This window comes from Nycticebus coucang, chromosome 7 (genome assembly GCF_027406575.1).
Source record: "Nycticebus coucang isolate mNycCou1 chromosome 7, mNycCou1.pri, whole genome shotgun sequence".
In the NCBI taxonomy this organism is placed as follows: domain Eukaryota; kingdom Metazoa; phylum Chordata; class Mammalia; order Primates; family Lorisidae; genus Nycticebus; species Nycticebus coucang.
Window position 1 is genome coordinate 72,334,751 of NC_069786.1, and position 144,179 is coordinate 72,478,929.

The window sequence follows — 144,179 nt, forward strand, 5'->3', positions numbered from 1 at the left end:
TCTCATTCATAAAGAGCTGGCCAAGATGTCAGAAATTGAATACAGAATTTGGATTGCAAACAAGATTATTAAATGGAGGAGAATTTGGAGTTAGAAATTCGAGGAGCAATTTAAAAGTTGGAATTAGAAATTCAAAAGTTGTCTCAAGAATTTAACGAATTTAAAGACAAAACCACCAAAGATTTTGACACACTGAAGCAAGAATTTCCAGCCCTCAAAGATCTGAAAAACATAGTAGAATACCTCAGTAACAGAGTGAGGCAAGCAGAAGAAAGAATTTCTGACATTGAAGACAAAGCTTTTGAATGCTCCCAAACTCTCAAAGAGGAAGAGAAATGGAAAGCAAAAATGGACATTTCTCTCAGAGAGCTCTGGGATAATTCGAAGAAGGCTAATATCTGCCTCAATGGAATCCCTGAAAGTGATGAAGTGGCCTCACAAGGCAAAGAAGCTGTTCTCCATGAAATTATGAAAGAGAATTTTCCAGACATGCCAAGAGATTCTAAAATTCAGATAGCAGACAGTTTCAGAACCCCAGCATGACTCAATCTGAACAAGACATCCCCCAGGCATATCATAATTAACTTCACTGAAGTTAATATGAAGGAGAAAATTCTGAAAGCAGCCAGACATAAGAAACCCATTACCTACAAAGGGAAGAATATTAGAATGACTGCAGATCTCTTTGCTGAAAATTTTCAAGCCAGGAGAGGGTGGTCATTGACTTTTAATCTCCTAAAACAAAATAACTTTCAACCCCAGATCCTGTATCCAGCCAAACTGAGTTGCATTTATGATGGAGAAAGGAAGTGTTTTAATGACATTCATATTTGAAGAAATTTGCCATAACCAAGCCAGCTCTTCAGGATATTCTCAGACCTATCCTCCACAATGACCAGCCCAATCCTCTACCACAAAACTAAACTCAGTCAGAATCAAACTCCAATGTCCACAGTGGTGAAAGGATTAAAAATGTCCACTGGACTTTCGAAAAACTCGATACCCAAAATTTTACCAGACTTATCAATATTCTCCATTAATGTGAATGGCTTAAATGTCCTCTAAAGAGGCACAAGTTAGCTGACCAGATACAAAAACTCAGGCCAGATACTGGCTGCATACAAGAGTCACATCTTACCATAAAAGATAAATATAGATTCATAGTAAAAGGATGGTCATCCATATTTCAGGCAAATGGTAACCAGAAAAAGGCAGGTGTTGCAGTTCTATTTGCAGACACAATAGGTTTTAAACCAACAAAAGTAAGGAAGGATAAGAATGATCACTTCATATTTGTTAAGGGTAATACACAATATGATGAGATTTCAATTATTAATATTCATGCACCCAACCAGAATGTGACTCAATTTATAAGAGAAACCCTAACAGACATGAGCAACTTGATTTCCTCTAGCTCCATAATAGTCAGAGATTTCAACACTCCTCTGGTAGTGTTGGATAGATCCTCCAATAAGAAGCTGAAAAAAGAACTTTTTAGATTTAAACCTAACCATCTAACATTTGGATTTAGCAGACATCTACAGAACATTTCATTCCAACAAAACTGAATACACATACTTCTCATCAGCCCATGGAACATACTCCAAAATCAATCACATCTTACCTGACAAGTCTAACCTCAGTAAATTTAAAGGAATAGAAATTATTCCTTCCATCTTCTTAGACCATCATGGAATAAAAGTTGAACTCAGTAACAACACAAATCTGCATACTTATACAAAAACATGGAAGTTAAATCACCTTATAAAGAATGACAGCTGGGTCAGAGATGAGATGAAGAAGGAAATTGCCAAATGTTTGGAATAAATGACAATGAAGACATGAATTATCAGAACCTCTGGGACACTACAAAGGCAGTCCTAAGAGGGAAATTTGTAGCACTGCATGCATTCCTCAAGAGAACAGAAAAAGAGAAACTTAACAACTTAATGGGACATCTCAAGCAACTGGAAAAGGAAGAACAATCGAACCCCAAACTCAGTAGAAGAAAAGAAATAACCAAAATTAGAGCAGAATTATATGATATTGAAAACAAAGGAATTATACAACAGATCAATAAATCAAAAAGTTGGTTTTTTGAAAAGATCAATAACATCAAGATAAAACTTTGGCTAACCTAACCAGAAAAAAAAGAGTAAAATCTCTAACTTCATCAATCTTAAATGCCAAAGACGAAATAACAACAGACTCCTCAGAAATTCAAAAAATCCTTAATGAATGTTACAAGAAACTTTATTCTCAGAAATATGAAAATCTGAAGGAAATTAACCGATACTTGGAAGCACGTCACCTTCCAAGACCTAGCCAGAATCAAGTGGAAATGTTGAACAGGGCAATATCAAGTTCTGAAATAGCATCAACTATACAAAATCTCCCTAAAACGAAATGCCCGGGACCAGATGGCTTCACATCAGAATTCTACCAAACCTTTAAAAAGGAACTAGTACCTATATTACTCTACCTGTTCCAAAATATAGAAAAAGAAGTAAGACTACTCAATACATTCTATAAAGTAAACATCACCGTGATCACCAAACCAGGAAAAGACATAACAAGAAAAGAAAATTATAGACCAATATCACTAATGAATATAGATGCAAAAATATTCAACAAGATCATAACAAACAGAATCCAACAACACATCAAACAAATTATACATCATGACCAACTCGGTTTTATTCCAGGGTCTCAAGGCTGGTTCAATATACGTAAATGTATAAGTACATACAATTCAGCACATAAACAAGTTAAAAAACAAAGACCATATGATTCTCTCAATTGATGCAGAAAAAGCTTTTGATAATATCCAGCATCCCTTCATGATCAGAACGCTTAAGAAAATTGGTATAGAAGGGACATTTCTTAACCTAATAGAGGCCATCTACAGCAAACCCACAGCCAATATCGTATTGAATGGAGTTAAACTGAAATCATTTCCAGTCAGATCAGGAACTAGACAAGGCTGCCCATTGTCTCCACTGCTCTTTAACATTGTAATGGAAGTTTTAGCCATCACAATTAGGGAAGAAAAGGAGATCAAGGGTATCCATATAGGGTCAGAAGAGATCAAACATTCACTCTTCACAGATGATATGATTGTATATCTGGAAAACATCAGGGATTCTACTACAAAACTCTTAGAAGTGATCAAGGAATACAGCAGCATCTCAGGTTACAAAATCAACACTCATGAATTGATAGTGTTTATATATAGCAACAATAGTCAAGCTGAAAAAACAGTTAAGGACTCTATTCCATTTACAGTACTGCCAAAAAACATGAAATATTTGAGAGTTTAACAAAGGATATGAAAGATCTCTCTAAAGAGAACTATGAAACTCTAAGAAAAAAATAGCTGAAAATGTTAACAAATGGAAAAACATACCATGCTCATGGCTGGGAAGAATCAACATTGTTAAAATGTCCATACTACCCAAAGCAATATACAATTTTAATGCAATCCCTATTAAAGCTCCACAGTCATAGTTTAAAGATGTTGAAAAAATAATACTTTGTTTTATATGCAATCAGAAAAAAACTGAAATAGTCAAGACATTACTCAGAAATAAAAACAAAGGAGGAGGAATCACACTACTGGATCTCAGACTATACTATAAATCGATTGTGATCAAAACAGCATGGTACTGGCACAAAAACAGAGAGTTAGATATATGGAACAGAACAGAGAACCACGAGATTAACCCAGCTACTTAATGTTATTTGATTTTTGACAAGCCAATTAAAAACATTCAGTGGGGAAAAGATTCCCTATTTAACAAATGGTGCTAGGTGAACTGGCTGGCAACCTGTAGAAGACTGAAACAAACTCAACCCACACCTTTCACCATTAACTAAGATTGACTCTCACTGGAGTAAAGATTTAAACTTAAGACACGAAACTATAAAAATACTAAAAGAGAGTGCAGGGAAAACCCTTGAAGAAATCAGTCTGGGCGAGTATTTTATGAGGAAGACCCCCTGGGCAATCGAAGCATCTTCAAAAATACACTACCTGATCAAACTAAAAAGCTTTTGCACAGCCAAGAACACAGTAAGTAAAGCAAGCAGACAGCTCTCAGAATGGGAGAAGATATTTGCAGGTTATGTCTCTGACAAAGGTTTAATAACCAGAATCCACAGAGAACTCAAACATATATGCAAGAAAAAAACAAATGATCTCATCGCAGGCTGGGCAAGGGACTTGAAGAGAAACTTCTCTGAAGAAGACAGGCGCACGGTGCACAGACATATGAAACAATACTCATCATCCTTAATCAACAGAGAAATGCAAATCAAAACTACTTTGAGATATCATCTAACTCCAGTAAGATTAGCCCATATCACAAAATCCCAAGACCAGAGATATTGGCATGGATGTGGAGAAAAGGGAACATTTCTACACTGCTGGTGGGAATGCAAATTAATACATTCCTTTTAGAAAAATATTTGGAGAACACTTAGGTATCTAAAAATAGATCTGCCATTCAATCCTATAATTCCTCTACTAGGTATATACCCAGAAGAACAAAAATCACAATATAACAAAGACATCTGTACCAGAATTTTTATTGCAGTCCAATTCATAATTGCTAAGTCATGGAAAAAGCCCAAGTGCCCATCCATCCACGAATGGATTAATAAATTGTCATATATGTACACCATGGACTATTATGCAGCCTTAAAGAAAGATGGAGACTTTACCTCTTTCATGTTTACATGGATGGAGCTGGAACATATTCCTCTTAGTAAAGTATCTCAAGAATGGAAAATAAAAGTATCCAATGTACTCAGACCTACTATGAAACTAATTTATGGCTTTCATATGAAAGCTATTACCCGGTTATAATCTAAGAATATGGGGAAGGGGTAGAGGGAGGAGAAGGAGGGCAGAGGATGTGTGGAGGGAGGGTGATTGGTGGGATTACACCTGCAGTGCATCTTACAAGGGTACAGGTGAAACTTAGTAAATGTAGAATATAAATGTCTTGACAAGCTCACCCAAGTTTTGTTCTCTCCTCTTCAGACATCATGTCCTTCACTATACGTTCCACCACTTTCTCCAGCAATTACCGGTCCCTGGGCTCAACCTAGGCACCCAGCTACAGTGTTTGGCCTGCCAGCAGCACAGCCAGCATCTATGCAGGCAACAGGGGCTCAGGCTCCCAGATCTCTGTGTCCCGCTCCACCAGCTTCTGGGGCGGCTGGGAATGGCTGGGGGTCTAGCAGGAATAGGGGGCATCCAGACAGTGAAGGACACCATGCAAAAACTGAACAACCGCCTGGCCTCCTATCTGGACAGAGTGAGGAACCTGGAGACCAATAATCGGAGGCTGGAGAGCAAAATCTGGGAATACCTGGAGAAGAAGGGGCCCCAGGTCAGAGACTGGGCACATTACTTCAAGACCATTGAGGACCTGAGGACCTAGATCTTTGCAAATTCTGTGGACAATGCCCGCATTGTTCTGCAGATTGACAATGCTCGTCTTGTTGCTGATGACTTTAGAGTCAAGTATGAGACAGAATGGGCCATGTGCCAATCTGTGGAGAGCGACATCCATGGGCTCTGCAAGGTCATTGATGACACCAATATCACTCAACTGTAGCTGGAGTCAGAGATTGAGGCTATCAAGGAGGAGCTGCTCTTCCTGAAGAAGAACCACGAGGAGGAAGTAAAAGTCCTACTTGCCCAGATTTCCAGCTCTGGGTTGACTGTGGAGGTAGATGCTCCCAAATCTCAGGACCTGAGCAAGATCATGGCAGACACGCGGGCCCAGTATGATGAGCTGGCTTGGAAGAACCAAGAAGAGCTGGCCAAGACCTCGTCCCAGCAGATTGAGGAGAGAACCTCAGTGGTCACCTCACAGTTTGCTGAGGTCGGAGCTGCTAAGACAATGCTCACAGAGCTGACACGTACGGTCCAGTCCTTGGAGATCAAACTGGACTCCATAAGAAATCAGAAGTCCAGGTTGGAGGACAGCCTGAGGGAGGTGGAAGCCCGCTAGACCTTGCAGATGGAACAACTTAATGGGGTCCTGCTGCATTTGGAGTCAGAGCTCGCACAGACCCAGGCAGAGGGGCAGAGCCAGGCCCAGGATTATGAGGCACTGCTGAACATCAAGGTCAAGCTAGAGGCTGAAATCACCACCTACCACCGCCTGCTGGAAGACGGGGAGGACTTCAATCTTGGTGATGCACTGGACAGCAGCAACTCCATGCAAACCATCCAAAAGACCACCACCCGCGGGATAGTGGATGGCAAAGTGGTGTCTGAGACCAACGACACCAAGTTCTGAGACACTGAGGCAGTACAGAAGCATGCCCTTATGGCAATAAAGAGTTCAGAGGTCACTGGACAAAAATAATAATAATAATAATAATAATATAAATGTCTTAACACAATAACTAAGAAAATGCCAGGAAGCCTATGTTAACCAGTGTGATGAAAATGTGTCAAATGGTCTATAAAAGCAGTGTATGGTGCCCCATGATCACATTAATGTACACAGCTATGATTTAATTAAAATAATAATAATAATAAAATAGTATTAAAATAGAAATTGTGAGAACAATCCAAGATGGCGGCTGAGTAACAGCTTCCCTGCAACAGGGCATGGTGAGTCTCGGGAGATAAGACTCTAGGCATCTCTGGCTGGTAAGATCTGCCTATAATCATCCCTTTGAGGATACAGGGAGTCAGCAAGGGACTTCCGGACCCCAAGAGGAGGACAAAAACAGTGGAAAACTGGCAAGTGGTTGCGTGTGCTAGATCAACCTAATCCCGCCTGCAGCTGTAAGTACAAGCAGCAGTGAGACTGCAAACTGGAAAGGCCATACCTGTGAACTGTTTCAGTGTTTTTGGACTTGGCACTCAGTTGAACTGCCTTTGGGGAGAGCTTGAGCCGGAGTGCAGAGAACTTTGGGCATTGTCTAGGGACCCAGACTGAGCTGCTTAGCTGGATGGAGCTAGTAGTGTTTGGCTCTGGGCCGCAGGAAGCCATTGTGAGAGAACTGCCCTGGCAAGCACCATCCTCAGGGTCGCAGAGCAAGGATCAAGCGGGAGCTAGTAACCTAGTGACTGAGCAGCCTAAAAGCGGGAACTGAGCTGCCTTAAAGCCTAAACCCTCAGGGGCAGAGTGAGACCGGTTTTGGCACACTGGAGCCTCGGGCTGTTGCCCTGGGTAGAGTGCCATGGCATCACAGCTCATAGCAACCTCAAACTCCTGGGCTTGGAGCCACCCAGACCTCCATAAGAGCTGCGCTGCGACCCCCAACCCACGACCGGTGCACACCGGGCCTCTGCATGCCCTGACCAGAAACTGCGGGAGTCGCGCAACCCTGCGTCCTCCCTCCTGTACCCTCCCTGCATCCACATCAGCCCAGTCATCTGGCCAGAGACTCTGGTAGCCACGTGCCCTCCAGAGCCCTCCCTGCCTCTGCACAGAGCCCTTCTCCTGGCCAGAGCTGCTGGAGCCTTGGGCTCCCCATGCCAAAGTCACTGGGTGCCAAGTACTCCCACAACCATGTGCACTACCTCCTGCCCTGTTGCTGGATCCAGGTGTGTCACACTCCAGAGCTGCTTCCACAATCAGAACTCCCTGGCTGGGGCAGCCCCAGAGGAACTACACAGGGTTACTCCCTATAAAGATCCAACAACAACAGAGTGATCCCACTGGTGTCTAATCTTGGAGAGACACCTCCCCAACTCTGAGGATGGCCAGAGGCAACGGTGAAAAACAATCATGAGGCGAAATCAACAAAAAACTCTGGCAATATGAATAATCGGAGTAGATCAACTTCCCAAAGGATCAATGGGGCAGACACAGCACAAGATCCCATCCACAAACAAATAGCTGAGATGTCAGAAATCGAATTCAGAATCTGGATAGCAAATAAGATCAAAATAGAATTCCAAGCAGTAACACAAAAGATATCTCAAGAATTCAACAAACTCAAAGACACATTGAGACAAGAAGTTGCAGCCCTCAAAGATCTGAGAAACACAGCAGAATCCCTCAGTAACAGAATGGAGCAAGCAGAAGAAAGGATTTCTGACATTGAAGACAAAGCTTTTGAACACTCCCAAACTCTCAAAGAGGAAGAGAAATGAAGGGCAAAAACAGATCACTCTCTCAGAGAGCTCTGGGATAATTTGAAGAAAATCAATATTCGTCTTATAGGGATCCCCGAAAGCAACAAAGTGGCTTCACAAGGCACAGAGTCTCTTCTCCATGAGACTATGAAGGAGAACTTTCCACACATGCCAAGAAATTCTGAAATCAGATAGCAGACAGTTTCAGAACTCCAGCACAACTCAACCCAAATATGACATCCCCCAGACACATCATAATCAATTTCACTGAAGTTAATATGAAGGAGAAAATTCTGAAAGCAGCCAGATGAAAGAAAACCATCACCTACAAGGGCAAGAATATTAGAATAACTGCAGATCTCTCTGCTGAAACCATTCAAGCTAGAAGAGGATGGTCATCGACTTTTAATCTCCTAAAACAAAATAACTTTCTTTTTTTTTTTTTTTTTAAACAAAATAACTTTCAATCCAGGATCCTGTACCCAGCTAAACTGAGCTTCATTTATGATGGAGAGATTAAATACTTCAATGACATTCACATGTTGAAGAAATTTGCCATAACTAAACCAGCTCTCCAGGATATTCTCAGACCTATCCTCCATGAAGACCAGCGTAATCCTCCACCACAAAAGTAAACCCACCCAGAAAATTTTGATCAAATTCCAACTTCCACAGTTGCAAAAGGATTAAAATGTCCACTGGACTCTTGAAAGACTTATCAATATTCTCAATTAATGTGAATGGTTTAAATTGTCCTCTAAAGAGGCACAGGTTGGCTGATTGGATACAAAAACTCAAGCCAGATATTTGCTGTATACAAGTATCACATCTTACATTAAAAGACAAATATAGACTCAAGGTGAAGGGATGGGCATCTATACTCCAGAGAAATGGAAAGCAGAAAAGAGCAGGCGTTGCAATCCTGTTTGCAGACACAATAGGCTTTAAACCAACTGAAATAAGGAAGGATAATGATGGACACTTCATATTTGTTAAAGGTAATACTAAATATGATGAGATTTCAATTAATAATATTTATGCACCCAACCAGAACACACCTCAAATTATAAGAGAAACTCTAACAAACATGAGCAACTTGATTTCCTCCAGTTCCATAGTAGTTGGAGATTTTAACACACCTTTAGCAGTGCTGGATAGATCCTCCAAAAAGAAGCTAAGCAAAGAAATCTTAGATTTAACCTTAACCATTCAACATCTGGACTTACCAGACATCTACAGAACAATCATCCCAACAAAACTGAATACACATTCTTTTCATCAGCCCAAGGAACATACTCCAAAATCAACCACATCGTAGGCCACAAATCTAACCTCAGCAAATTTTTAAAAAATAGAAATTATTCCTTGCATCTTCTCAGACCATCATGGAATAAAAGTTGAAGTCAGTAACAACAGGAACCTGCATATTCATACAAAAATATGGAAGCTAAACAACCTTATGCTGAAGGATAGATGGGTTATAGACGAGATTAAGAAGGAAATCACCACATCTTTGGAACAAAACAACAATGAAGACACGAATTACCAGAACCTCTGGGATACTGCAAAGTCAGTCCTAAGAGGGAAATTTATAGCACTGAAAGCCCTCCTCAAGAAAACAGAAAGACAAGAAGTCAATAACTTAATGGGACATCTCAAGCAACTGGAGAAGGAAGAACCCTCCAACCCCAAACCCAGCAGAAGAAAAGAAATAACCAAAATCAAAGCAGAATTAAATGAAATTGAAAACAAAAGAATTATACAACAGATCAATAAATCAAGAAGTTGGTTTTTTGAAAAGATCAATAAAATAGATAAACCTTTGGCCAACCTAACCAGGAAAAAAAAGAGTAAAATCTCTAATTTTGTCAATCAGAAATGGTAACAATGAAATAACAACAGACCCCTCAGAAATTCAAAACATCCTTAATGAATACTACAAGAAACTCTACTCTCAGAAATATGAAAATCTGAAAGAAATCGACCAATACCTGGAAGTACGCCACCTACCAAGACTTAGCCAGAATGAAGTGGAAATGTTGAAGAGGCCTATATCAAGTTCTGAAAAACCATCAACTATAGAAAAATCTCCCTAAAAAGAAAAGCCCAGGACCAGATGGCTTTATGTCAGAATTCTACCAAACCTTTAAAGAAGAACTAGTACCTATATTACTAAACCTCTTCCAAAATATAGACAAAGAAGGAATATTACCCAACACATTCTATGAAGCAAACATCACCTTGATCCCCAAACCAGGAAAAGACCCAACAAGAAAAGGAAATTATAGACCGATATCATTAATGAATATAGATGCAAAAATAATCAACAAGATCCTAACAAACAGAATGCAGCAACACATCAAACAAATTATACATCATGACCAAGTCAGTTTTATCCCAGGATCTCAAGGCTGGTTCAATATACATAAATCTATAAATGTAATCCAGCACATAAACAAATTAAAAAACAAAGACCATATGATTCTCTCAATCGATGCAGAAAAAGCTTTTGATAATATCCAGCATCCCTTCATGATCAGAACACTTAAGAAAATTGGTATAGAAGGGACATTTCTTAAACTGATAGAGACCATCTACAGCAAACCCACAGCCAATATCATATTGAATGGAGTTAAATTGAAATCATTTCCACTCAGATCAGGAACCAGACAAGGCTGCCCATTGTCTCCATTGCTTTTTAACATTGTAATGGAAGTTTTAGCCACTGCAATTAGGGAAGAAAAGGTGATCAAGGATATCCATATAGGGTCAGAAGAAATCAAACTTTCACTTTTCGCGGATGATATGATAGTATATCTGGAAAACACTAGGGACTCTACTACAAAACTCTTAGAAGTGATCAAGGAATACAGCAGCGTCTCAGGTTACAAAATCAACCTTCATAAATCAGTAGCCTTTATATATACCAACAACAGTCAAGTTGAAAAAACAGTTAAGAACTCTATCCCATTCATAGTAGTGCCAAAGAAGATGAAATATTTGGGAATTTATCTAATAAAGGATGTGAAAGATCTCCATAAAGAGAACTATGAAACTCTAAGAAAAGAAATAGCTGAAAATATTAACAAATGGAAAAACATACCATGCTCATGGCTGGGAAGAATCAACATAGTTAAAATGTCTATACTACCCAAAGCAATATATAATTTCAATGCATTCCCTATTAAAGCTCTACTGTCATACTTTAAAGATCTGGAAAAAACAATACTTCGTTTTATATGGAATCAGAACATGTTGGGTAGTCTTCCTTCTTTTTCTACCTTTTGGAACAGGTTGAGTAATATAGGTACTAATTCCTCTTTAAAGGTTTGGTAGAATTCAGCTAAGTCATGGAAGAAGCCCAAGTGCCCATCCATCCACGAATGGATTAATAAATTGTGGTACATGTATACCATGGAATATTATGCAGCCTTAAAGAAAGATGGAGACTTTACCTCTTTCATGTTTACACGGATGGAGCTGGAACATATTCTTCTTAGTAAAGTATCTCAAGAATGGAAGAAAAAGTACCCAATGTACTCAGCCCTACTATGAAACTAATTTAGGGTTTTCACATGAAAGCTATAAACCAGTTACAACCTAAGAATAGGGGGAAGGGGGAAAGGAAGAGGAGGGAGGGGGGAGGTGGGTAGAGGGAAGGGGATTGGTGGGATTACACCAGCGGTACATCTTACAAGGGTATATGTGAAACTTGGTAAAGCTAGTGAATGATGCCCCATGATCATATCAATGTACACACCTATGATTTAATAAAAAAAAAAAAAGAAAAAAAATTAGGCTGTGACAAATTAATAGTTTATGGATTAATATAATTTAACAAGGCTTTAATTCTGTACTCATTTTAATTTTTATTCTTATGTTTTTATTCTAACAATTGTGCTTTATTTATCTATTTGTCTGTCTAAATTCAGAGACTGAATATATTTACTTCATGACCAGTAGAATTAATACATTTAGTACTTTAATAATTCAGAACAAGTCAAATTAAAAAACTGTAAGATATAGCAGATCATCAATTCACAACCATCTTTACCTTGGTTCATTTTTACATAAGTACTAGAATTATTTTTAATGGCTCTTTAGGAGTTCATTAGCTATATCTAGATTTCATGTATAATTTTTACAACGAATTGAAGTTATACCAAATAGTAACTTATTACCTTATTTTCTTCCAATTTTCTAAAGCAACTCTGTTCTCCATGGTCATTTCAAAATAGCTACCCATAATTCATAAATTATCTTCATTATTTGACCGATCAATTAGCTGATTTGCACACAAATACAATATTGTAACATACCACTGTAAGAAAAAAAGGTTAAAGAGAGCTAAGTAGTTGCTGTCAGCTGAAAAATAGATGTAAACATATTTTTAAGTAATCTTTAACTCTTAACACCAGCATCAAAGCAACATAAAATCAATGGTTCAACATAAGTTCAACATAAAGTAGTCTGAATTAAGAGTTGAGATCTGAGTTCCAGCTTGGCTCAGATGTCTGCTACTACTTTGACTATGTAGAAGGCATTTAGCTTTTCTGAAACTCAGCATACAATATTTAATGAAAATCATATAATTGGAAACTATTGGCTAAGCACAGAGGCTCATGCCTGTAATCCTAGCACTTTGGAAGGCTAAGGTGGGAAGATTGCCTGAGGCCAGGAGTTTGATACCAGCCTGAGTAACAGAGAGAGACTTTGTATCTACAAAAAAAAAAAAAAAAAGATAGAAAAATGAGCTATGCAGTGCTTGTAGTCCCAGCCACATGGGAGGCTGAAGCAGTAAGATCACTTACGCCCAGTAGTTTGAGTTTGCAGTGAGTTATGATCAAACTGTGCTCTGGCCCAGACTACAGAGAGAGATGGAATCACTAAAACAAAAACAAAACTAAATCTCTCCCACCTACCCACTCCCTGACACATGAACACAAAGCCATACTTTTACAACAAGTAACAAAATTTCCAAACTTAAGTTCTAACTGAAACTATTCCAGTCCAATTCAATAACTATCTTTGAGGGCCCCCAGTGTCCTTTGGAGTGGAAGGATATCTCAGATAGGGGAAGAGCTCAAGAAGGCTAGGCAATTAGAAAAGACTTTGCATATGTGAAGCACAAAAATCATTAGTATAGCTACAATAAAATGTGGCAAGAGGGAGGTGGCAGTGGCAGTAGTTGTGGTATAGGAAGATGCCAGAGGTAACTAGGAATAAAATTATGCTGAGTTTTCTAGGCCATAATACCAACTTTGAACTTCAAGAACAGTGAGGAGTCATTAAGAGTCTAAGCAATGATGTGGCATGATTCATTTTCCTTTTTTGAAAACTCATTCAAGCTGCAGTGCACAGAATAGACAGCAAGTATGCAAGATTGGGAACAGGCAAACCAGTCAAGAGACAGCTTTGTTAAGCTGCAATGATGGAGGCCTGAACTGAAAGGCTGTACAATCAAGAGTGGAGTGTCTGAAGTCATTTGCCAGCTTTCAAATCCCAGATTTTCCACTTATCAAACGTTCAAGTTGTTTACTGCTATGGTTTGAATGTGTCCCCCCAAAAATCATATGTTGGAAACTTAATCCTGAGTGCAATGGAGTTGGGAGGTGGAGGGCTACTGGGAGAAGTTTAGATCACAAGGGTTAGATTAGTGCCAATTGTAACAGGGCTTGAGGCTGTAAATAGAATTTCTTGTTCACTCTTCTCCTCTCTTGTCCTTCTGCCTTCTGCCATAGGATGAGGATAAGGCAGTACAAAGGCCCTCACCAGATGCTGGGCACCATGCTCTTGGACTTCCCAGTCTCTAGAATTGTGAGCCAAATAAGCTTCTGTTCATTATAAACTATCCAGTCTGTGGTATTTTGTTACAGTAGTCTAAAATGAACTAAGACACTTACTTTCTTTTCATCTCAGTTTTCTCTATACTCCAGTTAAAAATCTTTACAGAATTCTTGCCAAAGAACAAAATATTAAATATACAGCAGTTATCATAGTGTCTAACAAAGAATAAGAATGCAAATATTTATTATTATTAATGCAATGAGTGGGATTGAGAAATAATTTAACTGGAAGATGTTTAGCAGACAGGAATTGACAATTTGGATATCAGGAAAAGGGATGAATTTACATACTTTCGTTTCTGACTTGGATGAGATGAGAAAAATAAAAGATTTGAAGGCTCTGAAGATCAGGGAAAAAAAGACAGTATTCATTCTTAAAGAAACTGACTGTGAGATATGCCAGTAGATGGGTGAATATGTAGTTCTAAAGTGAAGGAAACAGATCTAGGCTGGAGCTTTGAGATTCATAGAGACAGATGGCAATTAAGTTCATGGGTACTGATGAGAGTTCCTAGAGAAAGAGTATGCAGAGTAAGGAAATGATGACACTAGACAGAACATTAAGGAACACCAGTATTTAAAGGATGAGCAAAGGATTGCAAAGGGCACCGAGAGCAAGAGGCCAGAGTAGTAACAGAATAATAGCATGAAAAGTCAAAAGCCATAAAAGAAAAAAAAAAAGTGTTTCAAAGAAGAGTACTCAACAATGTCCATACTGACAAGCAGTGAAACAATAAGTTAGTTTTTGCTACATTTAGCGATAAAGTTATTTATTCACATAATAAATATGTGTCAAACATTGTGGTAGGCCCACAAGATACAGATGTGACGAGAAAAATAAGATACTTGCACATATAGGCTTTATGTTGTGAAGATAGACAGTAAAAAAACAAAATACCTGCAAATTGTGTTAACAACTGTGAGCACAGATAGGCATGATAGAGAGTACAAGGCAGAGGCCAGCTTTAGACAGAGTTTTGGAGGGCAGCTCTCTGAGGAGGGAAAATTTAACACGAAACCTAAGGCAAGAAAAGGGCTTAGACAATTGGTCAGAAAATTGAAAAGCAGAATATATGGCTACAGCACAATGGAGGAGCGATGGAAAGAGAGAAGCTAGATCATATTTGTAGATTATGCTTAGGATATAGCGAGAAGAGTTTAGATGATGACTTCTTAAACATTTGAAAGTAAAGTATTTCAGATGACTAGCTAAGTACTTAATAGTTTGGTGTTTCTCATTTATGCTAGACTTAATTATCAGAAATACAAAATTTTACTACTACAGTAACTTTTTATGATAATAATATCAGAATACACTTTTCTATTGTAAAAAAATATTAGTATAACAGGTGACATGATTGTAATCATTAAACATTCTTCCAAATTTCTTTCAAAGAAATTTCTCAAATCTGCTTGATTCTATCATTAAATTATATTTCTTTAAGGTACTCATTTTCTAGCAATGTATATCAGAATTTGTATGTTTTATAATATGACTCTAAAGGCATTAACTAAAATGTCTATGGGCCAATAACACACATAAAAAAATGATTAAATTCATTTTCCTAAAAACATTATATTTCATAGTCTTGGTTTCCTGTTTTATATATATACATATATATACATACACACACATATGTAGGAACACACATGATAAAATGTGTGTGTGTATATATACATATACATATATATATATAAACACATGATAAATAAAAGTTGATAAGGAAAACTTAGGCTTGATTCTGAACAGCTAAATTATATGTTCATATTATGTCTTAATTTCCTTATCAGCAAGTAGAAGAATTTATGGCTCACTTTCACAAAGATGTCTATAATAACAAATGCTACCATTTACTTAATATCTATTAATTATCAAGCACTGAACTAGGCACATTACATAAATTATCCTTGAAAAACAGGCATTCTGCTTCCCATTTTATGGATGAGAAAACCATCTCATAGAGTTTAGGTGACTTGCTCCCCTGCAGACCTAGAACCTAAGTCCAGTGCTGCGTGTTGAACTCTGGTCACTACTCCAAGATGCCTGAAACTATAAATAGACTGGGTTCATTAAAATATCTATCATGTATAAGATACTAAATTATAAAAATAAATTCTGAAATGCTAAAAAAATTTTCTTTAATTTTTAATAAACTATGCACAATGTTGAAACATTATCCAGACAGGTATACTCCTTCCTTTGGTATAATAACTTGATTGTAATTTTTTTTCAAAATTGAGGAATAAAGATAAAAGGAAACTATAAAAGAGAATCATAATGTATTTAAGGCCCAAGAATTACCATTCTGGGTCAAAATTTTTTCCCAGTTATTCCTTAGTACAAATTTTAAGTCCAATGAGCTACTAGAAACTGCCTATCCTCACAAAACTCCTTTGTTTCTGAAAGTTAAAAATTGCAAATTGACCTAAGATGTTCCTAAATCAAAAAAACCTAACTTCTGAAAGGAACCTCTATATGTCACTATTTCTCAGGACCTGAGAGGCAACAAGTCTGATAAAAGCATTATAATTTGCTCTAAGAAGAATCTGCAGATTTATTGTACTGTGAGCTCTTTCTACTAAGATTTACAAGGTAGCAAAGTAATCCACCAAGATAATATTTGAATAAGACTAGTTATTTAACAAAAAGAAACTGCTGCCAGATTATCTTTATTTTCCTTAACAAAATACACACAAAAGCACAAAATTCACTTATATATCATCATTTTACAAGTATAAATAATGCTCAGAATTCAAGTACAGTCTAGTGCAGAGATATTTCCTATATTTTACTATGTAAACATAAACTAATTAGATACATCATGTGCCTTTGGCCCAGCTGCAAAATAAAAGATATCAAAAAGGAATACTGCACTTGACTGTTAAATTGCATTCTTATTGAGAATTCATACCAATGCCTATGTAGTTGCAGTTACAACTTTCATACCACTTAGTTTAATGTAAACACCTAAATAGACATTTCCCCTGCCCACAAATATCTTAAGAGTTAAAATTCTATCCAATTTTAATAATGAAGTATTCAAAATTTTAATTGTTTCATTCCTTAAAACAAACACTATTCGAGAACTGATTCCTAGCCAAAGTTCTTCCTATGTCAAAATGAATATTTACAGTTTATACATACAGAAAACAAGAAAGTCATGTTTATTTACTTTTGGAACAGACAAAAAATATCTAAAAGCTGTTGAAATAGTGTGGGTCTCTGCACATTTAAAAGGATCTTACTCCACTGATATCACTTGCTTTTAATAGATAAAACTTTGACATGTTCAAATAGCTAGGAATCTTGAATTCAAATGACACCAAGCATATCCTTAGAGGGCCCAAGGGGGGGAAAAAAGTGTACCGCATAAAAAGCAATAACTGAATAACTGACATCAACAAGACTATAAATATCCAGTTGAAGGCACATGGAAGCATTTACTACTTTGCCATCAAAGATTCTCCACTTAGTTCAGGATTAGGAATAGAGTCATCTCTGGAAACTATTGATTTGGCTTCATTCATTGAGATTTCCTCATTCTCAGTCTCTTCTTGTTTCTGTTCTGGTTCCTCTGAGTCAGATGCTTTTTCAATCACTTCATTTGTCTGCTCTGTGGCTGATGTTTTGTCATCTGTCTGCTCTGTATCATTGTCAAGAACATCTTGTTCTTCTAAAGATTCTGAAAAGATAAAGATTCAAGAGTTTAAGAGTACTTAAATATTAAGACTGCTAAATAAGGCAAGTAAAAAAAAAGACACACGCATACACATACACAGACTGAGAAACAGCATTGACTAACATTATCCTTAAAAGTACCCAATTCCTTATAACAACCATTTATGAGTTAATATGAAGGAAAAATTGGAGTAAAAACATACTTTTATCTAATGTGCTGTACTTTTATATAAAATAGCTCCTAAAAACACATTGGAAAGAGTTGAATGATGAAAAGTCAAACTCTCAATAGAATTATTTGCTGTAAGACAACAGTCCAACATAAAAACCAAATGCATTAACAACCAGTTTATGCTTTCTGAAGGAACTGCTTCCCTTGTATCTTGGCCACCCTGTGAGCAAGGTGTAAATATACTTTTGTGTGTGCACATATGCATGTGTGCGCACACGTAGACAGTGGTTTTTCATACTGATGTACGTCTCTATTACCCAAGACCTGAGGGAGTCAGAATCCACCTTTTACAAAAGCATAAGTCTCCCCTCATCCCTCTGCAAGACAAGTTCTGTGTATTTAACATCTGGGTCAGAATATGATACATATCTAGCAAGCTATGGAAAGAAAGAGAAGGGTCATTTCCCCCCATCTTCATAGAAGAAGTTAAGCAAGGTTCTTGGTCCTACCTGAAAATTTATTCCCTTTACACTCTCTTTTATTAAACTCAAATCCCTTGGTAATAATGTAGTAACAATTTCATTAAATAAACTATCCTTAATTCTTTTAAATTTAAAGAACATAATGGGAAAGGGAATGGCAAAAGCAGACACATTTCCATCCAATTTCCAAGTAAAAGATAAAAATCCAGCTTTCAGGTATTTCTTTGTTTTGTTTTTGTAATAAACAGCAATTAATATTCTTTGCAGGAAAAATATGGCTAACCCATGCCAATTAAGCAAAAAAAGCAGATTTTCATACCCTCATAGAAGATCCTTTATATTACAAATGTTACTAATTCAAATAATCTATAGCTGCGGGTCGTGACCCATGGGAATTGTATTAAAGGGCCGCAGCATTAGGAAGGTTGAGAACCACTGATCTAGAGGGAATGCCAGCCTACTTAGTAAGTTCTAGTTAAGTTCCTTGTGCAGTATTGGCCAGAGTTTTGCTACATAAATAAATAAAATTAATTAACAGCTTTGTAAAGAAATTATGCGTTGGGTTTATCAGCTTTAATAAATACAAATTATCTATAACTCACACACTTTATGTCAACACTTTAAAACTATATAAAGAGAATTATTTCCTTAAATGGATACTTTGGACTCTAGCTAAAAGGATTAATTATGACCACCTTTCTTCTTTTTTTTTGCAGTTTTTGGCCAGGGCTGGGTTTGAATCTGACATCTCCAGCATATGGGGCTGGTGCCCTACTCCTTTGAGCCACAGGAGTGGTGGCTGCCCACCACCTTTCTTCTTTTTATATGTAGAATGACCCAAATTCCACACTTAGGGACATCTGATTTAATGAGGTTTTTATGAAAATTTCATAGAACTACAAATAGTGAGGAATATTTATAATCATTTTTGAGCCAAATTTCATAAAATCCCTAGTTGTATCTTAATAAGGAACTTAAAATGGCATTGCTGCACAACTTGGAATCTTATAAAAATCAAGGTAGAAAAGCAGTACATCACTCAAGTTTTGTTATTTGAATGTTCCAGGGCAGAAAGGGCAAATAAAACTATGAACATGCACAAATCATTTCTGCTACAAGAGCAAGCAAGTTCTTCCATGGAAAACTTCAAGAGTCACTAACCATTTGTAATTCTACCCTCACAGAATTTATCCAGGGTAGAATTTCAAAAGTCATGGTTTTCCACAACTCTCTGGCCATACAGCAATATTTACTTGGCAAGGACTTTATAATTTGTTATAGTTAACTAAGCCTTCTGAAGCTCGTTGAACCAATAAAGCCACACAAAATAGAAAAACAAAAAGTTCAGAATCCAGAACTCAACTCAAAAATAAACATGTTTAACTGAACAAAGGTCCACATAGTTTGTCGTATTCTGTCTGACAGACTGCATCAATACTGTACGGAAACAGGATATGTATCAAAATCCAAGGCTTATCATATTAAAGCTTTATGATGTTACTATTTTCAAAATAGATCCTTTACTACTAAAGCCAATTTAATTTTAAAATTCTGGGGTCTAAAGAAACAATTAATACAAAAAAGTGAACTATAATACTGGAATTTTTAAATAGCTGCAATATAACAATTCGAAGAAATACCATGTGCTGTCATAATTAGAAAACAACATGGTACACAAAGTTATCTGGTAAATATTGTACAATATTTCAGAGAATATATGGGAGACTAAAAAATTGGTGAAATCGTCAATGGGGTTTGAAAATAATCAAATAGTCTATTAATGACTATTTTTCCCACTGGGTTAAATTGCAGAAAAGCAATTTTAATAGCAGTAGCATTACAAAAAGAAAAAAAACTATGTGTCATGATGCCTATAAATGCAGACCTCAGCTAGTCTAAATAAGATAAGTACTTGATGTTTGGATGCCAATGTCATTTTGAGAGAAGTCACAGAATAAGATTTAAATAACCAGGTATAAAAGATAATCAGAGAATTATATATCAATTTAATAAGTAAACCTCAGAGCTTCATAAGATTAATGTATTCTAAAAGTATTATTTTATTCTATGGGAGAGTATCATTTGCCTATTCTAACAGAAATAGTTAATTTTTTCTGTGAACTTGCTGCTTAAAATAGTTTGGCAGCATAAAATACACTTAACAAGATGTTAATATTTGAAGATGAGATACTACAAAAGAAATTAGGCTTTGTGTTCACCCTAATTAAACAAGCCTGTTCTTCCCTGAATTGCCCAGTTCAAGACTAAAATATGAAACAATTACCTGAATGATCTAATTCCATCCTTAAGAAAAATCTTAAAATCAATGTTGGCATCTATAATGCCAAGAAAACAACATACCACAAAGTAATAAAACAAAAATGAGCCATGGAATTTTTTTCCTACTCCTGCCACCTGCCCCACCCCTATCCCAATATTCTTGAGAGAAGTTTTTCCTCCCATATAGTAACAACTGGCTTTTAGTTGTCTGAGTGAAGCCTCAACTCAGAAAACTCAAACTCACAAAACTGAGCGCAACTGTAGAATGAATACCACTGCTTCACCTTATAAACCACATAATGCAAAAACATGTAAGAATATTACCATCTTACCTTTGGGTTTTTATTCTAGCTCTTGAGAAAAGAATTTTGTAAAAAAAAATAAATAAATAATAGTCTAGAAAAACAACTATATATATATATATATTTTTTTTTTTTTTTTTGACGCGGAGCAATCATGACGCTTTCTTTCTTTCATGTCCCCAAGATGGGGAGAGAATGGAGGTGCCTGAGAAACAAGCATGTTTCCAAATCTTGCTGCCACTCTAGAGGCAGCCATTTTGTCTTCTTCCCATTGTTCCCCTCTTCCTAGTGATTCTCCCTCTGCCTGAGGGGGTGAAGGTCAGAAGCTGTTGCTCAGGAGGCCTCCATGGTCTTCAGGACTCCCTGAAGGTCACTGCCGAGGGAACCGACCCGGGGATAACTATATATTTTTAATAACTATATAATAAGTGCCTTGCTAACACATCAAAATTTTGCCTTGCTAACACCTTAGTGCTTACTAGACGTGTAGACTATAAACTTACTCAAAGGAGATTTATTAAATTAAAATTGGCAGCTTGTCTTTGAATGCACAAATTTTAAATAAGGCACCTTCTACAAGATTTTCCTGCCTCAAAGAAAAGGGACAACTTATTAAAAAACAAAGGCATGAATTTCATCCCAATTCAATCCAATGACTCAATGAATAAACTTCAAATAAGTTATAAACACCCCTGAGACAATAGCTAGTATTCTACACACAGGATACCATTTCATTATTTACAGTGGTGAACAAATCAATTAGACAAGAGTTTCATTATTAAGCAATGATCCAACTATTTGGGTGAAGATGTTTTAGAAAAGGGAGTCAGAAAGCCAAAAGATCTCTAAAACAAACATGCAAAAACATCCTACAAGCAAGTTTACTTCTTGAATAGGCTGTACATAATTAAATATAATGTTATTTATTTATTTATTATTAAAAGCATAAGCTTTTTAGATCTGGCATATACATGGAATTCAACAAATTTTACATTATCAAATAGCTTGATTTCCTAGACCATCATAATAAAAATACTAAAATTTAAAATTTAAATAATAGAATTTTCCCTAGTTCTATACCTAATAGTAACAGTATTTTGTATAAAAGAAAGGAGGGACAGAAAATAGATTATCAAGATAAATTTCAACTAACATAACTTTTACTTGATATTATGATGGTATTGATTAGATGCCATGAGTTTTATTATTAGCAAGTTATTTCCAGTTGGATTAAAACTATTTTATACTAAAATAATTATACAAGACTTAGACAAATATAACTAAGCAATGAAAACACAATACTTACATTTTTTAACTATAATAGCAAAAAAAATTACTGCACTAAGTATATGTATACTAACAATGTAGCAATCAAGTACTCTAATGTTTATTACATACAACAAAAAGAATGTTATATACCAGGTTATTTTAGAAAGTACATTTTGTTTAAAAACTGATAAACCACTTTTATGTAACTTAGCAGAGAAACAAGTATTACTGTACTTTAATCATAAAAGAAACTGAGGAACCAATAAAGGTTTGATTTCATTTCTTGGCATAATACATCTAGTATGTTCTTAGATAAAAAGACAATACATATCCTTAATTTGTGTTTCACTAATAATCTATTACCAAAGCATATGGATACAAAGTTCTAGAAAAAAAATGGTTGCTTCAGATTTTAACACTATGAAGTTATTGGACCCTGCCTCAAATTTTGGTTAAGTTTGAGCCAGTTAGATTTCATTCCAGAGATTTCAAGAAGAAAAGGAATTAAAGGAGCAATTAACAGGAAAAATTTCTTCTAGGTCTCCCTCTTTGATAAATACTTTCTAAGATTCCATACATTTTTACAAAGAGTGGTCCAGAATCATAAAAGCCTTGTCCATTATCCTAGATGTAAAATCTTCCAATATCAGAATCCAGACAAAACTTAATTTCAAATCTTACATCATGGTTTAAAAAAAATGTTTCTTCCATTAATTCTAGCTTATTCATATAAATGCATACTGATGTTCATTGAAAGAAAAGTTCAGCTAGAAGAAAGTCACCTTTTGGCTCCATCTGTAAATTCGATAATCTAATTTCTACAGTTGCTACTGCTACCAGAAAACTATTTAAAATATTTTTAATGATATATAGATTAAAACAGTAAAGTTTTTTTTTCAGACCTCAAGTTTCTACATCATTGAAAAGTGTAGGAATCAGAAATCTAAACCCAATTATATTGGCTATTAGCACAGAGTAGATAATTGAGATGATACGGTCTTACTAAAAAGTTCAATTTAAGCAAAAGCGTATGCCGCTGGTGTTCAAAACAATTGCAGCTTCCTCTGTTCATCAGACATACTTTCAGAAATTTACTAAAGGAGTCCACCTTGAAATCCGTAACTGTGTGTCATAGTGTTGAGACAGGAATCTTGAGAAAAATTTCAGTTTCAGTCTTCTGGAAAGCCAAAGAAGAAAAAGATGCTCATTGCCACTTTGGTGAATCCAAAGAGAAGTATGAAAATTACTACTCTAGAAACTATCTTAACCAAATGGAATGGCTGCTTCAGTTTTTAAAACTATGTCGTTATCAGACCCTGCCTTGAGTTTTGTCTTCACCTATTAACATTACCTTATTAGGACTGAATTTGAGCCAGTTAGACTTCATTCCGGAGATTTCAGACAGAAAATGAGACATCTGGGGTATTGCTCCTCCTAGATTAGATGAGAAGGAAAGGTATAGCTGGGTGTTGTTTGCTAACTATCCATCTTGACCTTAGTAGAAGATTTATAAAACATGGGACTCATTATGAAGATGTTAATTTTGTTGACTGTTCTTTCCTTTTCTTTTTGTCCCAACTATTTGCTTTCATATATTCGCTTTAGCTTAGTAAGCAACATTACTCATAGAAAGAGCTTCAATATTTCCTTTAGGCATCTTCAGTATGAAATCCTTGAATTTTCGGTTCCAAGAGGTTGCAATGGCAAGGCAGCTGGTTTGCATATGACAAAATGTAGCTCAGAACATGACTTAAGCAAAAGAAAAAAAAAAAAAACTGACCATGTTTGAAGTTGATGTTGTAGACTTGGAGAAGATAAATATATTGATTCAGTGTTGGAATCAATACAGGCCTCTTTCATAGCTATTTATATTCAAATTCATTATGATATTTGTTAGTAAGCCAAAAACCAAGCCCATTTAACACACATATTTTAGGTTCACTCTTCAAAATTAAAAAAAAAAACAGATACTCAAATCTCACACCAAATTTCTGATTACCTGAAATTCACTACCTGATACAGTATCCTCAGTTAAAGCTATTTTTGCAATATTTAATGTCTTTATGAAGAAGTAATCAAATGTATATAAATGATTATTCATAAAAATTAAAAGAATGAATACTGACTGGGAAATAAATTATGCAAACTAAACTTTGTTGTTTTTTGTTTTGTTTTGTTATTGTAGAGACAGTTTCACTTTATCACCCTTGGTAGAGTGCCGTGGCATCACAAAGCTCACAGCAACCTCCAACTCCTGGGCTTAGGTGATTCTCTTGCCTCAGCCTCCCGAGTAGCTGGGACTACAGACACCTGCCACAACACCTGGCTATTTTTTTGTTGCAGTTTGGCCAGGGTTGGGCTTGAACCTGCCATCCTCACTATATGGGGCTGGTGCCCTACCCACTGAGCCATAGGCGCTGCCCCGAACTAAACTTTCAATGTGCTTTTATTACTATACCAGATGTGAAACCAAATTATCATGGACTGTGTCATGATTTCGGCACTCTCCATAATTCAGAGCGAATTAAGAAAGTTATTATTAATAATGCAGCAAGAAACAGTTGGCAATTAATAGTCAAATATTCCATCTTATCTTTTCCATTTTTTCATGACACTTCTTCACGAATTCCTAAAACAGAATTGTAAGATGAATTCTAAAATCCAGTGAATTCTGATAAATTCTGTTTCTCTAAAATCATTACACCATTTGTTTCAATGGAATACCAGTTCTATTGACATAGTCATACAAAAAAAAGGCAATGATGACATTACAATTTCAAAGTTTCCTGTTTTCTGATAATTTCTGCCAATTCAAGCGACATAAAACTATTTTATCAATGTTTATCACAAATCTTATAAGGATTTTATCCTCTGAAGAGTCGTTTCATAATTCTAATAATCTGCTTTACCCAGATGAATTGAAAAAATGACCCCATGAAAATATGCTAATCAAATCTCCCAACAGTTTTTAGAAGAGAACACTCCTTAAACAATGTTTACCTAGCTGGTGCTAGATGCTGCTTATCACAATATAACTTGCATATTAAAACTGAAACACATCATACCAATCACACAAGGGGCAACAGTATCAGAACAAAAGCTGATAAAAACATGCTGTAAAATCTGATAAATTAATCCATTTTTACCTAAAAGCATTATGCTTTATTATTTTTATTTATTTATTTGTTTATTTATTTTTGAGACAGAGTCTCACTATGTCGCCCTTGGTAGAGTGCCATGGCATCACAACTCACAGCAACCTCAAACTCTTGAGCTCAAGCAATTCTCTTGCCTCAGCCTCCCAAGGAGCTGGGACTACAGGCACTCACCACAACAGCTGGCTATTTTTTATTGCAGTTGTCACTGTTGTTTAGCTGGCCCATGTCAGATTCAAACTTGCCAGCCTGGGTATATGTGGCTGGTGCTGTAACCACTGTGCTACAGGCGCCGAGCCTATGCTTTCATTCTTAAATAGCATATATTATTAAAAGACAAAACTGTTTAATTAAATATTCATACCTTCACTAAACTGGTTCTCTGATGAAAGCATATTTCCTGATGGCAAGGGACCAACTGAACTTGAGCCTTCCACTGTCTGCCTCTTCTCAAAACTAAACTCTGGAAGTCTTGGAGCCTGGGGTCTGGTTTTTCTTGCAGGATTCAAGAAAAAACAGTAGGCACATCGAAAAGCTGCAGAGAATTTTTTTAAAATAAGCAAAACCACAACCACAGAAAGTTTAAAGACTAACCAGATAACTCACAATATTACTTTTGCAGATTATTCAAAGAACACTTCAAAAATTACTTATCGCTTATGAAATTCACATGTTATTTTAATAATAATATGGTAGATATTCTAAACAAAGCTAATTTTAAAGCATGCTTTCTAATTATTATTAGAATTAAGAGTCTAAATTCAAAGCGGAAAAGGCAGAATAAAATACATAGCAGGTTAGCCATGTAGTAAGTTACATAGCAGGTTGAAAGCAAAACAATATTAATCATTTAAATGAATTAGTGAAATTGTATTTCTAATCACCCGAGTCAATTGGTACTTTAAAATTCGGAACCTTGCTCATTTGCCCAAGAAAATATAGCATGTCATATTTCAGAAGCATAAAGTTACCATAGTAGTTTTTAATAGTGGCTACACATGAGAATCGTGTGGAACTTTAAAAAAAAAAATGCTGATGTCTGGACCCCATCCAAGATCAATTAAAGCAGATTCTTTCTAGGGGTCCTGCGTATCATAATTTTTTAAAGCTCTTCAGGTGATGCACAGTGAGGTTGGAAAATTACCGGCCTAGAGGTTATACATTATTTGAGGAAGAAACCTGAGTTTTTTTCCCTGCTTTGCTCTGTGTAACCAATACAAAGACAATATCTAAAATAAAATGACATTACATAGGAAATGGCTAAAATATTTAAAGTAAAATATTTAAATCTAACTGCCCAATAATTCTTACCAATGTATTCAAACTCTTCCTTCAAAGCCATGCCATTATGAGAAAAACACTGCTGACAAATAAGGGCATACCTAAGCCACAAAAGAAAAAAATTAACAGACTAGTTACAAATACAGACAAAGCACAGATCATTTGATTTTAGCTATCATGGCTAATTTATATTTTAAAATAGTTAAATATGCTATAACAGATTAGATGTTACTTAGTAAATCCTAAACCCATGAACAATATTCTTTATATTCAAGCAAAATTTCAACAATTTTAAAATATAATTTATACATTGAATTAAAAATTATTTAAATGAATATATCCTTCTTAAGTTAGCAGAAACATATTTCATAACAAAACACTTGAATTTTGGTATTTACCAATGTATGTTCCCAGGGATAAAATCCCCCAAATGTGTGGTTAGACAAGACTAGAAAAGATGGAGCCCTTTTTGAGATTCACAATAAGTATTATAAAAACCTGACTGTGAGAAATCTTGAAGTAAAAATAATAATAATATTTAATTTTGTTTAGTTTATGCATGATTCCTGTACCTTTCCCAGTTAAACATCTTCCTTATTTTCTATTTATATACTTTCCTTATTTGCTATTTATATACTTTCTCTGCTCTCTATGTATATAGTTAACAAATCTTCCTTAAACATCTTCCTTATTTTCTATTCATATACTTTCTCTGCTCTTTATGTATGTAGTCAACAAATATTAAGTCTATCAAACATTATTCTAATTTTGGATAGCATAATTTATTATATTAACATTATTATCTCTTTAGTAAAATGATATTAACAAGTAAAGTTAAATATCTACTCTACTATTATATTAACTTTTAAAAAGTTTGTATGTGGGTCATACAAAAGTTTTAGATACACAAAAATCAAGAAACATAAAATCTGCAGATGACAGAAACAAATGAAGCCCTCTCAGTAACAGCGATAAGCCAAGCAACTTAAAACTTACACAGGTGAATCAGAAAGGACACTGTTGACTGTATCTTGGAAGTGAAATAATGGATCCATAACACAGTGTGTCTCAAAACTTTTGTAGTGACCTACAGACTTTGTCAATTGTTGTATTCATATCATACCTATTTTTCCTAGAGTTACTGTAAGGATCAAATAAGGTAATAATTGGAAAGGCATTTTAAGAACTGTTAATGCTAAATACATATAAATTACCATCACCAAGTCAAATAATAATACCTAAAAATCTCCATTTCTTACAACCTACCAGATTTTTCACTATTTTTGTGCCTTCAAGCTTAAAAGTTTCATTTAAAAAACTCAATTTCTCTAAAAATAGTTTTATAGCAGAACATTTTTTTCCAAATGGATGTTATCTGGTCTACTTTGCCCAAATTCCTACTGTAAAACAATTGATTATGTACTCTTCTGCAAAGCTACGAAACTGTAGAACATCTAGTGTATGCACACACATGTACCCTGGCCAATAAATCTTTTTGTTTTCACTTATCTACCACCTTAGTAAACATTACCTGTTCTGTGGACCATCACCAACTAAATATTCAACAATTCTATCCAGAGCGCCTCGTTCTCGGGGAAGAATGGGTCTTGCTAAAGGTGGACCTGGAGGATGAAGACCTATTAAACACATAAATACATATAAGATTGATATGTATAAAATGTATTATATATAATTTAAATCAGTTACCAAGAACTACTTATGCTTATTAAAACTCTTAAAAGTTCTAACAAAACAGTATTAATTCCTATAAACCTCTGTAGAACATTTAAGTTTTCATTAAAAATACTGCACTACAAAAATACAAGCTATAACAGAACCATCAACACAATATATTAGTAAATGAAACTACATTTGGTTCTGTTAAAATATTTTTTTAATGTCCAACTTTTAAAAGCTTATGTAAGATTAGAAGATTTCCATTTTGGACCATAATAAGATAACAGAGGTCAGATTTACCTTCCCACCTAAAGCAAATAAAAAACTGAAAAACATAAAACATATGAAGTAACAATTTTAAAGACACTGGACAACAGAAAATGTAATTTTAAAGACACTGGATATCAGGCAATGTAGGTTAATGTTCCCTGAGAGACTAAAAACAAAGTATGTCCTACAACTTCCCCCAGCTTATTGCCTAGAAGAGTGTTTCCAGGCATCTGCACAAGAAGGGTAAACCCAGGTGAAGTGTAGAAGTCTCTCAGAGTAGAGGAGATAGAGCTGTAACTCTGAGGAGGTCCAGGCAGCTCCAGTTCACAGGGAAGAGTATGGAAGAGGAGAAAAGGCACAGAGAAAGAACATTATCATATTCAGCAAAATACTGACTGGTGCCTGCATGTGAGAAAACTATCAGAGGATCAAAGCAAAACCACACAAAAACATTAAAGGAAATAGTGTAATTCATAATGTCTGGCATCAGATAAAAAATTACTAGACATATTAATATAGGACAATACTACCCACAATAAGAAAAAGCAATCAAAACTGACCCACACATGACAGCAAGAATTGAATCAGTAAAGATTTTAAAATATTTATTAAAACCATATTTCATACACTTTGAGAATCTAGAGGAAAGATTCAATATACTAAGTAGAGACATGGAAAAAAATTAAAAATAAATAAATTGAACTTCTATAGTATGAAATAGAATGTCTAAGATGAAAAATCCACAGATGATGTGAACAACAGTATAGACATTGCAGAAAACAAGTACTGGTGAACTTGAAGATATATATGAATAGAAACCACACAAAACAGAGAAAAGATTAAAAATATTTTAATCATCAGCAAGTCATGGAACAACTTCAAACAGTCTCATATGTATGCAATTGGAGTGCATAAAGGAGAGAAATGATGGAAAAGAAAAATATATTTGAAGCAATAATGTATAAAAATTTTCTACATTTGATGAAAGCCATAAAACCACAGATCCAAAAATATCAACAAATCAGAAGCATAAAAGACATAATTTTGCCTCATAAGAGTATCAAGTTGCTTAAAATCAGTGATAAAGAGAAAACCTTAAAAGCAGCCAAAAAGATATAAGTATAGAAAAACAGAGGTAAGAATGGCAGCAGACTTCCCATCAGAAAAAAAATCAAAGCCACAAGAAAGTAAAACAATATCTTTAAAATTTGGAAAGAAAAAAACTGTCAGATAAAAATTCTGTATCCAGTATAAGCATCTTTTATAAATGAAGGCAAAATGAAGACTTTTTCAAACATACAAAAACTAAAAGAATTCATCACTAGCAGAATTGCATGTACTATAAGAAATGTTAAAAGTCCTTCAGGCAGAATGAAAGTGACTGCAGACAACAGGATCTATACAAAGGAATAGAGAATTTGAAATAGTTATCATGTAGGTAAATATAAGAGATTTTCTATTCTTTAAATCACCTTAAAAGTTAATCGACTGCATTGTATTAGGTATTATGAGAACTCTACAGACAATTTAAAGTACACAGGAGGGGGGCAGGCACGGTGGCTCACACATTAACCCTAGCACTTTGGGAATCTGAGGCAGGAGGATTACTTGAGGCCAGGAGTTCAGGACTAGTGTGAGAAACAGTGAGACCTTGTCTCCAGAAAAAATAGAAAAATTATCTGGGCATGGTGACACACGCCTGTAATCCCAGCTACTCAGGAGGGTAAGGTGGGAGGATTGCTTGAGCCTAGGAGTTTGAGGATGTAGGAAGCTATGGTGATGCCACTGCATTCTAGCTTAGGCAACAGAGAGAAATGCTATCTAAAAAAACAAAACAAAACAAAAATTAAAAACAGGGAGATAGGAGGATGTACACAGTTTATATGCAAATCCTATACCATTTTATATAAGGAACTTGAGAATCTGTGGATGTTGGTATCTGCTTAGGTGGTCCTAGAATCAATGCCCCATGAATATATGTTCAAGTGACCAGAAAACACTTACTAAGACATGGCATTCTGGAACATAAAACAAGTCTTAATACATTTAAGAGGATTCAAACAAGAAGTATGTTTTCTAACCACAGCAGAATTAAACTGGAACTCAGTTTTCTGTTGAAAAACATCTGAAAAATCTCCAAATATTTGGAGACTAAATTGACATACAACTAAATAATCCAGTATTCAAAGAAAAATCTAAAGGAAAATTAGAAAATGTTTTGAACTCAATGACAATGGAAGAAAGCTATCAAAATTTATGATACGCAATAAAGCAGTACTTAGAAGAAAATATATAACACTAAACACCTATATTACAAAGAAATAGGCCTAAAATCTATAACTTCAGATTCTACTTTACAAAACTGAAAAGATCAAATAAAACCCAAAATAAACAAAAATGAAAATAAATAAAAGACATAACAAAGATCAAAGAAGAAATTAATAAATTAGAAAATACAAAAATAATAGAGAAAAGCTGATTCTTTGAGAAGATCAATAAAACTGATAAATTTCAGACTAATCAGAGAAAAAGAAAGAAGATACAAAACACTAATATCAGAAATGAGAGACCCAGCATAATTCAAGATTATAAAAGTATTAAAAGGACAATAAGGAATATTATGAAAAACTTTATGTCAATAAATTGTACAAGTTAGATGAAATGGACAAATTCCTTGAAAGACTACCAGACTATCAAAGGATCACTCAAAAAGATAAAAACAACTATTTGATTTATTAAAATTATTAAGAATTTTGGTATCTATGTGTGAAATTCATTTGGAGTTTTCCTTTAATTAAAAAGAATGAATTTTTAGTTAAAACATCAAACAAATCTTTCCACAAAGAAAAACCCAGGCCTGGAAGTTACAACCAGTAAATTCTACCAAAAATTTAAATTAAGGAAGAAATAATACCAATTGTAAACAAGTGCACACATTTTATACAGAAATTTGTGCAGAAAAATCAAAGAGGGAATACTTACACCATGAAGCCAACATAACTCTGATAACAAAACCAGACAAAAACACAAGAAGAAAAAAAAAATACTACAAACCAACATCCCTAATAAGCACTGATGCAAACATTTTTAACAAAAACTGAATCCAACAATACACATATAAAATAATGCATCATTGGCTCAGCACCCTTAGCACAGTGGCTATGGCGCCAGCCACATGCACCAAACATGGGAAGTTTGAGCCTAGCCCATCCCAGCTAAACAGCAATGACAACTGCAACAACAACAAAAATAGCTGGACATTGTGGCAGGTGCCTACAGTCCTAACTACTTGGGAGGCTGAGGCAAGAGAATCACTTAAGCCCAAGAGTTTCAGGTTGCTGGGAGCTGTGATGCCATGGCACTCTACCAAGGGCAACATAGTGAGACTCTGTCTCGAAAAATAAATAAATAAATAATATAATAAAATAAAATAAATCATGGCCAAGTGAGATTTATTCCTGGAAAGCAAATTGGTTTAACATTTAAAAATCAATGTAATTTACTATACAAACAGATGTTAAAACAAAGAAATAAACAAAACCCAATATGAGCATCTCAGTAGATACAGAAAAAGCACCTGACAAAATCCATTATCTATTACTGATTAAGAAAAAAAAAAAAAAAACTCCAGCCAACTAAGGATAGGCAGGCACTTCAAACTGATAAAGAGTATTTGTTAAAACAAAAAACCCTAGAGATAACATCATGCTAAATGCTGATTGCTCTTCCCCTAAGATCAACAAATAGGCAAGGAGGTCTACTCCTATGCTTCTATTCAACATTGTACTGAAGGTTCTAGCTAGTGTGATAAGGTAAGAAAAAGAAATAAAAGGAAACGAGATTGGAAAAGGGGAAGTAGTATTTTCTTTATTCACAGATATGTGATTGTCTATGTAATACTATGTAATCCAGAAAAAGTTATTGGAACCAATAAATGAGGTTCCCAAGGTTAGAGGACATAAAACCAATATATGAAAATCAATTGTATTTCTATATTACTCGAAATGAACAGTTAGAAATCATTAATAAAACAATACTACTTACAATAGCATCAAAAATATGAAATAGTTATATGTAAATTTAACCTCAAAATGTTCAAAACCTATAAACTGAACACCACAATACATTGCTGAGAGAAACTGATGACCTAAATCAGTGGTTCCCAACCTTCCTAATGCCACAACCCTTTAACGCAGTTCCTCATGTTGTGGTAACCCCCAACCATAAAATTACTTTCACTGCTATGAAATAGTGGTTCTCAACCTTCCTAATGCCACAACCCTTTAATACAGTTCCTTATGTGTGGTGACCTCCAACCATAAAATTATTTTTATTGCTATAAAATAAACCTTCCTAATTAGTTTCTGTGCAACGAAAATAATTTTATGGCTGGGGGTCACCACAACGTGAGGAACTGTATTAAAGGGTCACGGCATTAGGAAAGTTGAGAACCACTGACCTTAATGAATAGAAAAATATACTGTCTTCCACATAGTATATCTAATATAAATTAGGCAACATCAGAAAAACTAATGAGTGGGGAGTAGAAAAATAACATATTAACTGAATTTACTTAATTCTAAAACTTATGTTAAAAAAAAAGTTACACACTCAAACTTCACGAATTATAGCTCTCTAATGTCAAAAAACTGAAAGACTACTGTTTACAGAAGAAGGAACTGAGAAGAAAGTGATAAAATAAATAAAATATGATGCTTGTCTTTGTAAAACAAGACAGCATAAACACAATAAAGTAGGCAGCAAGAGAGGTTTACAATGGAGACCCCAAGGAAAACTGAAACAAAATGGGATCCTGTTGGTATAAACCTTGAAATACACAGATATGTTTTAAAATGTCTGTGACAAAAATGTTTTCTTTTTTCAACCCCTTCCTACACTGTGACAAAAATATTAAAGCATTCAAGTTTGTTTTAGGACAGCAATACTATATTACGTTAAAGTAAATGAAAAAAGAGGTTTTTTTTGTAAATAATCACAAACTTAAAAGGTCAACTGATGTCAAAATTACAGCTGTTAATAGTAAATAAAAGTCAGGCTCTGGAACAAGTTCTTCGTATTACAAATCAAGTATATGTTTAAGATTGCATCAGGTAAGTTATTGGTTTACTTACGCTAACAACATTCAATTATTAATATTGAAAAATAAACTTGAAACCAGACATTGTCATACCTCATTATCAAATTTTCAACTTGAATAAGCAAGCAAAATTAGCTTTTGAAAGCATTTAAGCCAACTTAACTTTTGCTGGAATATTTTATGTCTACATATTTAAAGTGAACATTTCCGCAAAAGAATCTGGATACATAATACAACAGATTTCATAAAAATATCTTAAACTGTTTGCATACTAATAACTTTTAAAATAATGCACTTCATACTCATGCTGTTATGGACAACAGTAATTAGTATAAACATCAAAACCAATCATTGTAGGAATACCGGTCATTTTTACACAGCTTGGCAAATTATCAAGTACCTGCTGGTTATTAATTTTCAAACATATGGGAGCCCTGTGGTAATACACATTAAATTGATTCTCTTCCATAAATATGTTATAATAAAAAAATCAATAATAAATCACTTAACTCATTCATATTTCTGGCAATGAACAATTTAAACACAGTCTTTCACACAGAAACTAATTAAAAACCTTAGAAAAACATGTTATGTTTACATAATCATGAAATTTAGGCTGTTCCCTCTACAGCCCTATCTTTACATGTACAATGCAGTTTTTACTATTTAAGTTGCTAAACTTTTACTTCTTTAAAATCAGATACACAAATGTATATGATTCATGCATTCTCACCAAAAAAAAGTTCTTTCATTATACCATTAGGAACTTATATTTACAAATCATGGGTGTCTCAAATCAACCAGATAACAATTGAAAGATAAGTCATTTTCAATTTAACTTTTCTCAATTTCATAAAATACATGGTTGCCAAATCATGCTGTTACTGTGTGTCAAATTTAAAAGTATTTTTTAAAATAGCTACTTAAAAGCTGCAAGATTTGTACATGTTTCATTTGTAGTCAGCTTTCTTCATTTGTTTATAAATTAATAGTTTTAGTCTTCTAAAAACATGCTGTATTTTTAAAGAAAAACAGGAAAAAAATCTACCATAATAAGTAATAAAATGTTAGTGATTTTATTACATGAATGACCTGATTACCTGACGTCAACTAACCTAGCCTCAACATCATTATCAATTATATGTTAGTAATTAGTCATGAAATAATCAAGTATTCTAAATTAGGATTAAATAACCTAAAACAAAATAAATTATTTGCTGTCATATACAATAATCTGACATAGAAATCTACATAAAATAAAGTGAACTGCTAAAGCAGCAGATTTTATGTCCCAATCAGACTCCAAAAGAAACCACGGGTTAATATAATCTGTTACATTCCAGAATGGAATCTTCCCCTAAAGATCTATCACAGTGAAAAAAAGAGAATCCAAGAATTAAAATAGTAAAAGAAATATATTCACTTGATAGAATCTTGTAACATATCTATCAGAAAAATACTAAGGTTCTACGCCTTAAAAGGGGAAGAGGGGAGGAATCTACCAGCCCATATTAACAAAAGTAACATCATATACTACAATGTAAGACTATCCTTTCTGAAATACATGTGCAGAGTTTAGCAAAAAACATGAATACAGTCCAAAAGTGTGTTCTCCCTATTTTATATAAATCTGGAGCCATTCTAAAGTTGAATATAAAAAGATATGCTATACTGTTGACTACACAATACTACAAAGTTTTATTGCCATTTAAACAAAGACGCCATAACAGTTAAATGAGCTCAAGAAATAGGTTTCAGTACCACAAGGTGCCAGCTGTAAAGAGTTATAGCTAATTGAATACGGAACTCCTGCTTAATCAGATAACTGCTCTGCTATTCCAAATGAAATGCCATTTCCATACTGTCTGAAAATGGCCTGTTTTATTGGTAACCAGAGAAAACAATATAAACTGTAAATAACACTAAGTGCTCTGTTTACCCATTCCAGGCACTGAAGTAGCAGGGGATCCAAGATGTCTTGGTAATACATTTGATGGTAGAGCTGGAGTAACAGTCCTTTCTGGGGGTCCACCAGGGGCTGAACTGTCCTTTGGTGGTCCAGGAGATACTGGAACTTGTGAAGGAGGGCCCTGATTAGAGCTTGCTGGTATTGGAGAAAGGTTTCTTTGAGCTGCAGTTCGCTGACGAATCTCTGAGAAGAGTAAGTATATCTAGATTTAATATCCAATATGCCATATTAGTCAATACCACAAATGACTTACATTTATTAAAATTTGGGGGCACCAAAAGGCATTGTGGGGCTAAAATTGCTTTTAATAAGAAATCTATAAAATGTTAACACTGAAAACATTTCTGAACTTAACAATTCAACTGCATGTGTTTATACAAGCTTTGATCCAAGTCTATCTACTGATAACACTTTTCAAAATAAATTTGCCGCACCCCCGGCATCAAGCCGTGGCGGGATGGCTCTGTCCGCGTTGTAAAAACTGTGGTAAGGCGGTGAGTGCTCCCCGGAGCGTTGCCCCCGGTCCCCCGGCCTGCGACAGCAGCGCATAAGTTGCCTAGCATGCCTTTTAGTGAACGTAAGAATTCATGAGGTGCGGCATAAAGGCCTGAATAACCTTTACCCTGAAACCTGTTTGAAACTTGTTTGTTGAGTTGAATGGTTAATTGTTGCTTGAATGTCCTCAGAAACTAAGAATAAACATAATGACTTACTAATCCATGACTTCATCTATACAATGGAGACTAGATGTCTCCAAGGGAACACGTTCCCACCATAAAGGTCAGTTAATTGAAACAATGTATCAAGAGAATGCAGGGATGATAAGTTAAGATGTTCCTACCAGATACCCGCTCCCTCCGGTCTCTTATCTCTACCTTATGTCCCTTTGAAACTGTTTCTTTGAAATAAGTTTTCTATGAAATTGCTTTCTCTATAATTTTGTCACTATACACTTAAAACATATACATAATTCACTATCAATTCACTAACAACATAAAAATCATAATCAAATATAAAAATATAAAAATACAAAATGTGAACAAAGCAGTTTTACAAAGAAAGAAGGTTTAAACATAGATAAAGAGAAGTAAAAGAGTAACTGCTGATAAGCAGCAGTCCTTTGTTCCCCCTTACGGGCAGAAACATTGTCTAAGAAAAGACGGTTGACTACTCCCATCTACAAAACTCGATAAGAACTTTGTAAGCATCAGCAAGTCATAAAAATATCTTTTGTAGTTTGTAAGACATTGTCAAAAATGTATAAATACCATGCCTAAAAATCAGTAAAGTACAGCTGCTTTCATCATCACTTGTGGTGTCTAGTAGTCTGTCAATTCACCCTGCGTCGACCTTCCAATCAACCTGAGCCGTTTCGCCCTGAAAGCCCTCGGACTGAGACTCATTCGACTGGCGGTCCGCGGCAGCTGGCGCCCGAACAGGGACCTAAAGGACAGGTGATCTTTCTTTTTCTTTCTTTCCTCTCTTTTCAGATTGAAGGCGACTCTCACCAGGGAGCTCGAGTCCCGCCGGTAAAGGCTGACCGATTAAGTGTGAGTAATCCGCAGGACAACATGGGGCATACATTAGCAAAAGAGGAACACATGCTCGGTGTCATGATACAGCGTTTGTTAGAAAAAAATGGTTTTCATGTGTCTCTCAAACGGTTGGAGGAGCTTATGCATTTCATAAAGTTGGTTAGTCCTTGGTTTCTGGAGGAAGGCTCTCTCTCTCTCTCCGACTGGAAGAGAGTGGGACGCGAAATGCGGAATTACATGCAGGAACATGGGGAGCAGGTTTTGCCCCCACAAGCTTTTCCTTTGTGGTTACAGGTTAGAGAACTTTTAGCTGACAATACCTTTTTAGAAGCATTCATAAGAGAAACTGATTCGGAGGCTGGAAGCCCTGAAACTAAGGTGGCACCCATTTACGATGAAGTCCCCCCAGAGGCTCTTAAAGACCCCGAGCCAATATCTAATGCTGAGGGCGTCATTCCCTCAGCTCCAACACTCAAAAATATTCTACCGCCGCTCCCACCGGTTGATAATTCATCGGATAGTGACGAGTGGGATGTGGTGGATGAATTTACTAAACCAGATGAAAAAGATAACATGCATGATTTCATTCACCCTCGCCGAGCTTATCCGGCAGTCCGTGTGCCTGTGACTACACCCAGGCCAACTTTGCGGGCTCCACTTCCCCGTGTGCCTCCTTGTCTCCCCCCGCCGCCCATAGGCTTTCAGGCGGCGGTGCGAGAAGCCCGTCAGCAGGGAGATTTTACTTTCGCTTTCCCGGTACGTTTTCCTACCGAGGAAAGGGCACCACCCACCTGGGAACCTCTGTCGTTAAAGACACTTAAAGAATTGCAACAAGCTGTCCGTACATCGGGAGCTTCTGCCCCTTATACTTTACAAATTGTAGAATCAATCAGTAGTCAGTGGCTTACTCCGTATGATTGGCAACAAACGGCCAAGGCCACGCTTTCCCCAGGTGACTATATTTTATGGAGAACAGAATATGAAGATAGATGCAGAGAAAGCGTTAATCAACATGTAGGTAGAAAGGCACAGCCCACGTTATCTATGCTTTTAGGAACAGATGAATTTGCCACCTCTGAAAATCAAATTAAACTACCACGGCAATTTTTAGAAATGATTAACCACAATGCAGTTTCTGCTTGGCGCAGAATACCTCCTCCAGGTACTAAGGGCACAACTTTAGCAGGCATAAAACAGGGTATGGAAGAATCCTATCCTGACTTTATTTCTCGCCTAGAAGAAGCTATTAATAGAATGCTCCCACCGTCTGAGGGCACAGCATTATTACTCAAGCAGTTGGCTTGGGAAAATGCAAATACGCTGTGTCAGGACTTAATACGTCCACTCAGGAAAACAGGTACAATACAAGATTATATTAAAGCATGCATGGATGCCTCACCAGCAATCGTCCAGGGAATGGCGTTTGCTGCAGCTATGCGGGGTCAGAAATTTAGTTCATATGTTAAGAATGCTCTTGATAGAGATCCTAGCAACACATGTTTTGGTTGTACACCCCCGCATGCCATACCTACCTGCTATAATTGCGGGAAGCATGGCCACATACAAAAGGATTGTAAAAAGTTTTCCAATAATAATAATAGTAATGATAAGTCTCGTGGGCTACCCCCGGGACCATGCCCTCGTTGTAAGAAGGGCAGGCACTGGAGAAATGAATGTAAATCTAAGTTTCATAAAGATGGAACCCCCTTGTCTGACAAGGGTGCAAATGCTAATAATGGCAATAGGTCAAAAAACTAGATGAGGGGCATTCTCCCAGCCCCGACCCCAAGGGAGAAATAACTGTGCCTACTACGGTACAACCTATTTTAGAGCCTACATCTACCACTAATTGTATACCGCCAGAATGGACAATTCATGACCTCCCGCGTGGAACTCCTGGCAGTGCAGGCCTTGATCTTGCCAGCTCTAAAGACATAATTATATCTAAACATGATGGTGTTACTCTAGTTCCTACTGGAATTAAAGGAAAATTGTTACCGGGCACAGTGGGTGTTATTTTAGGTCGCAGTTCCAATTATACCAAACATTTTGAAGTTATTCCGGGAGTTATTGATTCTGACACTGAGAATACAATTAAAGTCATGGTAAAGTCTTTAGTAGAAACTACACAAATTCATAAGGGACAAAGAATTGCTCAGTTATTGTTGTTGCCATATATACCACTTCCCACCTATCACTTACATGATGCCAGGGGAGAGGGTCAATTTGGATTTACTGATCAGGACTGTGTAGCTCTCATACATGATTTATATGATAAACCAATGTTAAAAATGAAAGTTGAGGGCAGGCCTATTAAAGGGTTAATGGACACAGGAGCTGATGTAACCTGCATTGCAGCTTCTGACTGGCCAAAATCCTGGCCAGTACATCGGACTGGGTCTTCATTAGTTGGTTTAGGTTCTGTTTCTGGTGTTATGCGGAGTACATCTCATTTATTATGTGAATATAAGGATAAGAAAATTTACTTTCAACCTTATGTGTTACCCTCTCTACCCTATACTTTGTGGGGACGAGATCTTTTACATGTTCTAGATATGAAACTAGTTACAGGGGATCAGCTGAACGATCAGTGTTTTTCATAGGGGCCACTGCAGAAAACTATGCCTGTAAGATAAAATGGTTAACAGATGTTCCTGTGTGGGTTAGTCAGTGGCCCCTAACAACAGAAAAGTTACAGGCATTACAAATTTTAGTACAAGAACAATTAGATAAAGGTCATTTAGAGGAATCCACTAGTCCATGGAACACTCCTGTGTTTGTCATTAAGAAAAAATCTGGCAAATGGAGACTTTTACAAGATTTAAGAGCAGTTAATGCCATTATGGAAGACATGGGCTCCCTTCAACCTGGGCTCCCATCTCCTGTAGCAGTACCTGAACAATGGCCACTTATAATTATTGATTTACAAGACTGCTTTTTTACTATTAATTTACATCCTGATGACTGTCCTCGTTTTGCTTTCAGTGTTCCTTCTCTAAACTTACAGGAACCGTTTAAAAGATATCAATGGAAAACTTTACCACAGGGCATGAAAAACAGCCCTACCTTATGCCAAAAATTTGTGGCGGCTGCATTAGCAGCACTGAGAAAACAATTTCCTAGTGCTTACATAATTCATTATATGGATGATATCTTGCTAGCTCATCCTGAGCTGCCAAAAGTACAGCTAATGCTAGAAAAGGCTATAGAACAATTAACTAAATTTGGCTTAGTCATTGCCCCAGAGAAAATTCAGAGAGATAAACCATTAAGTTATCTGGGACAATGGATTCACTCTGACTATATTGCACCTCAAAAGGTGCAAATAAGGAGAGATAAATTACAAACTCTTAATGATTATCAAAAATTACTGGGAGAAATAAATTGGATTCGACCTTTTCTGAAGATTACTACGGGAACCCTTAGTCCTTTGTTTACTATCTTACAGGGAGACTCTAATCCCCGTTCCCCTAGACATTTAACTCCAGAAGCCTTGCAGGCTTTACAAGTTGTTGAACAGGCTTTAACTCAAGCTAGGGTTAAACAAATTAATTATCAAAACCCATGGTCTTTACTCATTTTTTCTACTGAGTATACTCCTACAGCTTACCTATGGCAGGAAGGTATTTTAGAATGGATTCATTTACCACATGTTCAGACAAAGATTGTTGCTGATTATCCATACCTGGTGTCTTTATTAATTGATAAAGGAAGAAAAAGATCACAGGAATTATTTAGTAAAGATCCTCATGTAATTATAACTGCTTATAATAAAACTCAAGTGGAACAACTATTTCAAAATAATGATGATTGGGTATTGGCCTTACAAGGCTATGCAGGTCAAATCTTATACCATTATCCTAAACATCCTTTAATTGAATTTACAAAAACAGTTTCACTTATATTTCCTCTTATGTGTTCCAAACAGCCTCTGTCTGATGCAATAACCTTGTTCACAGATGGCTCCTCTACAGGACGGACTGTAGTTTTTAGCCCAGGCCTGTCTCCTCTTATTAAGGAGGTTACACAAGCCTCCACCCAACAAACAGAATTATGGGCTCTAATCTCGGCCTTTAATAATTTCAAACAAAGGTTTAACTTGTACACAGATTCAAAATATATTGCTTCTCTTTTTCCAGCTCTTAAAACTGCTCTTTTAACAGAAACCTCAACTATTCTACCTTTATTAAAGAAACTACAAACTTTAATTCAGCAAAGGAATAATCAATTTTATATTGATCACATAAGAGGACATACTAATTTACCTGGCCCTTTGGCCCAAGGAAATGCCACTGCAGATTTGTTAACACGTACTATGGTGGCATCAGTGGCTGAAGCTGAAGAAAGCCACGCCTTACATCACCAAAATGCTAACGCATTAAGAAAAATGTTTCAAATTACTAGAGAACAGGCAAGACAAATAGTCTTAAAGTGTAAAGCCTGTCCTATTACTCATCATCCTTTAAAATTTGGTGTTAATCCTCGGGGTTTACGCCCCAATGTATTATGACAAATGGATGTAACACATGTGTCTAGTTTTGGAAAATTACAATATGTACATGTTACTGTTGATACTTTTTCTCATTTTATCTGTGCCTCTGCAAGACCTGGCGAGGCCTACAAAGATGTTGTACAGCACCTATTTTACTGCTTTCAGCAGCTAGGTGTTCCTCATCAATTAAAAACAGACAATGCTCCAGCTTATACCTCTCGAGCATTTGAACAATTTTGTATACAGTGGAAGATTTCTCATTCTACGGGGATCCCGTATAATCCTCAGGGTCAAGCAATTGTTGAAAGAACTAATCAAATATTAAAATTACAAATTGAACGCCTACAAAAAGCTCATAAATATTTCTCTCCTCATCATATTTTAACCCATGCTTTATTCGTCCTAAATCACCTTAATGTAAACTCCAACAATTTAACCCCTGCTCTCTCCCATTGGCAGCCACAATCGGCTGCCACCCTTCCTAAAGTTCTTTGGAAAGATTTATTATCGGGCCAATGGAAAGGCCCTGATGTATTGTTAACCTCCGGACGAGGCTATGCTTGCATATTTCCACAGGATGCCGACTCTCCCGTCTGGATTCCAGACCGGCTCATCAAACCGGCTCCTCCGGAGACCCCGGCGCAGAAGACAACGCCTGCGGCGGATGAAGATCCTATCTGCACAAATGAGGACGACTGTGGAAATTTCACCGAAACCCTCCAAGACCACGTGGACACAGATCCGTGCCCTGGTGAAACAAGCTAAACAACTTCTCATATCTCAAGGAAACCCTCTAACTCCTACAATGTACTTTCTTGCGTTTCTATCACTAATCTCTACTCCTAAGGTAGAAACTGCAGCTTATTGGTCTTATGTTCCTAATCCTCCACTGCTACACCCTGTGGGCTGGCTAGATCCAGACCCCATAAAAATTCTTTCTAATGATTCTATCCGCTTAGGAGGTTTAACTGACTCAGAATCCAGACATCATGCTGCGGCTTTAATTAATTTCACTGGCAAAGCCGACTCCTTGCCTATTTGCTTTACTTTAAGAGGCAACACACCTCCTTTTTGTTTACCTACTAGCTACAGGGTATTTTTAACTGATACTCCAGATCCTCATGATGCAAATAGACGTTATGTTTGGGAATATGAGTTACAAACTATTGGAAGTCCTAATTATAATGAAACCTGTTTATCTGTTAACTCATTACCTCTCCCTAACTGTAAAGAAAAATATAGAAATAAAAATCAATTCTGGGAATCATCATTAACTAAAACACCTACTTGGCTTTCCTGTGGATTCCCAAATGCTGCCAACAAGCATTCTCCTATAAATTCAAACACAGTCATCTGGGATTATTCTCCTACTTCTTGTTTTGATCATAATAAATATTTCTCGAACCAATTAGATAAATTTCATCAGTATCAGTGGTCTGGTACTCCCCAACCAATACGACGATGGTTCACACCTGGTCTAGTTGAGCCCATATGGGTAGCTCAAGACAAAAATAAAACTCAAATACACTATGATTTATTTAGACTTGTTGCTGCATCCAACTTAATTTTAGAAAAGAAACCTAATATGCCAAAACCAAATGCAATGTCAGTAAGAACTTGTGTTGGATATCCATATGCTCTACTTTTAGCTCCAAATAAGTATTTAACTATTACACAATCTAAAAACTCTTATCATATTTCTTGTACCGCTTGTAAAGTTACAAATTGTCTTACTTCTACTGATTTATTCAATGAATGCTTGTTTAATTCTGTTTTAATTGTTAAAAGACCCTCTTATGTACTATTACCTGTTGATTTACAAGATGATCCTTGGTATGATAATTCTGCTTTACAAGTTTTACATACTGTTAATCAGTTAATTCGACCTAAGAGGTTTGTAGCTGCTTTAATTCTCGGTATTTTAGCTTTAATTTCTATAGTCACAACATTTGCGGTAGCCACTACTGCTTTGGTTCAAGAAGTTCACACAGCTCACTTTGTTAATTCTCTCAGCAGCAACATAACTCTAGCTTTAATGACTCAAGCCAGCATAGATAATAAACTTGAAGCAAAACTTAACATCCTAGAAGAAGTAGTTTTAGCCTTAGGACAAGATATAAAGTTTATACAACATAAACTCCAAACCAGATGTCATTCTGCCTTTCCTGCTATTTGTGTAACTCCTTTACCTTATAATATGTCCACTTCCTGGAACAAAACTAAAGCTCATCTACAGGGTGTCTGGAAGGACAATGATATTACACATGATTTACATACTCTTCAAAAAGATATCACTGCCATCAGTGAAGCTCATTTACCTAACACTTCTCTTGATTCACTGGCTCAATCCCTCTCTGACAATCTTAAATCTTTAAATCCTGTGTCCTGAATTCAGTACATTGTGTTTATTGTCATTATTGGATGCTTAATATTCTGTGTTGTTTTACTGTTACCTTGTCTCCTTCGTTGTGTCTTTTCCTCCTTAAAGGCTGTTCGCCAAGACCTCTTTGAGCTACGTTTCATTAACAAAAAAGGGGGAAATGCCGCACCCCCGGCATCAAGCCGTGGCGGGATGGCTCTGTCCGCGTTGTAAAAACTGTGGTAAGGCGGTGAGTGCTCCCCGGAGCGTTGCCCCCGGTCCCCCGGCCTGCGACAGCAGCGCATAAGTTGCCTAGCATGCCTTTTAGTGAACGTAAGAATTCATGAGGTGCGGCATAAAGGCCTGAATAACCTTTACCCTGAAACCTGTTTGAAACTTGTTTGTTGAGTTGAATGGTTAATTGTTGCTTGAATGTCCTCAGAAACTAAGAATAAACATAATGACTTACTAATCCATGACTTCATCTATACAATGGAGACTAGATGTCTCCAAGGGAACACGTTCCCACCATAAAGGTCAGTTAATTGAAACAATGTATCAAGAGAATGCAGGGATGATAAGTTAAGATGTTCCTACCAGATACCCGCTCCCTCCGGTCTCTTATCTCTACCTTATGTCCCTTTGAAACTGTTTCTTTGAAATAAGTTTTCTATGAAATTGCTTTCTCTATAATTTTGTCACTATACACTTAAAACATATACATAATTCACTATCAATTCACTAACAACATAAAAATCATAATCAAATATAAAAATACAAAATGTGAACAAAGCAGTTTTACAAAGAAAGAAGGTTTAAACATAGATAAAGAGAAGTAAAAGAGTAACTGCTGATAAGCAGCAGTCCTTTGTTCCCCCTTACGGGCAGAAACATTGTCTAAGAAAAGACGGTTGACTACTCCCATCTACAAAACTCGATAAGAACTTTGTAAGCATCAGCAAGTCATAAAAATATCTTTTGTAGTTTGTAAGACATTGTCAAAAATGTATAAATACCATGCCTAAAAATCAGTAAAGTACAGCTGCTTTCATCATCACTTGTGGTGTCTAGTAGTCTGTCAATTCACCCTGCGTCGACCTTCCAATCAACCTGAGCCGTTTCGCCCTGAAAGCCCTCGGACTGAGACTCATTCGACTGGCGGTCCGCGGCATAAATTCAATAAAATAAAATCATCATCCAATTATGTGTCATGTCTTTTTATAGTAAACCTCCCTAACTTTAACAAAGGAAAAGAAGTTTATCGGAATTAGTGAAAATTCCAAATTGCATTTTTGTTTCTCAAAATTCAAACAACTGATAAGTTTAAGAAACAAGTATATTCTGGAATTACTAAATAATTTATAAAGTAATTAATCTAAGTAGTCACAGAAATGCTGAAAAGGTATTGTTTCCAATTAAGTACCAGTCCCATTCTCCTTTATGGTATTGCTACATTTTTGGCAAATATGTTTTTGCCAAAATATTCAATAAAAGAAAACTTCCACTCTACATAAATGTTTCTTCTTATATAAATTTTAGTTTATAGTTCCAGAAATTACAAGATTTTCTATAACAGGGCTGGCAAATATGCCAGCTCCAAGCTGCTGCCTGTTTTTGTAGTTTTATTGGACCACAGTTCCCTTCCTTTGTTTACATATTGTCTGTGGCTGCTTTCAAAGAGTTGAGACCATATGGCCCTCACAGCCATTTACCATACTTACTATATCTGGCCCTTTATGGAAAAAGTTTCATGACCCACATTTGATAACATAAAATTAAATAACATTGTTCCCCATTTCCCCCAATATCTTGCTTGAATGTCAGTGATAAAAATCTCAAATAAAGAAGCCCTTATAACAGATAGGGTCTGTTCTGTTGCCCAGGCTAGAATGCAGCAGTGACATCATAGCTCACTATAACCTCAAATTCCCGGACTTAAATGACCCTCCTGCCTTAGCCTCCTGAGTAGTTGGTACTGTTACAGGCACATGCCACCACACCCAGCTAATTTCCTTCTTTTTTTGTAGAGGCAGGGTCTCGCTATGTTGCTCAGGCTGGTTTTGAACTCCTGGCCTCAAGTGACAGTCCTGCCTTGGCCTTCCAGAGTACTAGGATTACAGGCATGAGTCACCATGCCTGGTCCTTATAACTTTTTAATTCTACATACCACATTAAATTATCAGAAATCCTGAATTAGTGGGATAAAGCTAAAGGAGCTATATTTTAATTGGCAGGGTTAGTAAAATATATACTTCACAGAAGCAAAACACTTGGATTCTATTTGACAAGTTAAAGACTTGCATGAAAGGTTTATTATAATTTAGAGCTCTAGTGTTAAATCTCAGTTCACCATAATCTAGTCTTCTAGCTAAGAACCCAGGTCCTATAGTTAGAAAGGTTTGTTTGGAGACCTGGCTCTGACTACATGACCTCACGGGTTACTTACCTTGGATAAACTTTTGTTATTTTATCTATAAAATTAGAATAATAATATTCCCAACTAACAGAATTATTACAAGGAGAATTAAATAAGACTTGTCTGTAAATCAATAGTTCACATTTATTGAATAAATATTTCAAGTGACTGTTTTCACACAACTATTTTCTTTTTTTTTTTTTTTTTTTTTTTTTTTGTAGAGACAGAGTCTCACTTTATGGCCCTCGGTAGAGTGCCGTGGCCTCACACAGCTCACAGCAACCTCCAACTCCTGGGCTTAAGCGATTCTCTTGCCTCAGCCTCCCGAGTAGCTGAGACTACAGGCGCCCGCCACAACACCTGGCTATTTTTTGGTTGCAGTTTGGCCGGGGCCGGGTTTGAACCCGCCACCCTCGGTATATGGGGCCGGCGCCTTACTGGCTGAGCCACAGGCGCCGCCCACACACAACTATTTTCAAATGATTTTAGCTATAATTACTGGGATTAACTAATGTTCTATGAGCCATTACAATTATAAATTATAAGTACATTATCATTTTATCAGTGGAACCATCTTTATGTTTTGTCAGTTTCTGTGCAATTTATACAGAAAATTTCAGATATGACCTGAGGTAATCATATCCTAACATCTCTTACAAATTAGCTGGTCATTTAATCATTTTTAACTTATAGGGAACACCTTCATAGGTAGTTACACATTAGAAAAACCATTAAATTCTGTGACGTATTCAGATCAATGAAATCATATTAAGATTTGGTAGTTTAAACTGTTAGTTAAAAAAATAAAGTATCAAATAGTATAAATTATTCAATTTTCAGATAAAGCATAACTCAAAAAGCAAAATTTTTCTTCAAGATTAAAAAAAGCTTTTCTTAATATAGCATTTATTAGACTATATTAAAAGCAGCTATTATCCTTTCACTTCTTGAACAAAGACTTCAGACTGCTTCCTCCGAATGTGTACTTATCCTGTGAAAATATCCTGAAATACTCCTTTAATATCCCTCACATACTCCTAAAAAGCGAAATCTATAACTAGTTAACAAAAGACACTATGACTAGCATTCCATAAAACAGACTTAGCTTAATATCTCTAATTCCAAATTTAGGCAAAGGAAAAAAAGAGACATGAAAGTGAGAAAATGCAGTTTCATAAATTTTTCAAAAGAAAAGCAGGTGACAAAGGATTACAATATCATCCACAGTTTAAAATAGTTTTAACAATAGAGTACCAAATTTATATTTGGTAAGATGTTCATAAATGTTTTGCATTACAGTACTCAACAGTCATAATGGTTATCTTCAATAGTTCCTACATTTAAATGTAAAATACAACCCCCCATAAGTTAGCAAGCAATCCACATAAATCTGGAAAAGAATCATAAGAAGTGGTCCAATTTTGACTGGAGGGAGTTTCAGCACCCTCATCAATGTCAATAACGCAACAAAAATCACACTAAATATGATAGCATGACTATACTGGATTTAAATTCAAAATGAAGTAAGTGACCCATTAACCAAACTCACTTTAAAGAAATATCTAGGCAGGGAGTGGTGACTCACACCTGTAATCCCAGAGGCCAAGGATGGTGAATTGCTTAAGGTCAGGAGTTTGAGACCAAACTAAGCAAGAGGGAGACCCCATCTGTAAAAATAGCCAGGTGTTGTGGCAGATGCCTGTAATCCCAGCTACTCATGAAGCTGAGGCAAGAGGATCACCTGAGCCCAAGAGTTTGAGGTTGCTATGAGCTACGACATCACAGTACTCTACCCGGTCAAGAAAGTGAGACTCTGCCTCAAAAAAATAAAAACAGAAAATAAAAATGTCTCTAATAGGTTGGTTAACGAGTACAAAAATAGTTACATAGAAGGAATCAGATCTAGTGTTTGACAGTATAGTTGAGCATAGTATCAAAATGAGATTTATTACAAGTTACTATATTACAAAGTTTAAAATAATGATAAAAGAGCATAATTGTGCAAAGCAGAGACTCTGGGATTAAACAGTCTTGATTTTAAATCCGCCCTGTTTACTAGATGTGCATGCAGCCTTTTCCAAGTTGATGACATTTCTCAGGTCAGCTTTTGCATAATGAGAATACCTACCACTTATGATTGTTATTAAGGATTAAATGACAAAATCAAGACAAAGAGCTTAGCCAAAACACATAAACCTTAACAGGTAAGAGCTATTAATAGAATAGTACACATCTAAAGGTTCCAGCAACTGCAATACACCAAAAGCTAAGGAATCTAGAATTTCTAAAGCAATTATTAAACATGTTTAAGTATTAATTTACACATTAAATGTTGCCCCCAGAAGCCCACGTGTTGCCCAGACAATATTCAACAACATATACATACTGCTTTGTTTTTGGTTGTGTTTTGTGTTTTTTTGTTTTTTCGGTTTGGTTTTTTTTTTTTGTTTATTTTGATGTTGTCTTGTTTTTTAATTTCAACCTTTTCCATACAGATCTTTTTTCTTTCTCAATTTTCCTAGTTTAATTATACTTTTCCATTGCTGCCTTTTTTAATAACTAGAACTTCATTTTTGCTAGTGTTTCTACCGCTATTATTTGGTTTTTCACCCAATATTATCCCGTAAAGTTTTCTGTTTGCTTGTTTTGGTTTGATTTATAGCATTTTTGTCTTTCCTCTCTACTTGGTGGAGGTGGGGTACTGTGTCTCATCAGGTTAGCAAAGAGCTGCTGACCTCAAGGGAACCACCCAACTGGGCACCCCGAGAAGGTGGGTTTTTTTTAAGGTTGTGTCAAAGTACCCTACTGTACACCTATATTGCTCTGTCTCCCTCTTTCTGTGCCTCTCTTCTTTTTGCCAACATTCCTTTTACCCACCCACTCTCCTTTCTCTATTTTTCTTTGTTTTTCTTATCACTCGGTCCTCCTTTCTTTCATCCCTTTTTTGCTCTTCAACCTTCTCACCCTTCTGGTCCTGTAACCCTTAGTCCACAGGCACGAGAACATAAAGAGCAAGAGGAAGTGAAAGGAAAATTAGGGCAAGGAAACAGATAAAAGAAATCACTCATGAGGAAGAATCAGCAGAAAACTCCAGGCAACATGAAGAACCAGTCCAGAACAACCCCACCAAGGGACCATGAGGTAGCTACTGCAGAGGATTCCACCTACAAAGAAATGTTAGGAATAACAGAAAGGGAATTTAGAATACACATGTTGAAAACAATGAAAGAAATGATGGAAACAATGAAGGAAACTGCTAATAAAGTGGAAAATAACCAAAAGGAAATCCAAAAACAGAATCAAATCAGAGATGAACGATATGAAGAATATAAAAAGGATATAGCAGAACTCAAGGAACTGAAACAGTCAATTAGGGAACTTAAAGATGCAATGGAAAGTATCAGCAACAGGTTAGACCATGCAGAAGAAAGAATTTCAGAGGTAGAAGACAAAGTTCTTGAGATAACTCAGATAGTAAAAGAGGCAGAAAAGAAGAGAGAGAAAGCGGAACGTTCACTGTCAGAATTATGGGACTTTATGAAGCCTTCCAACATACGAGTTACAGGAATCCCAGAAGGGGAAGAAGAATGCCCCAGAGGAATGGAAGCCATACTAGAGAATATTATAAAAGAAAATTTCCCAAATATCACCAAAGATTCTGACACACTGCTTTCAGAGGGATATCGGACCCCAGGTCGCCTCAACTCTAACCGAGCTTCTCCAAGACACATTGTGATGAACCTGTCCAAAGTCAAGACAAAAGAAAAGATTCTGCAAGCTGCCAGGAGTAAGCGCCAGTTGACCTACAGGGACAAATCCATCAGAGTGACCGCAGACTTCTCTAATGAAACTTTCCAAGCAAGAAGACAATGGTCATCTACCTTTAATCTACTTAAACAGAACAATTTCTAGCCCAGAATTCTGTACCCTGCTAAGCTAAGCTTCAAAATTGACGGAGAAATCAAATCATTTACAGATATACAAACATTGAGGAAATTCGCCACAACAAGACCAGCTCTACAGGAAATACTTCAACCTGTTCTGCACACTGACCACCACAATGGATCAGCAGCAAAGTAAGAACTCAGAAACTAACGGACGGAACCTAACCTCCACATTGATGCAAAAGATAAAACCAACCAATGGACTCTCACAAAATAAGATGAATAGAATACTACCACACTTATCAATTATCTCAATAAATGTTAATGGCTTGAATTCCCCACCGAAGAGACATAGATTGGCTGACTGGATTAAAAAACACAACTCATCCATTTGCTGTCTGCAAGAAACACACCTGGCTTCAAAAGACAAATTAAAGCTCTGAGTCAAGGGTTGGAAGACAATTTTTCAGGCAAATGGTATTCAGAAGAAAAGAGGAGTTGCAATCTTATTTTCAGATTCATGTGGATTTAAAGCAACTAAAGTCAAAAAAGAAAAAGATGGTCACTTTATATTGGTCAAGGGAAAAATACAACAAGAAGACAGTTCAATTCTAAATATCTATGAACCCAATTTAAATGCTCCCAGATTCTTGAAACAGACCTTACTCAGTCTGAGCAATATGATTCTGATAATACCATAATTACAGGGGACTTTAACATTCCTCTTACAGAGCTGGACAAATCCTCTAAACAGAAATTAAACAAAGATATAAGAGATTTAAACCAGACCCTAGAACAACTGTGCTTGATAGACGCATATAGAACACTCCATCCCAAAGATAAAGAATATACATTCTTCTCATCACCCCATGGAACATTCTCCAAAATTGGTCATATCCTGGGACACAAAACAAATATCAACAGAATCAAAAGAATTGAAATTTTACCTTGTATCTTCTCAGACCACAAGGCACTAAAGGTGGAACTCAACTCTAACAAAAACGCTCGACCCCACCCAAAGGCATGGAAATTAAACAATCTTCTGTTGAATAACAGATGGGTGCAGGAAGAAATAAAACAGGAAATCATTAACTTCCTTGAGCATAACAACAATGAAGACACAAGCTACCAAAACCTATGGGATACTGCAAAAGCAGTTTTGAGAGGAAAATTCATCGCTTTAGATGCCTACATTCAAAAAACAGAGAGTGCATCAACAATCTCACAAGCCATTTTAGGGAACTGGAAAAAGAAGAACAATCTAAGCCTAAACTCAGTAGAAGAAAAGAAATATCCAAAATCAAATCAGAGATCAATGAAATTGAAAACAAAAGAATCATTCAGAAAATTAATGAAACAAGAAGTTGGTTTTTTGAAAAAATAAATAAAATAGATAAACCATTGGCCAGACTAACGAGGAATAGAAAAGTAAAATCTCTAGTAACCTCAATCAGAAATGATAAAGGGGAAATAACTGATCCCACAGAGATACTAGAGATCATCTCTGAATACTACCAGAAACTCTATGCCCAGAAATTTGACAATGTGAAGGAAATGGATCAATATTTGGAATCACACCCTCTCCCTAGACGTAGCCAGGAAGAAATAGAGCTCCTGAACAGACCAATTTCAAGCACTGAGATGAAACAAACAATAAAAAATCTTCCAACCAAAAAATGCCCTGGTCCAGATGGCTTCACACCAGAATTCTATCAAACTTTCAAGGAAGAGCTTATTCCTGTACTGCAGAAATTATTCCAAAATATTGAGGAAGAAGGAATCTTCCCAAACACATTCTATGAGGCAAACATCACCCTGATACCAAAACCAGGAAAAGACACAAACAAAAAGGAGAATTTCAGACCAATCTCACTCATGAATATAGATGCAAAAATTCTCAACAAAATCCTAACCAATAGATTACAGCTTATCATCAAAAAAGTCATTCATCATGATCAAGTAGGCTTCATCCCAGGGATGCAAGGCTGGTTTAACATACGTAAGTCCATAAACGTTATCCACCATATTAACAGAGGCAAAAATAAAGATCACATGATCCTCTCAATAGATGCAGAAAAAGCATTTGATAAAATCCAGCATCCTTTTCTAATTAGAACACTGAAGAGTATAGGCATAGGTGGCACATTTCTAAAACTGATTGAAGCTATCTATGACAAACCCACAGCCAATATTTTACTGAACGGAGTAAAACTCAAAGCTTTTCCTCTTAGAACTGGAACCAGACAAGGTTGTCCTCTGTCACCTTTACTATTCAACGTAGTGCTGGAAGTTCTAGCCAATACAATTAGGCAAGACAAGGAAATAAAGGGAATCCAAATGGGAGCAGAGGAGGTCAAACTCTCCCTCTTTGCTGACGACATGATCTTATACTTAGAGAACCCCAAAGACTCAACCACAAGACTCCTAGAAGTCATCAAAAAATACAGTAATGTTTCAGGATATAAAATCAATGTCCACAAGTCAGTAGCCTTTGTGTACACCAATAACAGTCAAGATGAGAAGCTAATTAAGGACACAACTCCCTTCACCATAGTTTCAAAGAAAATGAAATACCTAGGAGTATACCTAACGAAGGAGGTGAAGGACCTCTATAAAGAAAATTATGAAATCCTCAGAAAGGAAATAGCAGAGGATATTAACAAATGGAAGAACATACCATGCTCATGGATGGGAAGAATCAACATTGTTAAAATGTCTATACTTCCCAAAGCAATCTACCTATTCAATGCCATTCCTATCAAAATACCAACATCGTACTTTCAAGATTTGGAAAAAATGATTCTGCGTTTTGTATGGAACCAGAAAAAACCCCGTATAGCTAAGGCAGTTCTTAGTAATAAAAATAAAGCTGGGGGCATCAGCATACCAGATTTTAGTTTGTACTACAAAGCCATAGTGGTCAAGACAGCATGGTACTGGCACAAAAACAGACACATAGACACTTGGAATCGAATTGAAAACCAAGACATGAAACTAACATCTTACAACCACCTAATCTTTGATAAATCAAACAAGAACATACCTTGGGGGAAAGACTCCCTATTCAATAAATGGTGTTGGGAGAACTGGATGTCTACATGTAAAAGACTGAAACTGGACCCACACCTTTCCCCACTCACAAAAATGGATAAAGGACTTAAATTTAAGGCATGAAACAATAAAAATCCTCAAAGAAAGCATAGGAAAAACACCGGAAGATATTGGCCTGGGGAAAGACTTCATGAAGAAGACTGCCATGTCAATTGCAACAACAACAAAAATAAACAAATGGGACTTTATTAAACTGAAAAGCTTCTGTACAGCTAAGGAGACGACAACCAAGGCAAAGAGACAACCTACACAATGGGAAAGGATATTTGCATATTTTCAATCAGACAAAAGCTTGATAACTAGGATGTATAGAGAACTCAAATTAATCCACATGAAAAAAGCCAACAATCCCATATATCAATGGGCGAGAGACATGAATAGAACCTTCTCTAAAGATGACAGACGAATGGCTAACAGACACATGAAAAAATGTTCATCATCTCTATATATTAGAGAAATACAAATCAAAACAACCCTGAGATACCATCTAACCCCAGTGAGAATGGCCCACATCACAAAATCTCAAAACTGCAGATGCTGGCGTGGATGTGGAGAGAAGGGAACACTTTTACACTGCTGGTGGGACTGCAAACTAGTACAACCTTTCTGGAAGGAAGTCTGGAGAAACCTCAAAGCACTCAAGCTAGACCTCCCATTTGATCCTGCAATCCCATTACTGGGCACCTACCCAAAAGGAAAAAATTCCTTTTATCACAAGGACACTTGTACTAGACTGTTTATTGCAGCTCAATTTACAATCGCCAAAATGTGGAAACAGCCTAAATGCCCACCAACCCAGGAATGGATTAACAAGCTGTGGTATATGTATACCATGGAATACTATTCAGCTATTAAAAAAATGGAGACTTTACATCCTTCCTATTAACCTGGATGGAAGTGGAAGACATTATTCTTAGTAAAGCATCACAAGAATGGAGAAGCATGAATCCTATGTACTCAATTTTGATATGAGGACAATTAATGACAATTAAGGTTATGGGGGGGGGGAAAGCAGAAAGAGGGAGGGAGGGAGGGGGGTGGGGCCTTGACGTGTCACACTTTATGGGCCCAAGACATTATTGCAAGAGCGACTTTACCTAACAATTGCAATCAGTGTAACCTGGCTTATTGTACCCTCATTGAATCCCCAACAATAAAAAATAAATAAATAAATAAATAAATAAAATAAAAAGACCATTAATTAAATTATTTTTGAAAGAAGATCAAATATACAGAAAGTATGTTAAAGTACATTCTTTGTTTACTTTTTTTTATCAACATAATTTAAATGTGCCATGGAAGTTTAATAAGTGTGCTGTGAGATAAAAAATGTTGAAACCCACTACTATAGATGAATGCTGGTTTAAGACACTAAGTTTTCGGACAATCTGTTACAAAATTGATAATGTAACAGTACAGTCTTGATACTTAAATAAAGATGATCCAAAAATAAATTTATTATTTTATAAGGCATTTTCCAGATTCTTTTATATATACATACATACTCTTCCCCCCGAAAAAAGCAAAATATTAACTATCATTCTACTTGGTATGAAGATCAAAAGAATTACGATTTCCATAAATTTTTAATTTTCTACTGTACCATGGGACACAAGTTAGTGAACTCTAAAGCCTACTTGAATAGGAAGTTGTAAGCCTCTTACTAAAACCATTAAATTTTTCTGCCAAAGTAATTTTAAATTTAGCTATGGCAGGATACAATCAACTTTTCTCTTGTAATTTCTTCAGTAACAGCTTTGGGTAGTGTACCAAGGCAAAAGAGAATGTATAAGTGATTTAGAATATAAACGTCTTAATACAATAACTAAGAAAATGAGGTGAAAGCTATGTTAATCAGTTTAATGGAAGTATTTCAAATTGCATATAAAACCAGCACATTGTACCCCATAATTGCATTAATGTACACAGCTATGATTTAATAAAAATATACATAGATTGGAGGTCACTTCCTACAGGTAAAGGGAACAATACAAGTAGATAACTGAATTCTAAATATTTATACACCCAACCTAAAAGTTCCTAGATTTATGAAACAGACCTTAATTGGTCTGAGCAATATGATACCCCATAGCACTATAATAGCTAGGGACATTAATACCCCTCTGACAGAACTGGACAGATCAACATACCTAACAAAAGAGGTGAAGGATCCCTACAGAGAAAATCATGAAACCCTAAGAAAAGAAATAGCTAAAGACATTAACAAATGGAAGAACATACCATACTCTTGGCTTGGAAGAATTAACATTGTTAAAATGTCTATACCACCCAGAACAATCTACATATTCAATGCATTCCTCATTAAAATACCAATACCATACTTTGAAGAACTGGAAAAAACAGTTCTTCATTTTGTATGGAACCAGAAAAAAAACTCCATATAGCCAAGAAAATTCTTAGTAATAAAAACAAAGCCAGAGGTATCACTCTACCAGACCTCAGGTTATACTACAAATCCATAGTGATCAAAACAGCATGGTGCTGGCACAAGAGGACAGCTATAAATATATGGAACTGAATAGAAAACCAAGAGATGAAACCAGTCTCATACAGCCATCTGACCTTTGATAAACCAAAGTATACACTGGGGAAAAGAATCTCTACTCAATAAATGGTGCTGGAAGAAATGGATAACCACACGTAAGATACTGAAACTGAACCTGCACCTTTCACCACTCACAAAAAGTGACTCTTACTTCATTCACCATCTCTTTTCATTTTCTTTTTCTGATTCATCACCCTAACACCTTAAAGTGAGAGAGCACGCCCCTTGATCTTCTTATCTTCTTCCTCCATAGTTACTTCCTTGGTAACCTCAACCAGTCTCGTGTTTCTAATACCACCCAAATACTAATGACACCCAAACTTGTCTCTTCGGCCCAGATAATTCCTGTTTGCCAATAACAAGTTCAACTGCTTTCTTAAAATCCCTAGTTGGATGTCTAGCTAATAGACATCTCAAACATGACATATCTAAAATCAAACCTTCTTTACCACTCCATCTATGGCCCTCTCCAAAAAGTGTTTCTCTTGCAGTTTCCATCATCTCAGGAAATAGCAACTCCCTCTTTCAGTTACTCAGGCCCAAATCTTTGAGGTCATCACTGACTCTTCCTTCTCTCATTCCATATCCAATCCATCAAAAAATCTTTTGGTTTCTACCTTCACAACGTATGCAGAATCTGACTTCTTCTTAAGGCATCTTAAACTGGGGTGAAGAGAAATTAAATTTAAAGAATAAAAAGCCAACTATTTTTAAAAACCACCTCCACTGTTACTAACCAAAGTCTAAACCACCATCAAATGCTTTCCTGAATTACTGCAATAGCTTCCTAATTAATGTCCTGGCTTCTACCTTTGCTCCCTTCGCAGCCTGTTCTCTATATAGTAACCTTCCTTTTAAGATGCAATTTAGACTATGTCAATCCTCTGTTCAGAAAAATTTTTTTAAACTAATTGAAAATGGAAGTTTTTACAATGGTCCATATTCTACAAGGCACTGCATGAGATGATCCTTGTTACTTCTCTTGCTGCCTCTCCTACTATCCCCCCTTGTCCAATCCTTACAAATAAATATTGTCATCCCTCATATGACAACAGCTCTGATGGCCATTACAGAATAAGAGTTCCAAAATTGCTTTGAAGGTTGTACTCCCCTTGAAAATGACTACAGTGATATTCAGCAATGAGTTATGTAGCACTTTTTCTTGGATGAGTTCATGAACTTAAAATGTCCCATCTATATCTTTAAGAACTTTTTCTCTACTTTCTATTGTGTAAATTCAGAAACAGACTAAATTCAAAAGGCAAAATTAGAAAGACAGAAAAAGAGAGAAAGAAAGAAAAACAAACAGTGGTTCAACAAAGAAATAAAGACTTCAAACTCACTGAAACACAGAACAAATAAAATTAATAACTAAGTCAGCTATAAAAATAATAGGAAACTAAAAGATATTCAAACAGGATTAAACAACAAAGTATAACACTCAAAAAGTACAATAAAGTTAGGATATAATCTAGAATTTTTAAAAAGTTAAGAAAAAGTTCCAAAAACAATTAATTCCTAACACTTAGAAAAGCAAGAAATACAAGAATAGTGCATCACTAAAGAAATGTTTTTTAAAAAGTTATAAACCATGTTATATTCATCTCTTTATTCCCTGTTGTATCTACACATAACAGTTACTCAGTAAATTTTTTTAAATGAAAAATTCATTTATATTATAGCTAAATGTTAATTCTCCCTAAGAGAATATCCAAAAGCAAAGCCATAGGAATCTAAATCAGAGAGACCAGCAATTGTTTTTCTATAATTTCAGCATGACATCAGAAGGAAAATCTTGATTTAGGTTTTAAAAATTACTAAGATACGTTTAGATTCTTAAAATAACTTATATTGATTAAACGATAATAAATACTTAAGAATGTTAGTAAAAGAATATATTTTTTAAAAAGTAACATCACATCTTAAATATATACTTACTAAGGTTAATTTAAAAGTATTTTTATGCATTGTGAAATGATTACTATAGTTAAGTAATTAACATAGCCCTCAAGTCACATACTATAGTTACCTTTGTGTTTTTTTTTGGGGGGTGAACACCTAAGATCTATCCTCTTAGCAAATTTCAAGTATATAACACAGTATTACTATTTTTACCATGCTATACTTTAGATCTTATAAGTTTTTACCTATAAGGGTGCCCATAAAGTTCATGTGCAATTTAAATTAGTTAAAATAGTAATTATTTTTAAATCACACATGAACTTTATGAACACTATATATATAGCTGAAACTTTGTACCCTTTAACCAATGCCTCTTCATTTCCTCCATCTCTCTCCGACAACCCATAAAAAGTAGCCATTTTACTAGACTTCTACAAGTTCACCTAAAAATATTTTTTGAAAAATTAATACCAGTTATACAAAATGCTTAAGGAATTATATATAAACCTGGTCTTTAGGGCAAAAAATGTTTTTTTAATAATTGTTAGAAGTATAAACTGTAGAAAATTTATATTTATGAAAATAGTGGATTCAATTACATGTATATATGTCTAATTAATTTTAATCATACATGAGCATACATATTTTAAACACATGCAATCATCAAAAGAACAGGCCAAAAAATAAAAAGGAACAGGTTAGTATTTCTGTATTCCTATAAACCAAAATCCTATTTATGAAGGATGTGGAAGTGGAGAGATTTATCACACATAGCTCTTGCCATTGAGAAAACCTAAAACCATTATGATTTGATATCTTTGTAGAGGAAATTTATAAAAGAATGTGTATATATGTACACGTGTGTGTGTATATACATATATATATATATATATATATACTTTTTTTTTCTTTTTCCAGAGACAGGGTCTCACTCTGTCACCCAGCTAGCCTGATCACAGCTCACTGTAACCTCAATTTCGCAGGCTCAAGCAATCTTTCAGCCTCAGCTAATTTTTAATTTTTTTTTAGATGGGGTCTTTCTGTGTTTCCCAGGCAGGTCTTGAGCTCCTGGCTTTAAGCAATCCTCCTGCCATGGCCTCCCAAAGTGCTAAGATTACAGGCATGAGCCACTGCCCCTGGCCAAGAATTTCCTTTTCAAAGTTCTAAATGTCATCCTAACTTTACAGAGTAGAGGCTACAATACTGATAAACTGCAAAAATTAAAGTTAAATTTTTAAAAGCAGTATATTCTATATTGCAATAAAAGCTGTACAAACTAATATATTAGAGAACAGTAATATTTAATATTATTAAATAGAGAACAAAAATAAAAGCCATTGTAAACTCAAAAATATATTTTCATATTTCATTCTTGGGATTATTTTATGTAACCACTTAAAATAATGGCTTTTAAAATTTTACATAATGTTTAATGATATAATAGTGATGGCTTTATTAATAATATAGTAATGCAAACTGAAAAAGAGTTAACTATTATATAGCAATAATTCATTTTTCTTATTTCTAAATTATTTTATTTTCTTCCTAAATAAGTGCTATTTTAGAAGAAACTTCAAATTTAACAGGAATCTTCATTATATTTCTCAAAAATAAAACATAAAAATGTAAGGAAATTCATAACAGTTATTCTAAGAGATTATAGTTTGAAAGGGGAAAAAATCTTATGAAATATTAGTAGAATTAGTTACATTTCAAAAGACTAAAACCAATTATATATATAAAACCAATCAATAGATATTTGATATCCTATCATAGCTTATCAACATATTCACATAAAATTAAAAAAAAAATGACTGCCATCTACCTCAAGTCAATTCCAAATTACCAAACATCAGTTAACATAAAAGCATTCTGCATAAGTTTTTACACACCTTCAACACACTTTTGAACTCACTTGGGTAAATATGGATCTTTCCAACAGCAGCAGCAGTTTCTACAAAGTTATTTACCTTGTCCAGGTCTTGCAGTTACAGCTGCTCCAGCAGATGGCGGTTCAAACTCCTGTCAATTACAATCATGTTATTACGTGACCTATTATTACAATGTGCAGTTTATAATAAAATAGTAGTGATATCACAGCCTTACCTTTGCTTTCTTTGAGTCTGGATCAAACCTTTCAAGGATTAATTTAGCCGTCTTATAAGTTTCTTTTTCCATGACTTCTTCAAGCTATGAACAAAAATTTCCACAAATTTTCACATTTAAAATACACATACTACTTATTTTTATAAGTCCTATTCAAAAAGTATTCAATGACAAGGCTTAGAATAACACCTAATATATCCAGATACAACAAAAGACTTCCTACATTCAAATAATTAAAATCCAGATTTTAAAATGGCTTCTAACCTCTTAATATGTTACTTGTACTCAACAGCTTTACTGCAAGGAAATACCAAATATTGCTAATTGTTTACATATAATGAGGAGAATAATTACATGCACCAACTTCAATAATGGAATGTGCAAAAATCTATCAGCCATCATTATTGGAAGTTATTAGACATGACAAGCAAATGACAGGCAATTCCTCAGATTTATTTCCTCGTAGCACTTAATGCTATTAATTTAAAGAAGGTCGTTAGCCAAGAGCTTTACAAAATAAAATCTCTGTGCCAATTAACTGCTGTCAGCATCGATTTTAGATTATTTATTAGCACAAGCAATTAGCTTACTGCAAATGCAATGAAAACTCACTAACTGGGAGAACAGCCATAGAATTTGCTCAGATGACTTTAAAAGATAAAGCCAACCCTACTTCCCTCCCCCCGCCCGACTTACTAACTTAGATTCATGGAATTTTAGAGGGAAAAAAAAACCAGAACATAGTATTTAAGTAAAAATTTTACTGAGTTTTACACTCATACTAGGGACTATAATTAAAACACTTCATTATAATAGCACTTTATTTACAATGTATTCAAATCACTTTATAGCTCAATACATCGGTTTAACTTAAAATATAGTCACTAATCACTTTAACAGTTATGGCCCAACATCAGAAAAAGTTGAACTTTAGTACAAGACAGTCATAGTTATGACAATTACCTAATGTGTAGGATAAAATGCTTTTACAAAAATTGGAATGGAACCTTTTCTTTCTCACTGATCACTGATAGCCACTTAGATACATTAAATGTCATATTCAATCCAAAGGACATTTATTTTAAAATGCAACCCAGCATATATTTACTGAGTTGAAAATATAGTTTAAAATATGCTGCCACAATAGCAGTTAACAGCTTCCTCGTTAAACACTAAATTCAACATATAAGATGCTAAATTCTTAGACAAATTATTCTTTTAACCTTAGTTTAATAAAACTAAAATATTTTTCTAATTATTTCAAAATTAGGATAAACTGTCCAAATAAGTAAGTTGACTTTTCTGATATAAATAAAATGTTTATAATAACACTATTTGAAAAAGTGTAGGAAAATTAGGAATGGAAGTCTTAGAGAGAGGACATTATAGAATACATCCCTGGCAGCCTATCCAGGCCAGGAAAGCAGGAAGACCACAGAGGGAGCGCTCGGGCTTCCACAGCCCACGCCCAGGGCAGGACCCTGGGCCAGGCGGGGGCAGACGTGAGACCTGGGCTGTCGGGAAGCTAGGCTGCTTTGCTTGATAAGGCAGTTTTGTTCTTAAGAAACCCTGAGTCGGGAGGGTGGAGCAAGATGGCAGCCGAGTAACAGCTTCCTTGCATCTGGGCACTGTGAGTCTGGGGAGATAGGACTCCAGGCATCTCTGGCTGGTGGGATCTGCCTATCATCACCCCTGAGAGGATACAGGCAGTCAGCGAGAGACTTCTGGACCCCAAGAGGAGGACTAAAACAGTGGCAAGTGGTCGCGTGTGTTCAATCCGCCTAAACCCACCCGCAACTGTAAGTTCAGTAGCAGCGAGACTGCAAACCAGAAAGGCCTTACCTGTGAACTGTTTTGGTGTCTTTGGACTTGGCACTCAGCTGAACTGCCTTGGGGAGAGCCTGAGCGGGAGTGCGGAGAACTTTGGCCTTTGTCTAGGGCCCCAGTCTGAGCCGCTGAGCCAGACGGAGCTAATAGAGTTTGGCTCTGGGTCACAGGCAGACATTGTGAGCGATCTGCCCTGGCAAGCTCCGCCCTCAGGGTCGCAGAGCTGGAATTGGGTGGGAGCTGGTAACCCAGCGACCAAGTAGCCTAAGGGCGGGGTCTGAGCCGCCTTGCAGCCCTAACCCTCGGGGGCAGAGGGAGACCAGTTTTGACACACAGGGTAAGTGGATAGCCACTTCAGCAGTGATTCCAGCAACAAGCACTTCCCTGAGAAAGCTTCTGCTCAGTAAGTGAACAAGTTAAAAGTGCCTTTTAAGTGGGCTGAAGAGAGATTTAGGGTGTCTACCTGCTGGGGTTCGAGAAACTAGCAGCCTCCAGTCGTATCAGAACTGTGATTAACATCTCATACCCCAGAAGACCACGTGTTGCCCAGACAATATTCAATAACATATACATACTGCTTTGTTTTTGGTTGCATGTGTGTTTTTTTTTGTTTGTTTGTTTGGTTTTTTTTTTGGTTTGGTTGTTTTTTTTGTTTATTTTGACGTTCTAGATTCTCGTTTTGTTTTTAAAGTTCAACCTTTTCCATACAGATCCTTTTTCTTTCTCAATTTTTCTAGTTTAATTATAATTTCCCATTGCTGCCTATTTCAATAATCAGAACTTCATTTTTGTTAGTGTTTCTACCACTATTATTTGGTTTTTCCAGCCAATTTTATCTCGTAAAGTTTTCTGTTTGCTTGTTTTGGTTTGATTTATAGCATTTCTGTCTTTCCTCTCTACTTGGTGGAGGTGGGGTACTGTGTCTGATCAGGTTAGCAAAGAGCTGCTGACCTCAAGGGAACCACCCCACTGGGCACCCCCAGAAGGTGTTTTTTTTTTAAGGTTGTATCAAAGTACCCTACTGTACACCTATATTGCTCTGTCTCCCTCTTTCTGTGCCTCTCTTCTTTTTGTCAATATTCCTTTCACCCAACCACTCTCCTTTCTCTATTTTTCTTTTTTTTTTTTTTCCTATCACTCGGTCCTCCTTTCTTTCATCGCTTTTTTGCTCTTAAACCTTCTCACCCTTCTGGTCCTATAACCCTTAGTCCACAGGCACAAGAACTTAAAGAGCAAGAGGAATTGAAAGGAAAATTAGGGCAAGTAAACAGATAAAAGAAATCACCCATGAGGAAGAATCAGCAGAAAACTCCAGGCAACATGAAGAACCAGTCCAGAACTACCCCGCCAAGGGACCATGAGGTAGCTACTGCAGAGGATTCCACCTATACAGAAATGTTAGGAATGACAGAAAGGGAATTTAGAATACACATGTTGAAAACAATGAAGGAAATGATGGAAACAATGAAGGAAACTGCTAATAAAGTGGAAAATAACCAAAAGGAAATTCAAAAACAGAATCAAATAAGAGATGAACGATATGAAGAATATAAAAGGGATATAGCAGAGGTGAAGGAAATGAAACAGTCAATCAGGGAACTTAAAGACGCAATGGAAAGTATCAGCAACAGGTTAGACCATGCAGAAGAAAGAATTTCAGAGGTAGAAGACAAAGTTCTTGAGATAACTCAGATAGTAAAAGGGGCAGAAAAGAAGAGAGAGAAAGCAGAACGTTCACTGTCAGAATTATGGGACTTTATGAAGCGTTCCAACATACGAGTTATAGGAATTCCAGAAGGAGAAGAAGAATGCCCCAGAGGAATGGAAGCCATACTAGAGAATATTATAAAAGAAAATTTCCCAAATATCACCAAAGATTCTGACACACTGCTTTCAGAGGGATATCGGACCCCAGGTCGCCTCAACTCTAACCGAGCTTCTCCAAGACACATTGTGATGAACCTGTCCAAAGTCAAGACAAAAGAAAAGATTCTGCAAGCTGCCAGGAGTAAGCGCCAGTTGACCTACAGGGGCAAATCCATCAGAGTGACCGCAGACTTCTCTAATGAAACTTTCCAAGCAAGAAGACAATGGTCATCTACCTTTAATCTACTTAAACAGAACAATTTTCAGCCCAGAATTCTGTACCCTGCTAAGCTAAGCTTCAAAATTGACGGAGAAATCAAATCATTTACGGATATACAAACATTGAGGAAATTCGCCACAACAAGACCAACTCTACAGGAAATACTTCAACCTGTTCTGCACATTGACCACCACAATGGATCAGCAGCAAAGTAAGAACTCAGAAATTAAAGGACAGAACCTAACCTCCACACTGATACAAAAGATAAAACCAAGCAATGGACTCTCACAAAATAAGACGAATAGAATACTACCACACTTGTCAACTATCTCAATAAATGTTAATGGCTTGAATTCCCCACTGAAGAGACATAGATTGGTTGACTGGATTAAAAAACACAAGCCATCCATTTGCTGTCTGCAAGAAACACACCTGGCTTCAAAAGACAAATTAAAGCTCCGAGTCAAGGGTTGGAAGACAATTTTTCAGGCAAATGGAATTCAGAAGAAAAGAGGAGTTGCAATCTTATTTTCAGACACATGTGGATTTAAAGCAACTAAAGTCAAAAAAGACAAAGATGGTCACTTTATATTGGTCAAGGGAAAAATACAACAAGAAGACATTTCAATTCTAAATATTTATGCACCCAATTTAAATGCTCCCAGATTCTTGAAGCAGACCTTACTCAGTCTGAGCAATATGATATCTGATAATACCATAATCACAGGGGACCTTAACACTCCTCTTACAGAGCTGGACAGATCCTCTAAACAGAAATTAAACAAGGATATAAGAGACTTAAATGAGACTCTAGAACAACTGTGCTTGATAGACGCATATAGAACACTCCATCCCAAAGATAAAGAATATACATTCTTCTCATCACCCCATGGAACATTCTCCAAAATTGATCATATCCTGGGACACAAAACAAATATCAACAGAATCAAAAGAATTGAAATTTTACCTTGTATCTTCTCAGACCATAAGGCACTAAAGGTGGAACTCAACTCTAACAAAAATGCTCGACCCCACCCAAAGGCATGGAAACTAAACAATCTTCTGTTGAATAACAGATGGGTGAAGGAAGAAATAAAACAGGAAATCATTAACTTCCTTGAGCATAACAACAATGAAGACACAAGCTACCAAAACCTGTGGGATACTGCAAAAGCAGTTTTGAGAGGAAAATTCATCGCTTTAGATGCCTACATTCGAAAAACTGAAAGAGAGCACATCAACAATCTCACAAGGGATCTTATGGAATTGGAAAAAGAAGAACAATCTAAGCCTAAACTCAGTAGAAGAAAAGAAATATCCAAAATCAAATCAGAGATCAATGAAATTGAAAACAAAAGAATCATTCAGAAAATTAATGAAACAAGGAGATGGTTTTTTGAAAAAATAAATAAAATAGATAAACCATTGGCCAGACTAACGAGGAATAGAAAAGTAAAATCTCTAGTAACCTCAATCAGAAATGATAAAGGGGAAATAACAACTGATCCCACAGAGATACAAGAGATCATCTCTGAATACTACCAGAAACTCTATGCCCAGAAATTTGACAATGTGAAAGAAATGGATCAATATTTGGAATCACACCCTCTCCCTAGACTCAGCCAGGAAGAAATAGAGCTCCTGAACAGACCAATTTCAAGCACTGAGATCAAAGAAACAATAAAAAAGCTTCCAACCAAAAAATGCCCTGGTCCAGATGGCTTCACTCCAGAATTCTATCAAACCTTCAAGGAAGAGCTTATTCCTGTACTGCAGAAATTATTCCAAAAAATTGAGGAAGAAGGAATCTTCCCCAACACATTCTATGAAGCAAACATCACCCTGATACCAAAACCAGGAAAAGACCCAAACAAAAAGGAGAATTTCAGACCAATCTCACTCATGAACATAGACGCAAAAATTCTCAACAAAATCCTAGCCAATAGATTACAGCTTATCATCAAAAAAGTCATTCATCATGATCAAGTAGGCTTCATCCCAGGGATGCAAGGCTGGTTTAACATACGCAAGTCTATAAACGTTATCCACCATATTAACAGAGGCAAAAATAAAGATCACATGATCCTCTCAATAGATGCAGAAAAAGCATTTGATAAAATCCAGCATCCTTTTCTAATTAGAACTCTGAAGAGTATAGGCATAGGTGGCACATTTCTAAAACTGATTGAAGCTATCTATGACAAACCCACAGCCAAGATTTTACTGAATGGAGTAAAACTGAAAGCTTTTCCTCTTAGAACTGGAACCAGACAAGGTTGTCCTCTGTCACCTTTACTATTCAACATAGTGCTGGAAGTTCTAGCCAATACAATTAGGCAAGACAAGGAAATAAAGGGAATCCAAATGGGAGCAGAGGAGGGCAAACTCTCCCTCTTTGCTGATGACATGATCTTATACTTAGAGAACCCCAAAGACTCAACCACAAGACTCCTAGAAGTCATCAAAAAATACAGTAATATTTCAGGATATAAAATCAATGTCCACAAGTCAGTAGCCTTTGTGTACACCAATAACAGTCAAGATGAGAAGCTAATTAAGGACACAACTCCGTTCACCATAGTTTCAAAGAAAATGAAATACCTAGGAATATACCTAACGAAGGAGGTGAAGGACCTCTATAAAGAAAACTATGAAATCCTCAGAAAGGAAATAGCAGAGGATATTAACAAATGGAAGAACATAACCATGCTCATGGATGGGAAGAATCAACATTGTTAAAATGTCCATACTTCCCAAAGCAATCTACCTATTCAATGCCATTCCTATCAAAATACCAACATCGTACTGTCAAGATTTGGAAAAAATGATTCTGCGTTTTGTATGGAACCGGAAAAAACCCCGTATAGCTAAGGCAGTTCTCTGTAATAAAAATAAAGCTGGGGCATCAGCATACCAGATTTTAGTCTGTACTACAAAGCCATAGTGCTCAAGACAGCATGGTACTGGCACAAAAACAGAGACATAGACACTTGGAATCGAATGGAAAACCCAGAAATGAAACTAACATTTTACAACCACCTAATCTTTGATAAACCAAACAAGAACATACCTTGGGGGAAAGACTCCCTATTCAATAAATGGTGTTGGGAGAACTGGATGTCTACATGTAAAAGACTGAAACTGGACCCACACCTTTCCCCACTCACAAAAATTGATTCAAGATGGATAAAGGACTTAAACTTAAGGCATGAAACAATAAAAATCCTCCAAGAAAGCATAGGAAAAACACTGGAAGATATTGGCCTGGGGAAAGACTTCATGAAGAAGACTGCCATGGCAATTGCAACAACAACAAAAATAAACAAATGGGACTTTATTAAACTGAAAAGCTTCTGTACAGCTAAGGAGACAATAACCAAAGCAAAGAGACAACCTACACAATGGGAAAGGATATTTGCATATTTTCAGACAAAAGCTTGATAACTAGGATCTATAGAGAACTCAAATTAATCCACATGAAAAAAGCCAACAATCCCTTATATCAATGGGCAAGAGACATGAATAGAACTTTCTCTAAAGACGACAGACGAATGGCTAACAAACACATGAAAAAATGTTCATCATCTCTATATATTAGAGAAATGCAAATCAAATCATCATCTAACCCCAGTGAGAATGGCCCACATCACAAAATCTCAAAACTGCAGATGCTGGCGTGGATGTGGAGAGAAGGGAACACTTTTACACTGCTGGTGGGACTGCAAACTAGTACAACCTTTCTGGAAGGAAGTATGGAGAATCCTCAAAGCACTCAAGCTAGACCTCCCATTTGATCCTGCAATCCCATTACTGGGCATCTACCCAGAAGGAAAGAAATCCTTTTATCATAAGGACACTTGTACTAGACTGTTTATTGCAGCTCAATTTACAGTCGCCAAAATGTGGAAACAGCCTAAATGCCCACCAACCCAGGAATGGATTAACAAGCTGTGGTATATGTATACCATGGAATACTATTCAGCCATTAAAAAAAATGGAGACTTTACGTCCTTCGTATTAACCTGGATGGACATGGAAGATATTATTCTTAGTAAAGCATCACAAGAATGGAGAAGCATGAATCCTATGTACTCAATTTTGATATGAGGACAATTAATGACAATTATGGTTATGGGGGGGGAAACAGAAAGAGGGAAGGAGGGAGGTGGGTGGGGCCTTGGTGTGTGTCATACTTTATGGGGGCAAGACATGATTGCAAGAGGGACTTTACCTAACAATTGCAATCAGTGTAACCTGGCTTATTGTACCCTCAATGAATCCCCAACAATAAAAAAAAAAAAAAAGAATACATCCCTAAGCTACATGAAATATTAAAATACCAAATCCCTGACCGCTACAAATTAGATATTTAATGTTTTGGGCCAGTGTTGTACAATAAAACTTTACATAATGATAGAAACGGTCTATAAAAGCGTAATAGTCGCCATTAGGCCATATGCAGTAAATGAACACTTTAAATGTTGCTTATGCAACTGAGGAACTGAATTTGTAATTTTGTTTCATTTTAAATAAGTTAAATTTAACAACTACCTGGAGCTAGTAGCTACTGTTTTGGAAAGCAAAGCCCTATCTAGACCAGTGTTTTTAACCTTTTTTATCTCACGGCACACTTGATTCTATAATTAAACTTCCACCACACACTTAAATTGTGTTGATCCAAATGAAGAGTAAAAAAAGAATATATTTACTGTGCTTTGAAATTCTTTCAAAAATAATTTAATTAATGATTTATGAAAATGTTTGTGGCACACCTAAGATCCTCTCACAGCACACCAGTGTGCCGAGGTTGAAAAACCCTGCTCTAGACTAAGACTGCCACTAGATTTTAAATTATTAGATACAACTGTAATCTTTGAAATAACACACAAAACTCAAAACCAAAATGCTATTTCATCAAATGACTGCAATTCCTTGTAGATTATTCAGCAAGTATTCATGTCTATGCTTCATTTATCTTAAATAAAAACTTTAAAAACACTAATACAAATCCATTCCCCTTTTGCATTTACTTCTAACAAAATGTTTTCACATAATAGCTTAACACACCCATGTGACATTTTAAGTTAATAACATGTTTTAAATAGGCACTCTAATCAGTGGCAAGGACATGAACTTGAAACTTAGAACTCAGAAAAGATCTAGGTTCAAAGCACATTTCCATTTTCAGCAGAAGACCATGTGCACACTTGTTAGCCTTTCACAGATATTTCCAATTCTTCTGTGTTATGCTATTGAGAGATTTTCCCTAATCATATCCTTTTCAACGGTCTGTTTTCTGGTCACATGATGACAATGACATTGTGCTACTTCTCGTCACTTACAATTTTTATCCCTTTTTTTGTTTTTCTTTTGTCTTCTTTTTCTTTGTTTTTTCCCCTTTAACCAATATTTTTCCACTTTGATACAAAAAAAGAACACTACCAGGTTCTTTTTATCTCACCAGCAAACCCAATCATATCACAACTTCTGTATCACTAAGACTGTCAGTATTCTGTCTTTGAATTTGGCTGTTCCATAATGAAAAGGACAGAAACATAATAAAAAGATATTTCTATGTTTCAATTTAGGACCATCAAAATTACCAATCCAGTTTTGATAAATACCTCATAGAACTCCAAAGAAGCATCAACCAAAGCTAAGGCAACTGTCCAGAATTAAAGTTCCTTTACTTTTCAGGTACTTAAAAACCTTAAGACAGTGCCTTTTTCTTTCATTCTTTTTTTTTTTTTTTTTAAAACCGAGTCTCATTTCATCACCATCAGTAAAGAGCCTGGCATCACAGCTCACAGCAACCTCAAACTCTTGGGCTCAAATGATTCTCTTGCCTCAGCCTCTCGAGTAGCTGGGATTATATGTGCCCACCAGAAAGCCCAGCAAGGCTGTTTTTTCAGAGATGGGGATCTCACCCTTGCTCAGGCTAGTCTCCAACTTCTGAGCTCAAGGGATCCATCTGCCTCTGCCTCCCAGAGTGCTAGCATTACAGGTGTGAGCCACCATGCCCAGCCCAGGACCAATGTCTTTTTTCATCAATTCACGGAAAAAATTTTTAACGTGAGTCTTCACTGTCATAATTTTTATTACTTTCATACATAATTATTACTTGTCTTAAACTAGACTAAAATACATTGAATTGAATTGATCATTTGCATCTGATTAAATTTCATTTAAAAAGTTTTCATGTAACATGATAATACTATCACCAATTGCCATTTTCACATTTATAAAATAATCATCATAAACTTAAGTAGGCCAGGCATGGTGGCTCACGCCTGTAATCCTAGCACTCTGGAAGGCTGAGGGGCAGGTGGATTGTTTGAGGTTTGAGACCAGCCTGAGCAAAAGTGAGACCCCCATCTCTAAAAATAGTCAGGTGTTATGGCAGGCGCCTATAGTCCCAGCTACTTGGGAGGCTGAGACAAGAGAATTGCTTGAGGCCAAGAGTTTCAGGTTGCTGTGAGCTGTGATGCAACTGCACTTTACAGAGGGTGACAAGTAAGACTCTGTCTCAAAAAAAAAAAAAAAACTTAATTCTAAGACAAACACCAAGTTCAATTCCCTTATTGCAGACTATTATATATTAACCTTCAAACATCTAGAGGCCTTTTTCTCTCTCCCCCTCCCCCTTTTCTTTAAATAAAGAGATTGGACTTTGTCATGTTGCCCAGGCTCAAGGAATCCTCCAGATCAGTCTCCTAAGTAGCTGAACCCTTCCTCTCCTACTATTGGCCCTCTTTCTAACTCATCTGAAGGATGCATTTTATTAGCCCCAAGCAGATACCCATGTGATCAGAGTTTCTGATAGAAAGTTGAAGACACTGAAGAAAAAACTTCTCTCTTCCCCTTTCTTCAATCTTTTCATGTTGAATTTGTCTCTTACAATCAATTTTCCTGATTCCTTCTCTCTTGGTCTTATGGTGTCAAAAAACCCTGAGAACTGACATATATAGATATTTGGTACTTTTTTGGCTTTAATAAACAATTTGGGAATTCACCTTTTTTACTCTGTCTGCTTCATTTAGTCCTCCAACATATTTCTTTTATTTATTTTTTTTTTTTCGAGACAGAGTCTCACTATGTCACACTCGGTAGAGCATGGTGTCACAGCTCACAGCAACCTCAAACACTTAGGCTTAAGTGATTCTCTTGCCTCAGCCTCCCAAGTAGCTGAGACTACAGGTGCCCACTACAATGCCTGGCTATTTTTTGTTGCAGTTGTCATTGTTGTTTAGCTCTGAGCTGGGTTCGAACCTGTCGGCCTTGGTGTATGTGGCTGACGCCATAACCACTGTGCTACTGGCGCCATGCCAGTCCTCCAATATATTTCTTTTATTTACTTCTTGGCTTTCAACTAACACAGATTCTCAGAATCTCAAAAGTCCATCTGAACTACTTTTTCCTGTCAATCATTATTAATTAGCAAAAATATACATAATTTAGCTTCACCATTAAAATGCTATCTGAAAGCATACTTGTTGCTTGGGGAGTCATTAGCTTACAACATATAAACATTAATTATTCATTTCTTATTAGTTTTATATAAATTAACTTTAAATAAAAGTTAACTTACTATTTTTTTCTTCTGGGATTTTAAATCATCCAATGCTTCATCTAGAAAACAAGAGTTAAAGCAAAACTAAATAAAATATTAAGATACTTAGATATAAGAAAAATAATGCCAAATCCTATATATTAAGCAAACATGAGACAACTTTCTCATTTTAGGATTTCTCTAAATTTAACTATTGTGTAGAGACAAAAATTTATCTCAACCTTTACCCACCTCAACCTTTACCCACATACAGTTCATATTTTTGCCTATATTATATATTACAAGCCATTTAGGAAAAGAATAAATAGACTTTACATGGAATAAAACACTCTCCAAATTTAAAAATATTTTTAAATGTTTTCAGAAACATTATTTTCTATTATTTCTCTTTCTTTCAACACTCCAGACCCTACCTACATTAATTTACAAAATTAATACAAATCTGTTTTTATATATTGGTAGTAAAAATGTTCTCTCTTTATTTATAAGGAAAGAAGTACACATTTTGTTGAATTAGCCAACCCTCAAAATACTGAGCACTCTACTGAAGAAAACTTTTTTTTTAAAGCTCTGAGCTGAACCCAGTGTAAGAAAACCTTAGAAAAGCTACGTTATTGTACCTGGCAGGCCTGGAAAGTAAAACAAGTTTCTAAAATCAAACATTTCTAAGATTTGCCTGCTTATAAAGGTTGGTATAGTAGAACACATTTCAGATGGGAACCATTTATGAAAGTCAATGTCTGCTTTACAAATTTATTTGGGTCTCTGGGTTTTATCTAAAAATATTTAATTAATACAAATAGGAATACTATTCCATATAAAATAAAAAGAATTATTACTTGATTTAAACATGTCCACAACTCAACAGAAATTAAGCAGGTGGAAAGGGGGAAAAGGGGAATGAGTAAAATCACCTAATGGGTACAACGCACACTATCTGGGTGATGAACACACTTGTAACTTTGACTCAAACTGTACAAAAACAATTCATGTAATCAAAACATTTGTACTCCCATATGTTGAAATTTAAAAAAAGATGTTAATTGCTTGAACCCGAGTTGGACTTTGCTGTGAGCTATAATGCCACCACACTCTATTCAGGGCAATAGCTTGAGACTCTGTCTCCAAAAAAAAAAAAGTCAACACTCAAAAAGTTTCAGATTTTGGAGCATTTCAGATTTTCAGATTTGGGATGCTCAAGCTGTTATAATAATGGTACTTAAGTTCTTGTCTTTTTTCTTTTTTTTGTAATTTAGGTCTACCAATGAAAAGAACAGACTATTTTGTAGGATGGACAACTTCACTGAGGGTCGAAGTTAAGGGTTTTCTATAATCAAAACAGATTACAAATAATAATCCATTAATGCTGATTTGTAATCAGATTTTATATATTTGTTTTTTTAAAATGCCTTTTCACACAGGTAGATACTGCCAAATATTGATATAGATTCATGGGTACACGATTTTAAATGAGCAGATTCATCATTTGGAAGACATTTATAAAACTCAGAGTCTTCTCTTGATATTTGCCTTTTAGAGTGTCATTACATTGCAAATCAATCACTTCTGATCAAACATTGAAGTTCTTCAATTATATAATTAAATGCTTTAGAAATATAAAAATTGCCTTTGCTCTTACACTGAGGTCTAAAAAACACTACTGAAACTGTAGTTTGAGCTCAGATAATGAAAGCATCTGCTGCAAATATGTGTGGAAATGGTGATCTTGTTTCTGTTTTAACTTTGCTTAGCACTTTTTTATAAGTTACTTTCTGTCATGACAATGTTAGTTCTTCTCCATATAACTTTACCTCAGTATAGGTTTTGCATCTGTGTATTGTTTTGCCTTGGATTCATTGAGAATCATTTTAAAGTCTGTAGCAGAAGCCAATTTACAAAGCCAGTCTGTATTCAAACATAGCAGTTAAACCTATTCAAACCTCCTCATTCTGAAATATTTCAATATGGGCCCTGAGCTCAAAATGTTATAATAAAACTTTACTACTGCTAGCCATCAAACTGCTGTTTGATGGGCCAAGTCAAGATATTCAACTTCCATTTCTGATAAAAGTTCACATAACTGACAATGGTTAAAGTCCAAGTTCTCCTTGATGCTACTAGTTCAAAAATACAACGACAGATTCAAATATGCTCTGCAAAGTACCTACAAAGTAATACAATGAATAAACACAGAATTTAAACACCCACACCAAAAGGGTCAATCTTTTTTTTTCTGTCACACACTAGAAAAATAAAAGTTGCCTTGGCTCACACTGAAAATACACAAACACTAACAAAAGCTGATGACCAAAAGAAAAGGTCTCTGCATGCTTTTTGTGATCTCCAACACCACAGAAAAGCAAAAACAGTCCTCAATCTGCATGCAGCCTGGGAGCCACAGGTTGGACACCCCTGCCTTACAATTTCATGAGCCTTGTAAATTTGTTCAAACTAAACCTTTTTCTACCACACACTTATTTTTATCACCAGTAGTTAAAATACATCTTTGCAGTCCCACTTCAGGTTGTAGTAAATTGTTGTTTTTTCAACTTCTTTGAAAATATTCTCACCTAAAGATGTTCCATACCAACTTTTTACAGAGGCTAATACTTTAGTCATTTCAAGCATGGAGTTGATGCCTCAACTAAACTACAATTCAGTGGTATCAGTAACATTTGTCAATTCATTAAGATCCAAGGAAGCTCACTTGAATAGTTTTTTTTTTTTTGATCATTTGCCTTGTTTTTTAAATGACTATTCATGTTGCTCCCAATTTTCTCAATACTCCAAGCAACTGTTCTTGCTGAAAGACTACTAGTGTAATCAATAAGTATACTTGCTGTGAATACATTTTCTTCTGCTGTTGCAATCAATTGCAATTAATTCACCACTGGCAAATGGCTTTCCTTGCCTCACAAACAAGCCACTCAGAAACTTTGGATAAAGCCTCACTTTCACTTTTTTTTTTTTGTTTTTTTTTTTGTAGAGACAGAGTCTCACTGTACCGCCCTCGGGTAGAGTGCCATGGCGACACACGGCTCACAGCAACCTCTAACTCTTGGGCTTACGCGATTCTCTTGCCTCAGCCTCCCGAGCAGCTGGGACTACAGGCGCCCGCCACAACTCCCGGCTATTTTTTTGTTGCAGTTTGGCTGGGGCTGGGTTTGAACCCGCCACCTTCAGCATATGGGGCCGGCGCCCTACTCACTGAGCCACAGGCGCCACCCCTCACTTTCACTTTTTATAAAGAAATTCTGCAATGACAAGATTTTCCATTTTTAATTCTCTAATTTTTATAACCATTGCTTTTCTGTGAGTTGGGAATATCATGATAAGAACTTACTATGGCAATGTCAACATATATTGTATTCTTTTAGCATAGCTATAATGTCATTGCATAATAAACACAATGATTTCCATTTCAATATCAAAACAGTTCACACTCCACATTGCCCTAAAATTACAGTATTCAAACTCCACTTTTCTCTTGTTTTTTCATGATGGGTGTGCACTGTAATTAAAAAAATAATATTGTCACAATAAAATAATACATATGGTACTTAAAATGCTGTCAAGTTACAACAGCATCATTGTACTTGGTAGTGCAACAGTCCAAAACAATGAGATTTGATTAATCCAACTAGGGCCTGAACTGATGAGAGCACCACAGTCTGTCACAACTACTCAACTCTGCTATTACAAAATGAAAGCAGCTGAAGACAACACATAAACAAATGGGGTGGTTATGTTCCAATAAAAACTGAAATTTGAATTTCATATAAATTGTACATGTCACAAAATACTCTTTTTATTATTTCAATAATTAAAAAATGTAAAAGCCATTCTTAGTTCTTAAGCTGTACAAAGCAGTGAGCAGGACTTGCTCACAGGCTGTAGTCAGCCATCTCCTAATTTAATTTATACTGGGTCCAACTTGTAAAACAAAAGAACCAAAACTAATAATGAACAAACAACAAGGACAAGACCAATAGCTTCAGGCTTTAAAAAAAAATTTTTTTCTATGCTTAAAAAAAATCTGCAAGACAATCTTTTATAAAGTCTATATTATACCTATTCAAATTAGTAAAATTAAAGGACCTCTGAAACAAAGTTTTAAAGCAAATAATTCTTTTATATAATAATCACATCCAGATTTGCCTATAAATTGAAAGATTCATACACATGAATTCCTTAAAGAAGTGTTCCAGAGGACTCCTTTGAAATAAGGTTTCTTATATCTTTTACTATTTTTTTATTCTTTGAAGTCAGAGAACATATTTTTTGTAAACTTATTCCTATCCTCCTACCATCTACCATTTTACTAAATCCCAACAAGAAAGAATACTATAAGCTTAGTTTCCTTAATCTGATATAAGTGTTAATATTTTTTTGAAACCACAGTAAATATCACACCCAATGGTAAAAAAAAAAAATTTTTTTTTTTTTTGAGGCAGAGTCTAACTTTGTCACACCTGGTAGAGTGCCATAGCATTATAACTCATAGCAACCTCTAACTCTTGGGCTAAAGCGATTCTCTTGCCTAGTCTTCCAAGTAGCTGGGACTATAGGTGCCCGCCACAACGCTCAGCTATTTTTAGAGATGGGGGTTTCGCTCTGGCTCTGGCTTGTCTCGAACCTGTGAGGTCAGGCAATCCACCCGCCTCGACCTCCCAGAGTGCTAGGATTACAGGCGTGAGCCACTGCACCCAGCCTCCAATGGTAAAATATTAAAAGCTTTTCCATTAAAATGAGGAACTAGATAAAGGTATCTGCTATTCTCATTTCAAATGAACATTAAATAAACATTAAACATTCTATTTTTAAATAAAAGAGTAAGGATTGGAAAAGAAGAATCGGTATCATCACCTCACATTTGTATAATACTTTGCAATTTGTATATGTTTTCACATATAGTTACATTTAACACCTGTAACAGTCATACAGAAACAAATATTTGTTCCTCTTTTATAAATTAGGAAAATGAGGTTCAGAGAACTTGTTTACAAGACGTAAAGATGGCCAGTGTGGCTGGAGCAAAAGAGAGAATAGGAAGGTAGAAAAAGATGAAGTCAGAGAAATGAACATAAGCCAGAAAGTCAAGGTAAGAATTTAGAATTCACTGTGGCTACAGTAGGAAGCCATTAGAGAATTTCAAGCAAAAGACACATAAGATCTGATTTATGCCTCAAAAACGGACCAGGCAGGAAGCCAATGCAGTTATGCAAATAAGAACTGATAATAACTTCAATTAGAACTGCAGTAGTAAAAATGATAATTGTTCAGATTCAAAATAATTTTGGAAGTAAAGATGCTATTACTTGCTGGTAAAGTGAATGAATATGAAAGTAAAATCAAAAATGGCTCCCAGGTTTTTGGTCTTATGATGGTTAATTTTGTATGTTAACTTCACTGGGCCACAGGGTGTCCAGATATTTGCTCAAACATTATTCTAGGTCACATTCTCTGAGGGTATTTTGGGGTGAGGTGAACACCTGAATCAGCAGACTAAGTAAAACAGATTGCCTTCCCTACTGAGGTAGCCCTCATCCAATCAGTTGAAGGCTGGAACAGAACAAAGTTTAACCCCTCTTTGAGTAAGAGCAAACTCCCTGTGTCTGAATGCCTTGAGCTAGGATATCCATCTTTTCCTGCATCTGAACTCAAACTGTAACACCAGCTCTTCCTGGGTCTTGAACCTGCCAACTTTCAGACTAGAACTTACACCATTGGCTACTGGTTCTCAAGCCTTCAGATTCAGATTGGAACTAAACCATTAACTATCCTGGGTCCCCAACTTGCTAACTGTAGGTCTTGAAACTTCTCCACCTCCATAATTACATGGGCCAATTCCTAGTAGTAGTAGTAGTAGTCATAACAATAATATCTTCTATTGATCCTGTTTCTCTGGGGAACCATAATATAAGTCTAAACAATTAGTTGTATAAGATAACTTTTTTTTTTTTTTTTTTTTGAGACAGAGCCTCAAGCTGTCGTCCTGGGTAGAGTGCCATGGTGTCACAGCTCACAGCAACCTCCAACTCCTGGGCTTAAGCGATTCTCTTGCCTCACCCTCCCAAGTGGCTGGGACTACAGGCACCTGCCACAATGCCAGGCTATTTTTTGGTTGTAGTTGTCATTGTTGTTTGGCAGGCCTGGGGTGGATTTGAACCCGCCAGCTCTGGTGTATGTGGCTGGCACCTTACCTACTTGAGCTACAGGCGTTGAGCCAAGATAACTCTTTATTATTATTATTTTTTTTTTTTTTTAGAAACAGAGTTTCACTTTATGGCCCTCAGTAGAGTGCCCTAGTGTCACACAGCTCACAGCAACCTCCAACTCCTGGGCATAGGCAATTCTCTTGCCTCAGCCTCCTGAGTAGCTGGGACTACAGGCGCCCGCAGCAATGCCCAGCTATTTTTTTGTTGCAGTTTGACTGGGGGTGGGTTCGAACCCACCACCCTCGGTATATGGAGCCAGCACCCTACTCACTGAGCCACAGGCGCCACTCGATAACTTTTTATTGAAATGGGGAAGACATGGAAAGGAAGGGGAAAAGCAATAATAATTCTGTTGTGTCCTTGTCTACTGAACTCTCAAGTGGAAATATTAATTACACAGGTATAAAAGTCTGTAGCCAAAGAAGTCTTAACTGGAAACTTAGGTTTGGGAAACATTATAAATACACAATATTTAAATTTGTGGGAATGGATAAAATTACCTATAGATGTACAATCTAATATAGTAGACACTGGCTACATACAGCTATTTAAATTTAAACCAATTAAAACTAAATATAAGTTAAAATCCAATTATTTAGTTGCACTAGCCACATTTCAAGGCTCAACAGACAGAAATTGCTAGTAAATGCCATACAGGACAGTAGATACAGATTATTTTCATCAGCATAGAAGATTTTATTAGACAGAATAGGCCTAAAGAAATCATCAAAAAGAGAAAATCATAGACAGAATTCTAATAAAAGTTTATGCAAATAAAACTAAAAAGAAAAGACCAGCAAGGTGTTGTCAAAGAAGCATAAAGATAAAAATGTTTCAAGAAAATGTGTAGGTAACTGAATTAATTCATGTATTATTGATGAATATATCTGAACTATACTTCAAAATAATACAGAGCATGAAGAAGAAGGTGGGGATAAAGATGAAATAAGATTAACCATGAGCTGATAATTGTTTAAACTGGGTAACAAGCACATGAGTGTTTATTAGACTATTAGTCTGCTTTTGTACATGTTTAAAATTTTCAATAATAAAAAATTATAATAAAACAAGAAAAAGCATGGGTTTATTTAAAATGAAACGTATATATGTCTGGTTAATTATAATTTGTGGGTGAGCATGAGGGAAGTTAAGATTATGGGAATAGAGTTAGATTGATATAATAATGAAATGATCATAGGCAAAGTTTTGGGATCAGGGTCAGGTGTGCAGGATAATGAGAGAGAGCACAAGCCTCCAGAAAGAAGATACTATACTGGGAGCTTCACAAGACACCTTGGCATGAACATCAAAAGACTTCAGGAAAAAGGCCTGCCAAGGCCTAGCTAAAGTCAGTGAGAGCTTCAGGGAAAAGATCTGTAAGGACCTGGCTGAGGCCTGAAAGGGCTTGGGAAGCCATTTTAAGATTAACTAGGACAGCATGTGCAGTTGATTCATTGAACAAGAAAGACTAGTTCCTGTGGGCATGAGATAAGAGGATTCAGCTTTTTTCTCCCCAGCTCCTGAGATGAGTAGGGCATCAACTAATTTACCCCACAGTAACACAGAATATTAACTGGGTGGCCACTAGCTCCAAAGTCCATGTTCCCTTTTCCTTTGTTTTCTGTAATACTGTTAGTGATTGATAAGTATTTTAAGAAGTAAAAGTAATAAAAATAGTTAAAGGGTAATTAGGTGGATAACGGAGAATTAGGGCATGAGAAACCGAAAGGACATATATTTTCGTTGCAAACACACATTTGCCAATCAAAAGAAGTAATAAAAGCTGAGTGTATCCAGAATTCAGGGTCATCAGTGTCTCTTGCACCAAGGGCATTGACTCCGTGGGCCCACTCTATAAATTCTACTCTATTTCTATTGTCTTATTTTCCTCATTCCCTGGTCACTGTCCAGCATTAGGGACACTCATGGGTAGTGTGGGGCAGACTCCCTACAATAACTGATAGTTTTAACACCTGAAAAATCTTTAAAACTTGTACATATGTAAAACAATTACAGAATGAGATTTTATCAAAATTTGCATATTTCAATAAAAACAAGGGATGAAAGGAGTATGAGGTTAAAGAAAGTGGTACAATTAAGGGAACAAATCAGAGGATATGTAACTGTATTCTTCTCTGTAATATAATAAGTTTTCTATAAGGACTAATTTAACAAATATAATTCCTCTTGATTTAAAGAAATGTTTTGTGTAAAAAAAAATTCTAAATAAACAAGACAGAAATAACACATATTAAAAATAAAACTATCTTGATTATTCAAAAGCTTTCTTACATTTTATAATAAACAACTCTTTGATATTTACCACATTGTCATTTCAGTATAATAATTTACAACCTGCCTTATAAGCCAACATACTATAAAATAAATTTTTTAAAACTTTATAAAAATTTGGAAATTAAACTTACTATTTCTTTCTGTTCTCTTGGAAAAGAAGAAAATAAGCACTGTTCTTATGCTCCAGATGCTAAAGGGGAAGCAAAATTCAGAAATGAAAACCATCATCAGGATAATTAGAAACCATATAAAATGAAAACAAATATATATTTCCAATTAAAGTTTGGCATTTTGTTTCCTTGTATATATCATAATTACTTCTTTCTGTCAGACAACATCAGAAGTCTACCTATGGTTGCAAAGGAGGAGTTCTCAACATCAAGTCCACAGACTTGCTGAGGGTCTCCTCATATTGCAAAATTGCCTTTGTATGCATTAAGTGTATTTCTCTGGAGAGAACACTATTTTCATTGATCTAAAAGGGGTCTTTGAATTCCCCCAAAGACTGAGAACAATATTATAGAATACCTTCATACTAAGTATCAAATCCAAAAATTTGTCTCATCTATGCTTACTAAGAGAAAAGCATATTCTGCTTTTATAAAAGTAAGAGCATTTTACAAACATAAGTTGCTACTCCTTCCCCATTATTTAATATTAGAGGGATCCTCTCCATTCAATAGAATAAGCTAATGAGTGGTTGTGGGGAAAACAAAAAACCCTTAGCTTTAAAAATACCTAGTAACATTCTTCTTAGCAAAGTATCACAAAAATGGAAATGCAAGTATCCTATGTACTCGATACTAACATGAATCTAATAGAAAAACAACTACATGCCCATACTAGAGAATAACTCACGTATATTCAAGTCAGAAGAGGGGGAGAGGTAAATGGGAAAGGAGAGAAAGGGGTTTGGTAAGCCCTCATCTGATAGATACATTGTGAAGGTATACAACACACCCCCTGAATGAAGGGGTTTGAGCTCAACTACGAATTGAACTTTACCTTAGAAACACAAACAGGCCAAACAGGCTCAGCACCTATAGCTCAGCAGCTAGGGCGCCAGCCACATACACCAGAGCTGGTGAGTTCAAACCCAGCGGGCGTGCTAAACAACAATAACAACTACAACAAAAAAATAGCTGGGCGTTGTGGTGGGCACCTGTAGTCCCAGCTACTTGGGAGGCTGAGGCAAGAGAATTGCTTAAGCCCAAGAATTTGAGGTTGCTGTGAGCTGTGACTCCACAGTACTCTATCCAGGGTGGCAAAGTAAGGCTCTGTCTCCAAAAAAAAAAAAAAGAAAGAAACACACACGATGTAACCTAATCATGAGTACCCTTATATTAATCTGAATTTGAAAAGAAAACTGTCACAAAAAAAGAAAAATAGGGCGCCGGCCCCATATAGCAAGGGTGGCAGGTTCAAACCTGGCACCAGCCAAACTGCAACAAAAAAATAGCCAGGTGTTGTGATGGATGCCTATAGTCCCAGCCACTTGGGAGGCTGAGGCAAAAGAATCGCCTAAGTCCAGGAGTTGGAGGTTGCTGTAAGCTGTGTGACACCAGGGCACTCTACCGAGGGCAATCAGTGAGACTCTGTCTCCACAAAAAAAAAAAGAAAGAAAGAAAGGAAAAAAAGAAAAATAAATAAATAAAAATACTTGGTAAGTAAACTTAGCTAAAAACCATCTTCCAAAGATTTTATAAGAATAATTTTTTAGGCTTTGCATTAAGAGATCAAATGATAGTAAAAGAAGGCTCAGTGCCCGTAGCACAGCGGTTACAGCACCTGCCACATACACTGAGAGTGGCAGGTTCAAATCCAACCCGAGCCAGGTAAACCACAATGACAACTATAAAAAAAATAGCCAGGTGTTGTGGCGGGCACCTGTAGTCCCAGCTACTCGGGCGGCTGAGGCAAGAGAATTGCTTAAGCCTAAGAGTTTGAGGTTGCTGTGAGCTGTGATGCCACGGCCTTCTACTGAGGGTGACACAGTAAGACTGCCTCCAAAAAAAAAAAAAATTAAAAGAAATTCCAAGAATGATCCTAATCACTAACTTGTCAAAATCACCTTTTAAATTCACTGAAAATATAACTAAATATCTTTCTGCATAAAACACAGCAGAAATAACTATATAGTGAAGTCATGAAATTCATAAAAGAAATATTAGTTCTTCAGTCTGAAATGTGGCATTGTCATTCTAGGCAGTCAATCTACAAGGTAGTCACCGGTGATCCCTGTCTCCTGGTATGCACACCATTGCATAGTCCTCTCTCACTGGTGTTGGTCTGTATAACCAATAGCATATAACAAAACACAGTATGTTACTTCAGGATTAAGTTACAAAAGACTGCAGTTTTCATTTAAGGCCTCCTCTTTCACTGGCTGTCTATCTCTTGGATTACCAGCTCTGAGAGTAGTCAGTTGTCAAGATATGTAAGGGAAGCTTATGGAAAGGCTCAGGTGGTGACGTCTCTGGTAAACACTTGGCCAAGTACTGTCACCTCCAAACAACTACACGTGTGAGTTCAGAGGCAGGTAAAGGAAAACACAGACAAAATATACAAGACCACACCAAACATCCTCTTTCAGAACCCATTTTGGTGGTGGCAAGACAATTGGCTTTGGCATAGTTTACAATTCCTTGGATTATACAAAGAATACTGAAACCAAATACTGACTTGCAAGAAAACAGCCTACATTCATTGAAAAAGACCCCAAAGAGAATAAAGAAAGTCAGGGGGATTGCAAAAGCCATTGTTGATGATAGCAAAAAGAAATAAAGTATCTAGCCAGGAAATGGAAAATAAGTAACAACAGAAGGAGTGAAAATTCTACAATGATTTTATCTTCACTGTGTGGATTTAGTTAACCCTTAAGATGACTATAGCCTTATCTCACAGCTTAACTGCAATTTATATGACAACAAAAGACCCTGAGCCAGAACTACCCAGCTCAGATGCTCCCAACATTCCTGCCCCTTGTCACATATGGCAATAAACATTTGTTTTTTTAAGCTAGTAAGTTCTGGGGAAACTTTTTACACAGCAAAAGATAAAACACATTTGTTATATCATGGTGGTATATTTTTATGATATGAAAACACCAAATAACTAGCACTAGTGTTCTACATGGTACTTGGACAATTACTCAAAGGTAAAAGAGACACTGAGCATTGCCCTTAACAAGAAAAGGGAGGTAAGGAGAGAAGATTAAGCGCAGTACCCATCACCTTTAAGGATCCTACAATAGTAGAAAAGGGCCATACTATTTTTCTACTGCAAACCCACTGATGTAGTAGCAAACTAAGAGAGAACTTTTGGTAATACTACAGAGAAAGAAAACGAGACGAGAAGAAATTCTGGAAATACTGGCTAGAATTCTAGTGTAAGAAATTAGTACAGTAACCTTTTTCTATTTTAATTTTCTTTTTTTAATTCAGCCTTTGGGGTATTAAGATCATGACTTCTTTACATATGCCTAGTATACGTTTTGCCCATTGCTTTATTTTCAACCTTTAAAAAAACACTTAGTTTTAAATGTGTCAGTTCACATTAGAGAGTTGGATTTTGTTCCATGAGCCAGTCTAAAAGTCTTTGTATTTTCCCTAGAAAAGGTCAGTAGTGAGAGTCTAGGAAATTAATAAATTTTCTTAAATGAGTCAATACTTTTTAAAAAGCATATATAATTTTCAAAGTATAAAACTACAACAATTAATATATACTCTTTTTAAAATAAGCCTCACTAAATCTCCCTTTGTGTACAATAAACTATTCTTTTGGTTTTATCAGGGGGAAATGAGGTATGAAACAATATACATTTCTATGTGTTAACTCTTCAAGACTTGAAAAGGTAGAACACATTTGAATCCATTATTCTATAGGGCTAAATTAATTCCTTTGTTTTTAAAACAAAATTTAGAAAAAGAACTAAAATACTTCAGGAATCTATGTTCTAGCTATCCCAACAAAGGTTTTGCTATTCTAATAATTTAAAATTTATTAAAATGTAGCAACATGTTTTGGGAAGCTATTAAAGATAGTGCTACTAAATTTCTAGGTTAAAAGGTGGCCGGACATCCATTTCCCCCATTTCTTTTCTTAAAAATGATATAAACAAAGAAAGCAAAAAAAAAAAAAAGTGCAAACTCCCCTTCTGGTAAAAGTGAAATATAGTTAAAATCCAACCATCCAAATATGTGGATGGGCTCACAGCAGCAATGGAGATCACAGACGGGGAAACACAAAAGAGTGACAGTGGAAAAGGGAAACTGCATATCTCACAAGGAAATAACAAAGTAAACTTTTCCAAGCTATAAAGTCTAAAACCCATGTTTGTAACAATGAAAACAAAATGCACAGCTATTGGCAGAAACTCTTTAGCATGGTCCCAACAAGTAAAGGGAAGAAGGTAGGCATTAAAAAGAAATCAGTCAGAAATATCCTATTGACAAAGAGCATTTCATTTCTATGGCAAGGGGTGGAGGGAGAAAAGTTTTTTATTGTGAAAAAATAGTTGCCTAATTCCATTGGCTAGAGAAAGATAAAAGATAAACTCACAAAATCTTGAATCATAAGGAAAATTCTAGTTAGCCTGGACAGCGGAAGGCATATATCTACATGAATCTACAAATAACCCAAAATAAACATATTACATAGTAAAAGGTTTTTATTAAACTGTATCAAAACATAGACCAATTTCTTTCATATCAATAAATACAAGTGGGCAAAACTCAACTAGAGTAAAAGAAAAACACTCTCAGATTGAATTATGAAACAAAACCCAACTCTATAACGTAAACTCATATATCTAAAACTAAGTGTTTTTTTAAAGTTGAAAACAGAACAACGGGCAAAGTGATACCAGGCAAATGCTGATAAAATAATTGTTGTAATCCCAATACCCAAAAAGCTGAATTTAAAAAAAAAGAAAAAAAAACGTTTAAACTAGAAAAAGGTCACATTATAGAGTCCAAACAGATATGATTCCCTTCCAACAAATGGTGCTGGAACAAAGAAGCATCCACGGGCAAAACAATAAAAAAATTAAATTAAAAACCTCAACCCGAACTCATTTCTGATATAAAAATACAAAAATTAAAATGAAATTATGAACCTTTTTCATTTGATGAAATGAAAATTTCTGTATTTCATTTCTGTACAATTTTTTTTGAAGGCACAGAAAAAAACATAAAAGAAAACCTTTATGACCTATACCTATAGCTAGGTAAGTGGTTCTTAGACTTGACAAAACAAATACAATCAATAAAAGGTAAAACTGATAACTTGAACCTCATCAAATTAAAAACTTTTGCTTTGAAAAAATCTTGCATTAAGAGAATGAAAAGACAAGCTAAAGACTAGCAAAAAATATTTGTAAACCATATATCCAATTCTTTATATAGTATCTGGACTATATAAAGCTTCTCAAAACTTAACAGTACCCAAGCACAGCAGCACATGCTTGTAATCCCAGCTACTCAGGGAGGCTGAGGCAGGAGGAAAACTTGAACCTTAGGAATTCAAGTCCAAGCCTAAGCAACTGAATATTTTGGGGTTTTGGGTTTTTTTTCCAAATATACACAGACACTCAACAGTTAAAAACTAATAATTGAATCATAAAATTGGTCAAAAAACATTAACAGATACTACACTGAAGTAGATATATAACTGACAAATACACAAAACATCATTAGCCGTTAGGTAAATACAAATTAAAACCACAATGAGATAGCACTACATACCTGTCAAAATAGTAAAAAACAGAAAATAGCGATAATGCCAAATGCAGGCAAGGATGTACAGAAACCAGATCACTCCATATTCCTAATGGAAGTGTGAAATGGTACAACCACTCTGAAAAAAATTTAGCAATTTCTTACAAAACTAAATATGCACTTACCATATACTCCAGAATTTGAACTTCTGGTCATATACCACAGAGAAATAAAAATTTACGTTCATACAAAAACCAGTACATAGATGTTCACTGAAGCATTATTTGTAATAGCCAGAAACTGGAAACAATCCAAATGTCCTTTAAGCAGGTGAAGAAACTGTGGCACATAATTAAAATTAGAAAATACTACTCAGTAACAAAAAAAAGAATCTGTTGATACACTGAACTTGGATGGATCTCATGAGTATACTGGGTGAAAAAAGCCAATTTCAAAAGGTTATATATTATGTGATTCCACTTTATAACATTCCTGAAATAACAAAATTGTAGAGATGAAAAACAGATCAGTGGAGGCAGGGTTTAAGAAATGGGGCAGTAGAGGAAGACGGTTATTTCTACAGAGATAGCAAAAAGGAGCCTCTTGGTAATGGCACTGCTCTGGATTTGAAGTAGGTGGTTTCAAAAAGCTACACATGTAATAAAAATGTATACATACACACAGATAAATATATATAAAACTGCTAAAATCTGAATAGACTCTGTGGATTAAACCAATGTCAGTTCCCTGATTGTGGTAATTTACAACCACAGTCCTCCTTTATCCACTGGTACATGTTCCAAAACCCTCAGTGGATCCCTGGAACTGGAACCATGTACACTATATTTTTTCCTATACATACATACCTAAATAGATGATAGGTAGATAGGTAGGTAGGCAGGTGGATAGATAGATAAAAATTTAATTTATAAGTCAGGCACACTAAAGAAATTAACAGCAATAACTAATAATAGAACAATTATAACAATAAACTGTTAAAGTTTATGTGAACCTAATTTCTCTCTCTCCAAAGACTAATACTATATTTTCAGACTGCAATTGATTGCAAGTAACTGAAGCCACAAAAACTAATACAGTGGGTAAGGGGGTACTACTGTATGGTCATGAAAAAGTTATCTTTAGAGAAGCAAGGAAGCTGGGTAAGGATACATGGGACTTGCTTGTACATTTTTTTTTTTTGCAACTTCTTATGAATCTATAATGTTTTCAAAATTAAAAGTTCCTTTAAAAAACCTGTTTACGGACAGGTGCAGTGGCTCACACCTATAATCCTAGCACTCTTGTGAGGCCGAAGTGGGAGGATCACTTCAGTTCAAGAGTGCATGCTGGCATACACCTGTAGTCCCAGCTACTCAGGAGGCTGAGACAAGAGAAACACTTGAGCCCAGGAGTTTGAGGCTGCAATGAGCTATGAGGACACCACTGCACACTAGCTGGAGTGATAGAGCAAGACTTTGTCGCTAAAAAAAAAAAAGCACTGACAATGAAAAATATAACAAATATAAAAGCAAAGTATCAACATTCGTAAAGCAAAACTAAAAGAAATTTAGGGAAAATTAGAAATACATTGTTATTAGGATATAGAAGATCCATATGGTATAAGAAGGCAGTTTTCATTGATAATACTGAGTTCTGTGTACCTGAAAAAAGACATCTTAAGTGTTCATTAAACATGAAAACTAACCAAATAGTATACCACTCCTCAAAAAAATTCAATAAATTTGAAGTAGAAATATTACTTAACTTTCTGTAAAAGTAATACAATAAAACTAGAAATGGTAACAAAGACAAAAAACATACAAACATATACTTGCCACCTGGAAATAATGCCTATTTTACAATTCTCTCAAAAAAACAATAAAAATATCTTAGAAAAAACTAAGTAAATCACTACCTGTCAAGACCTGTGGCATAAAATTAAAGCAATGGTCTATTTTAAATACATGTTCAGGAAATTGTGTTAATAAATAAGAATGAAAATAAATGTTTTAAACATCTGATTTAAGTTACAATAATAAAATTAGCCTAAAGAAAAGAATAAGTGAATTCATAAAAAGCAACACTTTTTTAAAGCTGATTCTTTGGAAAAAAGGTTATATAAATAGCTATTTAAAACAATCAAAAAAGTAATATAGATATACAAAATAAACAGTAAGGAAGCAATAATCATAGATACAAAAAAATTTTTAAATCATGAGAAAATGATTACTACTATTATACTTTTGCAAATACACTTTAAAACTACAGAAGAGCAGTTTTATCTATATAATATATATTTTATATATATAAATTTTTAACAAAGCTAACCTTGCAAAAAATAAAAAACCTAAAAAATAAACTACTATTGGATTTTAAAAGTAGTCATAAGCTACCTTCTACACAAAGCATGAAACCCAAAAGTTTTCTAAGGGAATTCTACCGAGCCTGCAAGGGTCAAATCATGCCAGGACTGTTCCAGGCAATTAAAAAATAAAGCTTTTAGATGTTGTTATAAAATAATTACAACATTGAAAGTAGAAATTTTCCTGGAATTCAAGAATGATTCAATTATTTAATATTTTTTATATAAAAATTATATCAGTATCTCCATAGATAATGAAACTGCATTTAACAAAATTCAACAACCTTTCTTGTTAAAAACAACAACGACAACAAAGAAAATTCCTAAACATGATCAAACATATCTGTCTTAACCCAAAAATTACAATAATGCCCCAATGGAGAAACATTAGAGGCACTCTGAAAAAACACATCAAGGATGTCCACTATTTTCTCTGTAACTTAACATCGTCTTGAAGGTATTGGTTATCACAGATAGCCAAGAAAAAAAAATCAATCAAATCGAAAATAGGTGGCAAAATTATTACTATTCATAGATGATATGATTGTATATGCTTGGAAACTCTAAAACAATCAACCAAAAAAGTACTAGGAAAGATAAGGCAATTATTATAGTTGAACACAAAATTAGTATAGAAAATCATCTCATATACAATTATATATGCAATCAGTTCTAAGATTAAAAAATTCTTATCTGGCATTCATCAAGATGTTCTATTTCTTTTCTGAATGAAACTGGTGCTATTTCAAAGTTCAGTATAAACACCAATTTTTGTTAAATATTATCTAGTAACTTGAACTAAAAAAAAAGTGTTCCAGCAGGAAATACTCAGGACCTCAATACAACAGAATCACACAAGAGGATACAGTAAACACTCTAAAACTTTAATATTCAGTGTTTTACTATACTCAAACTAAAAGTAGTAAAAATTAAAATATAGCAAAATGCCTAAAATTCAATCGATATAAACAAACCTTCCTCTTTTACCAAATAATCAACATTCTATAAGCCTGATGGCTTTTCACCAACTCTCAAATGTAAAACATATTTTTATCTATTTCACCCTTTCTGCCAAACTTAAGTGCTTTCTTTCAAGCAACCACATAAGTCTTATGCAATTTATTAAAATGTTTTTAGATTTAGTATGAACTGATATCCAGGTCTCAATATTATGTTAACTATTTTGTTATTTAACTGGCAAATACATTGGGAAGAATTACCTTCACATTCAGGCAAACTAACCACAATGATTTATTTTGCTATAAGGAATAAGGTAGAAATCAAGTTTTTCTTGTTTTTTGTTCGTTTTGATGTATAACTCAACATTTTGCCCCACTGATTTGAAATGTCATCTTTACCATATATAAATAAAAACCATATGTAAATATTTCTTTTGAATTTATGGCTCGATTCTCATGTCTCTTTCTTTGGTCTATGTGCCTCTTTATACACTGTACCAAACAATTTCAATTAATGTAGTATTATAAAGCATCTGATGTATGGTAGACTTCTGCTGTTCATTCCTCTCCTTTTCAAAATTACCATGGCTATTCTTACATGCTATTTTTTCATAAAAACTGTGGAATATGTGTGTCTATATTTCTTAAATATTATTGGTATTTTTATTGTGATCACCCTTCTCTTGGTTAATTTGGAGAGAATTCATCTCATTACAATACTGAGTCTTCCCACCCAAGAAGACGATGCTAACTGTCTGGAAAGTTATAATGTATCCAGGAATAAGATATCTTAAAAATACGGTATCCAGGAATAAAAATCAATAAGATTGTTTGAAGAGTTGGTTAATGGTAGAAACAAAACTTAATAGTTGTTTGCTTAGAAAATGAATCAATTCTCAAGGTAATGTGTATCTACATAATGCAGAAATATAAAACTGTAACTGTAACCCAGTTACTTCCCTCTCTGTGGTAGCCTTAATGACTCCTACAAAATAAATTTAGCATTCAGATTACAATTTAAGTTTCATTAATAGTTGAAATAATCAGAGAGAGATATAAATATACTATCAAATCTGAAAGACAGAAAAACAGTATGTGGAATTATACCAAGTTCCTCCATATTATGTCTTGAAGTGAAACTATAACGATATCGCAAAGCTTCATATACGAAATATTGATTGACATTCTACCATAAAGGACTATTTCTAAATATTTAACCAATATATATGCTTAGTCCTGATGATCCATGACCTTTCTACTAAAAACATTTGGGAAACTAGAAACATGGAGATAGCATTCACTTTTTGCAGATATCAGGTAGATTTCTAAGCGACACAATCAATATAGACAGCAAGAAACAAAACGATACACTTTATTGCTCCTTCTGCCTCCAGTTTTTAAGTAAAACCTAGGGCAGCCCTCAAAACTATTTGCTATAGTTTATTTGCCCCTCCAAACCTCATGTTGAAATTTGATCCCCAGTCTGGGTATGGTGGCTCACGCCTATAATCCCAGCACTTGGGAGGGCGAGGCAGATGGATTGCCTGAACTCACAGGTTCGAGACCAGCCTGAGCAAGAGCAAGACCCTGTCTCTAAAAAAACAGCCAGGCATTATGGTGAGTGCCTGTAGTGCCAGCTACTTGGGAGGCTGAGGCAAGAGAATCACTTAAGCCCAAGAGTTTGAAGTTGCTCTGAGCTGTGATGCCACCACATTCTATTGAGGGCAACAAAGTGAGACTCTATCTCAAAAAAAAAAAAAAAAAAAAGGAAGAAAGAAAGAAAGAAAAGAAAAGAAGTTTGATCCCCAATGTTGGAGGTGAGGCCTGATGGGAGATGTTTGGGTCATGGGATTGAATCCCTCATAAACAGATTAATGCCTTTCCTTAAGGAGGCAGCCCTGGCTCTATCAGTTGCCAAGAGAGCTGGTTGTTCAAAAAGAAAAAAAAAGCCAGCCACCTCCCACCACTTTTGCTTCCTCTTTTTTCTTGTGCTCTCTGCACATGCCAGCGCCTCTTCTTTCACCACAGGTGGAAACAGCCTGAAGTCCTTCCCAGAAGCAGATACAGGTGCCATGCTTCTTGTACAGCCCACAGAACCAAGAGACAAATAAACCTCTTTTCTCCATAAATTACCTAGCCTCAGGTGTTCCTTTATAGCAACACTGGATGGACTAAGACACTTTTCCAAAAGAAAAAAATCCAGGGATATGCTTGGATTCACAAAAGAAAATGCCGTGTCTTCTATTTATCACAATATTGACTTTCATATTGTTGTGTTTTATTTCATGTTTTGATTGTCATCAATCAGAAGAACAATTCTACTCTTTGTTGAAAAACTAGTCTATGCTTCCAAAAGTGAAGAGCTCATTGAAATAGAAACTACAACAGTTGAGGACAAGGTCACAAAAGTGAATGACACAAAGTGAAAAATGACTCTGAAGCTTAACAAGCCAAGAAATATGAGATGCAAGTGATGTAGAACAGCCAGAGGGATACAGCAAGGATAATAAAACCTCATACTCAAAATGAAGAAAAATCAAACTGAAGAAATTGCATTTATTATTATTATACTGTGCTTTAGTGTAAGAAATTACATTTATTTAAAAAATAGTTTTTCTTCATTTAAAGTACAATCAGTGTATGATTTGTTTGCCAAAAAGCAAATTCTTATGAGTCATAATAGCAGATCTAGTAGATCACAATTAGTGGATTAGCACATTGGAGGTCCCTATCAGACATTCTTTAGCAACTAGATACAAATCCAATCAGAAAATCAATCTTATATGGAAACAGATATAAAGCTGCCTTTTTAAGTATTTAAAAATGCTTAAATCAACTAAACATTTCATATTTATTCCCTTTCTAAATTTCTTTTCTCTACTTTTATGTAAAAATACCAGGGAAACAAAGTAGAATGGCTCAATATTAGAAAATCCACCTCTACACTTAGGATAAAAAGCATTCCATAAGTCTTCAAAATAATAGAAGGAAAATAAATAAATTTCCAGAGATAATTCTTTTGCAATATAGTGAATGCACTCAATTTTAGTTCTTATATCTACATATAAATTTAAATTTTTATGAGCTATAGAAGTTCCATTTTGAAAATATGTCCTGTATGAAAGAGTAAAGGAACAGAATTTTTTATAGTGTATTCCCAAAGAAAAAGATCCTATCTCTACTAAATGTCAAATCAAAAACAAAATATATCAGCCAAGTATGGTGGCTCACGCCTGTAATCCCTGCACTATGGGAAACCAAGGCAGGGGGACTGCGTGAGCTCACAGGTTCAAGACTAGCCTGAGCAAGAGCGATACCCCATCTCTAAAAAAACAGTCAGGCATTGTGGCAGGTACCTATAGTCCCAGCTACTGGGGAGGCTGAGGCAAGAGGATCTCTTAGGCTCAAGAGCTTGAGGTTCCTGCGAACTATGACACCAGGGCACTCTACCCAGGGTAACAAAGTAAGACTCTATCTCAACAAAAAAAAAAGAAAGAAAAAAATTCTACCACTGAGAGAATGAGCATTAATATTTTCAGTATAATCTTTCCACATATCTATATGTGTATTGTACACATATGTATAAATAATCTTACATAAATTCCAGCTCTTTCTACATTGGTTCTTCCTCAAACTTCGGTTCACTACTCAAATACCAATTCCTCAAAAGAGGCCTTCCTGGACCATCCTAAAGTCACCTATTTCTATCAGATCACCCTGTTTATTTTTTGCATTGCACTTATCTCTCTCTAAATTAAGTGTTTCTTTGTTTACTCATCTCTATGTTTTCTCTTTCCAACCCCAGTAGAATTTTCTCTATCACTAGGCTCTATTGATACTTAACACCTTGCAGGTGCCCAGTAATGAATGAACAGCTTATAACATTTATAAGCTACCAAATCCTAAATTTATACACATATTCCCACTCAGATTTCTGTCCTGAACTTCATACCCATACTTAACTCGCTCCTGGCAGCTCCATCTGGAAAGCACACAGGTATTTTAGTCCCAGTGGGTCACCAAATCTGCTTCTCCTCATGTGGCTCACTATTGAGATAAATGACACTACCATCAACTAAATTTTCGAAGCCAAAAACCTGGGTTTATCCTAGATGTGATTCCTCCCCATAACCCCAGGTCCGATTAGTCACCAAAAGCCTCTCCATATTACTTTGACTCTTCCTCCTAAATCTCTTCAATCCACTTCTTTCATTTAGTCCACCTGCTTCTCAACTCCACCACTCCAGGGCAAATCACCACCCATCATTTCCCTCCTAGGCAACTATAATAACATTCTCACTTCTTGCTCAAGATCCATTTTTTTTACACCTAAAATCAGAATATTTTATTATTCTGTAGCAAAGTGATATTTGCTGCTTTTTTCTGCAACAAAATAAAGCTTAGTGAATGCTCTTTTTCTACCAGATCCATTTTTATTCTCATATCACTTATCCCCCACTGTGTAAGCCCCAGTGGCTACAATGGCTTCCCACTATTCTTAGAATAAAGCCTAAAATTTTTATCATGAACTATAAGGTCTACATGAAATATCCAGCCTGGGCCTACCAAACAACAACAACTACAATCAAAAAATAGCCGGGCATTGTGGCAGGCGCCTGTAGTCCCAGCTACCTGGGAGGCTGAGGGAAGAGAATCACTTAAGCCCAAGAGTTGGAGGTTGCTGTTAGCTGTGACAACACAGCACTCTACCAACAGTGACATAGTGAGACTCTCTCCAAAAAAAAAGAAAAAAGAAATATCCATTCCCGAACTACCCAACCTTTTCTCTATAATCCAGTCTTTTCCTTATTTTAATTCTTTAAATCTACCATGCTCTAGTCTACTTTCGGGTCTTGAAGTATGCTGTTCTTCTGCCTAAATGCTCTATCCACTGCACACCACTCTAGATACACATAATCATCCTTCAGATCTCAAACTCAAATATCATTTCCTCAGGGAGTCTGTAGTAGGCAGAAATCTAAATAAATCCTTCCCCTTATTCCAAGCTTTCCATCCTGTTGTTATACAATCAAATAGTAATGTAGATACTGCTATGAAGGGACTATGTAGATTTAATTAAGGTTATTACTCTGTTGATTTTTTAAGATAGGGTTATTATCCTGGATTATCTTGGTGGGTCTAATATAATCTATTAAGCTCTTAAAAGCAAAGCTTTCTCCCAGGGTAGAATACGAAGTCAGAGAAATGCAGCAGAATTCAGCCAATAACCTAATTGATCCTGGATGCAGATTCTCCCCCTAGATACTCCAGATAAGACTTCAAGCCAGCTGATACCGTGATTTAGGCTTGTGAAATACCACCCAGACAAGCCACCTGAACTTTTGACATACAGAACATTTATATACTAAATGAATGTTGTTTGAAGATACTAAATTTGTGGCAGCAATGGAAAACAAATAGAGGCCCTTCCTTGACCCCCATCTGACTAGGTTAGTGCCCCTATTGAAAGTTTCCGTAACATTTTGTACTTCTCATTCATAACGTTATTCAAACTTATTATTTAATGTATGTACTCTAAAATCTACAGAAATTTTATATTTTTGTGTACCGTATATCATAAATGTTTGTTGATTGAATGAACAAACTTTTTAATTCAGCTGTCTCTCAAAATGCTTAATTATGACATATATCCTGTATAGAGCTACAAATATAAAACATTTCTATAATAAGGGTCAATTCAAGCAGGGGTCCTCAAACTACGGCCCGTGGGTCACATGCAGCGGCATGATTGTATTTGTTCCCGGTTTTTTGTTTTTTGTTTTTGTAGAGACAGAGTCTTACTTTACCGCCCTCGGTAGAGTGCCATAATGTCACAGTAACCTCCAACTCTTGGGCTTACGCGATTCTCCTGCCTCAGCCTTCTGAGCAGCTGGGACTACAGGCGCCTGCCACAACGCCCGGCTATTTTTTTGTTGCAGTTTGGCCGGGGCTGGGTTTGAACCCGCCACCCTCGGTATATGGGGCCGGTGCCCTACTCACTGAGCCACAAGCACCGCCCCCGTTTTGTTTTTTTACTTCAAAATAAGATATGTCGGGGAGAGGGAGGGGAGGGAGGGGGGAGGATGGGTAGAGGGAGGGTGATAGGTGGGATTATACCTGCGGTGCATCTTACAAGGGTACATGTGAAACTCAGTAAATGTAGAATATAAATGTCTTAACACAATAACTAAGAAAATGCCAGGAAGGCTATATTAACCAGTGTGATGAAAATGTGTCAAACTGTTCATAAAACCAATGTATGGTGCCCCATAATTGCATTAATGTACACAGCTATGATTTAAAATTAATTGAAAAAAAGATATTTTTTTAACTTCAAAATAAGATAATGTGCAGTGTGCATAGGAATTTGTTCATAGTTTGTTTTTGTTTTTTTAAACTATAGTCCAGCCCTCCAACGGTCTGAGGGACAGTGAATTGGACCCCCGTTTAAAAAGTTTGAGGACGCCTGCTAGCAATGCCTAAAATGAGGGGAAGACAGCTGGGATGAATGGAGTATATTCAGAAGCATTTGAGCAATTATTCTTTTGGTTTAACAAACCCTCCCCCAATTGCCATTACTCCCCACTCCATGCCCAATGCCCTTAAGGATGCACAGTCATCTATTAGAAAATCACAAAATATTGCCATATTCAGCCATTATTACTAAGATTACCAGATGATATTCCTCAGGTATGTTAAATTATAAATAGAAGTTTAAAATAATTGTTCCACTATTTTAAAGAAATTTTTTCAAACTGCAAAAATTCTGTTCGATTTATTTAATCTAAGACATTATCATTTAATAATAAAAAGAGCTTGAATATATTATGTAAATTTAAATATATTTTCAAACTATCTTATCAGAAAAGAGAAAAGTTAACAAAAAGAATAATTTACTTACATCAGTGGAAAAGCAAAAAATGGGAGTGTCATGGCAAGTCTTGCTGTAAATTCATCAGGAAGATACCACAAGTATACAATTAAACATGTAAACAGATAGAGAACTGAAGAATAAAGAATTAATCTTCCAACCCATAATTTTTGTAATCTCTGATTTTTTTCCCTAAATTCTTCCAATGCTTGAATTTCCTGTTAAGAGAAAATTATTCCATTATTACTAAATCTCAAACTTCATAAAAAATTAAAATAGTAAAAAAATTAATATGACAGAAAAGTTATATTTAAGACAGAGCCCTTAAAATTCAATAAAATATAATGTCCTGTTTGAAACAAAGCATAATATGAAAACAAAAACTAAAGAATAGAGTTAAAAATTTTTAGCACCTATTCTCACAAATCACTTTTGACAATGCAAAATTTAATACTGTTTTTAACCTACCAAATTGGCAAAGATTGGAGGAATTAAATTGGCATTGTAAATAATCATTAAGTCAAACAAGTATTAATTTTCCCTATATACAGGCCTATAAAAAGAAAAATCAAACAATATAAAACAGAATTAATTAAATTAAAACAGGGACCCACAGTAGATTAACTCTCTATTCATTACTCTCAGCATTCCCAGGAAATAACCAGTTTTGATGTTAGAAAATATAAAAAGCTGTGAAAACTATTACAGACCATTTTATAATTTATTTTATCCTATTGCTTACATTCATTTACACCATACTGTAAAACTAATTTCATCTTAAGAGGGTCTTGTTACTTGATAACAGACTTAAGTCACTGATAGACTTTTGATTTTTTGAGATCATGTAACATACCAGATCTGGTCTCCAAAATAATACTTACTAAAGTAATATTTACTAATTACTTAAATTAAAATACCTTATAGACAAAGAACATACCTTATCTATACTTTCTAGAACTTCTACAGTTGAAGGTTTTGTCTGTTATGGAAGTAAAAATAAGAGACAGAATTAAAACTTATTACAGCAAACTTACAAATATTTTGGTTTCTATAATCATAAAAAACCACTTTAATTCAAAATTAAGTTTTTTCAAATGTTTTCAAGCAATATGTATTCCTATTTACATATAACTAAAATTGATTTAAGAATTGTAATTAAAAACAGAACTATATAAGAGTAAAACAGCATTTTTCCTACTTAATTTTAATCCTAGGACTTTCAATTTCTAGCTCAACTTTTACCATTCTTCACCTCAATTGAACAAACCTTTATAAAGAGAAACAAATTTTCCTTCAAGAAAAATTTTCTTAGATTATCTAAAGAATTTACAGACTAACGATGGTCTGATATGCTATTGCTAAAAGTTCACTTAGGACTCTGGAGGTCAAAATCAATAAGCCACCTTTATTGTGAATTCCTAAAGTACTTTTTGAAGATCAGATTTTAAAAGGGCATCTAGAATATCTCATTACAACAAAGCTTACTTGTCAAAGTTATTTTTTATACACCCAGAATAAAAGCCAGCCAAAATGGTCATGTAACACTTGAGAAAATATTTACCAATTACATATTCAACAATCCAAGAGGGTAATAAATACCAACTCATTGTAGTTCCCATAAGAGTTGTTAACACTGGGCTAAACCACATGAAATTGCCAATATTCAACTACTTTGACTTATAAAAATGGCAATTTCATATAGTTCGACCTAGTAAGACAAAGGAAGAAGAGAAAAATTTGATCCTCATGCAGATTATCATAAGCTCATAAGAAGGGAGTGATTATAACACCAGTCAAAAGCAAGGCTGTTCTAGCAAGAGTACAAAAACTACAGTATGTACCAAATATAGTTAGACTCGATTACTATGGTAATTAGAAGTCAAAAAATAAACAGTTTGTCCCAGGCTACTTTATCTCTCTACCTGCCCAGGTAAAGCTAAACCACCCCAGAAGAATGGCATGTATGTCCCTCCTAGGAAGTGGTGGATGGACCAATCCTGACTTCCCAACCCTTTAAATCCCTGTCTGCCATAGCCCATGTGTGGATTTCTCCATAGTCAGGAATCTCACCCCAAAATCCCTGTCTGCCATAGCCCATGTGTGGATTTCTCCGTAGTCAGGAATCTCACCTCACCTGTACCCCAGGTGGAATGAAGGCCACTATTAAATTTGCAATACTCAAGTTACATTTGACTTCTACAATTACAAGGGGTGCCCAACATGAATTGTATTTAACTTTTGTTATCAGTATTTATAGAGTAGTACAAATTTAGCATAGTTTTTTCTTTTCTTAAAATGACTATATATTTTTTGGCAACCTTGGTAGAATTAAAGATAATATCAAACAACTATTCAAGGCTATACCACAAAAGAGATTTTCACAAATATCTTTACATGACATTTTTATGTTAGATTTAAGAACTAGAAAGAAAAGTAACTTACCCTCCATCGAGAAAATAATCCACCCATCTTTTATTTGAAGAAAGTGGGTACAATAATAAATATCATCAATTGTCCAAAGGTATTCACAACTAGAAATAAAGCACGAATTTTTACATTTTAGGTTAAACACACAGCATACGCACTATAAAACTGTTGCAATACTACCTAAAAATACTATAAAATGTTAATTTCTTTGGACTCTACTTATATGAAATACATATTCAGGCCGTCGTTTAGACAGAGTCCACCAGAACATATTTGAAAGTGAAATAAAGCTGGAAAAACTTCTAAATAACAAAGCATGTTAGAGGTGTATATTCATACTACTGTGTGATTTTCTGTTCTTGAAGGCAGGTTCTTATGTTGTTCTTGGACCAAAAGTTTCACTACTTTCACTACTTTCATTCTACATACTCAAATATAACTGTATCATTCTCTCCCAACTAAACTAGTTGCTTGGAATTAGGAATGTTCTGCAGTGTTTACACTAACATCACCTTACAAGTAATAAAAGAAAGCTAACTGAGTTTTGAATAAAAAAATAAGGATTATAAGGTTACCTGTGACCTTGAGAAAATTAATGATTCTGAGCCTTAATTGTCTTTTCTGTATATTACAGTTAATAGTACCATCACTTTTTCAAAGAACAGTCTTTATTATTGCTATTTCATAGATAAGAAAACTAAAGGAAAAGAGGGTTTAGTGACTCCCAATAGCTTGAAAGAAACATGGCCTAAAGCCCCTTTATGTTCTGGGACTTCTGGTCTTTATTAGTAAACACTACTGTTCAATACCCAAACAAACAATTCTTTCTGAAATTTTGTCTGAATTCCTCAAGATAGTTGGCCTTCATTTCAGCTAGCTGTATAGCCCCTTCTTTTAGTTGTGTTTCTGTGACTCTCAAGTGTTTTACATACTCAGCAATATATTCTAAATCAATTTATCAATAAATAATTACATAAATTTTTATTTTTTAAGTTGAAATGGCAAAAGTATACTTTCATACTGACTTTTTTTTTTTTACCAGATTACATTTACTTACTAATGTGTGAAACTATTTCGTTTCCACAAAAAAAAAAAAGTTATTCTAGGCTATACTCCTCACATTTTTTAACCATCAATGTAATCACAAAATAATACCAGTATCAAGTAAGAACACATCCACTTTGTAACACCATTTATATATTGGAATTAGCATGAGATGCACCTATCTTGAAGTTACTTGGAAAAGTAACAAAGAACCTAATTATAAAATACATTCACTTCTCAACCTTCCTAATGCCGCGATGTATTTTCATTGTTACAAAGGGGTTGCGATCCACAGATTGAGAACTGCTGACTTAGAAAGTGATTTTTAAGGACAGAAAACCTGTAATCTGTCCTGAAAAATTCTGAAGTTTATAAACAGAATGAATATTACAAAGTCACATTTAAGTTGCAATCTAAATATTAGTAATCATTTAGTATTTTCTCAGTATTCAAATTTCTAAAATGTGGGTTGTCGGAAATCCAGTAATTTTAATGATTTCTATCTGAGTCAGGATATTAAATAAATCTAAAGTCTTCTTGAGATGGTAAAAACAATCATCAAGAAAGGTGGAGGGGCAGATTCACAGGAACCACTTGTTATTCTCAAAGTGTACATCATTCCACTATTTTAGAACTAGTTTATGGTGTGTAGCACAATGTTGTGTGTACATCTGACCTGCACATTTTGTTAGTTAGAATTATATCCCTCCAGGTTGAAGTGAAGTTTGTAGCCATCACTGTAACTGTGATAATTTTTAATATTTGAAATTAGTGGAAACAACAACATCAGTTAAATGCTTGATAAGTATTTCATTTCTAGCAGGTCCTAAAACAAATGCATAAAAATTATTATGAAAATAATTTTATGGTTGGGGGTGACCACAATATGAAGAACTATATTAAAGGGTCCCGGCATTAGGAAGGTTGAAAACCACTGATTTAGACACTACTATCCCTCCATTTTACAAATGAGAAATCTGAGGCTGGAGAAGTAAAAAGATTCAGTAAATAAAGTCCCAAAGACATTAAGCAGCAGAGACAGACATAACATTTTAGTTTCAATTTTTTTTTTTAAAGCACCCAGTTATCCCCAATAAAATAAAAACAGAAATAAAGTCTGCTTTATATAGATTAGGCTGAAATATTTATTTGTAAAATAAATGAAAGAACCTCTAACATTCTCAAATAGTTGATAAACAGAACTACTGAAATAGAAAGTAATAAACACAAGAGACAGTGTTAGTACAGCGTATCATGTAGCCCAATTCCTTTGATTAAATTTGAATGCTTGATTCTGCATTACAAAGAAGTCAAATAATTTGCCCAAATCATGTAGCTCCAGCTAGGGACAGAACTGGTACTGGAAGTCTGTAAGCACAGCCTTTGTTTACTGCATATCACTTTAAAATAAGTACATGTAGTAATGTGAAATATATGCCTAGTATCACAATTATAATTTTGACCCTAACTACCTGCCCGGAGAATTGTTTTGGTATTAATGAAACAATCTCTTGCTTAGCCTCTAAAACCTCTGAAGCAGGGAGTTGTTTGTGGTTTTAAATCTGGTCTCTAAAACATCAGAGTGACAGTCATTAAATGCCATATCCATGCTTTCAGGTTCATAATTAAACATTGTCCCAGCATTTTTTCCATCAAATCCTGATAATAAAGAAATTGATTTACCATAAAGCATGTGTAATGGGTGGTACTCTCCAACAGGCATGAAAAAACATAACAAAATTAAACAATCAAATCAAATATTTCTCTATAACTTTAATTTCTCTGTTTTAAGATCAGATTGATATAAATATAACTTTAATTTCATACTTCTATACTCAACCACTGGCTTTCTGCTTTACATCTCAACATCAATTCCTGTCGCCATCACTTACTATGAAATCTTAGACAAATATGTTACTGTTTGTTACTCAGTTTCCCCATCCTCAAAAGACAAATTGTTAAGGAGCCTCTTAAGTGTTTAAAGGCTGGGCGGTGCCTGTGGCTCAAAGGGGTAGGGTGCCATGGCGGGTTCAAACCCAATCCCAGCCAGAAACTGCAAAAAAAAAAAAAAAATGTTGAAAGGCTTAAATGACATAATGGATTCTAATAGTTAATTGCTCTATACAAATTAACTTTTTACTTCTGTGGTCCTATTTTCTAATCCATCTTGGCTTCCTTTCAAACACATGGAAAATACATGGGAACCAAATGCCGTAGCATTTCCTTCTGAAGCATAAATCAATTTGCTTGCCCTTGGTGGATAGATAGTTCAACATCAAGTGGCTTGTATCTAAAAACTCTTCCATGAACATATACAGAGTGTCTTTTTCCACTCTGATATCACAATGGGACTTGTCATGACCTTAACAGCTGGGTGCTGCTGGCCAGGCATGGTGGACCATGCCTGTAATTCTAGCACTCTGGGAGGTGGAGGCTGGCGGATTGCTTGAGTTCACAAGTTCAAGACCAGCCTGAGCAAAAGCAAATCCCCTCTCTACTAAAAATAAAAAACTGAGGCAAGAGAATCGCTTGAGCCCGAGTTGGAGGTTGCTGTGAGCTATGACGCAACAGCACTCTACCACCCTCCCCCCAAAAAAGAGCTGGGTGCATTTAAATATGTTTGTCAATGAACAGTAATGCCTACCATATTATTTGAATGTTTTCTACTAACTAACACTCAGGTTTGGGTGTCAGAACTTAAAACCTTATAAAACATTTTTTTCATAAATTTTCAGCTCACTTCAAGTCACATTAAAATAATGGAAATGTGTCAAACGGTCTATGAAACCAGTGTATGGTGCCCCATGATCACATTAATGTACACAGCTATGATTTAATAAAAAAAAAAAAAAAAAGTAAAATGGAGAAAAATAGACCTGGATTCAAAATATGATTCAGCCAAACACTAGTTATGTGATCTTGGGAAAATTTCTTAAACTCTCTAAGTCTCAGTCATTGCATTTGTAAAATAGTAAAAATATTTACACTTCATAGAATTGTGTGCATTAAATGAAATCATGTATTGCTTGGCACAGTGTCTAACACAAAGTACTTAATAAGTTGCAGCCTTTCCTCTACCAGAAAACTCACGTAGTACTTATATGGAACATATCCCTTTCCAACTTCTTACAAAGCACCTATTTTATAATTTTTCAATTGAAAAATAAAATTGTAGTTTATATTTTTACTGAAATCACATTGCTCTCATTTTCTCTAGCATTAAAAAATAAAGCAAATTATTCTGAACTCCTACATTAAGATATCTTGTAGACCTTTAGAGAAAAAACAAAGGAAGTTAGTTTTACTTTATCAAGTTCCAAACTTAAGTATAAACCATTTAATCACCATCAACAATAACTCCATAACATATTGTACTATACAACTTAAGGTTAAAGGTGATTTGTTCTAGAACTTTTAAATGAAAGGCAATTCAGAAATATCCCAAACCACATTTATTGCCCTCCCCAAAAAAATAGTAAAAAGAAGAACACTTCTTAAAGCACTTTAAATAGGTAGCAATTAAGTGCTTCCCTTCATGGCAAGTCAATTTTCATTCTCAACTATCGGAAAACATGACTATTTGGTTAGTAAAATTTCTATATGAAATCATACCTTTTTGATAGCCATATGACTTCTGCCTTTTTAATATTCTTTCTAGTTAATAATATGTAAACACTATATAAAGTTACAAAAGCATTACTGAGCTGATCTCCATAAGTTGACAGAGAATGTTAAAATTCTAATTTTAAATGCACCACTCTTGTTTTAAAAAATGTGCTCAAAATCAACTTGGTCTTCCTAATAAAGAACTATGTGGGCTGAGGACAAGAGATTATCGTTCCTTGCCAGTTTGAACATATTCCTTAAACAGTTTACTCACACCCACCAAACCGCTGTTGAACTGGGCCAATTTTGTCAACGGTAACACCTAGGCCACAGAGAAAGGAGAAAGTAGATACTAAGCACCTCAAACAAGAGACCAGGTGGGAAAAGCAGAACAGTTAAAACGGAGTGCCTCACACGTCTTGCTTGGTACTGTCACAGCAACATCATCAAAACTGAGTTCACCAATCCTAACTCTAGTCGCAATTACAACATTAAAGATAAAACTAGGTATTGATATAGTTCAGACTGCTTTTCTTCATCCGCTACGCCCACGACACTGGGCATCTTCGCCCTTCCCCTCCACCCTTCACACCGCCCACCATTCCTCAAATAAGGACAATGGTTGTAGAGCTGCGTCTCTAAGTAGCACAATCCACGCCCACACGCCAGAGCCGAGCAGCATGACACTGACAGTTTTCAACCCTTCTGTTCTTCCCAATTCTCGGTGCCTCCACACAACTGAGAAAACGAAGAGATGTACAGAACACTCAAAGCGGATAGTTTAGCGTAGGATCTGCTAGGTTGGGACTCAACCATTTGCCTCCGCACAGGTGGGCCAGAGAGCTGGGGCTCAAGTCAGTCACCACCCAGAATCTCCGAGAACAGAACTAAGGAAGCCACCAGCCTTTGCGGGAGGCCGAACGGAATCTCCAGAGCTCCAGAACCACCTCTAACACAGTGCTGGGAAATCACGGCGACTAGGCGGCGAGCCTGGGCCAGCACGCTCCATAACCGGAGTCTGACCGGCCGCCGCCGCAGAGTTCTTAGGCCACTTGGCATGGGGCGAGGGCACCTGAGAGAGGCAAGCGGGGGAACCCAGGGGCAATTTCCCCAGGGGGGAAGCTCAGAGCACTTCCCAATACACCTCCCTCCTCCCCCAATTGCCCTCATCTTGAGTGCTCTACCTGTGAGAAGCCGGCACAGCCCGGCCCTGGCGTCCGCCCCTGCCAGCCTCGGCCGCCGCCGCGCAGCCTAGCTCTGGAGCAGGCAGCAGCCGCCACTGACAGAGCGTAGGGCCCGGCCAGCGCCTTCCCAACAAACCCCGCGCTCCCGCCGCCCGCCTATTGGCGCCGCGGACGGCGCGCGCCGCTCCCCCGTCACGTGACTGCGAGCGGGGCGGGCAGTTAGGGCGAACAGGCCTGGGGGTTGGCCTGAGGACTTCTGTCCCTGTGGGCTGTGCTGATCTTTGTCGCGTCCCGGGGGTGGGGGGGGGGTCATCCCATTGAGCACGATTCTTACGGTTATTTCTTACTCTCTCCCTCTGCCTCCTTTTCTTTTAATGCCTGTTCTGGAAAGTCTCGCTGGAGAAAGAAAACCCCAAAACTGCACCTGGTGGTCCCAGACTGCCGAGAGAAAAGAGTGGGGAAGACAAAGGTTGAGGAGGTGAAGAGGGTGGAGATAGATGCGTCTGGAGAAGGGAGTGCGTCCTGAAGAGTCCTGGATCACCTGCCATCCAGCGGGCAGCAGAGCTAGTTAAGACTGCACAGATTAGAAGAGGCCAATTCCCAAACAAGCCAGTGGAGAAAATTCAGCCTGGATCTCAGGAATGCTGGAAGTTTTTGTCACTCAAGGACGTCAAAAAGGGTCCCTTGGTGACCGCACGCTTACCTCACAAGCTTCAAACGCCAAACGATGTTGGTTTCAAAGCTGCGCATAACAACGTAAGCTGAGTTTTCAGTCTTAAAACTCTTAACCTCAAGAACACTTTCCAGAGGTCCTGATACGTGGGCCCATGAAAAACCACCTAGGGTAGATCTGAGATTTAAAATATTGCCAATGATGTTAAGTTTCCTAGTGAACTGAAAAAGACAAATACTAAATAACAAACGATATTTGAACTTAAAATACTGTTGGAGATGTACACGTGGTAGCGTGGATAAGGGTAGGGAAACTTAAGTGAAAGTTTTATCATGTTTTACCCCGTGACATATTTTATCACATGTGTCAACATTTTTCATGAGTTTGTTTCTATTAATACTTTAGCTGCATGCACACATAAAGTAAAAAGTTCCTGAGAGTTTTAAAGACTATAAAAGTTTTTAAATGCTGTGCTTAAACTTTGACAACACAAACAGGTAAAGTAAGAAAAACTGAGCATAGTATCTTGTTGGCAAGAATAATTTTTTTATGATAGAAGCTACCAGATAATTCACTGTTGCAGTTCCTTGCCTTAAATGCTAAACTCTTTAGATATAGCTCTGTAAAGTTGACAGGATGAAGGGAATGGAACTAAAGTTTAATGTGTCACTGTGGATTATGAACTTCACAAATGTGGAAGAAAATGTACAGAAACATTTCGCCTGTTTTAATATGGAAATTTAACCATTTTGTTTTTCAACTCTTGTTTCAAAGTATTAAAGTCCTATGCAACTATGTAAGCATTTTACCCCCAGGAAGATGTCCCCTTCCTAAGAGATCCAGAAAAAATGATTTTCCACTTGCTAATGATTTGTCCTCTAGTTTTAATTGAGCCATCAATGTCTATGGTAAAGAAAGGGAAAAACAGGAGTCAGGCAGACAGAACGAGCTAGATGCAAGAGATTCCAGAAACCTAATTTTGAATTAAAATTCCCTAGGGAATTGTTCTAGGAAAAAGAGAGATTGGACCTAGCAAGGAGAAGGAGAGAAACATTTAATCATTAATATTTTAATCCTTCTGACAACCTTGTAAGAGGAGTGTCATTTTTCAAATGAGAAAAGTGGAAAGACTGTATACATTGTTGAAGTTAACACTAAACCACTGCTTCCTTTATACCATGTATCAAGAAGAGTTTATCAAGCAAATAAAGTTAGGGAACTATATTACAAGCAGAGAAATCAACTTATGCACTGTGTGGCTGGACTACAGGTTACTGCTGATTCCAAAGGCCCTGTTTAAGTGTTGAGGATACAGAAATAAATAAAAACAACTCTTCTAGAGCTGCTGAAATTAGTGGAAGAAACCTTAAAAAAAAAGAAAAACACAATACAGAGTAAATAGTTCTGTGATTGAAGCTAATATTTAAGGTATTAGAAAATGATAAGGCAGAAGGGATGTGGGAAAGTCAATGAAGGTGCTGCTTGAGCAGAGTCTTAAGTATCAAGAGTTATCCCCTACTAATCCTAAAATTGTCCTAGGATAGAGTCTAAAAAAGTGAAATTAGAAGAACACTGGAAAATACTTTGAGAGAGGAAACAAACCACTGTAGTCAATGGAATTCTGAGTGCTCTAATTAAATAACTTGAACTTAACCTAGGTGCTATACGAACTTAACAGTAGAGGCATTCATTGATCTGATAGGTTAGGGAAAGCATTCTTGAGGAAGTTGCACTGAAATGGAGATCTGAAGGATGGGAAACTGAAAAAGGAAGCAAGAGGGAATATCTTGTGTAAAGGGCTTTTGTCAGTGGGGAGAACACTGCAAGCCTGAAGGGACTGAAAGGAGGCCATGATGGCTGGAGCACAGATTGCAAAAAAAAAGCTGCATTATGAAGCTAGAGACCCAACTAAGCTGGGTATTAATAGCTATATTAAGAACCCTTAATATTTTTCTGAAAAGCAAAAAGAAGAGAATATTTGACCTGATCAGATCTGTGTTTTGAAAGGATCATTCCAAGTGTAGGGTGAAAATGCAAGCAGCGCCAGCATTAGACCAATTAGACCCATGAGGAGTGGTTAGTGTTGGTAGGAGTTCATGTGGATTAAGGTAGGGACAGGTGATGGAGACAAGTAGGGGAAATGGAACAAAGTAGGAAGTAAAATGGAGGTCATAGTGATGGATTCAGATATAATAGGGTGGGATGGGGACTGAAGAAAAGAGAGAAGTCCAGTGATTGAGGATTTCTAGCAGGCCTAGTGGGTGGCTAGTAATGCTATCACTAAGAAATGGGGATGCTGAAAGAGAGGCAGGCTTGCAGAAGAGGGTGACTTTAATTTGAACAGTCTGAATTTAAGTGTTTGGGGGACTTCAAGGGCAGATAGAAACAGTTGGACCTATGAGTTTGCAGCACTGAGAAGTCTGAGGTGAAGAAAAAAATATAGTTTATAAACTGCTCTTTTCTGCAGGATACTTTTTTAAAATGTAAATATCTTTGTTTATTATAAGATATTTTGTTTTTAAATATATTGAGAAGAGAGAAATTAAAAAGTGAAAGTCTCCAGATCAGTTTCCCAGAAACTCTGGATAGTAGTACTACAATGCCAGAGGCTACCTGCCTGTGAGTCACTAAGGTGCTTATTAAAATGTAAACTCATGGGCCCTGCAGACAAAATCTCTAGGGATAGAAAGGTTGGGAGGAATGAAAAAAAGGAAAATGGTACCATACTAGGTAGTCCAAGACTTCACCCTTCATCTTTGACATAGGTGTCCTTAGAGTCTCCACTGGGCAGCTCAGAGAAAAGTAGGCATCTTTCTGCAGCACATTTAAATTATGTTGATCAAAAAAAGGTAAAAGAAAAAAAAGAATATACTTACTGTGCTTTGAACTTCTTTTGAAAATAATTTCGTTAATAATCTTTAAAAATTTTCATGGCACACCAGTGTGTTACAGCACATGGGTTGAAAATCACTGGTCTAGAATGTTTAAATTGAACACTGAGCACAAATGAAAAGTAGCCAGGAACTAAAGCCTTAAATGGTTCTACCAATGGGAATTTTGAGCTTGCCATAATGTCATGTTTTTCTTTAGTAAGAATTGTATAAGGTAATTAATAGGTGAGAAATGCGGCCTATTTTGATAAACATATATACCTTTCCAGTGATCATTAACAGTGATTGTAACTATATGAATAACTGCTCCAATGTGTAAAAGATGTAGATATATGTCTTTAACAATATTCAAGGGAGACAAAGAGGAAAGGAACCCAGCTCCCATGGACTAAGAAAATGAGATTGCCTGAGCACAAGTGAGTATTTCATGTTTGATGGCTTCTATGTCAGTGGTAGCTCCAATGGCAAGTGAAGAGAATCTGACATGTATGTGTGTTCAGACATCATTCAGAACATCAAATAAGTGAAAATATGCTTTAATCTCCTTGATGATTCTTAGTCTTGCTATCTTTCTAGGCTTTGTGGTTGAGGAAGTACAACCTAACAAACTTCCAAGACTTGTGTCAATCAGAATATACATGCTGGGGCCGGGTGCGATGGCTCATGCCTGTAATCTCAGCACTCTGGGAGGCCTAGGTGGGTAGATTCAAGACCAGGTAACCTTGTAATCTGTGAATGCTTCCTGGTTGACAGCTAGCAAGCAAATTGAGAACTCAGTCCTACAAGCTCATAAAACTAAATTCTGCCAACAAACTGAATGAGACTAGAAACAGATTTTCCCTTAGAGCCTCCAGGAAGGAACATAGCCTGCTGATACTCTGTTTCCTCAAAAATAAGACATCCTCAGAAAATAAGACCTACTTACAGGAATGATAAGACGTCCCCTGAAAATAAGACCTAGTGCATCTTTGGAAGCACACCTTAAAATAAGACACTGTCTTATTTTTGGGGAAGGGGGTACTATTGCAATCTAATAAAACCTAAAGCAGAGAACTAGCTGAGCCATTCTGTCCCTGAGTTTCTGACCTATATAATTGTAAAATAATAAATGGGTATCATTTTATACTGCAAAATTGATGGTGATATGTTATGGCAGGAAAAGAAAACTAACACCTGCCTTATTAAGCAAAAATATTTTGGGTAGCTCATCAGTTAGTCTTTTACTCTAAACAGACTGATTCCAAGAAGGTCACACTTCTCAAATCCTGTGGTTGAGATTTTCACCTTTTAGAGTCTGAACTAAAATGCACATGCTATATATCTAAGGAGGTGGCACTTGAAGGTGGTGTTGGCTATGTCTTGAAGGTGGGTTTGGTAGACAAGCTAGATACTGCTTGGGAAAGAGGGACAAGAAACAGAGGAAAGGCACAGCACCAAAAGCCAAGAGCATGGAGTGCCGCAGAATGAGTCGTGTGGCTCTTTAGCCTCTGTTTGCTCACTTCAGATTTGGACTCATATATCACACTCTCCTGAAGCAAATGTGTGCTGAATGTGGTTCCAAGGTCTGATAAAAAATAAAAACAGGAAAATAAAATCTATACTTCTATAAAATAACTCAGAACATATACAATGCATCTTGATATTGACATTTCTCAAGCCTAACATTAAAGATTTCTGTTATCATAAGTAGTGCATAATTCTGAAGACCATTTATGTCTAAAAGGCATGATGTTAAAAAAAAAAAGTAGAACACAAGGTAGACCTGTTTCAAAACTCTATGTAAGCTCTACCTAGTTATCAAAAAAAGAATAACATTTCCTTATAATTAAAAAAAAAATTCCTCATTCTGAAAAAAATACATTTAAGCTAAACAGATTAAGAAAATATATTCTTGACTTGGTGCCAAATCACTTCAAAATGTGGCATTCTAATGCCTCCTAAGAAATAAATGATACAGATGACAAATCAAGTAGCTGGTAGAACTTGAGTCTTCTCTAGTATGCATGTAAAGCTTACACATGAAACAAGGAAGATGTAGCTTTAGCTAATTCATACTAAGATTTACTGTTAATAGGAGTGATAAGAGTACATAGTGTTTCACAAAGCATAAAATATGGAAGACAGGTTCCCTGCCCTGAGGAGCTTAGTAAAACATGTCCAGTCAGTAGCTAACAGGAAAAATATTAAGTCACCATGATTTATAGAGTGGTCACCAGTGGAAGACTGGGTACATGAAAGACGCCTTATAAGGAAAGAATAGGAAAATGCCTGGGCTTTGGAAAAATATCTTATTGCAAAAGCTTGAGGGAAGAATGAAAAAGATGACAGAACAAAGTTCAAAGAAATGATGAAAGAGGAAAAACTGAAGGGAAAGATGGAGAAAAAGATTCAGGCTCTTTTGGAACATAAACCAATATATAAATTATAGAATGTCAGGGTGATTTGTTTAATAAACTTCTGAAATTAGACAACTGGAAATTATTATAACTATATAGTTCATTTCTTATAAAACTTAAGAGGTAGTTTTCCCAATTAATAAACACTATACTAAATTTCTTGCTCAAGACACATATTCCATCTATAACATATGTACATATAAATGGTATTTCATACCGATCTATATACAGCTGAATTGTAAATAACTTTAAAAGTTTAAGAATTTTTTAAACTATAAAAGGAACTTCACTTTAGAAGATATATTCAAAAGCAATAGATATATACACGTTATAGAAAAGTCCCAATGCTGTAGCAATGCTGAAATCAGACCCAATATTTCCCTACAAGATGAAGATCAGCTTTTTGGACAGTATATTCATGTCTATCATCTCCAGGCTGTACCTCTTGGACACAGAGGTGCTTCTCTTTAGTCCTGAAATTGATCACACTTGGAAAGTTGGCTATCCCAATAATTTGCCTATTTTAATAGTATTATATTATGTATTAATTGTCTTAATGAGTTTTGAATGTTCTTTATATATTCTGAATACTAGATCTTTTTCAGATGTGATTTTCAAATATTTTTCTTAGTCTGTGGCTTATCTATAAATTCATTTAAACATTGTCTTTCAAATAGCAAAAGTTCTTACCTCTAATGAAGTGGATTTATCCTTTTCTTTCTTTTATGGGTTATGCCTTTGGTGTCATATCTAAGAAGTATCTACCTAGCACAAAATCGCAAACATTTCCTCCTACGTTTTCATATACAAGTTTTGTACTTTAAAGTATTGCTTTTAGGCCTTATGGCTCATTTAGAGTTAGTGTTATATAAGGTGTGAGGCTTGCATTGAGGTTCTTTCCTTTTTGCATATGGATGTCAAACTGTTTCAGCACCATCTTTTGAAAAGATTGCCCTTTTTATTAATGCATTTATATCTTTATCAAAAATTTGAGAGTCTATTTCTGGGCTTACTACTCTTTCCTTTGAATATACAGTGTGTCCCAAAAGTTGCCATACATAGGGGAAAATGGGAAATTTTAGCTAAATATACCTTTATTACAAATATTCATTGTAAAATTTTACAAATATGCTCTATGTATTGGCCACCTCTTTTTAAGAGTTTATAATGAATATTTTGTATTCTTTTATATCTAATAAATGAGTCTGTAATTCAAAACCTACTCTCACAGCAAACTGAGACCAACTTAGCCTCATCAGTGAATTCTTTACAAATACTTAAGGAACAAATGAAATGATGCCAATATTATGTAAACTATTCCAGAATATAATGAATATTTTGTAAATAATGGTACATTTAGCTACAATTTCCCATTTTCCCCTATGTATAGCAACTTTTGGGACACCCTGTATTTTTTGTCATTTGCCACACCATCTAGACTATTAGCCATCATGGTAACTCTTGAAATAAGGTGGTCTGAGTCTTCCAACTTTGTTCCTTTTAAAAATTGTTTTGTTTTGGGGCGGCGCCTGTGGCTCAGTGAGTAGGGCACCGCGCCCATATGCCGAGGGTGGCAGGTTCAAACCCGCCCCAGCCAAACTGCAACAAAAAAAAAATAGCCGGGCGTTGTGGCGGGCGCCTGTAGTCCCAGCTGCTCAGGAGGCTGAGGCAAGAGAATCGCATAAACCCAAGAGTTAGAGGTTGCTGTGAGCCGTGTGACGCCACGGCACTCTACCCGAGGGCGGTACAGTGAGACTCTGTCTGTACAAAAAAAAAAAAAAAAATTGTTTTGTTTTGCTACAGCTGTGTTTGTTTTGTTTTTATTAAGCAGTTTACGGCTTACCTTCTCCTTTATACCTGATGAACATATTTGTACAAGTTAATAAGATGCCCTACTTTCATTTTCAACTTTTAATAAGCATGAGAGCCACTGTTAATACAAATTTTATGAATGTAAGATTGAATTTATACTTTTCTGTGATAATCTATTATTGTCTATAAATCATATTTAGCCTATAAAAATAAATAAAATTTCTTTGTATTGGTTTAAAAAATTGTTTTGGCTATCCTAGTTCTATGTAAACTAAAAAAAAAAAAAAAAACTTATCAATTTCTAGAAATAATACCTTACTAGAACTTTTATTTAGTTTGCATTGATCTATAGATTACTCTGAGGAAAACTGGTGGATTAGCAGTATTGATGCATCCAATCCATGGGTATATTTCTCTCCATTTATTTAGATCTTTGATTTTTTCCATCAACATTTTATAGTTTTCAATATACATATCTTGCATATTTTTGTTAGATTTAAATCTATTTCATATTTTGGTACTATTGTAAATTATACTGTGTTTTTAAATTCGATTTCCAAATATTTGTTGATAACATGTAGAAATAAAATTTAGATTTGACCTTTTATCCTGGAATTTTTCTAAAATTATTAGCTACAGAAGGGTTTTTGTACATTCCGTGGGGGTTTCTATGTAGAAAATCACCTAGTCTGAACAGTTTCATTTCTTCTTTTCTGAGCTGTATTTTTTTTAATTTGTTTTTCTTGCCTTGTTACATTCACTATCTGGTACACCCAAATACAATGTTGAATAGGAGTGGTAAAAGCAAACATCTTTGTCTTTCGGTCAGTCTTAGAGGAAAACATTGAGGAAACATTGTAATTTATTCAGTGTGTAGTCCCTTCTTATTCTGCAGAAAGTGTTTATCATGAATGGCCTTTGAATGTTGTCAAATGCTTTCTCTGTAACCATTGAGATCATGTAGTTTTTCTTTTTTCTTTAGTTGCTATAATGAACACAAATCTTGAACGAGACTTGTGTTCCTGAAATAAGCCCTATGTGGTTATGACATGTTATCCCCTTTATATATTATTTTATATAGTGTTGGATTCAATTTGCAAGTATTTTTCCTCCCCTTCCACAGTGGCCATGTTGACAGACACCTCTACATGAATGTTTCCAACTACACATTACTATGTCCAAAACTTTTTACATTGTTGAAAAAGTTAGAACTACCCATAGGGTTTGCAATCACAGCAGTAGAACATGTTGGTCACATCTGGTATAGAAACTAAACTACAATGATGAAGCAGTATTTGGTGTCTGGTTTATTTGTGAAGTCTTTATGTGTACGTTTCTCACTGTTTCAATTCATTCTCTATAAACTGTTACTTTTGCGGGACATGTTTCCAAGTTAAGTTGAGTTAAATTCAACAATTATTTCTGACATTCCTATTTAATTTCTATTATTTGAATCATGATCATTATTTTCATCATTATCTCTGTCTTACTTCATTTTTTCCTGCACTGGGTAATTTATAAGAAAAAACAGAAATTTATTTCCTCATAGTGCCGGAGGCTGAGAAGTCTAAGATCAAGCGTCTGGCATCATCTGGTAAGGTCCTTCTTGCTATGTCATAATATGATGGAAGGCATCACATGGGCAAGAGAAAGACAGCAAGAGGGAGCTGAAGTCATCCTTTTACAAGGAACCCACTTCTACAGTAATGAATCTATTCCCATGATAACAGCATTAATACATTCATGATATTAGTGCCCCCATGACCCAACCACTCCCATTAAGCTCCACTCCCTAATACCTCTTCATTGAAGATCAAGTTTCCAATACATGAACTTAAGGGCACACATTCAAGCACAGCAGTTCCCTTTAAAATGTAACACCAATTACTGTAACACCTCAAAATAATATGGAATGTTCTTACCTGTTTTCTAATTTATATGGAATCTATGCAAACATGGTCTTTTTGTGTTCTATGAAACAATCACAGTTTTCAAGGGCTTAAATACAATTTAAGTCAGAAAACACAATGTAGCTAATGCCTACCTTGTAAAAAAACAATTTACAAACAAAACAATATTTGTGAACTGTGTTGCCTTGGAATAAGCTACCTAGAATGTCATAAAGAGTGACCATTTTAAAAAACTATTTTGCATTTCTTTTTGAAAATCATCTCTTTGGCTGTTGTTATGGACTGAGTTGTACCCCCCTACCCCAAAATTCAGAGGTTGAAACCCTAGAAAATTGCCCATATTATATACATTGGTTTATTGATGGATAAATCACCCATGTTATATACACTGGTTTATTGATGGATATATGAAGGAATTTTGTCATTGGAACACTCTTCTAGCTGTTTCACTGTGTTGGTGGTAATTGTGGTTGGTTTGTCCCCTGAACTGCCAGACCTTCCAGGATAAGATATATCAGATAGGCTAAGGTACCTTATAATACACTGAGATGCATAAAATGCGTATCATGCACAGAACACTCATTATTTTGGTGTATGTAACCTACAAACATAGGAATTATAATAAACTCTATTTTACACATTTCCTATCCAAAAAGAAAAATATCTGAGTATATTCGTAATAGGAAAAACTTTTGATTTCACTATATGTTAATGAAAACTCAATCCACAAGTTTAAATTTTACTCATCTGAGAATTGAGAATTTTTTCCACAGACTAGCTTCTGGCTCTGTACATTGCAAACCTGTGTCCACCCCACTACCAACTATTCCCACTCTCCAGGTACCATTCACTTTATGATGGTCCTCGTGCTTTCTTAGCACAATGCCAGGTGAGTTGGAACAATAAGCCATAAGAATACCCCTAAAAGTTATTTTTATCCTGCAAAGGCTAGCAATAACCACAAGAGTGACTGTTAGCCATGTAACTATATCCCATAAGTCACCAAATAACAGATCCCCAAATCAACTACCTGGATCCCCCAAATACACAAGCAGTTACCGAAGCCACCCAACACAAGTGCAAGTATGATGGAGGAAAAGCCAGAATGGAAAGAGACAGCAATTGTTACCAATTGGAGTTGAAATATCTTATTTGGGTATATATATCTTGAGAATTAGTCTCACTCATTTTTGTGGCTGTACTGTATTATATTCGATTGAAAGGCTATATAGCATTCTTTAACTAGTCTCCTATTGATGGACATTTAGGTTGTTTCTTGGTCTTTTAAACAATGCAGTAATATATAACCATGTGCATGTGCCATCTTTTTGTGTGTCAATATACATCTGCAGCAAAAAAAATTTTTTTTTTTTTTTTGTAGAGACAGAGTCTCACTTTATGGCCCTCGGTAGAGTGCCATGGCCTCACACAGCTCACAGCAACCTCCAACTCCTGAGCTTCAGCGATTCTCCTGCCTCAGCCTCCCGAGTAGCTGGGACTACAGGCGCCCGCCACAACACCCGGCTATTTTTTGGTTGCAGTTCAGCCGGGGGCCGGGTTTGAACCCGCCACCCTCGGTATATGGGGCCAGCGCCTTACCCACTGAGCCACAGGCGCTGCCCAGCAAAAAAAAATTTTTAGAAGTAGAAATACTGGGTTAAAAGATACGTGCAATTATAATTTCAATAGATGTTACCAAATTGTCCTCCATAGAAGTTGTACAAAACTACATTTTTGCAAGGAAGATATTTCTTTCCCCATCCTGGATGACAGTATATGGTCAATTTTTTTTGATTTTTGACAATATAATAGATTTTTAAATGGCATCTCATTGTAGTTTCAATTTTTATCTTTCTAATTATGAGTAAGGCAGATCATCACTTATATATGTTCTACAGCAATATTCACTTTCAAGCTTCATTATTCAAAGAGTAGTAAATTATTATCTTCTAAATCTGACTAGATTTTCCCCCTCAACAAAAAAAAAAAAAGATCCTCCATTGAGTTTTAACTTTATCTATCATTATACCATTTAAATAAATAAATAAATAGAATACTGCACCATCTTAGAATATAAAAGTAGAGTTTTCCACCTTTTCTGTAGGAATTTTTTTAAAATTACCTTTGGGCTTATAACGAACAAGCAAAGTTTCCCTAAAATTATTTATTAATATTTGGAAGTCCCAAAATATAAAAAATTTCAATTTGAATTGTTTTTCACCATGCCATGTCAAAATGCAAAATATATACTGTATAAACCATTTAAGAAAATGTTTAGCTTTAAAACAATAGCCATGATAGTATTTTGTAATAAAAAAGTAAAGTTTTGACTTTAGAAATCTCTATTCTAATGAAAGATTATCTTTAGGGACATTCTGACTTGATTATTATGAGTAATATAAAAATGGCATAAATTTTAATGGAGTACCTGTAAATAGCATTATTATACTGTTGCTAGTATTACAACAACAGTGTAAATAAATAGTATAAATGAATATCAAAATAATACTTTTTTCTGTTTTGTGGAATTTCACTGTTAGCATTAAATTACAATCTATCGTTGCTATAGAATTTAATCTTACTAAGTAAAACATAGCACTTGAAATGTATCAAAAAGCCTTAGGACTTTTCCAGTTAGTTTGTATTGATCATGTGGCAATTACTTAGTAGCTTAAGAGTTCTAGGTACAAAATGTATTTTTAAATATCATTATTTGGGGAGGTTAGTCTTTCAACTCTCTATCCTGAATCCACTAGCCTCCCCCAGAGAAATTTCTCTCTCAAGTTATAGATAAGAGACACCAAGTAATCAGCTAGACTGGTCAGTGGAGTGAAAGATGTCACTGCCAGATCCCCTGAACACCTGAATAGTGGCGCTGACTCCTGGAATTGAAAGGGAGCTAGCGCAAGGAGTCATTTAATCCAGACTTCTCACTTCCTGCAAGGCTCTGCCTGAAATGTCTAAGACAGATGGTTTGTCCTTAAAATTCACCAGAGACAGAGATTCTACAATATTACTCTGGAGCCTTCTCTAATGTTTAATCACTATTACTGTCAGGTCGGTTTAAGCTCTTTTCTGCTAGTTTTTCCTCTGCAGACATGGAAAATAGTTGGGCAGCAACCTCTTTATAATCACCTTTCCAATACACAAAGACAGTTACCCAGGTGCCCTTCAAACTTGTTTTTTCAAAAGTATATAATTCATCTTCTCTCTGTTTTTAATACATCAGTATTTTACCTCTTTAATCATTTGGGTTACTTTATATTAAACTCTTCCCATTTATTATATAGAACTTCTAAAATGGCATTATAAAAGTTCTTTAATTGTAATGAATTTTAACTATTGTAGGGCAAAGTAGAACTACATTTACATTTATTCATGAAATAAGTACTTACTGAGTATTTGTGCCAGCAAAAAAAAAGATAGGTAAATGTCCTGCTTTCATATAATATATATCCTAGTAGAATAAATCAACAATAAACTATAAAAATGGATCTATAATACCATATAATGTTATAAAAAGGAGAATAAAACATCTTGTATTAACTAGAATAATATCTGCTGGGATAGACTCCACAATAATTAAGTGATTTGAAAAAGATGTGTGTTTCTCTTACCTAACAGACCTAAATGAACATTCTAAAGTCATTCAGGATTCATGAGTTCTAGGCCAGCCTCACCCAGAGCAATACTTCTCTAAAGAAATAGCCAGGCAATGGGCAGCGCCTGTGGCTCAGTGAGTAGGGCGCCAGCCCCATATACTGAGTGTGGCAGGTTCAAACCCAGCCCCGCCGAACTACAACAATAACAAAAAAATAGCCAGGTGTTGTGGCGGGCGCCTGTGGTCCCAGCTACTTGGGAGGCTGAGGCAAGAGAATCGCGTAAGCCCAGAACTGGAGGTTGCTGTGAGCTGTGTGACGCCACAAAACTCTACCTAAGGCGATAAAGTGAGATTCTGTCTCCAAAAAAAAACAAAAAAAAAAAACCTAAGAAATAGCCGAGCACTGTGGGGGGCTCCTGTAGTTCCAGCTGTTTGGGAAGCTGAGGCAGTCGGTTTGCTTGAGCTCAAGAGTTAGAGGTTGCTATGATAAAGTGAGACTGTCTCAAAAAAAAAAAAAAGTCAATCAGGTACCCTAGTAGTTCTACAATGTTGCATCACCATTCCCAAGGTCATTTTCATGATTGCTATAGCATAAACTGAGTCATCCTGAGTCCCAGCCAGCCGGGAGGAGAAAGACTAGGATAAGGCGTTCCAGGCTCAGGGCAGCGCACGTCCTTTCCGCTTCATTTTACAGGAAGGGACACGGCTGCAAAGCCACACTTGGCAAAGGGAGGCTGAGAAATATAGTCTAACCATGAACCCAGGAAGAAGAAGAGAATGGATTTGTGGGTCTAGATAGAGCTTTCCAAACCCTATCAGTATTTCTCCCTAACATTCTCACTTCCCTTCAGAAGACAAGGGCTTCCACTTTGCCAACACTGGAAAGTGCCCGGGAATTTACTTTCCTCGTTGCACCTCACCCCCAAGGGAGCCAGTCAGGGTTAATTCTGAGGCACAACTTACATTCCGGAATTCCCTTGCAACTGTCTATGAGAGTGAACCTGAGATTCACCCTTGCTCGGCTGGCTTCTCCTTTCTGCACTGCTTTCCGCATTCTCTTACTGGTTTCCCTCAGGAATAGTCTTCCCAAAGCACTTGCACACGAATCCTCATCTGATGGTCTAATCTAAGATACAGGATAAAGTGTGGTAGGGGTATCGTCACTACTATGAGGAAAAAAAAAAAAAAACTAAAATGTGTGTTTTTGTTGTTTTGCCCGTGTCACATTCATATATACAAATCCAGCTTTTGTAATGTGCATATGTAATCGTGCTCCAAACGCAAACGCAGCAGATCTATGACTGTGGAGGGCGAGGGCCGCCACCTCAAGCACACGGATGCCTCGGGCTTCTCGTTCTTCCAGCAACAGGCCTTCTTGCACTACTTCAGCCACACTCAGACATCCTTCTTTAACGTGGTGCCATTTGTAGTGTTTTGTCTTCTCTACACATGGGGGAGACCCGAGTTTGAGAAATCTGAGAGGAAGAACCCAGCTGCTACGAAAATGGCAAATGAGCCACTCATCTGGATGACAGAACCCGGGCTCTAAAAGACCCATCTCTGGGAGAGGAGTCTACGTGGGCATTGCAGGGTCTTGAAGATATAATAAATTAATGAGCTGCATTTTGTGATTTTAAAAATTAAAAGTGAATACACTGGTTTCTTATTCTGCACGATCAAATTAGGCTTCATAAGAGCAGTTATTTTCCAACTGGGTCCTTGACAATGAAGGGAACACAGTTAAAGGAATGGAACGAATGGGCATCTAAACAGCTCAGCGATACTCAGCATGGCCTAACCCATCAGGGACTGCAGAGCACGGGACAGCATGGATTCCGAGGCAACTAAACCAGTGAAAAGTGCACATACATCACAAGTAATTGTTCTGCAAAGGGTACTGGCTGCAGAACCAGGAGGAAGTCCCGGGATGAGACTCCAGAAGGAGCAATTAGCCAAAGATTAGCTGACTTAATTTTGACTTTACTAATTTTAACCAATTGTGATTTCCTTCTCTGGTCCCAACAAATTAATATAGAAGTTTATGGAGGATTTGAGGAGAATGAGGAATGAAAAATTACTTATTGGGTACAGTGTTCACTAAAAGCCTGGGCACTACACTAAGCACTACATCCAGGCAACGAAACTGCACTTGTCCCCCTAAATCTATAAAAGTAAAAAAAAATTTTTTTAAATTGTATGTTATATACCATTTTTTTAAGGACTGGAGTATGTAATTATGACCCTCATAATTACAAGTAGGTTTCATATGAGTAAAAGAATTTTTAAAAAATAGGTTTCTAATTACTAGGTTTTATCTGAGTAAAAGAATTTTTAAAGAATGGGTTTCTAATTTAAAGTGTCAGTTTTGATAAATACAAAAGTCAGGAAATATAGATGCTACTTAAAGTTAAATTAACTTACATTAAGATTAGCTTATACAAATTTTGCTCCCTCGGAGCTCTGTAGACATTTTGGTGGCTCTGATCACAGTTACAATTATATTTTATTTTTGTGATCATTTGGTTAATGTCTCTAGCCCTCACTAAACTGCGGATTTATAAGGGAGGGCTATTTTTGATCACCAGCACTAAATACAGTACCTGACTCATAGAAGGTTCTCACAAAAATATTTGACTGGAAAACATTTAATGGATATATAAACACAGAAAAAATAACATTCCCAAATTAATGGTCTTTACCATCTAAAATACATGATGCAAATATTATTTACTACTACATAAATTATAGAAAATGCATAATACAAATGATTCTTATCTATAGAAATGCAAATGATTACACCCAGTAGAATGCAATTGATCATTGCTACATAGATAGATCAATTTTACATCTATTTGTAAATGTATTTACATTTGTTTTCAGCATTACTTATGGCCCTTATGTATGTAGTTCTTTGAATTTGTTTTTGAATTGGTTCTAACATCTTACTGGTTTCCTCATTAGTTATGCATTAAATAAAATATTTGATAGGGGTTTATTTTATATTTGCATGATAATCATGATTTTATCCTCTTTTAGAAAATAACTTTTAATAGCTTAACAATACCTTAATAACTCCTTAAATAATGCTAATGGCTACTGTATCTACATATACAAAAGGATGCTGAGAATGAACCACATAAAGAGTACTGTGCTATGCCTGGACAATGTGGAGATGGAGACTGCCCTATAAACCCAAAGGGAGGAAGTAACTATCATCATCACCTTTCTCTAAATAATTTTCTCTAGCTGCAAAGAGATTAGTAAAAGAATTATTCATGCACATTTTCCTATTTATCATTATCATTAGTTCATGCTACCACCCAATGCTAGCACGGCACTGTATCAGTGGTGCCCTGTCCCAGCTCTCTGGGATTGGCATACCAGGGAAATATTTTATCCAGACCATCCATGCAATTGTTTCAAAATGTTCCAGTTTACAGTTAAATTCATTCTTTTATTTTCTGTTTCCTTTTGTCATTATTTTGTTTCATTTTTCATACTCTGTAACTGAAGGAGAATTACTTAAAATTGGAAAAAGAGATAGCTTAAGTATTGAAATTTCAACTTCATACATGTTTCAAGAAGTGCAAAAGGTTATACTTCAGGGGGTACTAAAATTACTTAAGACTTTTTTTTTTTCCAAACAAATGCCAAGAACAGTATCTGCTAATAAGTTTTGCCCAGCTTGGAAACCAAACTCAGCCACAAAGTATGAGAATGCCAGATATACGACAATAAATATTTTTGGCATAGTTTCAAAGCTACATAATGCCAGACATAGACATGTAAAAGTAATGGCAAGAACTACAAAGATTATAAAAGAAATAAAGTCACAGTTCGTAATTCATATGATTATGTTCAATAGCAGGCTTAGACGGCTATTCACATAATCAGATCCACATGTAAAAGCATCAGCTTATTTTACTTAGTAAAAGATAACAAATATTAAAATGGCTTTTAAAAGTAAAATTTTGTTGAGAGCTTGTAAATATATTTTTGCAAGCTGGAGAGTAACTTAAATTGTTTTTTGTTTCTATTTAGATACCAAACTTCTGCTTCCTTTTTCATCACACATACAGAAAATTAAGTAAAAAATAAAAGAAAACCTCAGAAATTGAGACATATTTTAAATATATTATTGTCACTATAATCTGGGTATTAAAAGGGGCATGTGGGGGAAAATATTCCCCTAAAATTAAGAAAATTTTGTGTTGCATTTAGAGAAAGGATGAGGGTGGGACAGCTGTGTGATGTTCAAACCTTGATTTGACTGGCACAGAGTATGGGGCTCAAAACCAAAATGAATAAAATAGCAATTTCATTGTATCCTTCACTGCAAGGTGAATATATAACCTGGTTTTTGAGGACAAAAAAATCCAGCAATATTTTTGGCTACTTGAAATATTTTATTTTAGACCCAACAAAATCAGACTAAATAAAGTTTTGATAGGTTTGATTTCCAGAGATAAAAGAAGCATGCTTTTGTGTTTTCTGTCTAGTTTATGGATTAGAAGTGGTCGACCATCAGGGTGGGCTAATCAAAAGCAAGACAGAGGGGGAAACGTAGTGATAGAAGAATGGAAGAAACTATAGAATCTGAGATAAACTGTTAAGTCCCTCAGGCAAGATAAGCCAGTGCCAAGAACAGCTAGCCTGAGCCTAGTTCTTAGTCACAAGCAATACTGTAAATTTTGATTTAGAAAAAAAGAAATTTTTACCAAAATAAAAAATAATAATTCAGTAGCTGAGCCAGCAATAGTCACATTTGAAGATTTTATGTTAAATACAATAAAATACATTTGTTAGTAGCATAGACTGTTGGATTTTATTTGTTGTGTAGAATATAAGAATTACCTTTGCTCTTTTTCAACCCAGTGAAAATTACCATGCAGGATAAGTTACACAGCATCTCATAACTAGCAACTATGATAGAGAGAAAAACAATAATATTTTGCAAACACTTTTCCTGGTTCAAAGTTTTGCAGGAAATTTTTTAATAACCCTGTAGCAAAGCACTGTTTGTGTTGAATGCTTTTGTAATGCATTGCTGGTGATAGCCACTTTTTCTTAGATTAAATGAGAACTTTTTTTGCAAAAATACACTTTCCAATTGAGGTCTGTCCCCATTTACACATGGATCTCTTTAATAGATGCTGAGAGTCTTGATTTAGAACTTTTAATAGGCTCGTTTACATTTTGCAAATCTCTACCTTTGAAATAAAAAAAATGCAGTGATCCACCCATCTGCAGACAATTAAGACCAGCAGCCAAGTATAAAAGGGTGGAGAACTTTTAATGGGTGTTTATAGATTGGAAGCACCGACCCCCTTTTAAATGAAAGAGGCCTAAGAAGAAATAGTAAGTGTTAAGGATAACCATGAAATTCATTTAACCCCCCAAGCAGAAGATCTGTTATCAAAGAATTGGCAGGATTCTACCCCTTCCAACTTAAGGTTCTCAGTTTAAGTACTTAGCAAAAGTACTTAGAAAAGAAATAACTTATTTAGAAGTGTTTTGATTATAATTTTGTAGTTGCTGTAAGGTCAAAACACAAGCCAGCAGGAAGACCAACAGTAAGGTATGTGATATAAAAACAAATATTTCTATAAAATCTTTGCCCTAGCAAAAAGAGAAATTCTTAGTAGGTTCAAGGTGGGAATTTAGGGAATAATATTTTTTTACAGGAAATACTGGTTAGGCGTTTTATATAGGGGGTTCTGCATTTGTGAAGGGATAATTTGCTCTAAAATATGTGGGCAACCAGCCTAAATTCTCTAATTGAGTAGTTTGCTCATAACCTGAGGCCATTAGGTGAATGTAAACTGTTACAGGCTTAGTAAGAAAATAGTCCCATTAGGATTTTTGTATTTGTATGTGGTTGTGGGTTAGAGTAACTGTTTCCAAAATCATGGATTAATGAAAAGCTCTTTTTTTCTGAGTTTGCAAATACCAGCTTTGAAATGCTCAAACTCAAATTAAGCCAAGGATTCGTTTTTTTTCATTTTTTTAATAGTTAAAAAAAAAAGTTTTACAAGATTAAGTCTCCACTAGAAGTTCCATTGTAAGCTATCTAAGGAAAATTAGAGATATTTAATTACCTACTTGTTAATGAAACAGCCATATTTTCTTTGATATTGTCATTCAAATACTTTGCTTATGTCCTAAAATTTCCTGTACTGGCAACTGTGAAAGACCTTGATATACAGAAAATGGGTATGACTCTAAGAAAATAAGGACTCATGCAGAAATTCAAGAAATGTTGTGTACATGTATTCCATTTGGTAATGCTCAGATGCCACATGTGCTAAGTATATGCTCATATTTCTGTAAAGGAGAAGACAATTTTATGTGCTGCTGCTTGTATTCAGTGTTGGACTCCTCTCTCATAATGGATCTCTTCAGTTAAACAGTCTACTTCCTTTCCTGTTCTCTGATTCCTATTAACTCATCACGTTGTGCTTTTTACTAAGTAATGCATACTTGTACATCCCAGAGCAGGCAAGGAAGGAACACAGAATAGACTACATTATAGTCCTTAAAATCAATAACTATAAATGCAAAAGAATATTGTACCCTCAATGAATCCCCAACAATAAAATAAATAAATAAATAAAAAATAAATGCAAAAGAAATTCAAACAAAGGAGGAAAGTATCTGATCAAACATGTCAGATAAATTTAATAGACATGCAGGCAGTCCCCAAGTTACAAACATCCAACTGACATATGACTTGCACTTATGAACAAGGCTATTACAGGTAATAGGTAAATGTACCGGTTCCAACTTACTTACAAATTCAACTTAAGAACAACACTAAGAACCTCTATTGTTCATAACCCAGGGATTACCTGTACTCAAAATTAAAATAATTCATGTGGTTTTTTTGTGTCTCCATTTCTCCTTTGAAATTGCCTCAAGTTTGTGGGTGCTAGTATTACATCAAATATTCTTTTAAAAATTGAATAACACAAGAACTTTTCTTAGTAACTAATTGTTTTTTTAAATCACCAATCTCTTCCTCCACTGGGACAGTGGTAGGTGTTTTTATCAGCTATTTAACTTTTTACTCTGTCAGGTTTTCCTTTTTTTATTTTAAAGTGTCTCATTTCAAGACATTACAACATTACAGAAATGTCCTAAATATGTATTTGCCCAACAACTTAGTGAAAAAATCAGAATAACATTGGAGAAACTTCTTTTTAAAAAATAAAAATTTAAAAAAGATCAAAAGCAGTATTGTTCTAAAATAATTTGTAAGAAATGGGGAATTAAACTCTCACACATACTAGTACACAAAGAGGGATTTTTAAGAAAGACTTGCTCTACTGGGAAGGTATGTCTAAACTCTATACCTTGAAAGCAAGGAACAAAATATTTCCAGAACATTTCAATAGTTTTTAATAGCTTTTTAAAAACTTCCTAAAAGATAATTGCAAAAAAGAGTGCATTGAAATTAGATTTTGATTCTTTGAATCCAAAAAGATTCAAGATTCTTTGGATTGAAATGGAAAGTAGAATTCTCAAATCATAAATTTTGGAAGAGTCCAGAGATGAGATTTTCTCAAAGGACTCAATTTTCTAAATTGACTCCAGTAGCACCAAATGGAGAAAAAGAATTCATTATCTACATTTGTCCCTTAATCTCTCATTTTCAAAAATAAAAAAAATAATGCTATAATGAGGAAAGGTAGTGATTCATTAGAATCTTTAAAACTTGCCAATATTTTTAATATCAAACATAACTATAAATTGTGTGAAGAGCAAAAAGTAAATGGATATTTCCATGGAGAACAATCATATTTAAAGTGATTGAAATTTTATTGATATAATTTTAAGAATCTATTCATGTAAACATAAAATTAGAAACTATCTGCATGTAAAGAGGATTCAAAAGAATCCCAGAAGGTTGTTCAGAAGAGATATAGGTAGAATTTTCAAAAAATAAATGCCCCATCCCTCTTGTATGTCCCACCCCACTCATTGCATGTTCAATAACTATAATAAATGTTCTAGATGAATGAAAAAAAGAAGAAAAGCAAGCTGGTCATGCCACATTATCTATCTTGTGAGAAAGAAACTATCATGAGTGTAAATATTTGCTCTTCATGGCTTAAGATAGGTTCCTGGCAAGTAACTGTTGAAGTCAGATGAAGAAGTTTCATCATAGCATTTGTTCTCTTGTATGTTCGAAATTTTCCATAGCTAAAATGTTTTTTTAAAAAAGAAGATTCTTTAAGCTTTGGAGAACAGATAAATTGACATTTGCAAACTTCATATTTAGCACTCAAAACTTGGAGAATCATTGTGAAAATTTTTCTCTGGGAAAAATCTGCTGGGGACATGGACACCAAGGTGGTATATGCTCTGTCTAGCAATAATGAAATCAGAAGGTAGAATGAGGTAGAAAGGGAAGCCAGAAAGGAGGGGCAGGGCAGCCGTTTTAAGCATGGTGGCTATTTTAACATTACAAGACTTTGTTCTTCTGATGCTTCACCACCTCGTTAACCTATGTGTCATTCTGAAGTATTTTGCCATGCTCTGATGATTAGAAACTTGTTCTCTAACAACACAACATTTTAAATGCAAGCTCTTCCCTGGAGTCATGGTGAATTAATTTTCAATTAGTTTTCATTAATGAACTTCATTTTGGTGATCCTAATTGCTGTCCCAGCTTCAGGAAATTCAGCAAGCACTTTGGTGGGGTGTGCGGTGGGAGGCAGCTATACAAGTCAGGAAAATGCTGGGCCCTTTTCAGAAGACATTATTTCAATCAGGGCCCAAAACAGAAAATTATGTCTAAACTATAAATCAAACCCATCCGTAGAATCCATGCATCCTTTCTATCATTTTGAGAGGTATATTTTATTGCTAGCTGCACCTGATGTTTATCTTGCACCCCAAAGTCAGCCTCAAGGAGGGAAAGGATCAGATTTAAGCAGAGAAAAAGAGCTACTGAAAGTTTCAGAGAAATTAATTAGGAAAAGGAGTCATCTCCTCTTCCAGGGAAAAAGAGACCAAGGATGTCAAGGATGGTTTTACTGTCATAATTATGTGTATATTTTCAGTGAGCAAATAAAATTCCAACAACCAGGTCACTTTGACTTCCTTCTTTGATGAAAAGATTGGATATTGACCAATTAAGAATCTTCTTGCTTTTATTGAGGAACTAATCCCCACTTCCGTCTATGAACATCACAATTATTAATAAAATCATAGTAGGCTTTATCTATACCTTGGGAAATACTGAATAGTAATTATATTATTTAAAATAATTTCCTCTAATTGTAAATATTTTTTAATCAATCTGCTATGTAGAAATTCTATCCTGAATTGTTTGTATTGTGGTGCTAATGCTAAATTTCTTCCTACTTAGATAATTTTAAGTCACCATAAATTAATATCACTAGAAAGAACTTTTTTTTTTTTGGAGACAGAATTTCAAGCTGTCACCCTGGGTAGAGTGCTGTGGCATCACAGTTCACAGCAACCTCAAACCCTTGGGCTTAAGCAATTTTCTTGCCTCAGCCTCCCAAGTAGCTGGGACTACCGGCACCTATCACAACACCCATCTATTTTTTGTTGCAGTTGTCATTATTGTTTATCTGGCCAAGACTGGGTTCAAATCTGCCGCCCTCAGTGTATGTGGCTGGCACCATAACGACTGTGCTACAGGCACCAAGCCTAAAAAGAACTTTATTTTAAAAAAGAACTCCACTTGGATGATTTACAGCCTAATACCTACAAGTAACATGTAGAATTAAAGAGGTATGAGTTTGTACCTGACAGAGTTTTGCTCCCAATTCTACAGCTCTGGCCAAGTCACTCATTCTTCTATGATTCAGTTTCCTCTCAGGCAAAAAAGGTTTAGTCCAGATTTTCCAGACTCAAAAAACGACTTTGACTCCTCTGTCACCTTTACTATTCAACATAGTGCTGGGAGTTCTAGCCAATACAATTAGGCTAGACAAGGAAATCAAGGGAATCCAAATGGGAGCAGAGGAAATCAAACTCCCTGTTTGCTGACGACATGATCTTATACTTAGAGAATCCCAAAGACTCAACCACAAGACTCCTGGAAGTCATCAAAAAATACAGTAATGTCTCAGGATATAAAATCAATGTCCACAAGTCAGTAGCCTTTGTATATGCCAATAACGGTCAAGATAAGAAGCTAATTGAGGACACAATTCCCTTCACCATAGTTTCAAAGAAAATGAAATACCTAGGAATATACCTAACAAATGAGGTGAAGGACCTCTATAAAAAAAATTATGAAATCCTCAGAAAGGAAATAGCAGAGGATATTAACAAATGGAAGAACATACCATGCTCATGGATGGGAAGAATCAACATTCTTAAAATGTCTATACTTCCCAAAGCAATCTACCTATTCAATGCCATTCCTATTAAAATACCAACATTGTACTTTCAAGATTTGGAAAAAATCATCCTGTATTTTGTATGGAACCAGAAAAAAACCCGTATAGCTAAGGCAGTTTATAGTAATAAAAGTATGGGGGCATCACCATACCAGATTTTAGGCTGAACTACAAAGCCATAGTGCTCAAGACAGCCTGGTACCGGCACAAAAATAGAGACACTTGGAATCAAATAGAAAACCAAGAAATGAAACTAACATCTTACAACCACCTAATCTTCAATAAACCAAACAAGAACATACCTTGGAGGAAAGACTCCCAATTCAATAAATGGTGTTGGGAAAACTGGATATCCACATGTAAAAGACTGAAACTGGACCCACACCTTTCCCCACTCACAAAAATTGATTCAAGATGGATAAAGGACTTAAATTTAAGGTATGAAACAATAAAAATTCTCAAAGAAAGCATAGGAAAAACACTGGAAGATATTGGCCTGGGGAAAGACTTCATGAAGAAGACTGCCATGGCAATTGCAACAACAAAAAAAATAAACAAATAGGACTTCATTAAACTGAAAAGCTTCTGTACAGCTAAGGAGACAACAACCAAAGCAAAGAGACAACCTACACAATGGGAAAGGATATTTGCATATTTTCAATCAGACAAAAGCTTGATAACTAGGATCTATAGAGAACTCAAATTAATCCACATGAAAAAAGCCAACAATCCCAATCAATGGGCAATAGAACCTTCTCTAAAGAAGACAGACGAATGGCTAACAAACATACAAAAAAATGTTCATCTATTAGAGAAATGCAAATCAAAACAACCCTGAGATACCATCTAACCCCAGCGAGAATGGCCCACATCATAAAATCTCAAAACTGCAGATGCTGGTGTGGATGTGGAGAGAAGGGAACACTTTTACACTGCTGGTGGGACTGCAAACTAGTACAACCTTTTTGGAAGGAGGTATGGAGAAACCTCAAAGCACTCAAGCTAGACCTCCTATTTGATCCTGAAATCCCATTACTGGGCATCTACCCAGAAGGAAAAAAAATCCTTTTATCATAAGGACACTTGTACTAGACTGTTTATTGCAGCTCAATTTACAATTGCCAAAATGTGGAAACAGCCTAAATGCCCACCAACCCAGGAATGGATTAACAAATTGTGGTATATATACACCATGGAATACTGTTCAGCCACTTAAAAAAATGGAGACATTGCATCCTTTGTATTAACTTGGATGGAAGTGGAAGACATTATTCTTGGCAAAGCATCACAAGAATGGAGAAGCATGAATCCTATGTACTCAATTTTGATATGAGGACAATTAAGGTTATGATGAGGTTGGGGGAAGGGAAGAGCAGAGAAAGAGGGAAGGAGGGAGGGGGTTGGGCCTTGGTGTGTGCCACACCTTTTGGTGGCAAGACAGGATTGCAAGAGGGACTTTGCCTAACAAATGCAATCAGTCTAATCTGGTTTATTGTACCCTCAACGAATCCCCAACAATAAAAAAAAAAAGACTTTGAAATAGTTTGCAAATAATCCCAAATAAATCCAATATATAAAGATGAGCTACACAATAAAATTATGTTCAATGCAGGCCTAACAGCCTGAGTAACATACCCCACAAACCAGTGCTCTAACAACATCCGAGAAAGCCAGCATGATGCTCTGTGCCACAAGGCAAGACAATAGGATGTCTGTACTTGTTCCATGTCCACTTAAAAAACTGCATCTGAGGCCCTTGAAATACTTATTACTCACAGGGGAGAGAGATTTCACCTTTACAAAATTTAATAAACATTTTTCCTCCTGATGATCTTTTTCATGAAAAACTAGGTCTGTTGGTAGTTTTAATTCTTTTGCTTTTGATCTTGTACATTTTAAAGTACATAGGGATTTTAGAAAGGTATTTAATTCCATCTTGTTACTTAGACTCAAAAATAAAAGCTATTTCTCAATTAGTGGTATTAATTCTTCCCTTCTAAAAAGAAATTACTGTTTCAATATTCTTTTCATCAAGCATTTATGGGGTGCTGATCGACCCATAGTACTGAAATCTTCAGAAGCATTTCTAAAAATACAAAACAAAACAAAACTTGAAGATGTGGTCCTACTCTGTTGCAGTTATGAAGTAGTTGAATTCACAAAAGAGGAATGTCCAAAAGGGTAGAATAGTGACAAACTAATAGATGAGTAAGTAGAAAGTTAAGCAGCAGAAATTATATGTAGGAGTGTCCAGGGCATGTAGAATACAGTGAAATATGATGGTCATAAACCATAGCTGGTGTTTTATTGTCTTCATTTACTTCCATCATCAGAAGCAGTTTCTCCATATTACTGATCATTTTACTATGAAAACAAACTCAGATTTTGATTGTTTTCAAATGAATGGTGTCCCTTACAGACAGATGCACTTCGTGGCATATGATTTTTTTTTTTCCATTGAAAGGCATAAGAATGAAATCAGGGTCTTCTGTGATTATGTAAAGACCATGACACCCACAAAAATCACCAAGAAACTAAAAATGAGAAAGACTTTATTACATAAGTTGTTTCTAAAGATCTGAAATACCACTGTACAGATTAGAGTCCTATAAAAATATGATCTACAGATTAGTTCTGTAAAAATGTAAAAGAACTTAGATAATAAAAGCGAATTTATGTTGAATAGGACCATTAACTCTCAGAAGAAATAAGTAGTCCACTAGTTAATGCACTGAATTAAGGACAATGTGTCAAAGAATTTAGAGATGTTTAATTTTTACTAACTTTTGGATTTTGAATCAAATATTGTCTACCTAATTAGTTATGAACTGAAAGTGGGGAGTCTGACAATGGTTTAGTAAAAAGTGTACAGGTTTTAGAGTCAGATGGATCTGAATTGATTCCACTTCTGACATTCATGAACAGGTCCCTGGGCAAGTTTCTTCACTTCTCTGAGTCTCAGTAATATCATTATTAAAATGTCTACATTAGGGCGGAGACAAGATGGCTGACTGAAGCCAGCTTTCCACAGAGCTCCCATCCAGAAAGAGAGTTAAAGGACAGAAATTGAGCAAGTAACCTGGTGGATTAGAGCTGTACAAAGAGAGAAGGTTGAAGAACGCACATCAACCCCACTGAGGCGAGCTATGACCCCAAGGATACAAACAAAAGGTACAAAATCCATCACCAAGCAGACGGGAGTTCCCTCCCCCATGAGAATGACTCAGAGTGCCCCACAAAAAAATGGGCAGAGGTCAAAGGTCCGCCCACTATACTCCATGGGAGAGACCCTCTAAAAACTGGACCTACCTACCCTCCTAGGGTGCCACGGTGTTCTCCTGCCAGTCATAAAACTGTACAAAACAGTACGTATTCTCTACCTGCAATTCTGAGCTCCCAGCACTCACCTCCACTCTCACTCTGAGGTCTGGAGGCCTGTCCCCCAGGAGTCCAGATTCTTGGGTGATTTCTTGAGGGGTGGGAAGAGGGCCTAGACTGCAGCTGGTCAGTGCTGATTCTGTGGCATGGGAGCGCGGAGAGGATGGTCAGCTGGGAGGGAACCACACCAGAGCAGTGGTGCCCCGAGGTGCAGAGCAGCAGTCATTTTTGGCAACAATAGGGCTCACTCCCAGATATTCTGAAGCCACAACCCCTGTCTCCCTGGGCAACTGGAGGAGGCTGGGCATCTTCTCAGGTGGCAACAACCGTGGAACAGATCTGGGAAAAAGATGCAGGCCCCGTGAGTAAAGGGTTTCCCTGAGGTGGTACCAGCCTGGGTAGAGCGCAGGGACTAGAAAACGCATGTGCAGAGCCAAGAAATTCCCAGGGAGGGGCTGACCCAGAGGACCGCTTTACTGAGCCTATAATGCACTTGACCCTCAGGGGATAATCAGCCTATAGACAAAGGAAGAAGGAGGCTAGAACTGATAGGTAACCGAATACAAACCTGCATGAGCAAAGACAGGGCCTGAGGCACAGGCTCTGGGAACTCAAAACAGCTTCTCTTCTGCAGGGGAATTTAGCAGAAACAGAAACAAATTCCCGCAAAGTTGTTCTGTTCTGTTCTGTCAGTAACATCAATCAGGGGCGGGGCTGGAACTGAGTGAACACCCCCCAGCCTCCATCAAGCGCCTGAGGTTGGCAGGCCTCACCTCCCTCTGCTAGATAGAGGCAGAGCGCAGTGGCCTGGCTGAGCAGAAATAGATTTCCTTGTGATTCAGGCAGGTGCAAACCCCTGGAGTATCAGTTCACTACAGGCAACTGGGTCAAAGCCCTGCTGGACTATCAGTGACTGGGTGTGACAGAGGTGCAAGGTGGGGAAGGAGGCATCAACCTTCCCAGACTGATCTATTTGCTGGGTGGTTCCTCCTGACTCCACAGAGCACTGAAGCAAGCCATATCAGAGTAGTCACCAGACCCCTGTGATCCAGTTGCCAGAGACCTTTTAAACTCTCCCACCTGAGACAGATGCTGACTGAGACAATTGATTTGGACCTTTTGAACTGAGCCAATCGCCCAAGGACTATTCAAGTGGTGCCCTGGGTGTGTGGTTGTAGGAAGGTTTGATTTTGCTTTTCCAATTGTTGCCTGTGGAGGGCAGGGTGACTTAATTACTGGTATTTCTCCACAGCTGAGACTTCAACCCACAGTAACTGTTTCACTAGAGTCGAACAGAGACCAGATGAAAACAAGACAGAACCACTTAGCCCCACCACACCAAACAGGTCCCCAGTTTCTCAGGCCATAGCGCTATACGGGTCCTCGACAAAGTTCCAGGGGAAAAATCAAATGGTGTAAAACAATCATGGGGCAGAATCAGCAAATAAACTCCGGTAACATGAATAACCAGAATAGATCAACCCCCCCAAGGAAAGATATGGCAGATGTAACTGAAGATCCAATTCACAAACAGCTGGCTGAGATGTCAGAAATCGAATTGAGAATTTGGATTGCAAACAAGATGAATAGAATGGAGGTAAATTTGGAATTAGAAATTTGAGGAGCAATTCAAAAGTTGGAATTAGAAATTTGTGGAGAAATTCAAAAGTTGTCTCAAGAATTGGACGAATTTAAAGACAAAACCACCAAAGATTTTGATGCACTGAAGCAAGAATTTGCAGCCCTCAAAGATCTGAAAAATACAGTAGAATCCCTCAGTAAGAGAGTAGAGAAAGCAGAAGAAAGGATTTCTGACATTGATTACAAAGCCTTTCAACGCTCTCAAACTCTCAAAGAGGAAGAGAAATGGAGGGCAAAAACAGATCATTCTCTCAGAGAGCTCTGGGATAATTCAAAGAAGGGTAATATCCGCCTCATAGGAATCTCTGAAAGTGATAAAGTGGCCTCGCAAGGCACAGAGGCCCTTCTCCATGAAATTACGAAAGAGAATTCCCCAGACATGCCAAGAGATTCTGAAACTCAGATAGCAGACAGTTTCAGAACCCCAGCATGACTCAATCTGAATAAGACATCCCTGAGGAATATCATAATTAATTTCACTAATGTTAATATGAAGGAGAAAATTCTGAAAGCAGCCAGACATAAGAAATCCATTACCTATTAAGGGAAAAATATTAGAATGACTGCAGGTCTCTCTGCTGAAAATTTTTGAAGCCAGAACAGGGTGATCATTGACCTTTAATCTCCTAAAACAAAATAATTTTCAACCCTGGATCCTGTATCCAGTCAAACTGAATTTCATTTATGATGGAGAAATTAAATACTTTAATGACATTCATATGTTGAAGAAATTTGCCATAACCAAACCAGCTCTTCAGGATATTCTCAGACCTATCCTTCATAATAAATAGCCCAATCCTCTACCACAAAAGTAAACTCACTCAAAGTTGATCAAACTCCAACTTCCACAGTGGAAAAAGGATTAAAAATGTCCACTAGACTTTTGAAAAACTCGATACCCAAAATTTTACAGACTTATCAATATTCTCCATTAATGTGAATGGCTTAAACTGTCCTCTAAAGAGGCACAGGTTAGCTGACTGGATACAAAAACTCAGGCCAGATATTTGCTGCATACAAGAGTCACATCTTACCTTAAAAGATAAATATAGACTCAGGGTGAAAGGATGGTCATCCATATTTCAGGCAAATGGTAACCAGAAAAAAGCAGGTGTTGCAATTCTATTTGCAGACACAATAGGCTTTAAACCAACAAAAGTAAGGAAAGATAAGTATGGTCACTTCATATTTGTTAAGGATAATACTCAATATGATGAGATTTCAATTACTAATATTTATGCACTCAACCAGAATGCACCACAATTTATAAGAGAAACTCTAACAGACATGAGCAACTTGATTTCCTCCAGCTCCATAATAGTCAGAGATTTTAATACTCCTTTGGCAGTGTTGGATAGATCCTCCAAGAAGAAGCTGAGCAAAGAAATTTTAGATTGAAACCTAACCATCCAACATTTGGATTTAGCAGACATCTACAGAACATTTCATCCCAACAAAACTGAATACACATACTTCTCATCAGCCCACAGAACATACTCCAAAATTGATCATATCTTAGGTCACAAGTCTAACCTCAGTAAATTTAAAGGAATAGAAATTATTCCTTCCATCTTCTTGGACCAGCATGGAATAAAAGTTGAACTCAGTAACAACAGATCTCTGCATACTCATACAAAAACATGGGAGTTAAATAACCTTATACTGAATGATAGCTGGGTCAGAGATGAGATTAAGAAGGAAATTGCCAAATTTTTGGAACAAAACGACAATGAAGACATGAATTATCAGAACCTCTGGGATACCGCAAAGGCAGTCCATAGAGGGAAATTTATAGCACTGCAAGCCTTCCTCAAGAGAATGAAAAGAGACGAAGTTAACAACTTAATGGGACATCTCACGCAACTGGAAAAGGAAGAACATTCCAACCCCAAACCCAGTAGAATAAAAGAAATAAACAAAATTAGAGCAGAATTAAATGAAATTGAAAACAAAAGAATTATACAACAGATCAATAAATCAAAAGTTGGTTTTTTGAAAAGGTCAATAAAGTAGATAAACCTTTGGCTAACCTAAACAGGAAAAAAAGTGTAAAATCTCTAATTTCATCAATCAGAAACAAGAAAGATGAAATAACAACAGACTCCTCAGAAATTCAAAAAATCCTTAATGAATATTACAAGAAACTTTATTCTCAGAAATATGAAAATCTGAAGGAAATTGACCAATGCTTGGAAGCACATCACCTTCCAAGACTTAGCGACAATCAAGTAGCAATGTTGAACAGGCCAATATCAAGTTCTGAAATAGCATCAACCATACAAAATCTCCTTAAAAAGAAAAGCCCGGGACCAGATGGCTTCACGTCAGAATTCTACCAAACCATTAAAGAGGAACTAGTACCTATATTACTCAACCTATTCCAAAATGTAGAAAAAGAAGGAAAACAACCCAACACGTTCTATGAAGCAAACATCACCCTGATCCCCAAACCAGGAAAAGACTAACAAGAAAAGAAAATTATAGAGCAATATCACAAATGAATATAGATGCAAAAATATTCAACAAGATCCTAACAAACAGAATCCAGCAACACATCAAGCAAATTATACATCATGACCAAGTCAGTTTTATCCCAGGGTCTTAAGGCTGGTTCAATATATGTAAATCTATAAGTATAATTCAGCACATAAACAAATTAAAAAATAAAGACCATATGATTCTGTCAAATGATGCAGAAAAAGCTTTTGATATCCAGCATCCCTTCATGATCAGAACACTTCAGAAAATTGGTATAGAAGGGACATTTCTCAAACTGATAGAGGCCATCTACAGCAAACCCACAGCCAATATCATATTGAATGGAGTTAAATTGAAGTCATTTCCACTCAGATCAGGAACCAGACAAGGCTGCCCATTGTCTTCACTGATCTTTAACATTGTAATGAAAGTTTTAGCCACCACAATTAAGGAAGAAAAGGCAATCAAGGGTATCCATATAGGGTCAGAAGAGATCAAAATTTCACTCTTCACAGGTGCTATGATTATATATCTGGAAAACACCAGGGATTCTAATATAAAACTTTTGGAAGTAATCAAGGAATACAGCAGCATCTCAGGTTACAAAATCAACATTCATAAATCGGTATCCTTTATATATATCCACAATAGTCAAGCTAAAAAAACAGTTAAGGTCTCTATTCCATTCACAGTAGTGCCAAAGAAGATGAAACATTTGGGAGTTTATCTAACAAAGGATGTGAAAGATCTCTATAAAGAGAACTATGAAACTCTAAGAAAAGAAATAGCTGAAGATGTTAACAAATGGAAAAACATACCATGCTCATGTTTGGGAAGAATGAGCATGGGAGGAATCAACATTGTTAAAATGTCCATACTACCCAAAGCAATATGCAATTTTAATGCAATCCCAATTAAAGCTCCATTGTCATACATTAAAGATCTTGAAAAAATAATACTTCATTTTATATGGAATCAGAAAAAAGCCTTGAATAGCCAAGACATTACTCAGAAATAAAAGCAAAGCAGGAGGAATCACATTACTGGACCTCAGACTATACTATAAATCGATTGTGATCAAAACAGCATGGTACCAGCACAAAAACAGAGAGGTAGATATATGGAACAGAATAGAGAACCAAGAGATGAACCCAGCTACTTAACATTATTTGATCTTTGACAAGCCAATTAAAAACATTTAATGGGGAAAAGATTCCCTATTTAACAAATGGTGCTAAGTGAACTGGCTGGCAACCTGTAGAAGACTGAAACTCGACCCACACCTTTCACCATTAACTAAGATAGACTCTCACTGGATTAAAGATTTAAACTTAAGACATGAAACTATAAAAATACTAGAAGAGAGTGCAGGGAAAACCCTTCAAGAAATCGGTCTGGGTGAGTATTTTATGAGGAGGACCCCCCAGGCAATTGAAGCAGCTTCAAAAATACACTACTGGGACCTGATCAAACTAAAAAGCTTCTGCACAGCCAAGAACACAGTAAGTAAAGCAGGAAAACAGCCCTCATAATGGGAGAAGATATTTGAAGGTTATGTCTCCAACGAAGGTTTAATAACCAGAATCCACAGAGAATTCAAACGTATAAGCAAGAAAAGAACAAATGATCCCATCACAGGCTGGGCAAGGGACTTGAAGAGAAACTTCTCTGAAGAAGACAGGTGCACGGCCTACAGACATATGAAAAATGCTCATCATCCTTAATCATCAGAGAAATGCAAATCAAAACTACTTTGAGATATCAGCTAACTCCAGTAGATTAGCCCATATCACAAAATATCAAGACCAGAGATGTTGGCGTGGATGTGGAGAAAAGGGAACACTTCTACACTGCTGGTGGGAATGCAAATTAATACATTCCTTTTGAAAAGATGTTTGGAGAACACTTAGAGATCTAAAAATAGATCTGCCATTTAATCCTATAATTCCTCTACTAGGTATATACCCAGAAGACCAAAAATCACATCATAGCAAAGATATTTGTACCAGAATGTTTATTGCAGCCCAATTCATAATTGCTAAGTCATGGAAGAAGCCCAAGTGCCCATCGATCCACAAATGGATTAATAAATTGTGTTATATGTACACCATGGAATATTATGCAGCCTTAAAGATTAAGATGGAGACTTTACCTCTTTCATGTTTACATGGATGGAGCTGGAACATACTCTTCTTAGTAAAGTATCTCAAGAATGGAAGAAAAAGTATCCAATGTATTCAGCCCTACTATGAAACTAATTTATGACTTTCATATGAAAGCTATAACCCAGTTATAATCTAAGAATATGGGGAAGTGGGAGAGGGAGGGGAGGGAGGGAGGAGGATTCGAAGAGGAGGGTGACTGGTGGGATTACACCTGCCTTGCATCTTACAAGGGTACATGTGAAACTTAGTAAATGTAGAATATAAATGTCTTAACATAATAACTAAGAAAATGCCAGGAAGGCTATGTTAAGCAGTGTGATGAAGATGTGTCAAACGGTCTATAAAACCAGTGTATGGTGCCCCATGATCACATGAATGTATAAACTATGATTTAATAATAAAAAAAAAGAAAAAATAAAAGAAAATGTCTACATTATAAGGTTTGTGAGAATAACTCATGTAAAATTCTTTATACATGATAAGCATTCAATAGAAATAAATATTGCCATAATATATACTTAGCTAAACATTCAGAAACAAGCAAAACTGTCTAGGAGGATAAAGGAAGTTATCTCATAAAGTGATTTAATTAATGAAGTTAATAAAATTTTTTATTAAAAATTACATATAAATTTGGAGAAATAACCAAATAAGCATATGTGGCTACAATTTCTTTGGCTTCCTGGGGGCCAATTAAAAAACTTAAGATGTCATCAGTTTCCAAATCTCAACTTCTAGCACAAAATTCAATTGTTATCTTTTGCCTTCATAATTTCACTGAAACACCAGATTATTGGTTCTATCTGTTGCCCTAAACTAACCTGAGTTAAAATCAGCAGTAATGTATATGTCCTATGTCTTCCCATACATACAACATAGGTAGCTATGTACGGTTTTACTAGGTCATCTGAGAAAATAAACTCCCCTACAGCCATGCACTTGTTTCTGCATATTCCAATATGGAAAATGTCAACTTCCTTAAGAGGAGGGAGGACCACTGTGAAACATGCCTCTAAGTACATTTTCCGAAACATCACATAATACTGCTTTTTCTGACTTGTTGTTTTTCTCAAAACATTAAAGGACTTTTTCAAGATTCTCTAATCGTAGTCATAATGTTCTTATACAATGAATGATTTGTATTATAAATTATATTAGTTAAAAGTCAAGGCCTCTTTGCCTACTTGTGCTTGCAATGGAGGCCCGTTTGCTGTCTATGGGAAATGTATCCCGCTTTGCAAGCTTTCTTACTTTGTAAGCCTATCTTTCTCTTCCTCAATAAACTTTGTTTCATGCTTGCCTTAAACTAAATAAATAAATAAACATTGAATCGTATTAAAAGAGAAAACATAATTAAAGACAATTGAGTAAATTTATAATTCTGACCCTGCAAGATACTTTTTAAAGTAAGTCATATCTGTGGTGAGATAGAATGTGGTAATAGAATGTTGTCCCCTCCTCCTAGCCTAATAAAATGTTGATTATCTTATTTTCATTTTTGGAAGAAATAGTACATGCACATAGTTTTAAAAGTTCGTAAGTTCAAAAGGATTTACACCCCTCCCTAATCTTCCAATCAACCTTGGCTCTTAAATTTGAAGTAGTATTCAGTCATGCACATTATAAATGCAATTTCACATTGATATGCCTGATTCCAAGACAGACAGATTAGATAGATAGGCAGACAGATAGAAACTTTTATTTCTGATTTAATATTTATAGTATTATTATGTATTATATTTAATATAATATTAAGTAAAACAGTATATTAAATCAGGAGTAAATTAACAACAGAGGTCATAAGTTATTAAGATTTTTAATTTGTGATTTTTAGTTTGAGTAACATATCTAACATTGGAAGAGTCTATTATAGTATAAGTAGACTATTAAGAGAAGCTCTGAAAACTACTTCACTAAAAGTACTATATATGAAATTAAAGGGGAATTAAAGCAAATATCTTAAGCTCCTGTCTAATGAGACACAAATAACCATAATTCTTTGTGGCTGTAGATAGGATAATTTATTTTCCAATGAATGGCCCTAAGATTCTGTAAGATGAAAGTGACCTCTGAATCACAAAGTAGTCCTATTGTTTTACTCAGTCTTAATATTAAAGTCATCTTGGCTCAGTGTCTCTAGCTTAGCAGCTAGGGCGCTAGCCACATACCCTGGAGCTGGCAGGTTCAAATCCAGCCTGGACAATAATAACAACTACAACCAAAAAATAGCCAGGTATTATCATGGGCGCCTATAGTCCCAGCTGCTTGGGAGGCTGATGCAAGAGAATTGCTAAGTCCAAGAGTTTGAGGTTGCTGTGAGCTATGATGTCACAGCACTCTACCGAGGGCAACATAGTGAGACTCTGTCTCAAAAAAAAAAATTATATATATATATAAGTCATCTTGTTATATTCTATTTTCATGAAATTTATGATTCAAAACTAAAAGTTTCCTATGGGTAGCAAATTTTTGTTAGCCGGGATTTAATCTAATCATAATATTTCATTATCCTCAAATTATCGTTTTTAATTTTTTTATTGAAACAAATGACAAATATTATTACATGAGTTAATTTTTATGTCCAAGCACAAAGATAACGAAATTTATTTTCCATGCAAAATATTATATACATTAAATAACATACAGTGGTAACAATGCAGTGTAGGTTTCCTGGGAAGCAGACACAGTCTGTGTTAGAAATACACATGCAGGAAAAAAAAAATAATAAATAAATAAATAAAAATAAAAAAAAAGAAATATACATGCAGGAAGTGTATTTATTGGGCAGTGCTGTCTAGATGAGGACCAGTGAGAGTGGAAGAATGAAGCAGGATAGACAGAGCAAGAAGTTGAACTCTATCCAAGTCCCAACAAATGTCTCAGCTGATTCCTTGAGGAACCTCTGAAGTTGGGAAAGCCCCTCAAAGATGTCTGAATTCAGGCAATGGCCAGTCTTTGGGAATCTGCCGCCCCACAAACATGAACTTTGAATGAGATGACTCTCTTTAGCCAGGGGCAATTTCCAGAGAAGAACTCAGCAGAGAGCAGCCACCTACCAATAGTCCCAGTAGCTGAGGGAAGGAGTCTTCAGTCTTGAAAGGGCTGGGGGATTTGTAAGAATATGGGAAGCACATCATAGCATCGACTAGGGATAATCAAAAAGAACAATACATATTTCATAATTTACAGCAAAGTTCTGCCTCAATCCCAGATACAATTAAACTTGAAATTATGAAAAGGTAAAATTCTAGCAAGAAAACAAAGAAACCACATAATTCCAGCTTACTGGAATTATGGAAACTTTTGATGGTAAGAGAGAAAAAACAAATTTATCCTCAAACAAAGAAACCGCATAATTCCAGCTACTGGAATTATGGAAACTTTTAATGGTAAGAGAGAAAAAACAAACAAATTTATCCTCTAATTTATCCTTTATTGTCCTCAAATTCTTTTAAGAGGAGTTTTCTGGGCGGCACCTGTGGCTCAGTGAGTAGGGCGCCGGCCCCATATGCCGAGGGTGGCGGGTTCAAACCCAGCGCTGGCCAAACTGCAACAAAAAATAGCCGGGCGTTGTGGCGGGCACCTGTAGTCCCAGCTGCTCGGGAGGCTGAGGCAAGAGAATCGCGTAAGCCCCAAGAGTTAGAGGTTGCTGTGAGCCGTGTGACGCGACGGCACTCTACCCGAGGGCGGTACAGTGAGACTCTGTCTCTACAAGAAAAAAAAAAAAAAAAAAGAGGAGTTTTCTTTAAATTTAATATGGAAATAAGAGAGCCTGTGGAGAGAAGACAAGATAATCTTTGCCTATATAGCTTTATAAGGAAAAATGCTATTTGTCCTCATTCCTGAGTGAATTAGTATTAATATTGAGTTAACTCATATACTAAGCAATTTTATCAGTTTTTCCGTTTTTCCTGATAAATAAATTACATATAACCAAATATTCAGACATTGTATTAATATATTTTGATTATTAATAGATTTAGTGAACATACTATCTTAAATGCACATATATATTTCAGATAATTAAAGTAACGTTATTAGATATATTGTACAAATACTTTTTAGTAAATGCAAATAATTACACTATCATCAATGTGCACTGAACATTCATGGCACTCAGTTTTATAAGTTAAAATTTACTACTATTCACTTTTTACATAGTATTGCTAATTTTTTCAGAGATGATTCTCTACATTTTTTACATTAATTTTAATAAATGATACATGGTTTGAATAACCACTTTGAAATCTCTGTCTAAATCTAACTTAGAAGGTAAATTATTACATAGCAACCTATTCTTAGAGGTTCCAATTGATAATTGTAAAAACATTTTAAGTACACTGCACTATTGGACAGAAACCAAAGGAAGCAAAGAAATGCACAATTAAACCAGAAAGATACTGTGTCATCCCATACTCAAACACCGCAGGCTAAGTTAAGAGAGCTATTAAAGCAGCATTCTGTTGTGTTATGATATATGGCATGCTTCCAAAATTAAGAGTATTTTGCTGCCTATTGACTTGTATCACAGTCTTAATAGTTTTTCTGAAAGATGGGGGGGGGTTAAAAATGCTGTATGTTTTTTCATATGGACTTTTGAGAGTTTATAAAGCATTAATCACTTTTAGATATGTGATTTGGGGTAAAAAAAAAACACTCAGAAATCGCATTTCTTCTGTTCATAGTTATTTTCTCTATATCTAGCCAATCTTCCTGATTTATTGGGGTCGCTTATCTGTTCTCTCCCTCCCAGACACTCTGCATTCTTTAAAGGATATTTGAAAAACAGATTGGTGAAGATATAAACTTGTTCAATCGTGGCATCTGCTCCTCACATCTGACCTAACAGGTTGGCAGTTCCCCTGGGCCTTTGATACGTACAGCAGCATCTCCAATTTCATTCAAGACACGTGGGTTTAGCTCTGCCCTCACCTTCAGCACAGTATAGCGGGAGTCACTCACTTAACTTCAGCTTCACAGAATATTCAGTTTGTGCCCCAGAACTGTTCACTATATAAACAAGATTTCAATATGATTCCAAAATATGGAATTCATTTTAAACCACAAGGAAGAACATAGAATCTCATCTTAAACTCCACATGCCCGGGTCACTATGTGGCACGGACTGTTTCAAAATGAAATGAAGGTTTCAGAGTTACATAAACTCAATCTCGATGTCCATGCACAGACTTTGTAAATATTAATTAGGATGCCATCTGTGGCTTCAGTAAATGTGGTGGAGCCTCCTCCTCCATACCTCCAACCGCTGCCATCTGAATCAGAAGCACCCACCAAACATTTGTTTCATCAAGTGTCAAGTATCTCTTTGAGAGTGTTATATTTAGATTTCTGAATAAGATGTCAGTAATACTTGGTTCTATGTCCCTCACTTACCCCCCAAGAGGTCAAGGGGCAGCACATATTTTAAGGTCAGTTACTCTATCTCTTTGGTTCAGTTATTCATTCTTCAAGACACAAAAGGCAAAATAGTTTTCCTGCATCCAAGATTATGGACAACGCATAGTGAGAGATTCCAGCCCTGCTGAGTTCCTTTTTCACATGGTGTGACCTGACAAAGCACAGACACAAGTTCATCAAGCAAAGGATAGCTGAGTGCTATTAGTTGCCTTTAGTTGACTTTCTTTTCCTGGAACCAGAGGTAAGACTCAGACACAGCATCTTTAAGAGCACTGGCATTGGACTTAGATGGCTGGGGTTCAAATTTCACACACTGCTAGATGGTGACATTGGACAACTTGAGTAAGTTCCTTTCTCCTCTGTTAGAGTTAATAACAGTATATGCTTCACAGGGTAATGCATATAAAGTGCCCAGGATGTGGTTAGCACTCAGGAAGTGTTAGGTATTATTTCATTCATTCATTCATTCAACAAACATTGAGCACCTATTCCAAAGCATTTTTTGGATATCACAGAAATGATGAGCAATTATTCAAAGTTACTAGTAAAATAGGACTGGGACACTGATGTCCTAATGTCAAATTTTATCTCACCAGGCTAAGCTGGTTGTCTTAATAGGTTATTAAAAACCTACCTTAGATTTAGAAAACATCTAGGAACTTCTCCAAAAATGAAACAGTTTAAAGAAAAGTCAGTTGCTTGCTTTGGTTTTGTGAAGGGTGTAATAATTCCAAACTTATCTGCAATGTTTTCATGAGCAAAACAAAATAAGACTGAGGTGTAAATTGGATCCAAAATGAAAAAAACAGCAAATCCTTAAGCCACCCAAATACCCACTTCACTGCTTTACCTATGTCTTGCACATTTTAAAAGAAAACACTTGGTTGTCAAATAAGGGCCTTGGATTTTTATTTCTTTAATTGTATATATTGCCTTTATTTCTTTATATAATGGGATTAAATCAGGACAAATAACAGGTGACAAGCGGGAGGAGAAAGGGTTCTTTTGGAGGATTATTTATTTTCTCACATTAGTGGTTATTCCTAAAGGTTGCCTAACAAAGTAAAGTTACTATATTAAATAGATTAGCCCACATCCACCAGACCATGCTGTGATAATCGATTCACTATGGAATAAATATCACTCTGGGCAGCGCCCATAGCTCAGTGGGTAGGGTGCCAGCCACATACACCAAGGCTGGTGGGTTGGAACCTGGCCTAGGCCTGCTAAACAACAACAACTGCAACAAAAAAAATAGCCGGGAGTTGTGGTAGGAGCCCGCGGTCCCAGCTACTTGGGAGGCTGAGGCA

The 144,179-nt window shown here is 35.9% G+C and overlaps 1 protein-coding gene and 1 pseudogene across 3 annotated transcripts; one reads left to right on the forward strand and one right to left on the reverse strand.

The window, feature by feature from the left end:
• The first annotated feature begins 5,049 nt into the window (after positions 1-5,049).
• On the forward strand, positions 5,050-6,314 carry LOC128589727 (keratin, type I cytoskeletal 18-like; annotated as a pseudogene).
• Positions 6,315-16,275: 9,961 nt separating this feature from the next.
• Positions 16,276-104,266, reverse strand: LNPK (lunapark, ER junction formation factor). 3 transcript variants are annotated; one of them, XM_053597723.1, is made up of 14 exons: positions 104,128-104,266; positions 98,309-98,397; positions 96,804-96,845; positions 95,897-96,084; positions 80,089-80,147; positions 71,463-71,503; positions 59,962-60,045; positions 59,826-59,877; positions 35,561-35,773; positions 28,108-28,213; positions 26,607-26,677; positions 25,660-25,830; positions 23,492-23,574; positions 17,505-17,639 (listed from the first exon to the last, which is right to left on the reverse strand). In XM_053597723.1, exons 2-14 carry the CDS (start codon positions 98,333-98,335, stop codon positions 17,631-17,633), a joined length of 1,146 nt encoding a protein of 381 aa, XP_053453698.1. In that variant the 5' UTR covers positions 98,336-98,397; positions 104,128-104,266; the 3' UTR covers positions 17,505-17,630. The 3 variants fall into 3 exon arrangements, with proteins under 3 accessions (XP_053453696.1, XP_053453698.1, XP_053453697.1); XM_053597722.1 differs by lacking the exon at positions 17,505-17,639 and adding an exon at positions 22,540-23,317; XM_053597721.1 differs by lacking the exon at positions 23,492-23,574 and having other exon boundaries at positions 16,276-17,639.
• Between the last annotated feature and the right edge of the window lie 39,913 nt (positions 104,267-144,179).

What these genes read in the sequence shown, in the direction of transcription:
- LNPK (XM_053597721.1), bottom strand. Translation starts at nt 98,335, where the DNA reads ATGGGTGGATTATTTTCTCGATGGAGG. An exon ending in TACTTCAGTGCCTGGAATGG is followed by an intron (nt 28,214 to 35,560) that starts GTAAACAGAGCA and finishes TGTGTTTAATAG; the next exon opens with GTCTTCATCCTCCAGGTCCA. An exon ending in AGAGAACCAGTTTAGTGAAG is followed by an intron (nt 17,640 to 25,659) that starts GTATGAATATTT and finishes TTATCTTTTCAG; the next exon opens with AATCTTTAGAAGAACAAGAT.